The sequence below is a fragment of the Lethenteron reissneri genome, chromosome 20 (genome assembly GCF_015708825.2).
Source record: "Lethenteron reissneri isolate LAM-NWPU_2019-01 chromosome 20, ASM1570882v1, whole genome shotgun sequence".
Classification (NCBI taxonomy): domain Eukaryota; kingdom Metazoa; phylum Chordata; class Hyperoartia; order Petromyzontiformes; family Petromyzontidae; genus Lethenteron; species Lethenteron reissneri.
The window spans coordinates 13,656,575-13,778,470 of NC_083798.1; the positions used below are offsets into that span (position 1 = coordinate 13,656,575).

At 44.1% G+C, this 121,896-nt stretch overlaps 6 protein-coding genes and 1 long non-coding RNA gene across 14 annotated transcripts; 5 read left to right on the forward strand and 2 right to left on the reverse strand.

Annotated features, from left to right (window-relative positions):
• Nucleotides 1–2,407: 2,407 nt before the first annotated feature.
• On the reverse strand, nt 2,408–14,621 carry MSL1 (MSL complex subunit 1). The gene is made up of 8 exons (XM_061555007.1): nt 12,645–14,621; nt 7,376–7,584; nt 6,216–7,150; nt 6,015–6,079; nt 5,851–5,918; nt 5,415–5,539; nt 4,945–5,017; nt 2,408–4,577 (listed from the first exon to the last, which is right to left on the reverse strand). The coding sequence occupies exons 1-8, from the start codon at nt 13,434–13,436 to the stop codon at nt 4,487–4,489; spliced, it is 2,358 nt and encodes a 785-aa protein (XP_061410991.1). The 5' UTR covers nt 13,437–14,621; the 3' UTR covers nt 2,408–4,486.
• A 1,936-nt stretch (nt 14,622–16,557) lies between these two features.
• On the forward strand, nt 16,558–40,910 carry LOC133344807 (ATP-citrate synthase-like). Of its 2 annotated transcripts, none has more exons than XM_061555010.1 (28): nt 16,558–16,662; nt 20,297–20,487; nt 21,085–21,207; nt 21,722–21,784; nt 26,999–27,189; nt 28,210–28,289; nt 28,571–28,701; nt 29,653–29,771; nt 30,154–30,290; nt 30,631–30,692; nt 31,620–31,737; nt 32,100–32,254; nt 32,783–32,888; nt 33,147–33,291; nt 33,735–33,903; nt 34,061–34,165; nt 34,264–34,460; nt 34,962–35,043; nt 35,413–35,523; nt 35,704–35,831; nt 37,281–37,374; nt 37,571–37,725; nt 37,894–38,044; nt 38,419–38,562; nt 38,720–38,833; nt 39,087–39,169; nt 39,561–39,637; nt 39,816–40,910. In XM_061555010.1, the coding sequence occupies exons 2-28, from the start codon at nt 20,329–20,331 to the stop codon at nt 39,908–39,910; spliced, it is 3,294 nt and encodes a 1,097-aa protein (XP_061410994.1). In that variant the 5' UTR covers nt 16,558–16,662; nt 20,297–20,328; the 3' UTR covers nt 39,911–40,910. The 2 variants fall into 2 exon arrangements, with proteins under 2 accessions (XP_061410994.1, XP_061410993.1); XM_061555009.1 differs by having other exon boundaries at nt 16,611–16,743.
• A 6,346-nt stretch (nt 40,911–47,256) lies between these two features.
• On the forward strand, nt 47,257–53,077 carry LOC133344521 (collagen alpha-1(VI) chain-like). The gene is made up of 11 exons (XM_061554496.1): nt 47,257–47,270; nt 47,926–48,126; nt 49,005–49,164; nt 49,505–49,618; nt 49,772–49,792; nt 49,906–49,926; nt 50,178–50,222; nt 50,358–50,411; nt 51,034–51,078; nt 52,433–52,459; nt 53,003–53,077. Exons 1-11 carry the CDS (start codon nt 47,257–47,259, stop codon nt 53,075–53,077), a joined length of 777 nt encoding a protein of 258 aa, XP_061410480.1.
• An 877-nt stretch (nt 53,078–53,954) lies between these two features.
• LOC133344526 (uncharacterized) lies at nt 53,955–54,788 on the forward strand. The gene is made up of 3 exons (XR_009755353.1): nt 53,955–54,008; nt 54,156–54,218; nt 54,725–54,788. It is a non-coding gene; the product is annotated as an uncharacterized LOC133344526 (long non-coding RNA).
• Nucleotides 54,789–55,371: 583 nt separating this feature from the next.
• Nucleotides 55,372–61,172, forward strand: LOC133344522 (collagen alpha-1(VI) chain-like). Its single transcript, XM_061554497.1, has 11 exons — nt 55,372–55,489; nt 58,189–58,251; nt 58,623–58,685; nt 59,326–59,388; nt 59,506–59,556; nt 59,664–59,699; nt 59,860–59,922; nt 60,561–60,626; nt 60,745–60,780; nt 60,929–60,965; nt 61,123–61,172. The coding sequence occupies exons 1-11, from the start codon at nt 55,373–55,375 to the stop codon at nt 61,170–61,172; spliced, it is 645 nt and encodes a 214-aa protein (XP_061410481.1). The 5' UTR covers nt 55,372.
• Nucleotides 61,173–61,543: 371 nt separating this feature from the next.
• LOC133344495 (collagen alpha-1(VI) chain-like) lies at nt 61,544–74,106 on the forward strand. Of its 2 annotated transcripts, none has more exons than XM_061554467.1 (8): nt 61,544–61,780; nt 62,349–62,458; nt 63,908–64,094; nt 65,258–65,429; nt 65,546–65,575; nt 66,908–67,034; nt 71,345–71,534; nt 72,790–74,106. In XM_061554467.1, exons 1-8 carry the CDS (start codon nt 61,619–61,621, stop codon nt 73,123–73,125), a joined length of 1,314 nt encoding a protein of 437 aa, XP_061410451.1. In that variant the 5' UTR covers nt 61,544–61,618; the 3' UTR covers nt 73,126–74,106. The 2 variants fall into 2 exon arrangements, with proteins under 2 accessions (XP_061410451.1, XP_061410452.1); XM_061554468.1 differs by having other exon boundaries at nt 66,914–67,034.
• Nucleotides 74,107–78,585: 4,479 nt separating this feature from the next.
• On the reverse strand, nt 78,586–121,651 carry PPP1R9B (protein phosphatase 1 regulatory subunit 9B). 6 transcript variants are annotated; one of them, XM_061555013.1, is made up of 13 exons: nt 121,477–121,651; nt 120,612–120,657; nt 117,083–119,022; nt 96,299–96,431; nt 93,871–93,991; nt 93,269–93,373; nt 89,656–89,809; nt 87,484–87,564; nt 86,478–86,621; nt 85,054–85,107; nt 84,239–84,468; nt 83,668–83,764; nt 78,587–82,870 (listed from the first exon to the last, which is right to left on the reverse strand). In XM_061555013.1, exons 3-13 carry the CDS (start codon nt 119,012–119,014, stop codon nt 82,703–82,705), a joined length of 3,219 nt encoding a protein of 1,072 aa, XP_061410997.1. In that variant the 5' UTR covers nt 119,015–119,022; nt 120,612–120,657; nt 121,477–121,651; the 3' UTR covers nt 78,587–82,702. The 6 variants fall into 6 exon arrangements, with proteins under 6 accessions (XP_061410996.1, XP_061410999.1, XP_061410997.1 ...); XM_061555014.1 differs by lacking the exon at nt 121,477–121,651 and adding an exon at nt 121,160–121,358; XM_061555012.1 differs by lacking the exon at nt 120,612–120,657 and having other exon boundaries at nt 78,586–82,870; nt 121,473–121,651.
• Between the last annotated feature and the right edge of the window lie 245 nt (nt 121,652–121,896).

The window sequence follows — 121,896 nt, forward strand, 5'->3', positions numbered from 1 at the left end:
CTGGCCCCAGTCAGCTGTTGTAAATAGGGGCCGCAAAGTGGCCAGGAGATGATCGTGCTCAATGTTACCCCCTCCTGTGCATGGGTTTTCTTCAGATAAACTCCGGTTTCCTCCGAGATGCCACTCGTCAATCGTGTTAGCCAAATATCCGAATGCAGGACCTTCCTGGAAAAGTTTCGGGACTCAATGAGGTTATTTTGGGTAAATAAAAATTGGAATAATTATAAAATCTCCCTCTCTCTCCTCTCTCTTCAGTCATCACATGGCAGCTGGCAATGGCAATCACTCCCTGTAGGCCTGTTTTTGTCTTTTAAGTTATCTTTTGCACGGATGATCTCTACTTCATACATTCTTTGTATTTAAATGGGTACTAAAACATAGCATTGTTATATAGTCAATAGAGCACCAAATGTAATTGCGAGTTAATGTTTTAAAGATCGTTTTACATATATTGTGCTGTCACATTTTCCTATGCAATGCAAACAGTTTATTGGTCAGTGAATGAAGATCTTCCGCTGCCATGTCCTTTCAATTTAACCACTTGGCGACATGCTCTCGGAGTCTTGTGCATGGGGTTTGGGTATTTAAAATAGCCAAGTGAAACAACAATAGCTTTGATTTTTTTTTTCGTCGCTTTTGCCACAATTGTAATGCCAAGTGACACGACACGGAGAGCCACCGGTCAGTCTTCACCATAGGACGCATTTAATTAACACTTCATACACACTCTGGATCAATCTTTGTTGGGGGAATTACCGTACAGTTGAGCGCTTATCGAACGGACCTTGTTACCTGCTGCGTGGTGTTGGGAGCTCTGTTTAATTACATATCATACGTGTAAGCGTGTTTTCTCCTTTTTCACAAACGTATATTGCACAGTACGCTAGATGGTATGGACATTCGACTTGCAATCCAGAGGTCATATTATTATCCAGCCCTATTAATCCTATGATCCAAAATTATCCGCAGTAATTCTTTGCGGATAATAGGAAGCACGGTATTGGTCCTCCACATCACCACGAACATTCTGTATTAGTCATTTAGGAGGACATACACGAAGTTATAGACTTCAAATAATACTGATTGGAACCTCCTGGTTACACCAGCCCACAGGGGATTATTATGTCCGTCCGTCCGTCGTGCAGGGAGGGGCTGGGTGGGGAGGGAGGGAGGGGCTGGGTGAGTGGGTGGGGAGGGGAGGGTGGGGAGGGGCTAGGTGGGGAGGGTGGGGAGGGGCTGGGTGGGGAGGGTGGGGAGGGGCTGGGTGGGGAGGGCTGGGTGGGGCTGGGTGGGGGTGGTGCTGGGTGGGGAGGGGCTGGTCCCCCCGTGGTGCCCTTATAAAACTCAACGTTTAACCTACTCACGCCGGCTTGTGCCCGCCCTCACAGTCGGGCATATTTGCGGAATACACCACGCCGCCGTTGACCCTGGCCATTGACCGAGCAACCCAACGTTCCTACCTGCTCCCTCCGCAAGAATGTGTTGTGGCTAAGTGTCCATATGAAGACGTGAGACAACAGTGTTATGCACACCAATGGAGTATATATGGGTTTGCGTCGAGCTGGAACCCAAGCTTGGTGTAAGAGGGCCATTGCCTATAAACATTTGCCGCATTGAATTGCTGCTAAAATTATGCACTCCCACAAGGCCGTGTTGCTGATGAGTAAAATGTACTTTAATATATTATTTTACATGGAGGGATAGGGATATGTGAAGGCATATCGTCTGCTTAAGTTGCGGGATGCATTTTGTAAATGTTTCTATCCTCAACGTGTTAATTTCGCTCATCTTTTTGCACACTTCTGCGATGTATAATTTGTATCCGAACAAAGTGACTTTACGCTGCCCTTCAAGACGTGCGTGCCAGTCGTCTTCACGGTGACAAACTTAAGTGCCTATGCTGCCATCTTCTGGGCAAACTCGTTAAGGCGAACTTTTGAATGTTCATTGGGAAGTGCGCAACCGATCTTCCTCCGATACACGCTGTGATGTACGGTACATTAAAGTCATGTCATCGTACAAAAGCTGCAGTTTATTTCGAGTGAGGCCCATTAATGTAAGATTCTCTTTTTTTCAATGGCGACCCAGCCAAATTGTTGCAAAACCACACTTCGTCCCAAGTTGCTGATGAGAGGTACTGCGCTATACTTCAACAATCCTCGTGTCAATCCACTGCGAGGTGAAGACGACCTCCACGCCGTGCAGGGTGTGGGGTTTATTTGATCACACCGGTCAATGTGGGTTGTTGAAGGTGGGAGCAAAGACATGGCAGCATATAAGTACAGTACAATTATGTTTTATTGTACTTCACTCCGCTGCCCACGATGTGCTCCGGTCAAGTTCTCCGGGCATGCAGTGAGTGCTCGCAGCTCCTCTCCTCAAAGACAATATCAAAAACGCCATGAAATATCTTTTAACAAGAAACATTTTACGGTTTATTATCTACATTCATGACAAACTTGTCAGTACAAAACAAATTCCTTAGTTTACATTTTACAGCCCATCCCAGCAACATCTTTCAGCATTAAATGGCAGTTTTTACTGTACAGAATCCGTCACTGTTTTAAACAATATATACACTGTATTATCTAAGCCGTCTCCATACGAAGACAATATTCAGTTAAACCAGTGGTCACAATATACTGAATACAATATTGACATTTACCACGTGCCATGGTGCAGTACACACCACACACTTGAAACAGTAAGCACAGGCTAAAAAAGCAAGGTACTTGAATAGAATGGATTTATGTTAACATTAGAGCTTTTCTTTAATCTATGCATCAGAATCATGTGCTTTGAACACAAGAGGATCTTTTGAATCAATCGGTGTCAAGACAATCTTGCAGTCAAAAGTAATTCAGCATTGTTCAACCTCGAAGGGGGGGCGATGGACATAAACGATTGTATTGTACACCATATCACACGAGAGAAACTTATCCTCTTATAAATGGATGAGAAATTGCCAAGACTTTAATTTAGCAATGGTGTGGACCATGTTACTATTTGCGAATGATCAGACATTTTGGATGCACCAAATTGCTAGGACGCTCATACCAGACTCCATAGCAAAAAAATAGCCAAAATTAAACTGGTAAAGTACATACTCTTTGGTTTTTTCGGTAAAGTCACGTAGGTAAAAAATGTATTTAATTTATTTTTATTTTTTACCTACGTGACTTTACCGAAAAAACCAAAGAGTTTGAATCCTTGCAGTCATGGTAAAGTACAACCAAGTGTCATCGTGTATATGCCGAAAAATCAACCTTCATGGCTTTCAGATGACAAAAGTCTACAAATGATCCACACCAACAAGTGGTCAATAAATTGTCTAGAGAATAGGTAATTTTGTGCATATGTAGTATTAGTACTAAACAATATTTTGCAGCAATACAGTAAGTGTTGGTCTTTCGACTATTTAAGTGCATCAAGTCAATTATCTTGTGTAAGTTCTCCATCTGCACATTGTCAAATTCTTTACTCAGTGCATCAAAAAATCATACACATTACCTTCCTTTTTGTAAACACTTAAACGAGGCAAATCCTCAAGCACTTCTCGAAAATGGTATGCAAATAAGAGGTCAAAAAAGTATGTTTACCATCATTGATATTCCTATTTTACAGATCTACTTGGGATGCAAAGCACATGTTCCAGAACTGCTTTAAAACATAGAGAAGCTTACATAGTGCAGTTTAATGTCAGGTACACTGTGCACAAAGCACCAATGTCTACAGAAGATTATAAGATGGAGCGTTTTTATCTACATCACACTGCTTTCCAATGGCAATACAAAGCACCAAGCATGTCAGCACAATTAAAGCAGTTACAGTACCATGGATGCAGTCATTTGGACAAATGATTAGAATGCTTACAAAAAATGATGGCAATAACATTTGCACAGATTCTTTTGTGATTTGTTAGATAGACTTGCCTTTTTTTAAGTCAACGCAACATCTTTACCCCGTATTTTAAATTGTCAACTGTTAAAATAAATGAATGCTGTTTGTATGCATGCTCAAGTGCAAATGTGCTTATACGAATAAAAACAGTTTTAAGAGATCATATAAAGGAATGACAAAAGGCAAACCCACGTAGAAAGTGGAGCCAACAGAGCAAAAAACCAAAACAACAAAACTTGCCATTAGATAAAAAATCTTGGTTCACATCATTCAGTTTTGCACAACCATGAGGTGCAACCTTCATAAACAGAAAAGAAAACGTAAGAAAAAACAGCCTGAGCAAACAAATGTGGAGGTCTCCTCGTTGGACCTGAACGTGTAAACATCATCACAAAATCTCTTTACGAGTCTCATAAAATTTCAAGTCTGGTATGTCGGCAGCATTTCCAAAAGCCGTCCTCCCCAGTTCCCGGGCAATCTTGTGATCGGCGGCACTCGTCCACGCCAGTGAGCGAGCTGGAGTGTGCCGAGTCGCAGAGTTTGCCTTGGTAGCTGGACAGATTGAGGGCCCGCCGACAAGCAGACCTCACCTGCACCGCCCTCGGCCATGTGACGTTTTCTTGGGGGTTTCCAACCTCTGCCTCGTTCTGTCATCAAGCCACGGTAGCTCAAAGTCCCTTCAAATGCAGAAAAAATGTTGTTTTGATCATGCGATATATTCGAACCGTGTCAAATGTTCCGATAGTGTTCATATTTAAAGGAAAACACGTATTGTTTCAATGCTATGGATAGATCGCAAAGTCCAAATGATGATGGGCTGCTCATGTTTCTTGATCCCAGCACAGCAACAAATGAGCAAATTTTACAGCTATCTTTACTCCTTCAGCAGAATATACTGCATTTCAAATTGATAAATGTAATCAAATGAAGCTTGGTTTACTGTTATTAGAGCAAGCTACAACAGCCATTGCTAGACTTTCTAGACAAGTAAAACATATATGTTATTTGAGACAAAATACAAGATGATGTTCATGTGGTACATACTGTGGCAATAATCTTGGTAAAGCCCTTCCAAAAGCAATGACAGGCAGCAATGGTGTTACCTCCAACTCCTCCACTGTAAAAAAAATATAGCAGAAAACCCCAAATTAAGAGAACTATTAAAACATTTTGCCAAACTGCAAAATTATATCGATTACAAACACAATACTTCACCAGCGCAATATAGTCCTTTAATAGCTAGTGTTTAATTTTATTTTTACAAAGTAAACACATTTCAGGAAACACCTACACTAAAAAACTTTACTCAACCACTGTCTTTGTTGAAATACATACAGAAATTGACATGTTTGTATACAAATTGAAAGAACAAGATATAAAAAGTATGCAATCAATTGCCCATCTCATAATGACAATATAAAAATATGAAATTCTGGAAGCTATGAAAACTAGCCTTACAAAGCCATAAAAAATGAGTTTTGCTTGAACATGTGTGTACATGTGCAGTCTCCCACCATCCTCAGGCTCAGGGAAGAAGGATAACATCTCTGGCTCAGGTTCAGGTATTCCTTCTTTGCGAAATGCCCTTTCCCGCAGCCGTTGTAGCTGCCTCTGCTCCCGAATTCGCTGGATGTCCCACCTGTTCAAGTTTTTGTGTCAGATCACAAGCACTTCCCAACATATAGAAACAACGCACAACTTGCGTTCTGTGAATGTAGGCTATTTTTTCTTGCTGCTTGGATCATTATTTTACACACACTGCAGTGTTAAGCATATTTTCCAGGAAAATATATACAATGGCGGGTATGTGTTAAAACAACTTCTTAAAACACTTAACCAATTTAATTATAAAACACTGATGAAGCCACAAACTGTATAGCATATTAGTGGCTGAAAAGTTTGAAATACAATAGTTACCCAAATCTAAATAGTGATTATTAATAGGCTTACCGTTTCCTCCTTTTTTCATCCAACTCATGTTTGGTGTGTCTCTTATTGAAGGCTTCATCTTCAGTATTCTGTTCAAAATCAATTCAATAAAACAATCAATGGTGGCCACGGCATTTCATGAAAAAAGAAATGAATATATTAAAAATGTTGAGTGAGTAGCTTACCTCCAGCAAATATTCAGACTGGATTTTGTCTAAAGGCTCCAGTTTAATTTCTCTCCATGAGGGAACTGTAACAAAAACATTACAACACATTTGCTTTAGTATACAGGTTCATTTGCTCTCAAATTTGTATCTAATAACAGGTAACATTCCATATCAGGATACTTGAAAAAATAACTGCATTACAAAGCTAAAAACACTGACTTGCGACAGTGTCGTCCTTCTCTGTGAGGATGGGCTCATCCATGGAGACGGCAGGTGGCTGAAATTGGTAACACCAGTACATTTCACTCGTCCGTAAAACAGGGTCCTCTTCCTCGTCCCGTCCATCGTCTGCTGTGCACGCGCGCAGAGGCGAGCACGAGCCTCCGGGTGCCGGGCTGGCATGTGCCTGCCTCCACTTCCCCCGTGCCCTGCCACCCTTGGACCAGCCCGAACGTTTGGGGCAAACCGGCAATGAGGCCTTGCCACCCTTTGTCCGCGAGCTCTGAGGTGTGCTGGTCTCGGCAGGTGAGCTGGGGGAATGATTCGCCGAGTTCGAACCTTTTTTGCCCTTTGACCACTGTGAGGGCCTTGGCGTGTCAAGCTCCAATGCTGCCCTACTGCCACCCTTGGCTTTGCTGTTTTTTGAACTCAACTCAGCAGGGGAATGTGACAGGTGATTTGAGTTTACCTTCTTCTTGTTTTTATGCCAAGGTGTTCGTGGGCTGCCAATATCTGTTTCTGTTAATTCTGGTGTCGCAGGCAAAGCAGATTTTACGCATGAATTCTTTTTACGATTCACTCCCTTACTCCTTTCCCACGGTCGCACAATTTCAGGGGTTTCACATGGCTCTGACGATTCCCGCACAGGGCTTGAATCCTCTGTCTTGTCCGTTTTGTTTTTCAGGCGGCAAACTGTGGACAGTGAATCAGCATTTGTCGTCTCTGCCGCACTGTTCAAGGCAGTCAATGCTTTGCATCGGGCCCAGCCTTTGCGCCTGGAGAACTTTCTCCCATTCTTTCCGTGATAAGTCCTGCCCTTGGCAGGCTTGCTTGGAGTTCGCGTAAGTGCCTTTGGCTGGCTGCTCTCATTCTCACTCTCCATTGCCAGCTTCTTTGCAGTGGGCCCTGGGTCATGTTCGCCAGGGCTCTGAGGCCTAAGAGAAAGTGAAAAATGTTTACATCATTGTAAAGTTGCAACTATTATAAAAAAAAACAAAGTCGCTGAATATGCAAAAATATGTTGCAATTATGCTTGCCAACAGCATTGATAATCATTTTTACGCTGGGTTTTAAATGTCAATTAACATATAGCGCCAATGTTACAAAATATAACAGCACCACATTGACATTGATTTTGGCCAAACTTTAGCATGTATCACCTTTTGTGGCCATGCTGATCTGTAGCTTTTTGTGGTGACAGGGGCGACCGTGGAGGCTGTTCCTGCGGAGAACCCTCCAGACCCTCATTTTCCTCGTTCCTCTCCTTGAGCTGCTCCTTGCGGTCCCTCCGAATCTGCTGGTCATTCTTTTCACCATCTCTCCGTGCCAGCAGCATTCGCCTCTCCATGCGCTCCAACCGAGACAGCAGCTGCCCCACAACCAAAAACATATTGACTGGGGCACTTCAAGGGAAACGATTGCCTTAATTAGTTTATATGGTACGATGGACAGTGCAACAATGAGAAGCTATTGTGCAAACTATGGAATTAAGGTAACAGGTGATCTGAAAGCAATATTTGCACAGACCACTGAAAAGCCATGATTCCAATTGAGGAATGCCTTTTCTAATAGAAAATTTAAATGTATTTGTTACATTTTGCAAGTTCATCATACTCTTTTATGCTTTAAATTTTAACAGTCTATTGTAATTATGAGTGCACCTCCATATGCACACGTGGATAACTAAATGTTTTGTGCATTGGGGTTAACAGAACTTTAATCATATCAATGTTCCACGAAAAATAAAGTCAGACTGGATCACATGTTAACGACTGCAACCCTAAGCACTTTCATTATTTCTATAATTATCATAGTTGGGTATGTATGGTGCAAAAGAAGTTCAACTTACATACGTCACCTTTAAAATTTGGAGAGTGACCACGAACACAAAAGGGGCTCATTTACAAATTGTACACACGAACGATAATGATCAAGGCCAGTACAACCACAAAGCACTAAAACACGTGGGTTTCTGAAAGGTCAAGTCGAATTTTGACAGCTTAAACATCTCAAGAGTTCGCGACCTGTAGCTACATACACACACTTCTGTGCGTTTGGAGTATTTGGCTACTATCAATTTCCACATAAACCACTTCGTTTTAATTTGTGGCCAGGTCGCTTCTGAAAAAGAGCTATATAGCTCAGTGGGTCGTAACTGTTCAAATATATAGATTTTAAATAGTTTGTAAGTAACGGGGCTCGTTAATACATTTGACAGTGGCGCTTATTGCAAGCCAGAGTTTACAGGACAAGGAATAACTATGCCACTATTTTTTTTTGGGGCGGTGGGGCAAGGGTGGGAGGGAGTTTAAGAGCTGTGGGGGAACCACGTGTCGCACATTCCCGTCATCGCCGGCACCCGGAAGAGGGCGGGCACGTGTGCGAGCACGCGCACTCCCGCGAAAACACGCGGTCACGTGCGTGCGCGGGCACGTCAAAGCAATAGGGCGAGGTGTGGTGGTGGGGGAGGGAGAAAGACGGGGTTGGGTGGGAGGAGTCATGGGCGTGGTTAGGAGAGAAGGGCGTGGCTAGGAGGTAGGGGGCGTAACTAGAGGGGCGGGGTATAAATGCGCGCGCACAGAACCACGTGCATGAGTATGTACGACGATTCATGCGGGAGCCACGCACGTAAAAATTTGCACGAGGGCGCGAACATCACACGAGCGTTTACAGAATAAGGGACACGCGCTAATAGAACACACGTCAACGCAAAGGAGGGAGCGCGTATGGAGAACACACGAGCCAATCGGCGTGAAGAGCGACAAAAGCACGGGTGTTGGATAATACTACGTGCAAGATAGCGCAATGCAAGGGTAGGACGATAACGAAACGCGAGCAAAAGAGCGAGCCACGCACGGGCATGAGAGAGCAGCATACAAGCACGCACACTATTAAATGTGCCGAGAACGAAGCTCGTGGACTATTCAATTAACGAGAGCCATGAGCAGAGCGAGCCGGCGCGGTCACCGCGTGAAACGGCAGCAGAGACACACACCGCATTACAATACGCGTGGCGCACGCAATTAGCATGGCCCCTACTTAGAAGCATAATGCACGTACGCAGTATTAATACACAACGCTTTCATCGGCTAGGTTACGCACATTCGGTTTACACACGATTACATACGGTACTCGCTGCAATCCATATACACACGCCAACATCTACTGTATACCTACAGTACTCTGAACATTTACATCCTTGCGACAGTACGTGATTACGTGCTACCGTATGTGTCGACAGGCATGCAGTACTCGCTCTGAACACTACCTACCTATATAATGTACACACGACACACAAGCTTTGACGCAATACGCTTTGCACAAGCAGCGCTGGCAATTTTCTTGTCCTACGATGGACAGTGCACACTCGTCTAGAAATAAAAACACAACATTTCAGTAATTTAGTTACGGACGTGCTGTTTACAGATAATTGAATATGCCCGTTACATAAAATAGTCTTACTATAATACAACTCTACTGCATTTGTATGGTACACAACTAAAGTAAATCCCTGTACTGTTTACACGTGCTTACGGATAATGTATACAACGCCCTTAGAACAGTACACATGGATGCTATATTTAGTATTGAACGTGCATAAACTATGGAGTACTCTTTCAAAAGTATGCATACCATGTAGCCTATACGCATTATTACATCTACTGTAAACATTGACAATGCTTACCACAACACACTTGTATAGACTACGTGGTTCCATATACTGTACAATGTGCTTAATCACAGCACATACGTTTAAATATACTGTGTTCAGACAGTATGTTTACATGTACTCGTACTGCATGGCATGCGGACATAGTATAAATACAGTAATACTACAGTACACAGACTGCTCCACAACACGTTGCTTAATGTACAGTGAGAATACGTCATTGTAGTAGTTGTGTATATATATTGTACACTACTATACAAAGTGCTGAACGACACATTTTCTGTATTACACGTACATGTACTGTAACAATGCCTCTACTGAACGTATTACTCTGCATATATCGTACAGTACACAAGTTTACATACGTACAGTATACACACTGAAATAAAGTACAGGTACTTGTGCTTGACATAATAATCAGCACACTACCGAATATGACTACACGTGATTATACACAGCATGCGGTGTGTGTGTATATATATAACATACTGTGCCAACATCCACAACATAAATAGAGCGCACGCATTCTAATCGTGAGAGTAACTGTGCTCCTCCCACAATCTTACAAGGACACAGACGACCTCGGTACGTGTACGACATCATACGTGTGTACCTTGCACCGGGTATCCTCTTTAAGTAGCGCAAAACCCGCTGCCCCCCATAACCATACACACAGCAAGCACCAGCATCACACACACACAATCATTCTCCCGGGTTCATTTTGCTTCGGGCCCCATGACCCCCCCCCTCCTCCCGGGCCATGCGTGGACCCGCAGTGTGGAGGGTTCCCGTACGTGACTGAATTACAAGTGCCGATGATGGGGGACGATATTGGGAAATGTACGAAGCCGACGCCACGTTCGTTAGCGCAATGAAGTCCCTAACGTCGTCGTTGTTGTTGTTAACAGTATCGTTCGTGTCGTGTTATGCTGCTCCTACCACCACTAACCAACATGCCACCCCCCACCCACCACCATATCCGTATCCTACCAACTCAGTGCAACGGTGGTGCAGGTCTGGCCTTTAGTTTCACGTGTTTGTGTGAGCGGTAGCACCGGCAACGTTGGCTGCTGGATGGGTTGATAGCAACAACGCCTGCGGTTGTTGACAGCTTCTCCAAGGTTAAAAGAAAAGGTAAACGATGCAAACGCGCAAAAAAACCCCTGCAAGTTTCTAGACCACCGCCTTTATATTACGAAACGAACGGATCGTTATCGACAAACTGTACCAGTCTTCCTTAAAAGCTCATACACACTAAAAACTACATCAGCTGTGAGTCACTGGGGTCGACGGAGATTCGATGAAAACAAAACCCAACTTAAACATATCCTTAAAAAAAATAGTATTTTTTTAAACAAGGCCCTGTAAGTTTCAAAAATGGTACAGCAATACTGTACCAGCACTGACAAAAACATCGACGTTCAAGACCCTTGGTGGAAGAAATTTGAAGAAAAACCTCTGATGTGGTAACAGTGTCGAGGAACAGTGCAAGACGTCATCTCTACATCTCGGGGTAGAGGCAGAGAACTCCAGAGTCACCGTCAGCATCAGCCTAAAGCATGGGACTTGGTCATTTATAAAGAATCGACTACCACACAAGTGGTGCTAGGGGCTTGTGTTCCGTAAAGCTCTCGAGATATGTCGCTCAAGACTCAAGTTGCGATTTGTCTTTGCTTAGTTCACTCATCGTAACCCCCTTCCGGACGACTCCAAGTGACTCGCACGGCAGGTGTCCTTTCCGTGTGTGCGGGAGAGAACTTTCAAGGAGGATAGCTCTGTATGGTTTGCCAGTCGACAATGACCAGTCAGCTTCGTCCTCCACGTGCCGGATTGAGTTTCTTGAAGAAGCTCCCCTGGGCACGTGGAGGACAAAGCGTCGAACATCACCCACCCCAACCCTCCCAAACACGCGGTCACACATCATAAAGGGGCCAATCATGATGGCGTCATATGAAGATTGATGATGGAGACATAAGAACCCAGCGTACAGAGGAATGCGTCTCTTTTTTTCTACATCCCCGGGGTCCTTCCCCTACCAGCCCGCCCACATGCCCATCGGGGGCTTCTACCTCCTCCTACTCCCATAAGCGGATTCCCGCCGGGCGAGGCAGAAACTCGCCTCCCCCTCCCGTCCTCGGTCGATGGTTTTTGTTGTTGTTGCTCGGCAGGGGGCTTCCTTGTGGCCGCAATGGCCAAGGTCCCCCAGATATTAAAGCCTGGCAGGCAGCAGCATGGCGACGGTGACGACGGGGAGGGAAACCCCTGTGCTGCAACATTGGTCTCTTTTATATATCACAACACGAGCACATACATTCGTGCATTCACACAAACGTACGGACGATATTGTCGAGGCGTGTGAACGCAGGCGCACACGTGTGCTTGCAAAGGGTGGGAAGGCTCTAATATCCTATTTAGTCACGGAGGTGAATGGTTATAAAAGTACTTTCCGTCCAATTTGCACATTTCTAAAAGTACACAAGACGTCAACATGAAGCACACGTAAAACCAAGACGCTCGACTGCATGTCACAGATGGACAATCATGAATAAACACCAACCACTGAGTTATACACACGCACAGCTGGGCACATAACAGTACAGTTATAGTTACAAACATCAACCCACAACATAAGCACAGCCAGTAAGAAGAAGAAGGGGGGTTACACAACACGAGCTATGAGAGCCCATGGCTAGTTCCTGAACCTCAACATCCCCAGCACAACCTCACCCCAATCCCGCATTGCAATGGCCCCAACATACCGCTTCCTTCTCCGTCTTCAGCGCCTGTATTTCCTTCTCCTTGCTCTGCAGCTGATGCTGCTGCTCCTCCATCATGTCCAGGTGAAGCAACAGCAGCTGCTTCACGTGGTCGACCTGCGAACCACCACCACCACCGCCATCACCGTCGCCGCCATCGTCCCCACCACGGCCCCTGCCGCCACTGCCCTTGGCACGGCCGCCCGACTTCTTGCGTCGCGTCTTCCTGCCTCGCCTTCTGCCCTGGCCGCCCTCGGCAGCCACCGCCGGGGCAGCCGTGACGGTGGTGGCACCGCCAACCACGACGCCGATACCGCCACTGCTGATGATGTTGTTGTTGCTGCTGCTGCTGTTCGCTGCGCTCTCTGCGATGAAGGGCGGCGTGGAGGAGGAGGAGGAGTCCGACGGCGCCTTGGCCGGGCCGAGCGGGGCCGCAGCAGTCGCAGTCTGCGGCCTCTGCTGCTGCTGCAGCTGCTGCAGCTGATGAAACTGTTGCTGCTCGGGCCTCGGCGGGGCGGTCTTCACGGGGCACCGGGCCACTCCGCTCACGACGACGAGGCTACCCATGCCGCCGCCGCCGCCTCCGCCCAGGCCGACCCCGCATGTCCGTGCGGCTTTGCCGGCGGCAGCAGCGGCGGCGTCGCCCGGCGTCGCGAGGGCTCTGGGCGCGGCGGCGGCGGCGGCAGCAGCAGCGGGGGGAGGCGGCTGCTGCTGCGGCTGCTGCGGCTGCGGGGCGCGGGGCTCCCCCTCCACGTCTCGCCCGCCGCTCGCCGCCCGCGCCGCGGCGGCAGACATCTTGTGGTGGTGGTCGTCGTCGTGCTCGCCTTCGTGGTGTTGTCCTTGTGATTATGTACAGCGATGGTGGTGGTAGCGATGGTGACGGTGATGATGGTGGTGGCGGCGGCTGAAATGAATTGTTGGCCGCTGCCGCCACGCCGCCGTCTTCGTTCCCCGGGCGCCGTCGTCGTCGTTGTTGTTGTAACCGCTACCGGCGCACTGCGTTATTTACAGCTGTAATACTGTAATTGTTGTCCGTGTGGTTGGGCGAGCGACGGGGATGCAAGGGGGTTGGCGGAGAGGGGAGGGAGACGCACGGGAGGGGAAGAGATGCAGCAGGATGAAGATCTCTTTTTCTCAGTCCCGAGCGGCTGCGAGCAAGAGGAAGTGCACACGGAGTGAACAGCAGGGAGGGCAACACGACTCAATGCATCTCCCGGTTCAGTCCAGGTAGGAACCGGAGCAAGCAGCGGCTAGCAGAAGGGAAAGAAGAGAGGGAGAAGAAGAAGGATCAGTGGGGAAGGGAGGGAAGTGGGGTGGGTGGTGGGGGGAAATGAAAGCGACTCCGCGTGTTTCCCGCTTCAGTCTGGGCGGGAGAGGGAGCACGATGAGAGGCGGCAGCAGCAGCAGCGAGGGCAAGAGGTGTTCGTCCCCTTGCCTCTCCCATGCACGGAGGTCCCCGCTCGCATCCCTCGCTTTGCAAGGAGGAGGGGGGGCGGAAAGAAAAAAGAAGAGGGAAATATCCCGGCGCTCTCTAATCTACTCACGAGTAAAATAACACTCGAGCAGGGTGGGTGGGTGGGGGGGTCGTCCCCTACCACCGGGCGACTACTAACGTGGTTATTTAGTGAAGGTGTGCGATGGTGAGTTTATGTTGCCGCGTTGTCGTCGTTGTTGTTGTGTGATCCTCGTTGTTGACGCGGGTATTTTTATTATTTATTTTCGCTCCCAACAACTCTGATCGCGAGCTGCAGACGTCGAGTTTGGATCTCCGCACACGCAAGAGGGGCCGCGCCCGCGGTCTACTCCGTAAAATCGTTACCGTGTTACGAGCTCGAGGCGAGTGCACGGCACGTAGCACGTTGTTAAAGCTGTTGAATGAATAGCCGCTGGGATTGTTTGTTCCCCCGTGGAAATATTTCGCTCGATTCGTTAATGCGACGCGATCACTCGAATGCCACCACCCCCGCCGTGTCTTGAGGATGGTTCAGGCGGCATGGAGGCGGATTGGCTTCCGGCTAACTTTGACCCCTCCTGCAACTGCTTGGACTACGGTGGCCCGTGCGACTCCCTAGAAAAAAAAACACCGCAACGCGATTTAATTGCTGTACTAATGCAAATACGCAGCTGCGTTACGGAAAATATAGTTACGCAATAATGTCTACGAGATACGTTGCATTGAAAGTAGATTTCATCTTATATTGTTGGTTCAATTGGTAAAGTCATGTAGAAGGGAAATAATTAAAATATTAAACAGATTTCATCTGTTCACCTTGTATGCAAAATACCTGAAAAATAAAGAGTACGTACAGGCTTTGCACTATTATGCCAGCATCTGGCCAAATCTGGAATACGCCCGAGACCTGGGAAGCTCAGCGGAATTCAGCCTGGATACACAAACATGCGTAGTAGGCGTCGTGAGCAGTAGTAGTAGACAGTACAGCAAATTCTTTTATTAAGTTCTCCCTACATTCTCCCAACACTGACCAGCGTATGTACTGTATATGTTCAACTTCTTTCGCACAGTACGTAGCCAACCAGTGCTAATTGGAGGTGCGCAACTAATCGTGATGTTAAAATGACCCCCACGACGAGGTCTTCATTCAGCAGTGGACTGTCAATCGGATTGCACATGCACCAGTTGGGAATTGTGAAATGTCTTCATATGAGTGGTGATAGACACAGTACAATGGCCAGATAATGCCTCAAATTGAATACAAAGAGGGGGGCAGACAATGCAACAGCATGTGGCAAAATGCTATTTCACAATTGTATACACGACAAGAGGGACGTTTGTAAATGCATTTCGCAATTTCAGAATTATAAAAGGGAATCAAACGCCCGTTTGTAACCCCCTGCGCCACGCCAAAAATGCGTGGACCAATTCACGATCGGCCGACCTGTGGCCGAGGCCGCGCCTCCTTGGCTTGGGCTTCTGGAAGCCAAAAAAACCCCCACTTACAAATCCCCCACTACCGCCACCACCACAATACATAATGAGCGCGTCCCTCCACTTCCACCCACGGGACCCACGTGCGATTCTCCCGCGCAATCCGCGCGCCGCCAGCGCGAGAAGCCACGCCCCCTCGCATTCTAGCCCCGCCCACCTTACGAGCGCCAACCAATCCGGGCGCGAGTAGGCGGGGCCGCGCGATCCCGCTGACCAATGGCGCGGCGGCGCGCAAGGCTCGCGCGAGGGGCCGGCGTGAGCTCGCGCGTTTGGGCGGGGACACGTGGAGCGGGGGGGGGAGGTTGGTGGGGTTATGGATTGGGGGTTTGGTGGGCGTGAGAAGTGGGGTTGTTGGGGAGTCAGGGGGAGGGGTTGGGGAGGGGAGGGGTTGTTGGGGAGTCAGGGGGAGGGGTTGGTGAGGGGAGGGGTTGGTGAGGGGAGGGGTTGGTGAGGGGAGGGGTTGGTGAGGGGAGGGGTTGTTGAGGGGAGGGGTTGGTGAGGGGAGGGGTTGGTGAGGGGAGGGGTTGTGGGGAGTCAGGGGAGGGGTTGGTGGGGAGGGTTGTGAGGGGGAGGGGTTGGGGAGGGAGGGGAGGGGTTGTTGGGGAGTCAGGGGGAGGGGTTGGTGAGGGGAGGGGAGGGGCTGGTGAGTTTACCGAAAAAACCTAGGAATATGAATGATCAGGGGGAGGGGTTGGTGAGGGGAGGGGTTGGTGAGGGGAGGGGTTGGTGAGAGGAGGGTTGGTGAGGGGAGGGGTTTAGTGAGGGGAGGGGTTGGTGAGGGGAGGGGTTGGTGCCGTTATATGAATCGGGGAGGTTTGGTGTGGGCGTGAGAAGTGTGGTTGTTGGGGGAGTCAGGGGGGGGGGTGGTGGCGGTGGCTGGGTTGGAAGGGTGGATAGTGGGGGAGGGGCCAGTGGGGGAGGGGCTAGGGGGGGAGGGGGGAGGGGCCAGGGGGGGGGGGCAGGCAAATAAGGAGCGAGTGCGCGGAGCCGCCCCGCGACTTGCCCCACCGCTGCCGCCGCCGCGCCGACTCCCCGAGCTCCGCTCTCTGCTCTTGCAGCCGACAGTCGATCCCAGTGAGTCTCTCAACGCCAACTCAACCCGCAGAACTTAATCGGTGCTTCGTTCCAGCCGCTAATCAGTGCCTCGTTTCACCGGCAAGTTGTCATTGCAATAGCGCTACACATCCATCCGGCCGTATATTGTGCATCTTAAGTTGTATAATTGTGTTCAGGGAATTGTAGGGATTTAATGAAAATGAATTTCGTGCATTTGGTATTCGCGCACTATAGGGTGAGATTCGTGTTGCGTAGGATTGCAACTATTGTGAGGCTTATATTCTAAGTGGTAGTGCCTTACGCCGGTAATCGTTGCTTTCAAGCCAGCTTTCCGTGATTAATTAAGCCCTTGCTACCACCAAATGCTCACGTTCTAACACTGCTACGACTGTACTAGCACATGCATAGCTCATGTGTCCATCCACTGCTGGACGAAGGCAGCCTCCCCGGCTCCGTGTCGGTCGTTAGGAGTTGTTGTTGACATACTTCACCACGCTGGTCAATGGGAGAGATTAGGTGACGTTCAGCGAACTTGGGTGCACTGCGTTCAACGCTGCTTGCAAGTGCCGGGTCGTCACTGCTACTGATGATGATGCTGCCGTCATTGTGTGAAGTCTTAACCAGATGTAGCTTACTGCCGCTTTTTGCATGAATTACTTTTGCCAGCTTGGCTACATTCATTCATTCGCGCGTGTTATGAAGTATTTATACACCGTGTAGGGCGCGTGTGATACGTAATGTTGTCATTGTACTGCTGCGTGATGAGTTGTCGCCCACTTTAAAGGGGAGTGATTGATGTGATTGATGCCAGTGGGTGTTGTCTCGAGACGGATGGATCGATGGTCGTTGTTTGCTGCACTTTTATTGCTGTCTATGTTGTAAATTGATGATAATGTTGGTGGCAAAAGCCTGGATGCTGCGCAGGGTAGGGTATGTAACACTGTCATAATGTATTTCTTCTCAGTTTTATATTTGCAGTACGTGTCTGGGCTTAGACTTGTCAAAAGATAATCACTTGCTAGCGAAGACCGACTTGAAATTGTTGTTTCAAAGGTGTGCACTGATGACATTCTACAGGAGTTTTTTTTTCGGCTCATTAAGCAAGAGCTGCCAGGGTATATTTTCTGTATGTGGAAATTAACTTTATCTAGGGACAATGACTTCTTCTGGCCACATATTTGATCAGTCCACGGGCCACCTGAAGTGGTAAAGCGTTAATGTTGTGCTAATCTCATTTTAAAAGGTCATGCATAATGCACTTGTATTGGTCATGAAGAAATTGATACACCTAAAGTGACGAAAACTGGGTTTATGGACAGGATGTGTCGCTCAAAGGCCAGTTAATCGGAATCAATATTTATACTGGAGGAATCGGATGAGCTATAAAGCTCTTTTTCACACATCTCCAGTAGATTAAGACTAACGACGGAGTGAGAGCCAAAGGTTAGATCACGCCGAGATTGTGTCCACCAAGGTGATACAGCAAATAGATCAGCTCTTTGCCAGAGCCGGATGGATCGTTACATCACAGGACTGAGATGGTGACAGCTAAAGGAGGCCTTCATCCAGCACATTATAGATCAGAGCTCATGAGGATGATGGTGGTGGTGGTGGTGGTGAAAGTTTTGCAACATCAGAGATGTTATATTGTTGGTTCTTTCGGTAAAGTCACATAGAAGGGAAATAATAAAATAATAAAAATAAAACATAATAAAATGAAATTCTCATTTTTTTATGTTTTCATTTATTATGTTTTTTTTATTTCCCTTCTACGTTACTTTACCGACAGAACCAAGAATATGAATCCCTGCAGTCACGAAAGCTTAAAATGGAAATCAGAGATGTTGACAAAAGGGATGCCTGGCTGGGTCCCATAGACTATCTTGGTAGTGTTGATGACCACGAATGTTTAGGTTTATTATTGTATTTGTTAATCCCGTTTAGACAGTTGTCTGCCTATTTTAAAAGGGAGATCCGTGGTGGGTGAGCACAGCAACAACTAAATTCAAATGTAAAATACTGTATGGTATTGCAGGGCATGAGCACAGACAGGTTCCAGTGAATGGGCATTGCCTCTCACAGGGCCCTCTTCCCATTGGGTGGACATTCCATGCTCAACCACGACAACAAAGGCCAAACCGAGAACAAAGAAGTCTTGTTGAAGATTCGCATGTTGGAATCTGGAATCGAACCCAGGTCACCCTCATGGGAAATCATTGAATTGGCTGTTGGCCCACTCCATAGACGAGCTGTAATGGATTAATGTAATTTGAATTTGCATGTGTTGCAATGCAACTAAGTATAGGCAGACATATATCATCAGCCAAGGTATGAGGCAATAAACAGAAACAGGGAGGAATCAGTGATGTGGCAGTAGCCAGCCTTAGGCAAATGTTATAGACACACGAGGGACGCGGGTCATAGGTTCAACACTCGAAACTTACTATGCAAACACATTATACTCTGTACACTGCTTTGAATCCGACATGCAAAGACAAACCTACCTTGCCATAGCACCATGCACATATTCTTAATCTTGTACACAACTAATTTGCATGACTGATATAATGACTTATAGGGAAATGTGATTTAATCATATGATGCTTTTAGTTTGAGTACTTTTCTAGCCTATGGCACGGTGCCATCTAGATAATGGAGCGTAGAGAACAATAACTAATGCTTTTTTTTACCGCAAGCTATTATTCAAGTTACACATGAATGGGCATCACAAAAGCATGAAGCTTTTATCCTCTTGCATACTCGAGGGATGAGAGAACAATGCTTTTCAAGGACTGCGAGGGTATTTGCAAAAGTATTAACTCTGCCATTTCACCTTAAAATGGTTCAACCAAGGTATTTTTAAAATCATAAATGTTTTTCTTTCATGCCAAGCTTATCACATTTCTTATTCTGGGGAAGGAGAATGTGTCTGTATAAAACATTCCCGTTTGCTTTATTTTACTTATCAAAATAATCGCCGTTGTCATACATTTAAATAAAACAATCAATCAACTGTAATTCATACCACTTACATTGTAATTTACTATCTTTGTTGGTAATTTAATAATATAATGTTCAGATTCTGTGTATCTAATGCATTTCTGCATTTGTCTTTTGTTCGTGTCTTCATTGTATAGCAGTTTGTCTGTACTTTGCCAACATCAAACAGCAGTACCAGTAAAATACAGAGCGTCATTAAAATATAGACCTGAAAAGCCTTAGTATTAAAATGACTTGGCATTTTTTTCTGGCTGGAGGTATGAATTTATGTATCTGGAAGCTTCTTCTTGAACCAAGAAGATGAATCCCTGCAGTCACGAAAGCTTTAAATTGAAATTTATCTGGAAGCTATTTCATTCATGAAGACCCCTCTATTATTGACTTTGTGTTTTTGGTTTGTGTTAACCATTGCCACGGGACATGACATTTGCATGCATACTCCATTTTAAAAATGAGCTACAGCCCCTTCTATCGATCTTTTCTGTTAAAAACGCACGCCTTTTGGTAATTGGATTGATGTAAATGTCACACGGAGTTAATGTAATGTACTGCAAATTTCCAATTTGCATTGTGAGGAATGAGTAACAGTGTTTTGTATTAATGATTTCCACTGTTCTGTTATTTAAAATCTGTGTTTTTTTTTTTTAAACAGGATATTGTGCTGACTGCAAAGCCCACGCAAACATGTCTGCAAAAGCAGTGCTGGAGGTGACCGGCAAGGAGCTGCTGTACAAACACCTCGACAGTGTGGCCTCGGTGCAAAATAAATTTCACTATGCAACGGTTTGCCCAGATACTAACTGGGATAAGCTTATCCAGCAGCACTCTTGGCTCCTCACACAGGTACGTTTTTATGTATTTTGTTAAACTTGTACAATTTAAATCGTACGTCCTTGAAATAACATTTTCGAATGTACTATGTCTTGCGTATATAGGAGGGGAGGGGGTTTGGGCAACCTTCAAAATAAATGAAAAATCATACTCTTGAAGCCCACAAAATTGACCGGCATCCAAATCAATTCTAAATTGTTGTTCGCTTCCTCTCCACTCCGTGAAGTGCTATTACCTGCCAGGTAATTTATGTTAGCACTATTCAGTAACTGTTGTAGCATTGGATGGTACGATTTGTAATTGGCTTGTGATTTTTGGTAGTTTTATAATGGAGTTTTATTACTTTTCTTTTATATTGCTTATATTTATTTTCCTTTAAAAAATATTTTTACCAGGGTACTCACCCCTGAATTTGCCTAATATTTCAAGCACACTAATTTTAACTGTATGTGGGGTATGTGAGAGGGTTTCATTTGAACTTGAGATTTGTAATCTCTGGCTAGTGATACACAGAACATTGTTATTATGTAATTGTGCAAGAATCTGGAAGGTTAAGAGTATTTTCCAATTAAGTGTCTGATCATTTTTCTTTTTGTATTCTTACATCAGCGGCTGGTGGTGAAGCCAGATCAGCTGATCAAGCGGCGTGGGAAGCTTGGGCTCGTTGGGGTCAACCTGGACCTAAAGGGCGTGCGGGATTGGCTGAAACCACGCATGGGCAAGGAAGTGCAGGTTTGTTTCATGTATGAATAGGCTCATCGTCTTTGGACTTAATTAGGTAAAAACGGCTTTATTCACAAATTATAGCATGGAAATAAAATAGAGATTGGTACACAGATGATTTTGAGCTGAGTTTCATGAAAAAGATATTCAGAATAAATAAAGTCTCGTATTTGTTTCCTTTGCAAGTTATGGAAAATATAAAGATTGAAAAATGATAAATACTAGAAAAAATAAAATTGGCGATGTCAACATTTCCAGGTAAAAACTTGCCATGGGTGTGATGAGTGGTATGCGGACGTAAAAATAATACCAAACACACCCATGATGTGCTTTGTGGTCATTGACAGCATTGGAATTTTTATTTTTTTGCCTTCAATGCCAATGTGTTTGATAATATACGACTCCAGCGAATGTTTGCTTAGTTTGCAAATTACTCCTGTATCAGAGACATGTAACATGTCAACAAGCCTCTGTTCAAAATAAAGTTGCCCATTTTAACATATACCTATTATATTATTTCTAGGTTGGCGCAGCAAAAGGAATTTTGAAGAATTTTGTCATTGAACCATTTGTACCACATAAGCAGGTACGTGGGTTGTCATTACTTTATCCTGATCATGTTTTTAGCCAGATAAGGGATACAGAAGCGTATCGTCACATGGAATGCCCATTGAGCTATTGACCCACCTAACCTGGTTTTAGTTCCAAGCTAACCAGCTTAAATGAGTAGCAAGTGATATCTGAATCTGTCCAGGGCTCCTCTTCATCAACCTACACTGATCAGCGTGGTGAAGTGTAGTCAAACATCCCCCACAACCAATATGGAATGGGAGGGGGGGTTCAATTATCCAGCAGTGGCTGACAATGGGCTGTAAATACATTTTTCAATAATGCTTACTGTATGTGCCAGCTTAATTTGTTTAGGTAATGATGTGAGCTTATAGAAAAAGTAAATGTACATGTTAAAGTAACTTTTCAGTGATAGACATTGTGTAAGAAAATGTCCACTGTTACCAAACGGTTGATTCAATTTTAGGCTACCACGAGTGTAACCTTCATTTCCCCTAGTGCAATCCATTTACGAGATGAGCAATATTTCCTGACCAGACAGAAATGTAGCAATCAGGTTTTGGTGGCAGGACATCAAGCCATCTTTCAAATCGCCGTGTGCAGGGTAGGCTCTTAAATAGATTGAACGGCATTCATGTGCTGTGTGCAGAGCACGCAAATTAATTGCATGCGGGTATATTTACGCTATTTAAAATGCCATTCTTGCTCTTGCTATTTTTCTGATCTATTGATGTTAAAAACAAATGTTTGCCCAAATATGTTTTGTTTGTCTTTCAAATTACAAATTCATTAAGAAGGATATAGTTCCTTCAGCAATCCCCGTGTAATTTATACGTGTGATATGGATGTGAAGTAAACATTTTTTACCAGTTTTATAAGTAACTAGCAGAAGTACCCGGCTTTGCCCGGGTGAAAAATATATTTCTTAAAAACCTTACATATATATACACAGATACTAAGGTATTGTCAAAGCCCGGTGGGCTGTTTGTACATTTCTCCACCAACAAATATATAAGAGGCTTTCACAAGTCCAAAAAGTTGTAGAAAGTGTGGGGTAAATAGTTGATGTCAAAAGGTTTCCGAAAATTGCAGTCTCCCCCCCCCCCCCTCAAAAAATATATTTACCCCTCGTAGGTATATATACTAACAACACCTTACATACAACAGAGGAAGTGGTATCTATTGACTCTGTAGTAGTATCTACTGACTGTACAGTAGTATCAACTGAGCCAGTAGTAGCTACTGACTGTGTAGTAGTATTTAGTGACTGTAATAACTACTGACCATAGTAGTATTTACTGGGCCTACAGTAGTATCTACCGACTATATACTCGTAACGACTAACTGTATAGTATCTGCTGACTCTATAGTTGTATCCACTGACTATAGTAGTAACTACAAAATCTATAGCAGTATCTACTCACTCTATAATAGTATCTACTGACTCTAGTAGCTACTCACCGTGGTAGTATGTACTGACTGTATAGTAGTATATACTGACTGTAGCAGTATTGACTGACTGTAGCGGTATATACTGACTGTTTTAGTATTTACTATAGCGGTATCTACCAACTCGATAGCAGTATCTACTATCGCTACAGCAGTGTATACCGACTGAGGTCGTACCTGCTATCACTACAGCAGTGCATACTGCTGTGTTGGTACCTGTTATGATGACAGCAGTGCATACTGACTGTGGTGGTACCTGCTATGATTACAGCAGTGCATACTGCTGTGGTGGTATCTGCTATGATGAGAGGAGTACATATTGTGGTGGTGGTACCTGGTATGATAACAGCAGTGCATATTGACTGTACTCATCATTCACCCTCACCATTCACCACTCACAACTCACCCTTACCACTCATCCTCACCACTCACCACTCCCACTCACTATTCACCATTCACCCTCACAACTCACCACTCACCAACCTCCCTCACCAATCTCCCTCACCACTCACCCTCACCACTCACCCTCACCAATCACCACTCACCCTCACCACTCACTCTCACCACTAACACTCACCACTCTCACTCACCACTCTCCCTCACCACTCACCACTCACTCTCACCATTCACCCTCACCATTCAGCCTCACCACTCACCCTCACCACTCACCGTCACAACCACCACTCACCCTCACCACTCAACTTCACCCTCACTACTCACCATTCATCCTCACCAATCACCACTGACCAATCACCACTCTCCACTAACCCTCACCACTCAACCTCACCACTCACCCTCAAAACTAACCACTCTCTCACCACTCACCCTCACCACTCAGCACTCACCCTCACCACTCACCCTCACCACTCACCCTCACCACTCACCCCTCACCGCTCACCACTCACCCATCACCACTCACAACCGCCACTCACCCTCACCACTCATCCTCACCACTCACCCTCACAACAACCACTCACCCTCACCACTCACCCTGACCACTCATCCTCACCAATCACACCCTCACCAATCACCACTCACCCGCACTGCTCACCCTCACCACTCACGCTCACCCTCACCACTCACCCTCACCACTCACGCTCACCCTCACCACTCACCCCTCACTAATCACCACTCATAACCGCCACTCACCCTCACCACTCACCACTCACCCTCAACACTCACCCTCACCACTCACCGTGACCACTCACCCTCACTACTCACCACTCATCCTCACCAATCACACCCTCAACAATCACCACTCACCCTCACAACTCACCCTCACCACTCACTCTCACCCCTCATAACAACCACTCACCCTCACCGCTCAGCACTCACCCTCACCAATCACCACTCACACTGACCACTCACCACTCATCCTCACCAATCACCACTCACCCTCACTGCTCACCCTCACCGCTCACCCTCACCACTCACCCTCACCACTCACGCTCACCTCTCACCATTCACCCCTCACTAATCACCACTCACAACCGCCACTCACCCTCACCACTAACCCTCACCACTCACCCTCACCACTCACTAATCACCTCTCACAACCGTCACTCACCCTCACCACTCACTCTTACCACTCACCCTCACCACGCACCCTCACAACAACCACTCACCCTCACAACAACCACTCACCCTCACTACTCACCACTCATCCTCACCAATCACACCCCTCACCAATCACCACTCGCCCTCACTGCTCACCCTCAACCTCACCACTCACGCTCACCCTCACCATTCATCCCTCACTAATCACCACTAACAACCGCCACTCACCCTCTCCCACTCACCCTCACCAATCACCAATCAACTTCAATACTCACTACTCACCCTCACACTCACCCTCACCGCTCACCACGCACCCTCACCACTCCCCCTACCACTCACCACTCATCCTCACCAATCACACACGCCAACATCAACGCACTCACCCTCACCACTACACGCTCAACACTCACCCCCCACTCTGCTCCCAAATACCCTCCCACTCACCCCTCACAATACCCCACTAACAACCTCACCCCACTCACCCTCAACACTCACCAATCACCACTCACCCTCACGACTCAACCTCACCCTCACCCCTCACCCACACCACCACCACTCTCCCCCTCACCACTCTCCCCCTCACCACTCTCCCCCTCACCACTCTCACCCCTCACCACTCTCCCCCTCACCACTCTCCCCCTCACCACTCTCCCCCTCACCACTCTCTCCCCTCACCACTCTCCCCCTCACCACTCTCCCCCTCACCACTCTCCCCCTCACCACTCTCCCCCTCACCACTCTCCCCCTCACCACTCTCTCCCTCACCACATGTTAAGCGCGATCCTAAAGGAATCTACAACCTTCGATGATTCCTTTGTGCGATTCAAAGAATCGATTCCTGGCGCATAGGAGGTTTCCATTTTGAATGACAGAGTTTTATTTGCATTGATATGTTATGTTTTAATGTTTTCAGGAGTTTTTAATAACATTTTTGCCCCGGTCAACGCCGGATATTTCCCGTTCGTAGCAGTTTATATCGACTTTAACCAACTTATAGTAAACGGGAATCGTCCGAATCTAAAGGAATCTACAACCTTCGATTCCTTTGCACGATTCAGAGAATCGATTCTTGGCGCGTCGGGTTTATAATTTTAATTACACACTTGTATTTTCATTGGTATGTAATGTTTTAAAGTTTTCAGAAGATTTTAAATGTATTTTCCCCCCCGGGCAACGCCGGGTATATCGAGTTTATACCACAAAGTCGTCGCTTGACACGGGTGGGGTGTCGAGGCCTAGTACCGTGCAGAGCCTCCGGCCTTGCCTAGATTGCCCATCCAGCTGAGGCTGGGTACTGGGGCCAATACCCCCCCCCCCCGCGCTACAATAATACTGTCTAATCGCTATAATTTTATTATCTACCGACCCTATAATAGTAATTGCACACATTGGGGTGGGGGGGGGAGTGAAGAGGACATGAAACTTTGATGAATTTACCTCAGAATCGCGTGTTATGCGTGCGCATATTTTTAATGGTAATTCAAAATGGCGTCCACCCCGCAGCGAATGCGTCGCTACCCGTTGCCAGGGGCAACCGCCGTGGTCCGCGCCGGCCGGCAAGAGTAAATAAATAAAGAAAGCGTTAAATAAATAAATAAAGATACATCGCACTAAATCGATAATCGGTCCGATTTAAAGTTTAGAGACGAAAAATCGGAAATGCCTAAGTTTACCGCGGGGCCGGGGGCGTGCCCACCTGCAAAATTTAATCTCGCCGAACCCCACTGGTCCGAGAGCTAAATCCCCCGGTAGGGAGCGTACGCGAACGGACGGACGGACAAAAAATGAATTATATAGGTTAGATATTTTATATCTTGACTTAAAGCTTTCGTGACTGCAGGCATTCATACTCTGGGTCTTTTGGTAAAGTCACGTGACTTTACTGATGCATGGAATCTTTAAAGATTTCTTACATGTGCGTGTTGCTGAAATTATATTACTAGTGATAATGATGTTTCTTTTCAAGGCGTACAATAAAATTAATTCATACGTAATAATGTCATCTCAAAATATAACTCAGATTTCAATTTGGCTGTTTTTAATGGTGTAACTTCCCAATAACAGCACAACTTTATACAAATGTTTTAATTATATTGGTTCTCTTTACGAAAGTTATTCGGTCCCCCATTACAGATATACAGATGGACAGACCTAATGAATTTACCGAATGTTAAAAAAATAAGGAGTCATGTTGTAATATGTGTCAAATATGTGCCCGCTGCAGGAGGAAGAGTTCTATGTTTGTGTGTACGCAACTCGGGAGGGTGACGTGGTGCTGTTTCACCACGAGGGCGGGGTAGATGTTGGTGACGTGGATGCCAAGGCTCTGCGTTTGCTTGTGGGGGTGGAGGGTGGCCTCACTGCTGACAGTGTCAAGGCGCAACTCTTGAAGAATGTACCCGCAAAGCGCAAAGAGTGAGTATGTGTTGCTGTTGCTCGGTGCTTAAAAATGCATTCAGTTACACACTTCTGTCTTCAAATTTTGTCATTATACTTATATCCAAGCCTATGACCAAATCGCCTGGAATTCCCCCCCCCCCCCCCCCCACTTCATCTTGTAAAAGTGTTTAGAATCATGTTTGAGGGCTACATGTTCGGAAGCAGAAAGAACTGCAACACAATATATCCTTGTACTGTACTTCTATGCTCCTGCCTTCACCAACCTGCGCTGACCATGATGGTGAAGTGTGGTCATATAGCCCCTACTACCCACATGACATGGGGAAGCTATTCTCCAACAGTAGAATGACAAATGGGGTGTACATGTGCATCTATATTGTTCATCCTCTGTATAATGTTAAATTACATCTGGTGATGTCACCTAAAAACACTGATGAGAACATTTTTATTTAAAGCTTTCGTGACTGCAGGGATTCATATTCTTGGTTCTTTCGGTAAAGTCACGTAGAAGGGAAATAATAAAATAATAAAAAATCTAAAACAACAAAAAATTGTAACATTTATTTTATTTTATTACTTCCCTTCTACGTGGCTTTACCGAAAGAACCAAGAATACTGATGAGAAAGGCAAGGGAACCACCTTCACTATTCTGCCATAGTTATGGCTCAAGAACCCTCGTGTAAATATTGGTGTTTCCATGAAAATTAGGTGACATTGAATGAATGTGATAGAAGGAGTTTGAGCCATGGACCTGCCCTTGGGCAGATTACTTAGAGGAGAATCATTTACTGTATTCTCAGGATTATATGATGCACCCAAAACTTCCATCTAAGACCAATACAGTTATACAATTTTGGGCACATTAAAACACCTACCGGATTATAAAATGCACGAAAAATTTCTTTAAAAAATGGTGGCGGGGGGGGGGGGGGGTGAAAAAATCTGTAGAATGCAATATATCTAATTGATAAATCTCATCTTGATCCATGTAAATGATGTTTTCATGAATTTAATTGTGTTTGTTTTTTTGTTAGGCTTTTGGCTACATTTATAGCTGGACTTTTTAAGGTTTATGAAGATCTTTTCTTCACCTACCTGGAAATCAATCCTTTAGGTAATGTATTTTCATTGGCAAGTTGTGCTCTCTCTAATACATTCTTCAAAATATTTAAAGTACAACTGTTTCCAAATGTTAAGCAAGTTTTAAAGTTACATTAATTATTTTTAAGTTTACATTTGAATGTCATCGTTCATCTACATGTTCTCCATTGTGTGTTGAATAAAATATTTAATAAATGTAGCCTTTGTTGATTTTTACCATTAAAACTAGATTCACACTTATCTTGCAAAACAATTGCGTAGTGATACTTATTATTCCGTGATACCATCACGCAGTTGTGACGGACAATGGAGTGTATGTGCTGGACATGGCTGCAAAGATTGATGCCACCGCTGACTACCTCTGCAAGACCAAGTGGGGAGACATTGACTTCCCTCCTCCCTTTGGCCGAGAAGCCTACCCAGAGGTGTAGTATACGTTGCTTTTATCTACACAAAGACCTTGTACCTTGGTCCCGAGATTTGATTGATTGTATACATCGTTCTTAAAGCCACTATGACAAAACACATTACATAATAGGTAATGCTGCTGGCGAGGTCACTCCTTGTTCCGTGCGTGTCATGGGGTTATCTGACCGTACTTCACCATGCTCAGTGAGTTTGAGATGGGGAACCATAGAAATGAAAGCGCGAGAATTGTAATTTCACAGAACAATGGAATTTGCTGCACTGCCCTCCAAACGTGCATTGTGTCCCCCATCCAAGCATTGTACAGGCTCAAGCCTGCTTAGTTTTCAGGTTCTGGTGAGGGTTTCTATATATCTCTATTAATCGAACCGTCATGAAACAAATTTGGATATTAATGGCATTTTTTTATCTAATTCCTAAAATGCAAATAATATGCCTTTTTGTATTGGGATAATGATCCCATATAACAATTATAATAACGGAGTACAATGCATATGTATACATGTACATTTAGAAACATGGTCTGACAACTGCAGGTATTTTGTTGTAATTTGTAAACTCATTACAGACATAATAACATGCTGCAGCCTTCCATTCAGCAAACATGTAATGTAATCTTGCTTATATGTGAAAAATTGCTTTCCTGCGGTCATAGTCGGATTTGGAATTTTCACCTCAGGATGTGCAGGGAATTGGGCGACACAAGATGCTTTAGAACACGTGTTATTTAACTGAATATAATGCAGTTGTTAATTTAAAATAAAATATATTGGTTATAATCTTCTGTCGTTATTTTTTATGCAGAATTTTTCTGTGAAGACATTAGGCTTGCATTATGTTGGATAATCCTACAGAACAGCATGCATATCTTTCAGGATAAAATTATATTGCTTTGTATCCATTGCAATTTGTTTTAGTGTAAAAGGTATATCTTCATTACAATTCTGCAGGAAGCCTATATTGCCGAGCTGGATGCCAAGAGTGGAGCGAGCCTCAAGTTAACCATTCTGAACCCCAAGGGGCGTATTTGGACCATGGTTGCTGGCGGCGGGGCCTCGGTTGTTTACAGGTAGCCACGATACATCCACGCAGATCCGATAATTGTACATGTACGGCTCCTTTGTTAGTCCATCGTTGAATGAGGGCCTCCCCACACAGTGATGGTTATAGCAGGTAATTTGACCATATCTCAGGGTCGTCAGTTTAGGTGTTTCAATGTAGGTGTGCAATAAAAAATATAACGGTGAAAAATATAAATATAATTACAGCACCACATTTTATTTGGCACTAATGTGCATAACAGTCAGTTCATTGCACTTTATTTAAGTGCGCACGTTTTAAAATATGAACATTAATTTCGACAACATATGCTTAGATTATTCCTTAATATTGGTAAAAATAAACCCCCACTAAACTGATGATGCTGACTATAGTTTTTTCATTCGTGCCAGCGACACCATCTGTGACCTGGGAGGGGTGCAGGAGCTGGCAAACTATGGCGAGTACTCGGGAGCGCCCAGCGAGCAGCAAACCTACGACTACGCCAAGACCATCCTCTCCCTCATGACCCGCGAGAGGCATGACGATGGTAGCTTTGCCCCTGGGTTCACGCTTGTTGACATGCACCACTGTTTAATATCTGTACTGTAATTGTAAGCATCATGACGTCTTCGCTTTTGTAATTTTTGAGAAGTTGTGAACTGAAATTTTTGAATAAAAATGCCGTGAATTTATTTGACATGTTTAAAGCATAGCTTGTCGAGTATTTTGATTCTAATTTCCTTGCTCAGTCAAGAAACGTATGAACTATAATTTGTTTACACCCTCAGTCGTATTGTTTGTTGCTGGCTGCTTGGTGATTTTGGCCTTGGGGCCTGTGTTCAGCAGCTGTGATTTTATAAAAATGTATATTGTTTTTTTTCTTGCAGGAAAAGTTTTGATTATCGGAGGAGGAATTGCAAACTTCACAAACGTTGCTGCAACATTCAAGGTATTGTAATTTTCTTTAAAATGTATGTTAAAAACATTTCTTTGGAAAGAAATGTCAACCAGTTCTGTGATGCCCAGTTTCAGCTGAATAACAATTGGAAAGTTGAACCGTAAATCATATTCAGAGCTGTCACAATAAACATATGGGTATGGAGTGAAGGACAATCTCTACGGTTAATATTGCAGTATTTTTGACATGCCTTGAAGGAAACAGTGCCGGGCAGTAGGAGGTGCCGACGAGATTTAACCTCGGCACTTCACTTGTCAAGTGCTCATCCTGAAGAAGTTGATATAGCCTTTTACAGCTGTCAAATGGGCATGATGCTTATGAATCTACAAATATAACAACTGGAAAGTGATCAAACCTTTTAAATCGTCTAGTCACTTTCCAACGACTGGAGGCACATTTAATCATGTTTTATAGCAAATTTATTGGAAACATGCATATATTGGCTGCCTTAAAATTTGACATGAAATGACATCGGAAAGTGAAACCTTAAAGAATCGTTGGCACACATTACGGGTTAAATCTCTGTCCAGTTTGTTGCCCTGTATGCCAGGTTCATGAATTATGTATGGTTTAAAACACTTATTTATTCAACGGTAGCTGCTAAAGGTTAGCTGTACATGTCATTATTCTCATTTTTTACGTGTTGAAATAGTGTGCTGCTTGGGCTGCATTTTGTGTAATGTATTGTCATTTTCCAATTACATTACATAGAAATAAAAACAATGTCACAAATACTAAAGATTCATTGTACGTATCTTATATGTAATTGTGCATGACTTGTACAAAGAAGCATGTTAATGTAGTTGCCTAGGTCATTTAATCTGAAAATAAATGCTAATTAGCACGGACGTGCTTTTTTTAGACTGTGAAATGTTCTTAACATTTGTACCTGGCGTTTGAATTCGTGCATCTGCATAGGGCATTGTGCGAGCGATTACGGACTTCCAGACACGTTTGAAGGAGCACAGCGTCAGTGTGTTTGTACGCCGTGGAGGCCCCAACTTCCAAGAGGGCCTGCGTGTCATGCGAGAAGTTGGTTCGTGATCTCAAACAAATACTTTTTCCACAATACATTGTGATTTAAGAAATTAAAATTGGGTTAATTCCGGTATCTTGTATTGGTATGTATCTAATAGATTTAATACATTGTCAAGGGTATCATGTATTGTGCATGCCACTGTATGTAATATATAGCTCCATAAGCATTTTAAGCGTTTGGTAAGTTGGGATATAATGCACCAATGCTATAATTGTGAATGGTTTTGTAAGCTTGAGTGGTTTCTGGTGCTGTGCACTTCACCCCAACCGTGAATCAAAACTGTTACAGGATATGTATTTTAACCGATGTATTTGTTGGATGGAATCTTAAATAATAGGCACGTGTTGTTGATGTTACAGGGCGTACAACAGGGATCCCCATCCACGTGTTTGGCACAGAGACGCACATGACTGCCATTGTCGGCATGGCTCTGGGACTCAAACCCATCCCAGACATGCTGCCGGCTGATGCACACACTGCCAACTTCCTCCTCAACACAAGCACAAGTACCAGCGTAAGCAGTACCCCGGTGGTTCTGTTTGGCGCTATAAATGTACTGTAAAATAAATGGTTTTTAATTTATCGAGAAAAAATATGTAAGAACGTTGAGTACAATCAACTCTCAATTATTTGGGATAATGGGGGTAGAGGGGTGACCTGGATAACGCAAAAATATCTATGAAGCAAAATTTGTAAATTAGGCAATATAATAATATTTATTCTTTCCCTTATTTGGAGGGAAGTGAAAACATAGCTTGCATAATATTTTTGAAACAACTTGAAAAATAATCGGTTTTCTTGCCGACATGTTTGCACTGAGTGACTGACCTTTAGCAAGTGAGGAGCAGCTAACAAACCAGAGGGAATAGAGATTTTCTTTTTGCACTCACAGTTAATCCATAATGTGGATAACTGAGTTAACAAGTAGCATACCGCCTGGCCTGTATATTAAATTCATATATGTTAGATTTCAGAGCTGTGACAGCTTGTGTTGTGTAATGCATCACAGCCTTCTGGCTTGACAGTTCTTTGCCATTTGCAGTACACACCAGACACAAGTCGAAAGAGCTCCGCGTCAGAGGGCAACCAGAGCGTGGAGAGCGGTCACAAAGGCAAGGCCGGCGACCACCCTGGGTCAGCTGCACCACGTGAGGACGCAAAGACAGATGCACTTAAACAACACTCAAGACCCACATATGTCACTTAAATGCATGTTGGAATTGTTAGATTGCATATTTATCGAATGTATTTGCATTATCATCTCTTGATTATTCGTATTGTATGTTTTGAACAAAAAAACACAAGTGAAAGAACAATCGTGGTTGATAGCAGTGAGATTAACAGAAACGGATTGTGAATTATTTTCTTGTTTTTTTTTCTATTTTTGTGCCTTGTCTGATATGCAGCCGGCAAGCTGACCACACTCTTTGGAAATCAAACCAAGTCAATTGTGTGGGGAATGCAAACACGTGCTGTGCAAGGCATGCTGGACTTCGACTATGTGTGCTCACGCAAAGAACATTCTGTCGCTGCCATTGTGTACCCTTTTACGTACGTAAAATGCCCTCCTTGCACAGTTGGTTGATCACACAAATGTTGCAAAAAACCTTTCCAATGGGTGTTGAGATACCATACCCCTGCTTGGCAGGAGAGGTACAGCAAAAATATGGTCTCCACCTGTTCCACATGTATGGGATAGAGGGTTTCTCCCTTGAATTCGTGGGTTTTCTTCAAGTGCTCTGTTTTTCTCCCACATGGAAACACTCATGAATTGGCTGATAAGCTCTTAATATATAGAGGACCGCAGAGCCTGGGCAATTGTTGGCTCCGGCTCATCACGTGGCTGCCTACCTACTTGTCTGTGGTTCCTCGCGGCCCTTGAGTCGTTCTCTTTCTACGAGAGTGAGTGAATACTGTGTGGTATAGTTTAAGTAGAAATGTATTATTTTGAAGTTAATGTCTTTTTTAAATGAGTTTTTTGCTGGTTCCAACAGTGGTGACCACAAACAGAAGTTCTACTGGGGCCACAAGGAAATTCTGATCCCAGTCTACAAGAATATGGCAGAAGCCATGAGGCGACACTCGGATGTGGATGTGCTCATAAACTTTGCATCCCTTCGCTCGGCCTACGATAGTACCGTGGAGACCATGAGCTTCCCACAGGTACTTGAGTGTGCATGTGTGTTGAGTAGTTTTTTTCTAAAAGTATCACAATCTTTTAAAAGGTCTATATTTCCAGAATTATATATTTAGCACCATTTAGAAGCTGATGGCTACAAAACTGTTGTCAATTAATAAAATACCTTATTCTTTCCCACAGATCCACACAATTGCCATCATAGCTGAAGGCATACCAGAGGCTCTCACCCGGAGACTGATTAAGATGGCAGATGCCAAGGGGGTGACCATCATCGGGCCTGCCACTGTACGAGCAGCACCACACAATCGCAAAACCACATGCAGCTCTTTTGTTATATGCTTTAGGTTATCACTCTTCATGCGCCGTGGCTTTCGTTTTGACAGGTGGGAGGCATCAAGCCTGGCTGCTTCAAGATTGGCAACACCGGTGGAATGCTCGACAATATTCTCGCCTCCAAGCTGTACCGCCCGGGCAGCGTGGCATACGTGTCGCGGTCCGGCGGCATGTCCAACGAGCTCAACAACGTGGTGTCGCGCACCACAGACGGCGTCTACGAGGGCGTCGCCATCGGCGGAGACCGGTGAGCACTGGCAGCGCTGTCGCAACACGTGTTGTCGCGCGCGACGAATGCAATCAAGGCTAGTCGTGGCTGGACGCACTGGAATATGATTGAACACATTCGCTGTCAAAGGGAAAATGCTGCGGCAAACATTCATCTGCATATTTATTTCTGTCATTCGTCTCGACTGCCCTAACAGACTTTTTATGCCCATCCTAAAGTATTCGCTCATGTTAATGATTTCAAGTCTCATTAAAAGTTAAAGCTGTGAATGTCATTGCTATATATCAAATTTGAGGTTGAATATTGTATGCCTTTGATTTACTTACAAAGCGAATATACAACAACCTGACGGGCTTCTCTTCAGGTTTTGTTTGCCCAATACATTTTACCTTTACTCTTTTAGTACGCATTGTTTTTGTACATGCCGGGTCATTTGTGCTCACTTTTTCAAATATATGTTTTAAAAACTGAATGATGTTAAGGTGCCAAAATATGCTTTCATCATATTGTGACTAACAGGTACCCTGGGTCAACCTTTTTGGATCATGTGTTGCGCTATCAAGATACCCCAGAAGTCAAGATGATGGTTGTTCTTGGGGAGGTAAGGGTATTTTACATTATCATATTAAGCAAATTATTTTGCACTGTTTTTACGTTCAATATTAGGTTTTAAGTTTATTAATAATGAATGATAATTTACAGCCCCTTGTCAATCTACTGTTGAATGATGGCCTCCCCACACACTGTCAGTCATGGAGATTGATCATACTTCACCATACCAGTCAGTGATGTTGGCCACATTTAGGAATTGAACTCTGATAGCCAGTTAGAGCGCTGTCCACTAAACACTCTACCACCGCTCTAGAGGAAGTAATGTTAATTCAGAAAGTCCTAAAATGATAACCACCCACAGGGCATGCATTTTAGCTTTGAAGTCATGAATGTTTCCCTTGTCTTCTCTTTTCTCCAGGTGGGAGGCACGGAGGAGTACAAAATCTGTCAAGCTATCAAGGAGGGCCGGGTGACAAAACCCATCGTAGCCTGGTGCATTGGCACATGTGCCACAATGTTTTCCTCTGAGGCAAGGCCACAACTTTTCATACCTGTCTGGTTTCTTATTTCTCAAAGATAAACACGTCCAGAATATGCATGGCCATACATATATGTTTTCTGTCAGTAATGACTTGTATACTTTTGAGTGTAATTTTATTTTCTGCATTGCTCTAAAATCTCGTTGTTTGTTCATGGTGTACACGTGCAGGTCCAGTTTGGCCACGCGGGCGCCTGCGCGAATCAGGACTCGGAGACGGCCGTTGCCAAGAACAAGGCTCTCGCTGAAGCTGGAGCGTTCTTACCCCGCAACTTTGACGAGCTAGGGGAGAAAATTGGGTGAGAAATGGGGTTATTTTGTAACTTGGAAAACGGAAGTTTGATTCAGACATTGGCTGGAGCCATTCAGTTGTTTGCGGTCTGAGACAATGAGACTGGACTTTAGGGTTTCAAGTTAAAGCTTTCTGAAGATAACAATGATGGCGGTAGTTATAAACCGGGCTCCTGTATTACGATTAAAAGTCCTACTTAGATAAGAGACAGTTGAGATGGTAGAGTACTGTGTACTTAGGATATCCATAATATAGGGGGCTGTGAGAAGCAGGCTAAGGGGCACATTGCTTTAGCAGGCCTGGTATTTGATAGGTTATGACACGACTTTCGAAGAGAAGAGAGATAAGTCTGAATGTGAAATAAAGGGTAATTGAGATGGGCGTGCTGTGTAAATTACTGTGTATCACAGAGGTGGACCCTCTTTAAGCAGTTCAAAAATAAGTTGCTGGAAATTGAGCGCAGGTGTCCGAGACAGATGCTAGGAATTGTGGCAAGGCAAAATAAGCAATGCAGACGTCTGGAAGAGAACATAGCACGTAGGTTTTGTAGATGTTATTTGGGAAAAATGTACTGGGCTGGGTGTGGTGTATGTTCAGGATGGTGGGAAAGGGCTCTATGGAGATACAGGGCAGATTTTGGAGGTCGTGTGTCTACTGTGCAACAGCTGCAGGATTTCGCAGAGGGTAGAAAGCATTGGCAAGGCATGGTGCTATCAACAGCTTGGGCTATGAGGACATTGATACGAGGGTTAATTCAGCAGGGGGCTTTCACGAGCAAAATCTACTTTCAGAAATTACAAAACACGGTAATCATTGTGTATTCTAGCAGTTTCTCTCATGCCAACGGCATGTTGTTTTGTTTTGGGTTCATAAGCACACTTACCTGGACCTGCAGCTGCAGACAAGTGATTTGAGAGCACATCGTAGTGTTGGCTGAAGGCAAGGCTGGCTAACCTGTTTACAGTTGAACACACACAAGTAGCACTTTATCCAACATCACAGCTGCTATAGAATCAATCAACGTGTATATCTAAAAACACCACCATTTTATTAATACTGAATTTGTTTAATGCAAATTATCATTTCTATATACTATTAAAGAATCACCATCGTAATTCAGTGTTAAGAGTGGAATAAACCTTTTATATGTTTTTCTTCTTGGTTCTTTCGGTAAAGTCACGTAGAATGGAAATAATAAAATAATAAAAATAAAACATAATAAAATCGTTCTCACGACGTTTCGGCCACAACGCAAGCAGCCGTCATCAGGTGAAGAATGAAACACAACCAAGCTTGGAGCGTATATTTAAGCTGGGTTGGAGGGGAAAGAAGATGAATCCCTGCAGTCACGAAAGCTTTAAATCGAAATTAAACCTTTTATAGTTGTAAACACTTGAACCACACCATAGGCACCGAATTTTAGCAGATTTTAACGTGATGATCATTGCTCTTTCAGTGCTGTGTATAACGACTTGGTGTCCCGAGGCGTGATTGTGCCGGTGCCAGAGGTGCCCCCTCCCACCGTCCCCATGGACTTCTCCTGGGCCCGGGTCAGTTGCATGTGAAACCATTACAATACCTTACAGGAATGCAGTGACTCACAAAATAGTGTTGATCTTGTCATTCTTGTACAACTTAGTTTTGAGTTTGGACCGAAAACAAGCAAAATAATTTAATGCAACCACGCTCACGTTCCCACCAGCACACATGCTCACATGTCCGTGCTTACGTGTGTACTTTATGCAGGAGCTGGGTCTCATCCGTAAGCCAGCGTCTTTCATGACGAGTATCAGTGACGAGCGTGGACCGGAGCTTCTTTACGCTGGCATGGCCATCACCGAGGTGTTCAAAGAAGATATGGGTCTGGGCGGCGTCCTGGGTCTGCTGTGGTTCCAGCGAAGGTGACGCACCTTAATAACCTTTGTCAAAGATTCGTTTATGTAAAAGTTCACAGTTTTACGTGTACTAATTGTACAGGACAAAACCTTTGTTGCACAAAAGTTTAACATGACATTGTCCTTGACGGAAGCGGTGGTGTTTTTTCTGCGTTTTCTTTCATCATCGTACAGGCTGCCAAAGTACGCCAGCAAATTCATTGAGATGTGCCTGATGGTGACGGCTGACCACGGACCTGCTGTTTCTGGAGCCCACAACACCATAGTGTGTGCACGCGCTGGGAAGGACCTGGTGTCCAGCCTCACGTCAGGCCTACTCACCATCGTAAGCAAGGCGCAGATTCTTTTGAGATTCACTTTGTGGTTCCATGTATTCAACGCCAACAAGTCTTATTGTTTTCGACATATATTAGTGTTGTGTTTTTCTCATGTTTTCTTCGTATCTCCAACCAATTTATCCTGGATGCACCGATATCATCGGATCTTAGAAACTATGCAGGGTTCATCCTTGTTGGAATGTGAATGCAGGATCCTCCTGAAAAAGTCGTAAGGTTTGATGAGGCTTTCATAGATAGTGGACGTGATGAAATGTTCTTCAAAATGTATAACGCAGCATTATTAATTTTAAGTTAATAAAAAAAAAATCGTTAGAAAATAATGCTAATAAATGGTGCGGTGCACACATCCTGTGTCTGACAGGGTGACCGGTTTGGAGGGGCACTTGACGCAGCAGCTAAGCAGTTCAGCCACGCATTTGACAGTGGCCTCATCCCCATGGAGTTTGTCAATAAAATGAAGAAGGAAGGACAACTCATCATGGGCATTGGCCACCGTGTCAAATCTGTAAGCGCTTTGTCAACATCTAACTAAGTACTAACCATGCGGTATGACAAGCTACAGTTCATTTCTGGTTCTACAATATTACATCTGTATAGTATTTCAGTTATTTGTCTAATACATAAAAGCACTTTTTTCATACTTTGATGAATAATTTTTTCAGATCAATAACCCAGACACACGAGTTCAAATCCTGAAGGAGTTTGCCCAGCAGCACTTCCCGGCTACGCCGCTGTTGGACTATGCCCTGCAGGTGGAAAAGATAACGACATCCAAGGTGAGTCTCCACCACTTCTGCTACCAACGCTCCTTTTTCACTTCTCCACTGCTGTGCACCAATTGCGAGTAGCAGCAGCAGTGGTGGCACTTGTGTCAGGTGTTCATTTGAAAGTAACTCTGAAATGTAGAAACTCTAAGTTACAGTAACAATGCATTATTTTAATAAGTTTACATTAATGTGTTTTACTACATGCCGTAAGTTGTATATTTTTATTAACGACATGATCCATAATTGTGTCTTTACCCTGCAGAAACCAAACCTGATCCTGAATGTGGATGGTCTCATCGGTGTAGTCTTTGTCGACCTGTTGAGGAACTGTGACAGCTTCACAAGGTAAATCTGCAAACATAGGGCTCTGTACTAAACCATAAATGTAAAATATTGTGCATAGAAGTGCAATTCATAGAAATGTCATTCTTAGTCATGTGGTTGGATGATGTAGAAGGCTTCTGCTTAATGTATCCTCCCATCTCTTATCTTCCTCCACCACTCTCATTCTTCCTTAACATCTCATTCTACGTTTTTCTTAGACAGCCCCTTTAGTAATTTCCCTTGCATTCTGTTTTACACACCTGTTTTGGCAGCCAATTGTTTTTCCATTTGTTTTCATATCATTCATAGTGTGGTACTTTATATACCAGCGGTGGTTGAAAGTTTATTTTGTTTTAAATGTTTTTATCTTGATTTGGCATGTTGTGGTTCATGAGTATCTCTCTCGTTGTAGGGAGGAGGCTGATGAATACGTGGAAATCGGTGCTCTCAATGGAATCTTTGTGTTGGGCAGAAGCATGGGATTCATTGGTAATGTCTTCAAAGAGTTACTACAATTAAAAATATATATATATTTAGTTCGTTCAATAGTGTTGCATAGCTTTGTGTAAAATTTCTAATGAGATATACATTCTAGATAACTTGACAAAAATGGCAGCATATTTAAAAACTACTTTATTGAAAATATTTTGTTTTTGTTGTGACTTAGGTCACTTTCTGGATCAGAAGAGGATGAAGCAAGGACTGTACCGCCACCCCTGGGACGACATCTCCTACGTGCTGCCTGAACACATGACCATGTGAAAGTCCTGGTGCTTAACAAGCGCGGCAGCAGTCTAAAGTGTATTCTCAAGCATTTACTGTGACGTCTGACATAAATATGTTTGTGCCAAAGTTTCGTGCAACATTGTGCGCTTACCAATTATAACTCTTCCACTCGCAAATCTGAATATTAAACGCATCAAATAACCATTCGTGTGAGTACAGTTTTGCGCAATGAACTATTGTGAGGTTTTAGTAACAATTAAAATCTTCGCTAACATTCTGACATTGAACAAGCGCTACGATACAGTGTACCTTGTGAGTTTCAGTGTTTATAATATTCGAATTTCGACCCACTGCTGTGCATTCCAAAATGTCTTCCTGTTCCCTTAAGTTTACACATTTGTCTGCTATTTTTTAATTTATAGTTTTATCTTCAACCTGTTAGTGTGCTGTAGTATCACCATGGTGATCAAGGAATACATGTTAGTGCTTAAATTATGTAACATGTATAGATCGTGTAATGTGAAGATGTCCACATTGTGAAATGGAGAATATTATTTGGAGTATAATGCTGTGCACTGCAGGGAAAAAACAGTAGTTTGGTGAACTTAGTTTACATGATTCCCTTGTACTGCATGGCACCAACTACTACTATGTTCATTAACTGTCGTATTTACAGATCCCTTTGCCATTTGTGTAATCATGTTGTAGTTTGTATTGTGTATAGTATGCAGTACACTACATAAATGTGATCATATGCTTCTGTAAAACACTGATACTACACATATCCAAACAAGGCTGCTTTTAATATTGTGATTTTAGAAGTTTAACACTAATTTACATAGTTGTTTATGTGTAACAACTGACTGCCATATCGAAGTTAAACTGAAATATGTACCGGCATAGCAACCATGACATGAATTGTCCATGTCTTGTTTCTTGTCCGTGCGTGTGAACTAGAAAATGCCTGTGCTTAAAGCTTGATTGGGGAAAACTAATGTGCCAATACACATTAAATACTGTACTGTCACAGAAATAACATTTGGGTTTTCTTTGTGTTTGTGTCCAACTTGTGTCATCGTAAATCTAAATGTTTACATTTTTTGAAGAGGAGAGAGTTAACAGGACACGTTTCATACAAACAATTTGAGTGGGCCATTCTGTCCTCTGAAAACATTTTGTGATGAGACCTTTTAAAGGTTATAGATGGGGCAATTTTTGCCGCGTCTGTCCGGATCAGCGACCCCAAAATGGCATTCTGCACTTTGCACATCAAGTCCAATATACCTCGAGCTATGGTCGCGGCTGTGAGTCATGTGCCATTTTTGCCATACCAGCGACCCAGAAAATATTCAATGAGAAATGTAGCCTGGTTATCGGCGTATTTGCACTCGCCTAAAGGCTGCCAATTGCACCAATTTACCTTGTGTAGGTATGATTTTGTAATAGAAAATGATTCCACTAATCTGTGTTGAGAGAAGTCTCCCTTAAGTACAGGACGTCGTTTCGGCTTGATCTATAATCGTCATCAGTCTCAAACGTGGGGGTCGTAGGGGTCATGTGGGTGCCTGTGACGCTTTGGCAATCAACTCTCCACCTTGTGGGGTGGTTTTTTTTCTGCGATCTGCACAATGTCAGCCGCTGATCTCCCTATCCAAGGCGCTATGTTTGTCATCCATCTGCTCGTTGGCTGACCGGTCTCGCATCCCTTCAACTAGGTCCCGCAGGATGGTGTTAGAAAGTTTTTCTGATCTTTGAGTGACATTGCCAAACCATTGCGGCTGTATTATTTTTGCTACTGCAAGGTAGTCGGTCATGTACCCCGATAGTTTGAGTCCCCTACTCCCCTCCATGGATTGAATCGTTTGTATGATGGGCAGAGGACGGATTTCGAAGCCGTCTTATAAAGCGCCACATCCTAATCATTTGGAAACGCCTCTGTGCCACTTAATTTCAAGATTTACAGATAAAGAAAAAGCTGCAATCTTATTCGATTCGAAGCTTTCGTGACTGCAGGAATTACTCTTTGGTTCTTTCGGTAAAGTCACGTAGATAGAAATTAAATAATAGAATACGACGTTTCGATTGCAACACAAGCAACCATCATCAGGTACAAATGAATGAAAAAACAAACATCGTAACCTTGGAAATAGAATGCAATACAACACAGAATCAGCCAACAAAAGAGTCAACACCCCACCTGGTTGATTACATTCTTCCAAAGATTGCTAAATTTGAGAGAGAGACAAAACATAGACACGGAGACACGCAGACAGACACAAGCAGAGAGAGACTCGCACAGAGACAGAGACACACACACATAGTACTACTACTATGTGTTGTATTGCATTATATTTCCAGAGAGACACACACATAGTAGCTTCGAATCTAGTTTGAACCACCTCTACGGGGAGGGTTTGCCGTGCTTGTTCAGTTGTTTGTTTCACACTTAACTTCTAATTTAGCAATCTTTGGAAGAACGTAATCAACCAGGCTATGCGTTAACTGTGTGCTAACCGAGTGCAATCTTATTGTTTATAGTTTGATTCATTTTTTACATAATACCCTTATTTTGTTAACATTCCTGTTGTACTGGCCAATGTCATCAATCTCGTTCTCTGATCTGTTTTCTGTCATGTTTGCCTCGAGATATTTAACAGCTCATTTTTTGCAGTTTTTCTCTTTTTACACGTATGTCCTGCCCTGCCATGTCATCACTTTTCCCAGTAATCACCGCTTTGCTGTTCTTGCCGTCAATTTAAATTCCGTATGATGTAGCCGCCCTGTAAAGACTACACATTAGGTCTGTCAGTTCTGCTGACCTTAAAATCACATCTGTCATCTGACAATTTAAGAGTGCACACCTTTCTTTCTCCAAATGACACACAACTCTCAAGGGATGCAAGGGCATCTAACATGTTTTTTTTTCTAAATATAGGTTAAATAGGCATGATCATACACCAATTGTTGTGATGGAAAAAAACTCCCTGATAGTGATGTCCACCATAACTGCATTCTTTGCATTATAATTATTCTTAATGTACAGAACTTAAGCTATAATTATTCAATGTGATCAATACAGTACTCCTAAAGTGGAGGCAGGTGGCTCAAGGCTGTTTCTCATAACCGTAGTAAGATGTGAAGTCTAAAGTGCGGTCAGCTTTCAAACAATCTCAGCCTGAAAAAGTGTGTGCATTTACACATACTGTATATTGAGCACTTAATCATTACAAAATAGGGTATTTCTAAAATATTCCGAAAACTGGATTGGAGAACTAAGCATATGACCATACATGGGTCAAGATTAGCCATATGATTTGCTCATATGGATCTGTATTACAATCGATGGCAATTAATTACGTGGAATTATTGAATAACTTAACAAAAAAGTCTGCAAAGATAAATGTGAGTGAAACAAAATGCATATACAGGTTTTCTGAGCATGAAATTGGAGATACAAGTGGAAAAACACAACAAAATATGCATATCTAGGGCTGTTAATGGTGGACCAGGATGAATGTGATAACATAGGTAAGCCAGCAGGTTGGAGTGCTTTTGTAATATAGATTTTTCATAATAAAAGCAACATACCAATGTGCGTAAAAGGAATGTGTTCAATTAGAAACATGGACACTGACAAATCTAATGTAACCAAACTGAAGCTAATACAAATGAGCAGGTGAGAGATGCATGCTGGGAGTTATTGTACACGGAGGGGAAGAAAGGACCTAAGAAAAAAGGTCAAGTTATAGACATTTTGTTCGCTTGGAAAAAAAATTGAGGGGAGGCGTTGTCGAAGGGATGGTCGCCGATAGGGCAAGACTAGTGACGGAATGGAAGCCCAACGAGGGAGCAATGAGTTTAGCTCACGTGCAGGAACGTGATGGGTTATGGCATCGCAATACCGTTTAGGATGGCAATGAAGCGGGGAGACCTTCATCCGGCAGTAAATTGATCATGCATTTTGATGACGGTGTGTTCCATCGTACATTTTACTAGGCCATGTGCCCATGTTGGTAACATGCCCTCTGCACACACGTGCTTATGGTTATGAAATCCAGAATGTAGATTACTTTTGCACTCGCTCCACAAAACATGCAGCTGTGGCCGAAGGGGTCAACAGATTTACATAAAAAGAACGCAATATATTATGAAAGAACATTTTCTTGAGTTTCTTGAGTTTTTTCTCATTTAAATTTGTGATAAAACAATTATTTCTATGCACACTATTGTAGTAAAATTTATTTGGAATCATTGCATAATTTTGAGAAAAATACGTAGTTTTTAATTCACACGACTGACTTCATTCCCATACAATGCTGTGATGTCTCACATTCTTTCACTATACCTCTAAGCCAGCATAGACCCGCACAAGCAATTGCACATTTCACATATCATTTTCGTGTAATCTTTAAGTGCCTACAAACCATCAATATCCCGTTAGTGGATTCAGCCAGATGCAAGAGCTCAGAGCCCAAGCCGTGACACTATTTAAAACATATGTATGATATCTATTAGATGTTCAACATTTCCCCCCGCCCAGCATTTTAACAGAATCTCGTGTCAGCCTATGAGGAACCCTGGAAAGGTATTATATTTCACCATCATCGGCGCATGCTTGACCATGACCAACTGAGCTTATGGCATCCACATTCATCCGTGCACCTCTGCAGGGTTCCTATCTCAGACACTGTTACGTTGTAGGGACCGTGCTGTGTGCTTCTCTACCCCGAGGTAAAATGTAAGTTGTACAGATGTGAATGTAGTTCATGATTTCGTGTTTGCTTGTATTACTTGTGTACCATAACAGCTTGTCCTGTTTACGTTAGCTGCGGCATTATACATATCGGCTGTTTTCCCTTATTTTTTGTATGATATACAGTATTAAGCTAGGCTGCTTTTAATGCCAAAACATTTGTCAATGACACTGGCCTTAAAAGGAAAAAACTTCTAACAGTCTACGTTTCAGGCAATGACCATTATTCATCGCACATAAGAGGCTCAAGAGCTCAGCGTGGGTAGGAGTTGGAGACTGCACTCTCCCCCATGGACTTGATAAAAACAACCTTTAACCTCTCCATGTACTGTGAAGGACAATCGCCTACAACGTCGTCTTATATCTTTTCCTTTTAAGGTCCACAGTGTTATTGACGGATGTGTTGAGTTGTGTTACGTGTACGTGTGCGCTGCTAACGGTATCCTCAATCATTGTCTGTCAATGCATCTGTTTTGTTTGGTGCATGCTTTGTTATTGTTACGCAGCAGAGGGCGCATTCACTGCTCTCGGTATACGCAGGCTGAGCGGACGTTTACAAGTAGGGAATCTAGTGGGAGTTCATATTATTTTCCATAATACAGGTTTTTGGGTTAGATCGCGTAAATATAAAAATGTTTTGTTAAACCCGCCACCACCCGACAAAGCCAACTAGTAAGAGTTGTCACGTAAACAGAACGTGCCAATTCGTCACTAGTACAGCACACCGGTGTGTTGGAGAGCCAAGCCACAACATTTACAATCTGAGTACGACGTTTAGCCAGTAATTACAACTAGCTTCATCAGGCGACAGCCAAATTTGTGTGTTTTATTACACATTTATATATTTACGCGATCTAACCCAAAACACCTGCTTATGGATGATATTGGCCGCGAAAGCCTACGTGTTAAACAGATTCATTTCGTTACTAACACGCATTGTGCTGTTTGCCTTAACTGTAGAAACAAGTCCTCTAAAACAATAGTTATTGTCCAACGCCACTCTTAATTCCTGACGCAAGTCAATGGTTAATGTTGGCCAGTCAAATGCGTACAAGCAACGATGTCTCATTACGGAGCGGCAATGCCAGTGCTCTATATTTTGCAAGAATTGGGGTCTCTCATGGAAAGTGCCATCCAAATGCTCACATTGTCCCACCAACTGATCGGGTTCCTTGCTCTTGCCTTTCATCTCCCCTTGCAGAATCATCTTCATTACATTTTTAAACGACCCACTAAGTATATCTCCTGCATACACTACTTTACTTCCCATCAATAATCCCTACGGATTCTGTACTCGTTCTCTGCAATAGTGATGTGTTTGTCTTTGCTCTGTTGTTAGTGGTGTGTTTACGCACGAGAGATCTCCCTTGTAATAAAGCCGGGAAACTGGCTAAACGAAATCATCCGTGCGACGAATCAAATAAACTCAAACTCAGCCTTCTCAACAATCCCTGTGTACCCATTGTCTGTCAGCACACCTTCATTGTCTTTCTTGTTGTCATTCGTTACCGCAGGTCAGATAATCCAAGCATTTCGTTTATTTTTAAACAAAATGTGAATGTAATAGGTCTGGGCCAGTGTGAGTACAAGGGGGCTTTGTTGTACGAACACTGCGGCGTCGTGTACTCCGCTGATGCCGCTACAGGAAGGGCACTTGGGAGTGGATGTTCCGACTGCCGCTGCCGATGTCTGCTGTGTGGGTACGATTCCTTCTGCTGTCTCTGGGGCCATCGGGCATCCTGGCTCAGCCTCCTGGCCACTCTCTGCCGATGCGGTCCATCCCTGTCGGTGAGCACAGACTGCAAAATGTCACTTTTTACCCACGCTGCTGTCAACCCATCCAGAACCGGCCCTAGACCTTTGGGGGCCCTAAGCAAAATTTGGTTGGAGGCCCCTTTGATGTATGATTTTTTTCACCCACTAGCTAGCAGTGACTCTAGGGGGCCCTCTGCTGGCCACGGGGCCCTTTGCAATTGCAAGGGTCGCTTAGTGGCTGGGCCGGCTCTGAACCCATCACACAGCCAGCGTTTTGTATCCATTATTACAGGTCACGTCGGCGGTTAAAGGTCAGGGTGCAGCTGTGAAATTGCTTTGCTTCATGCCCTGCTGGGAGACTTGCCTCTGCTCGAGGAAGTTGTAGGCAGCCCCCTCAATGGCATTTTGGCCTATTCTTCCATGCTGACCAGACGTCTTGCAATTGGTCGGAGCACCCACACTACCCCACCACATGCAGCCTGTAGATTGACTAACATTGGCATCCCAATTTATACTGTTTGGAGGACAGAGGTGGAGAAGGGGGTGGGGGGGGGAGGTTAAGAAAGTTGCCCATTTTAAGTGTGGTAGATATTACACCAAGGTAGCGTACGTTTACCAGGATGGGTTATTCAATGTAATTTGAATTTAGTTCAACTGACATTTTTGGACCACAGAATGCCCTGCCCATGTGCTGCTGGCTCTGGACACATCGGAGAGCGTGGCGCTGCGTGTGATGCCCTATGGTCATCTCGTGGAAAAGAGCAAGAGTTTTGCGGCCAAGTTTATCGAGACCCTCAGAAACAGGTGTGCACTGTGTATTGCCTCTTCCAATATTGGGCATACATTTCAGGAAATGTAAAAGGTGTGGATGATCATGAAATGTAAAAGGTGTGGATGATCATGACTTTAACCTAAAATGGTGTTTTAGACGGGCATAGTTTGGCAACCAGTTGCGGTTGGTAATTCAGATACAAATGCTCATAAAATAATCGTGGTGTCAGATTCAGTGATGTGACCGTGGCCCACCGGTAGCGCATTTGACATTAATTGCAGAGGTTCCCTTCTCGAATCCAGTGACTGTCCTGATTATTACTATGGGTAGAATAACCCTAACACCACACGCTGTCTGTTTTATGGTGTGTCGACATCAGGGTCCATCCTCTCCAATTTCGAAAATTGTCTGCAAATTGCTCAAGAGGGGATTATACGTAGAAATCATCGTCCCTTACTGACAGACTAATGACCCAGGTCACTCTTGAAAATGAGACTCTTCTGATCATATTAGTCATCACCTGATTATACAAAATACATTTTAAAATTGTACATAAACCAACTTTTTCATTCATGCTGGGATAATGTTTGAGGCAAACCAATGACATTGGACATTGCATATATAAGCAACGTTTTTCAAACCTAGATAATTCGCTTCAAAATTACACCCTATGCGTATTATGCTGCTGATGACGATATTATGGGAATATTGACTGTGAAGCTGTCCAATTTGCAAACGAGCCTCCTTGAGCACCCATCCTCTCCCTTGCAGAACGTACCCGTGCGATCGCATCCTCACGTGGAGCGTGGGCACGCTGCAGTACAGCGACGAGGTGCACGTCATCAGCGAGCTCGCTGCGCTGCCGAAGCACCGCTCGCAGCTGCTGTCTCACCTCGCTACCACCACCTACATCGGACGGGGCACGAACACCGACTGTGCTCTGTCCACAGCGAGCCAGCAGCTCATGCTCAGGTCTGTGCCAGCAAAAGACCTTTTATGTTCCCGCTTGCTTGCTCGCTCGCTCGCTCTTGTACCGTTAATGCCACCAAAACACAAGTGTGCATCTGTACGAGTCTGAGAGATCCAGTGTCCCCTTTGTGCCCATTTTCGCGTTCCACATCGCATAGTAATGCTGTAATGAGTTAACAGAAATAAATCTCCACTCGATGTGGCTCAGGGATCAGAACACTGAGCCAGCACTGCTGAAATCCCTGGATTTAAATCTGTGCAGGCATCCATGATTTAACCACGTTCTCATGCGTAGAGAATTCAGGTCCTCAATATAATTGCACAAAATAATATTTTGCCAATATGTCAACTTTTTTCGTAACGTACGTAGCCAACCGTGCTAATCGGAGGTGCGGAAAGGATAAACTAAACAACAAAAAGCAATTCTAAAGAAATTAGTTTTCAATATAATTGTCATGCAAATAACACGAATCAATGCACAGCATGTGGGGAAATACACTGTTAAAATGTTGATACAAGAGGTTTCTTGACTCAACTCTCAGAAATAGTTCTATGATATCTGCTTCCACAGACTATTCTCCAGCATGTGGCATGATGCACCACTCTGCACGAGTTCCTAAGAGAAACATCCTATGACCTGACGCCAATAACAAACATTTTATGGAAATGGGAGAAAACAAAACACCCCGACATTATTGTCATTAAACAGCACTCACTGTATTCTTGGTTCTTTCGGTAAAGTCACGTAGAAGGGAAATAATAAAATAATAAATATTTTAAAAAATAAAGAACCAAGAATAGGAATCCCTGCAGTCACGAAAGCTTTAAATCAAAAGCACTCACTATCTTCGAAATAAACTTTCTTGGTTGGCCCGGCACAGCCGCGACGAGGGACAGAGTGGTCAGTTTCTGGTGGTGGTGACGGACGGGCACCCGCTGGACGGATACCAGGAGCCATGCGGGGGCCTTGACCACGCGGCCACGATGGCCAAGGACCAAGGCATCAAGCTCTTCGCTGTCGCCATCTCTCCTGACCACCAGGTTGGCCAGAGCCCACACGGGAAAACTCGTTCGAAAATATATCATACATTTTTAATCACAATGAATGTTGAAAATTAATTTGTAAATTACCAAATTGGGTAAAGTCACGTGGCAAATTTAACTCCCTGTTGTAAAATTACTGCAGGTATAAAAAAGCCTGTGAAACGTCGTGCCTTTGTGATAGCTACGTGCTATAATAAATGGTGCGAAAAACATTTATTATAGCACAGGGCTATCATGAAGGGGACATTAAAAAATCGTACAGCACCTCGATCCTGTACATTGCCCAAATATATAAACACAGGTCCATGTATGCCTTTGTTGGATGCCACCCGAATAGGAGCAGCGGCTGAGTGCCATCGTGTCGGGGCCCAGGTACAGGAGCAACTTCACAGCCACAAGCAGCAAAGAGTCCGAGAATGTGAAGACAATCGAAGAGATCGTGGACATCATCGTAAGGGAGGCCGACCTGATACACGAGATCCGTGCGCAGTCTGACAATCAGTTGAGCACCAAAACACGACGAAAGCTGGATTCATAAGCACCCCACACATTACATGGCTTCATTGCAAAATTGTCAATACATGTTTTCTCTCTTCCTTTTTAGTACGAAGATATGGAGGCTATGGTAAGGAGAAAAATACATAACCTACGTTTATATATTCGTGTTACTTAAAAAAATCACACTTAGCAAAGAGTGCTCTAAATTAAATATTAATATCGTTATTCTCTTCCCAACAGTGTTGCTCATTTGAATGTGAGGTGCGTATCTTCCTATTAAAAACCATAAACACACAGAGCATGCCCTCCTGACAAGTTAGTGTTGTTCGTCGGGAGGAAAATATAATTATCACATGTAATCTGTGTGGACAATTAATGTAATGTTTTAAAGCATGCTACGATAACATATGTACAGCAAGATGAATGTTATCGTTCATGGTCATTTATATTTTTGAACACGTTTCGAATCCCTTGTCAACCGTAAAAGTAATTTTCATTTTTGTCATCGACAGCCTCCACGTGGGGAGACTGGGATACGTGGAGGCATCGGGGAGCCTGTAAGATCAATTCACCCATCACTTGACCTTACACTGCTCAATGAAAATAGTGTGCGTGTAAATGGACGGCTTATTTTGCGGTCTTTATCATTGGTTATTCATCCGTAAATCTCACTTTACTGCAAACCGTTTCAGGGAATTGATGGGAAGAGAGGTCCTCTCGGAGTTTCTGGTGTCATGGGACAGAAGGTGAGTTATGTTCAAAGTGTAGACATCTTGTTCATTATAATAACAACAATAATAATGCCCTCTACTCAGGAAAGCCTCACCAAGTCTTACAATGTTTAGTAGGATCCTGCTCCATTGCGATGTTTGGCCAATTTCATGAGTGTTTAGTATGTGGGAGGAATCTAGAGTATCTAAATAAAACACAAACATGCAAAGGTAGAACACTTGCAAGACCTGCACAGTTACATTTTAAAATGTGTTGTCCTGCCATCTCCCAGTCATTTACCAGCCCAAGCCTACAACAACTGGTAACCCCATACAGTTTCCAATCCAAGTACTAATCGGGCTCAACCCTGTTTAGCTTCTCAAATCAATGAGATCCGATCCCTGTTTGGCGATTTCATCATAGGCAACAGGCTGGGTTGTATTGACAATGGGCTGAAAATTGAGTGATAAATACTACAATTTGCCCCTGTCCGTGTTGATTCTTATACACTGCATGCGTGTGTTACAAAGAGCCACAAATCAACCGATATTCTTTGATCAAGATTATTCTGTTCCACACCTCCACATAGTGCCACTGTCGTGAGACCAGTTTGGATTCACACACACCCATCTCATCACGAGGGCATGTCGTTTGCAGGGAATCCCAGGCGAAGATGGACCCCAGGGTTCCCAGGGTGAGAAGGTAGGGCTCGCGCTGGTAGGCGGCCTTCTCTCGCTTGCTACGGTCACAGTGTCGTCCGTGCGATGAGAGCTGCAGGCATAGGGCAGCTGCAGCGCTCTTGTCCAAAGGCTGAGCTGATCCGATCGAAGGTTTGATATTTTCCGCACAAAAAAACATCTGCCAACAGAAATGGTTGACCAACTAGAGTTTTGCATTTTTTTCTCTGACTTTTATACGTGAAAAAAATGCTTAGTATATCTAAATGGTAGTCACCTATAGCTCATTTTGTGTTGAATATGTATAAAGTGGGCTTGTTAAGAACACTTGAGAATAATGATGGACTGGCAGTCAAGGGAGGGAATGCATCCGAGAGGTCGTCCAGCCAAGAGACGGCGTGACTAAATTGACTTGTGCCCAGGTACAAGGCACATTTCAACACGTAGGCTTTCGCGACTAATATAATTCATAATAGAGGGTTTTCTGGGTTAGATTGCGTAAATATATTAATGTGTCGGTGATGGCGGGTTTTAACGACACATTTATATATTTACGTGATCTAACCCAAAAACACCTCTATCATGGACTAGGCACATTATTACAAAACATGCCCATAACATATGGTGACATATGGTGACATATGGTGACAGCTTAGAAAGGGCTTCACTCAGTTGTGGATTGATCATGGTTCATGATGAACTGTTAGTGACTAAAATTAACACAAGGGGGCTGAGTGACTCAGGCATGATATGATTGATCCGGCACTGCTAAGATGCTGGATTCACACATCGCAAGACACTGCCGTATATGTATGTATGTTGAACTTCTTTCACACCGTACTTAGCCAACTTTGCTAATCTGAGGTGTGGGTGTGGTGCACACACAAAAAACCATCACAATATATTGAGGTTTTCATTTAACTTGGCTAAATTATGCCGTGCATTCTAAAATATATTCTTACTGACACGTGACAAACATTTCTATGTCGCAAAGCATGTGCGACGGTGCAGTGCCCTCTAGTGATAAAATAACATTCTGGGCGACGCTACATTGGCATTTGTGCACAAACAGTTAGCAAAGAAACCCAACATATTCGCCCTTAGTGGTGTGATGAAGAAGGGCCATTTTTAGAAACGCCTATTGTATATATTTTATTTTAAGGCAGTGTAAATACTGAGCAATGTGCGCCTGTGTTTTTCAGTGATAATAAAGGTCACCTGAAGGGATTTCAGGAGAATTCCCATGGTCGAACCTTTTGCGGGCAGTTCTCCATTAAATAAAATATGGAAAATGTAAAGAAATTGACACACATTTAATTTGGTAGATTAAATAACCCTGTAAATGAAGCAATCATAATTTGTTTTGTTTTATTTCCCAGGGAGAACGTGGAATTCGAGGTCATAAGGTACTGCTGGCCAAGTATTGCATGAGCAGGATTACTAATTTAGCAATATTGCAAGCGTATAGAAAGTACTTTGTTCACCTTATTAAACAAAAAATTATTGCATGTATTGGGTTGATACAAGTACATTTTGTTCCAATGCTGTGAGGTTTTATATATATATGTGTTATATGACAGATAAGAATGTACAGTTGCACAAAGCTGTGCTGTATGTGGTATTTAGTACTATGTATTGCGATGCCTTCATCGTTTCACCATTAACTGATCAGATTCCACTCTTCTTAGGACATAGCTCTGTGAAAAATGTTAAGTATAGAAACTATATTTATGACCTGTGATGAAGGGGAACTTATCTTCTGAAGGGCAATGTTTTTACGGTCTGGCCAAAGTAGATTACTCTTTGCAGACAATGTTACTTTATGCAGTGTACATATAATATTGGTGGTTCAATTAAACGACGAAGCGGCCTTGTATTGGCATGACTGTTTGATGAGCACTTGGAGCAAGTACTGTGCGATGATGGTAATGTGAGTTGTGCTATTACAGGGGGGGAGAGGGCGCCCTGGTATTAAGGTCAGTGCGTCATTCTCGTCCAGTTTCAACAATGCACCCGTATCATGACACAACATGAATAACACATAACCAATTGGGCAGCTGCACAATGGAACAATGTGATTTCTACTGCTTAATAGAATTGGATTAAAAAAACAACATTAAAACATATCAGGTAACCTTTTTTTCCAAAATGATTTTTCACCCCAAATCATTGCCAATTCATCATGGCAACGCGTCATTAAATATAAATAATGATGAAACTGACACTATCGGAAATGTAAATGAGAATTGCAACGATGTGTCCACACAGCAGAATGAAAAACGGGATAGAATGTGGTCATTTTTATTCTTCATTTATTAATATCGATCTCTTTTGTTGCCTATTAGGGGAGAAAAGGAGACGCTGGGACCGAGGGGCTGGATGGAATGAAGGTGAATGTCAGGCGGTCATTTATCATTTGCCTGCTTTTGTTGGATGAGCACTATTGTTTTATGCTCCAATATAATCTATAGACACGTATGAGGCTTGTCGGGCTCCGTGTTGAGCAGCAGTGGGCAGTGCAGAAATAAAATCCATTAGTGTTCTGTACCTCTATGCTCCCACTATGCTCCCCACCTTCACCAACCTGCGCTGACCAATGTGCGAGGGGGGATGGGCAGGCTCCAGGGGACTTTCAGCCCCAGAATATATTCCATAAGAAATGTAAGCCCTCTCACTTGATACAGCTATCATGCTGTGACGGTTCCACCTGAAGACGGAAGCTTGTGTTGCCTCCGAAACGTCGTGATTTTTTATTTTATTTTTATTTTACTTTTATTCATTTAAATGTTTTTCCTACGTGACTTATATGAAAAATGTAAGCCCTGCCTGGCACCTATGGGCGTCTGTACTGTTGTAGCGAAGGGTTGCTCGTAATAGTGACAATTACTCTCGCTGTTACAGGGAGATGCTGGATTCCCTGGGTTGCCTGGATGCAACGGCGTCGACGGCGTCCCTGTGAGATGCAACTCACACAGCGGAATGTCTTAATACATTCAAATGTGTTTACGTTGTAAAATGTATGTTATGTTCATTTCTTTGTTTGTTAAAGTTTTGAATTGGTTGGGGGGGGGGGGGGTTGTTCCTTCACTCTTTTGTTTGTAGGGAGGTACAGGCAAGCGAGGGGTAAAGGGAGACCCTGGGCCTCCTGGAGAAAAAGGAAACAAGGTATCTATTCAAACTATATATATATGGGTGAAAGGCAAAGGTACAGCCCTGCAATTACTTGGTCACGTCACTACCAGCAGAAGAACCTCGACGAAAAGGAGCTCAATAGAGTCCTTCTCTGGAGAGCGGAGTTGGCCTACTCTTCCACGCTGGACATTTTAGAAGATGCGCGAGTAAGCACACTTTACCCCACCAGACGTGACCTGCCTATCGACTTACCGTGGTGGTACCCAATTATCCTGCTGGGTGGACAGAAGCATGGGGGGGGGGGGGGGTGGTTCGGATACTTAAGACACTTGCCCCATTGTTTCTACTGCTGCGCCGGGAAATTGAATCGAACAGGTGAATTCTACATTGCGAGTATAGTTATACCCACTTTAATTATTACTTAAATAAAACATACACGTTTCTCTGCAGCCATAATTACGTGGCAACATTTAACAACCGGTGGCATTTTGCTCTTGTGAAACGCTGAAGGTAAAAAACCCTCCATGTTTTCATCTTAGGGGGAACCAGGCGTTGAAGGAATGAGAGGTCCCATTGGAAGCCCTGGACCACCAGGAATGAAGGCAAGCAGCTTGTGACCATTAACAACATCGCCTAACCGGCTGTGTGGCAAGTGATGCTATGTGCAGCTGCACCGCTTGCTGATATTATAGCCCTATTTCCACCTGAGGTTTATTTTTTTTTTGGGAACACACCTCAGACATGTTTGGCAATTTTATTTCAATTTTGTAAGTTGTTTTTTCTTCCCCCACCTCCCCCCCCCCCTTTATTGTTCCTATTTCAGGGCAACGAAGGACTGCAAGGTCATAATGGTACCAAAGGAGATGAGGGAGAAGAAGTGTGTAAAATCATTTAAAATGTGTTATTAGAAACAGATACATTTGTATCTAAAAACCTGATACAGCATTCAATTGCAGTCATTGCTTTATCCTCAGAAATTGTCATGAAATATTATTAATTTGTCTTTTTCTCTTTTATCTTTCAGGGAGATATTGGACTTCCTGGCGATACAGGACCAAATGTAAAACAATATATTTAATTTGTGGAAGTACGTTAATGTCATTTTCAGACTGAATTTTGAACGTACCAAAGACTTTCCATTTTTTTAACGTTCAACATCAGAGCCGAAGGGAACTTATTCTACACAAATGCTCCGAGTGGTATATTGGTGTCATCGTGCGGTTGTTGATCTCTGCTTTCAGGGCACAAAGGGGGAGCAGTGGGGACGGGGAGTCCCAGGGATTCGAGGGGAGTCAGGCGACAAGGTAACTCATTTCAAACGACATGACCGATGCGATGGCCACGCGTTCATGGATGTTTGACGTCTCAAATCTGCGTCCGTTTCAAATCTGCGTCCGTCTCAAATCTGCGTCCGTCTCGTCATAGATTGTAACCATAGCACAAAGTTGTGGTCATGTCAAATGAGCTGTCACGCTATCATATTCCCATCGGTAATGATGGTATGTCACAACAGCCCACAGCACTACATACCACGAAGGCCAACACAACCCAGGGTACAAAAATGTTCGTGTCTATACCGCTACAAAACCAACACAACAGCCGCCATTTAATACTAAATGGCAGTAATACAAATACGGAGCTTGTGTCAGGCTAGATGCATTGAGGGAATGTGAAATTTCCCAGGCTCGCTGTTAGGTGGTCACCGGACAGACTCAGGTGTTAAGGGTTAACCGAGATGACTGGCAGATGCAGTACTAGTCCTCCCCATCGTACCCACATGCCAACGCACACAGAGCCAAATATTGAGCCTCCACCCGTTTAGGAAACCCTAGCCTTTTTCACAGCCCATTAACTTCCCAGAGCCTCTTGGTCGAGTCCTGTCTTATGCGGCTGCCGTTTCTCGGTGATTTATTGAATATTCATTGCAGCTCATCGACGAGTACTGTAAGTGCGCGTAACCCTCACGGTGGCCTCCGCTGGGCTCAGTGGCACTTCCACCACCTATGGACATTCAGTGTTGCCGGCCACTCGATCATTAATGCCACATCACCCACGCAGCAGCCTCAGCGAAGCAGTATGAACGATGCCTGGGCTCCTGTGCTGCAGCTGTTGTTCCACATCCACGCATGACAATGCAAAATCCTTTGTGCCAAAGTTATCTCAATAAACATCGACGACAAATACGTTTCGTGTGTTGGAGAGAGTACAAAATGTCCTCATCTTATTCTATTGCCACAGCGCGCTTGTCACAATAGTGCTCAAGGCAATGGCACAGAGAGAGGACTGTCTCCTGCAAACAATATCCGGCTCCTCTGCACACTTCATAGGCACTGCTAGCGAAGTAGGTTGAACACCTTCGGCTGCCTTATATGACACCTGGCTCTGACTTTACCAAATCTCACGAGGCCTCCTATTCCTTAAGCATGCCGAAACCTCCATTCGCGGGTCACAAGGCATGATATGTTAATTATTCGTACACATGTGTTACTAATTTTTCAATAATTAGCAAGGTGTGTTCAGGCTTGGAATCATGCTTATATCCAAACAGCTTCCTGGATGAGATTTGTGTAATGTTGGCTCCAAATGCGATGCAAAAGAGACGGCATAATAAATAAATAAAAACTAAATTCCCTGAGCAACTATATACAATCTTGATTTGAAGCTTTCGTGACTGCAGGAATCCATACTCTTTGGTTCTTTCGGTAAAGTCACATAGGTAGAAAATAAAATAGATCACGACGTTTCGGGCATAACACAAACGTCCGTCATCAGGTGGGAAAGCATGGTCTGCTGCTGATGCAGACTGTTTAAAAAGGTTTAAAATGGGTGTAGCCCCAAGGGTCATAAAAAAACTATATACAGTGGTGTACTTTATTTATCCAAAAGATCTTGCCATACATTGGTCAGGTCAAAATAAATTGCTCCATTATGCGGTTAATTTTCCACCTATTATTAACATTCTCTAGAAATACAGGCAGTGTAAAATAAATAAAGGCATGACATTCATAGAAGGTTGTGAACCGTGCTAATCACACCTCCGAGTACAGTGTGAAAGAAGTTCAACATACATACATATCCAAAGCTTGAGATCTTACCCAGTGGGCTATGTCAAAGATGTTAAAAATTCAAATTAAAGTTGTATGTCATGAAGAAGTGCCATTGCCCGAAATGTCACACATTTTCCTTTTGAGACGACGTTATTGACAAATGTGGTGTTTTTTGTTGTTATTTTTATTTGTGCATCACTGCCAACGCAGCATCACCAAATACCGTAATTATTTCTAGATTTGAAGCTTTCGTGACTGCAAGGATGCATACTCTTAGTTCTTTCGGTAAAGCAGCAAATCTGGTTGTGACGGTCCCACCTGATGACGGAGACTTGTGTTGCCTCCGAAAAGTCGTGATTTTTATTGTTTTATTTTTATTAATTTTAATTTCATTTTTTACCGTAATTATGGAAAAAATATGGGTGCCTTGTAGCTCTCCTTGTTCCACCACGTCGCACGCGCTATCTTTTTGGAAACGCAGCAGTTATATCAATAATCCAGTTGTTGAGATGTTTTAAATTAACAGACGCATGTTGGCAGTGCTGCTAACATTTTATGTTGAGCAGTAGTACCGGTGATGGTTTAGTCTGGATAGGGCTAGGGTGGGTGACCAGCATGCACGAACGGGTTGTCACAGAGCTGCGGGGCTATGTGCTGGGCAGCAGACAGCAGTGCAACAAATAACCCCAGCTACCTGCACTGCGTTGGGAGGCCCTTATCAAGCAGTGGATTGACAAAGGCCTGTACATGTAAATGCTTTTTTTTCAGTGTTGCTATCACTTTATGATGATTGGTACTCGAATCCTCATTCGTAAATTTTCATGTGAAGAAGCATTATGCATACATATAGTGTGTGTGTGTTCCCAATGCCATTTCTGAATCCCTAATTACAGTATATGGCTGATGTGCCCCTGCACAATTTGAAGCCAGGTCTCGATGCTGTGTGTCCTTTACAGGGGGAAGAGGGGCCTCTGGGCCCAAATGGGCATCGTGGTCTTCCAGGATCCATCGGCCAGCTGGTGCGTTGAGTGCCTGGGATAAGCATACAATGCCGTACCTTACTGGCAGTGTTTTGTTATCTGTCTGCATAAATAATTGAGTAATTTTCTCATTCAGTAAAATACTGAAACGTACATTGTGGGCAGCAGAGGGCATTGCGGCACATTATTTGGCCTATACAGTACTATGCACCGACATCTATGCTCCCAGCCTTCGCAAACCCACGCTGGCCAGCGTGGTGGAGTGTGGTCGAATAATCCCAATGACCCGTATGGGATGTACATTTATGTCATCTATCTGCACCATGAATGTATATTGCTGGATTAAAAAAAAATGGTCTGAAACTCATAATTAATTATACACTCTGTATTTTATATTTTCTTCTCCCAAGGGTCTACCAGGCATAGAGGGAGTGAAGGGCTTCAAAGGAGAGGATGGACCGCAAGGAGATGAGGTCATTGTTACATTTAAATTTCCAAAAATCTATATAAACAACTCAAAGGTCACAGTTACTGTATATATGGGCAATTACACTCGCAACTTAAAAAAGATATATCTTCATGGCTTTTGCAATAACAAAAGAAACATGGGTTGTGGGACTGCAAATATTGTGCCTTCATCATGATTTCTGTCCAGTGCCCTTTGCAAGAACATTACCACCAAACATTCACAATGATTATAAGCAATGGTGACATTTAAAGTAGCCATGATCTGATCACCTAATCTGCCATTATTATTGTTAATTCAATATGATGACATTGATGGATACATATAATTCAAGATGAGGGCTAAGGATGTTAAAGATTAGAAATGAACCAATATTTCAAGTAATAACGAAATATATATACATTTTCTTGCTGTGGTTTTCACACCTGATGATGATTGCTTGTGTTGCAATCGAAACATCGTGAGAATTTAATTGTTTTATTATTTTATTATTTCCCTTCTACGTGACTTTACCGAAAGAACCAAGAATATGAATCCCTGCAGTGACGAAAGCTTTAAATCGAAATATAACGAAATAGTTTAAGAACAACATGAACACCATATTAGCAAAGCCTTTTTCAGTGTTCAGATATCCTCCATTTCTGCAGGGACCCAAGGGATTGCAAGGCCCTGTGGGAGACCTTGGACAAAAAGGCCCACCAGGAGACATAGTAAGCTAACCCATGGTCTGATTGTTATGCTGCTGTTGAATCATATGATTGTGAAATAACTTTAACTCGGATGGTGGTGGACAGATTGGAATGATCACATTCATTTCGTGATGGCAGGGTGAAAATGGGACTGCTGCTGTGGGGTTGATGGGGCCTGCTGGCTTTCCTGTGAGTTTGGGTTTCTTCCATTTAATTAATTCGAACAGCAGATTTATCATTATCAGTTCACTTTTTTGTGAAATTGCTCTCACAAGAATACAATCTTTTTTTTTCAGGGATCAACGGGAGAATTGGGAGAAATTGGCGAAAAGGTGAGAAAGTGCAAATGACGTGATTTTATTTGCACATTTTCCACAACTGTGTAAACGGGAATAGCTATTACTCCCCTGACAAAGGTAACACGTGTGATTAAGTGGAAGTGAATGAAGCTGCAGGGTCTTCCCCCACTTTGTTGGGTCTTCCTCTTGACAGGGTCCCAAAGGCTTCATTGGGCATCAGGGGGACGTAGGTGACCCTGGAGATGAGGGGGACCCGGTGAGAACAACTGCACACCTCCCTCAGTGATTCACACAACCCTCCCTCGCCAGGGCTTAATTTATCACTCAGTATTTTCTGGGTCACTGGTCGCCTAGAGTAGGCACGTGACTCGTAGCCACAGCAATAGCGAGATGTATACAGGATGTGGTGTGCTGAGTGCATATATATTTTCCAGGTCACCGACCCGGACAGACACAGCTGAAACTCAGCTCTATCCGTCGTCTACTCTGATTAAACAATGAACACAAACACGACTTATACATTATTTTTCAAACAATCATTTTAAGCTGTGTGTGTACATTTATAAAACAAGAGCCACACTTGGTTATGTACAGTAAAAAATAAGTAGCAAAGTGGAAATCGTGCATGTGTTTTTTTGGTGTTGATTGTGACCATGTTATTGGAGTGGTCGTGCAGTGGTTCGCACACTCCACTTTGAACCTGGTAATCAGAGTTTGATTCCTGGTTACTTCAGCGGGGGTCATGGGCCTCCTACCTGCACCAACCTGCACTGACCGTCATGGTGAAGTATGGGCAAAACAAATCCATCTGGAAGTCTTCATCCATCAGTGAATGGACAACGGACTGCATATGTATTATTAATGTTGCTGTGGGTAATTATTATTTGTATTCAGGGTGAGGAATCAGGACAACAGGGAATGATGGGGCCCATGGGCTACCCGGGGCCTGAAGGCCCCTTGGTGAGTCACTTCTGGCCCATGTGGCACAGTAAACACACTTTCAGAAATCGTAGCAATGACTAAAAAAATAAGTCAAATTATTTAAAATTTTATATCCGTTCATATTTACATTTCTCAGGGTGATAGAGGACTACCAGCACCACCAAAGTTGGACGTGAGTTTTTCGTTCCTCTATCCGAATTTATTTATTTTATTACACACAATAATCTGTCTCTCTGCTGAATTCTTCATTCAAAAAGACCAGTAAAAAACACCAAAACCCATGATATATATTCATAATGAAGCCTTATTTTGATGTACAGGAATGTGACATGTTGAACATCATCAAAGAGATGTGTTGTAAGTTTTCCAAACACCATTTTAAAATACTTGACTGGCAAACTTTTCAAATACAATAATTTATGGTGTGTTTAATTAACTGCCATAATTTAGAGTTTAAATGTTCTGTATCTTGTTTATGACTAATTTGAAAATCTATTTTTTTTATCTTGTCCAGCTTGTTGTGGTAAGTACCTTACTATTGCATTTTTTATCATTCCATTATAACCCTAAGTGTAATTACATATTAACAATGAGGCGATGGTTTACACAAATCACGACCTCGTGCAGTGTGTTGTCATCGGCACGAGAGAGACAAAGGAAGACGTTTGTCTTGCTGGCTTCAGCTCCTCATAGGGTTGCCACCTGCCCTGATTTTCTCAAGATTGTCTTTTTGTTGAGGGTAGCTATCCTGGAAGCCCTGTAAAATCTTCCCAGCACATTTAAAGTGCCAGTTTTTGTCAGTTGCATAGTAACAATAATCCACCACTCAAGACAATACATTCAAGTGTAGCTCTCCCATTTTCTGATATTGTGAGATATTCTTCTTCCCTGATTTTGTTATACCTTATAGGTGGCAACTCTACCTCCGCCACTTGTGTCCTTTGCCCACCTTGATACATGCTCATTAACAACATATTTCTCAACAGTCTATCTAGCTAAACAGGGGGTGTATGTCTTGTGTGCGTATGCCCATTGAAGAATGCAAGTGTGGCCCAGTGGAGCTGGTGTTTGTTCTGGACAGCTCTGAAAGTATCGGCCTGGAGAGCTTCTCCCTCTCCAAGGAATTCATTATCCACACCCTGAACCGCGTCGTTGCGAACGGAAATGTTAAGGTGGCACATCTCACACTGACAACCGAGGGGAATTTCTGTCCTCCTGCCTTTTTTTTGTTCTCCAAGGTGAAATAACAGCTCGCAAAGAATGTCGTGTTGCTGCAGTTAGAAAACCAAAATGGGAAAAATGTATGACTTCAACTTTTTTTGGTTCCACCCCTTTGTTAATCTACTGCTAAAATCCTCCCCACACCGTGTCAGAGATGGTGGGAGTTTGTAAACCATACTTCACCACGCTGATCAGTGCGAGTTGGTGAAGGAGGGAGTCCAAGACCAGTTTGCATGTCACTCACCACTGGTGTTAGCCATAAACAGGAATCAAATTCAGGTCGACGGGTTCATAGCAGTGTGGTTACCACTCTGCCACTGCTCCACCTTAAATTCAATGTTGTGGATATTCATGAGTAACACTGTTCTTCTGAATGAGCTGTGTGACATCAAGCAATCTTGATTATAAAATGTACTTTGAAAATGCACATGGATACGAAATGAAACTTAGATACATTTTGGAGGGTAGTTGAATAAAGGAATGAATGACTGACTGAATAAATGACATTTGCCTGTTTAGCCAGAAAATGAGGGCTCGCACATCACTGTGGTGCAATACAGCCATGGAAAGATGCAGGAGCTGGTGAGCTCCAACAAGTCCTCCATCCAGTCCTTCAACGACCTCAAGCGGTAATCTGATCTGGATGCGCAGCACAGCTCAAGTTATTCAACTTACCAGATGTTGTCCTGTTAATGTAAACTTCCACGTAATCAATACGAGACAATAGAGAGATAAACAGTGCGTTCGTCTCCCCAGTTTCGAGTGAAACACGAAAGCAACATGGAGGTTAAAGACATTCTTTAATAGTGTCCTTGCGTTGTATGTACATTGAACTTATTTTATACCGTACGTAGCCAAACGTGCTAATCGAAGGTGCGAGGAGCTCGTCCGTACTGTGCTGAATCAGAATCATTTAAATCGCCAGAGAAAAATGTCTTGTCCAGGCCCCCTTGGTGGTCTGCACTCACGGAATTATGATGATTGTTTTAATTGAGACCTTCATTCAGGCATGCAATCAACAGTGGATTGACCAAGGCTGAATATCATATAATCGTGCACGGAATAAAAATGTAGGCAAATTAAGCGGATCCAGTTAAAATTACTCTTTTACAATTCTGCACATTATTCGAATGGAAATTGATTAAGGAGCTTGGACTTAATGAGCTTGTACTGGAGACAGAGCCAATCTACAAATTCTAAGGTCTTGCCATCATCCCTCATTAGGAAGTTTTTTTCATCCATAAATTGATATTAGCTGCTGATGACTCTCATGGTGACAAATGGTTTGGTATTCCACATCGGTGCTTATTTTATCTAATAATAGCCCTTTTTGTAAATCCACTGCTGGATGAGGGCCTCTCCACACCGTGCGAGTCATGGGAGTTTAGTTGACCATTTTTGACCGTGCTGGTTAGTGCAGAGTGATGAAGGTGATGAGCATAGAAGTACGATACAACAATGTAGTTTGGCTGCACTGTCCGCTGCTAGCCTATTGCATTGGGCATCAACCTATAATACCCGTCGTGCATAGTTGGTCATCCATTCGATCATTATCCGATGTCAGGCAAATCACCCGGAATGTGCCCGACCCTGTCAGACTTGGGAAGCTAAGCAGAGGTTAAGCCTGGATAGTTCTTGGATGGGCGACCACCATGTAAACATTGTGGGCAGCAGAGGGCATTGCAGGAAAATATATATATAGTTTCTGCGTGACTTTACCGAAAGAACCAAAGAGTAATTCCTGCAGTCACGAAAGCTCCAAATCAATATACTGTAGTTACTCTTTGCTTTCCTCCACCATCACCAAACCCCCGAACCTCCGATTAGCACGGTTGGCTACGTACGGTGCGAAAGAAGTTCAACATACATGCGTTAAGTATGGTGAAATAGCTCTCAACGACCGGCATGGCACGAGGAGACCCTCATCCAGCAATGGATTGACACACGGTCTGTGCCTACATAGTCACCCGATGCCTTTATACCAGCGACCCCGGAAAATTACCGAGCGAGAAACGAATCCCCTCTGGGCGTAACAACAACAACGTGACCAAAAAACAACCCCTTTCACGTCGCCGCAGGGAGATCAAGAGCCTGCGCTGGATGGCTGGCGGCACGTTCACGGGCGAGGCGCTGGAGGTCACCCGTCGGCGTCTGAGCGACTCGGCGCTTGCGAGCCGAGCTGCGGTCGTGCTCACGGACGGCAACTCGGACACGCTGCGTGACCCGACGCCACTCAACTCGCTGTGTCAGCTGCCCGGCATGCGCGTGCGACCCCACGCACCGTGCCAACGGCGCGCGCGTCAAATCGTGAACACGGCCAAAAGGGGCCCCCTTATTTTGTTCAAGCCACGCTGTGTGGGGTGTGCTTGTGCGGGGTGGGTAGGGGAGGTTCCGTTCGGCCGGGTAGAGGGGTGGATAGACGGGCACGGCACGGGCTAGAGAGGAGATGGAGTGATGTGGTACAGGAGGATGTGGAGCTGAGTGGATTTGCCTATTGCTGGTACCAGCGGTGTCAAGATCGGCTTCTGTGGAGGAGGCTCGTGAAGAACGCCTGCTGGGCAGTTGGAGGCAGTGGCCCTCCAACAACAACGGAGGACGGGGGAGCGACGCTCACAACAACGAGCGGAGCGCCGGGTGGCTAAAGCACAGCGAGTTGGCACAGTCGGGGGAACAGGTGGTACATTGGCCAGTCATCTCGGTCATCTCAGTCAGTCGACCCGTGGCACCTGCTGGGTCTGTCCCGTGACCTCCTGCCAGCCAGCGGGCGTTCGACACTTCACGTGGCCTCAATGTGCACATAGCCTGGCACAAGCACCGTGGTAACGTCACCGCCACTTAGTGGCGAATGGCGTTTGTTGTTGGGGCGTTTCAGACCGTACTTCAGCATGCTGGTCAGCGGAGGCTGGTGAAGACGGGCAGCATAGATGTGAGAGCAGAGTGCAGTACAACGATGGATCTCGCTGTACTGCCCAGTAATCGGCCTATGACAACCTGCTCGGCATGGTGGTCATTCATCCGAGCACTATCCAGACTGAAAGCTGCTTAGTTTTGGAGACATGACGAGATCAGGGATATTATGGGTGATTTGGTCATACACCGAAATATATTATGATAGTAATAAAAAGCATTGCAGCTAAAATGAAGATGATGAACTATCCCTGCCAGAATGTTAATGCACAGTCTCACAATAGCGTCCTGGTGCTCTACCAACAGAAATCTGACCTGGTCACTATAAACGTGATAGTAGCCGGTATGTGCAGTTTGTTGGGGGGGGGGGGGGGGGTGGGGGGGTGCGGATAACTCTCATCAAAAGACCTCCGTGGGGAACAACTAAAACCGCGTGGCAGATGACAGCGAGTGACCCGGGCGAACCTCGCGGCTCTTTACGCAACACCGACCCGTGGTCCCGTCGCGTTGTGCGCGTGCAGGTGTCGGCCGTGGGCATAGGCAGCTTCTTCAAGCACGCGTGGAACGAGGAGGGTCTGAAGGAGCTGTCGTGCGACGCGGACGGCGCTCCTGGTGTGGTGCTCACCACGAGCGACCACGCGGGCCTCGTGGACGACGATCTGCTCGCCCGTGTGGTCGACTTCGCCTGCCGCGGTGCGCACCTCGCCGATGACCTCGCGCGCGCGGTTTCATTTGCGTAGTTGACCAAGACCGACCGCGTGATTTTGAGTTTTGTTTTTACTTGCTCTGTTTTGTTTTTGCTTTTGCAGACAAGAAATGTCCGGACTTCAAGTGTTCTAGTAAGTGGCATTCATGATGCACGTTACATGGCATGGGTTGTACGTGGAGGGCTCCACGAGAACATTAGAGAGCCCCTCTTGAGGTTATTCTGGTCGACATCTTGGAAGAGATTGCAGTATCCCACACTTTACCCCAACACAAAATGCTCCGCTAATCAACTATGGTGTGCCCATTTATATTTCTGGCAGGGGAAAATGAAGAAACTTGCACAATTGTTTCAACTGCCATGCCAGAAGATCGAATGGGCAACCTTTAAATTACAAGTCCATTGTGCTGTCATGTCATGGCAGCATCCCGCATATGCATGGGCATTGTATTTTCTAAATAGTACATTTTTATTGACCATATACAGGGTGTTTCAAAAAGATGGACCCAATTTCAAAGCAGTATATTTCACGATGGCACCATGTTACAATTACACAAAAAGTTACAAACGGTTTAATGAGTTTTCAAGTTTGACAAACCATTTTATAAATGCTCTATGTGCCCTCCACCTGCTGTACGGACAACATCGAGATGATAGTTGAATTCGTCCCAAACGCCTCTCTTCTCACGTTTTCCTCTGAGTAGCGTGGTCGCCCTGTGCTCTTCCCCTTACATAAACAGCAGCCTGCTTCCTAAAATTGTCGGTACCAACGACGAATGCTCTTTGACATTGGCGGATCAATGCCAAAACGCCGTTGAAATGCACGCCGCACCGCAATTACGGATTCAGTCTTGCTGAACTGCAGAAGGCAAAACGCCTTGTGTTGCGGGGTCACCATCTTGCGAATGACTGAGGCTAGGGGCTGTTTGTGCGCTGGGAGAGGCATCGAGCGGTAATCATTTGAAACTCTATGCCCCTCCCTCTCTATGCCACGCCCTCTCTATGCCCCGCCCTTTCAAGTGGGAAGAGTTTCATTCATGGGCGGTTCGTGGTTGCAGAGATATAACGATTTCAAATCAGGTTCATTTTTTTAAACACCCTGTACTTCATGGACCACTGATCCCGATTAGTAAATCAGCATCACCAAATACTAAAGTAATGAGACTCGGTGAGACTTTTCTGGCTAAAGTGTATGAGTATAATAATCATAATTTTTTTTTTATAAAAGTGACTTCGCCATGTGGACTTTCTGATACATTACACAGACGTGGTCTGTTGCTGCATATATGACAATACGGATCTGTGCATGCTCAGAAAATGTTAACACAAGCCTAAGCAGCGGATTATCAAAGTTCCTAGAGCTAGCTGGAGGAGCAACAGCACGGGGGAGGGAGCCTTTAATCACTCTCCTCATTAATGTGTTAAGTAGTTTCTACCACACACAAACAATGTGGCTGTGTTCAAGTTGAAGGTTTCAAGGGGCCAACCGACCTGCTGATGCTGCTGGACGGATCATCACGCGTAGGACCCAAGAACTTCCAGAACACAAAGGTCGCTGCCAAGCACATCGCTGACCTCTTGCTGTCGTCACGGTCAGTGGCTCCCGTGGTTTCTCTGGGGTCAACCCTGTAAGCGTGGCCTTGTTTAAAATAGGGGGGATATAAAACATTGACACAGTCAATGTTGAACACGCTTTAAAGAAATGTTAAACAGAAGTGTAACGAGGCTGCTTTTGTCTTGTCATTATTCTGCTCTCTCATCCCCTATATGTATGTATGTTGAACGTATTTTGCACTGTACGTAGCCACCCGTGCTAATTTGGAGGTATAGATATGACGATGGAAGGCTGCAACACCTATCGCTTAATTGCACTCATTTTTTTTGTACCAAGGGTTTTGACTTTACGATAAGAATTTAGAATAGGGGCTGAGTTTTCAGCAGAAGGGGGTGGTGGACGGGGTGAGGGTGGTTATCCTCCTCAAGACCTAACGGTCCTACAAGACAGCACTGGGCACCAATAAAGCTCAGCCCTCTTCACAAAAGAGCACAGGAATGGAATCTAAAGTACACATTCCGGAATTGAAAAGGTACGGGCAAGAGTTCCACTTCAAGGTGAAAATCAAATGATAAATTTGACTTAAAATGTAGCACAGCCTTTAGGGAGCCTGTATGTAGGTCATCATTTGCACACAGACGATGTGTGGTGGACTGCCAATGCTTATAGGATAATGCGACTTTGCGCCAAATTAAAACATTCTTCACCAGATTCTCAGAGCGACCCTGTCAGTGCTATGTGCTGGGTGCTTTGAGTCAATGTGTCGTGTATTCTCCCGTCACAGTTTCAACGGCAGCTTGCCAAATATAGCGTGTGATGAAGCATCACTGGCGAGGCTGTGATGACTGCAATTTGCATTTAAACTTTCATTCACAACAATACACAAATAACGTGGCTATATATTTAGGTCATCTGAGTCATTGATAGAGGGGTGAGACGATGAAAAAAGCAAAGATCCTCTGTGGTGTGATGGTGAGCACACTGCATTTGCAATCCAGAGGTTGCCAGTTCAATTCGATCTTCCAGCACTGCAGTTGAAATGGACAAGTTTATTACCCCCCCCCCCCCCTCTGCTTCTGTCCACCCAAAGGCGGGGAGGGGGGGTTAACAACTAACCACTGGTAGGTGCCACGGTGGCGATATGCTAACTACCTCGCCTGGTATGCACGAGGGCATGGGTTCGATCCCAACCCTGATGCCTGTATATTTGGAGTTTGCATGTCTCTCTCTCTTTCTTCGTGGTCGTGTCGATTTTTCTCTGGGTCCTCCGGTTTTCCCTTCGACATTTAGAAAATGCATTTAATAATAATAATTCAAATTTATAATGCACATTCCATCCTAAGATCCCGATGCGCAATGCATGAAAAGCAGGAAACAAAAACAAAACCAGGACAACCGACCAAACTAAAGAGGGACGACCAGTTTAAAGAAAATTAGTTTCAAAGCAGACTTAAATATATATATATATCTACTGACTCCGATTGTCTGCTTTCAAGTGGCAAGGTGTTCCATAGCTTGGGTGCCATGCTAACAAAAGCTCGATCACCAAAAGAGCATAACCTAGACCTGGGAGTGCTGAGCAGTTGGAGATGAGAAGATCTTAAGGACCTTGATGGAATATATAAATGCATTAGCTCCTGCAGGTAATGTGAGGTGAGTCGTTTTAAAGCCTTATTGGTTAATAGCATTATCTTAAAATCCACTTGGAATTTGACTGATAGCCGATTAAGAGATAAGAGGACTGGTGTAATGTGCTCACGGAATGGTGTACGTGTAAGTACACCAGCAGCTGCATTCTGAACAAGCTGGGGTCTGCCCAGTACTTTGCTCGATATCCTAACCAGTAAGGCGTTGCAGTAGTCGAGTCGAGATAACACAAAAGCATGGACCAGTCTCTCCAAGCAGGTGACAGGAAGCGATGCATTCTGGCAATATTTGTCAGGTAGAAAAAGGACATTTAACTACCTTAATATATGTGCCTGAAAGGATAATGACCGGTCAAACTGAACACCAAGGTTTCTGACCTCCTGTGTGGGACGGACATCGTGACCATCAATAAACAAACGAGCGAACCAATTTTAGAAAGATGCAGAAGGGAGCCGATGAATATAGATTTTGTCTTGTCAGCATTTAATAGCAAAATTTTTTGGCACAACCATGAAATCACTGCTGTTTGCGATGCAGATAGCATAGAAGATGCTGTTGCCTAGTCTGGTCCTAACCGGATATAAATTTGAGAATAATCTGCATAGCAATGGTAGGATAAGCCAAGATGTCGGAGCAGAATACCCAGTGGTGCAATGTCGATGCTAAAAAGTGATGGGCCCTGTGGAACACCACAGAGAACCGGTCTAATTGGTGACTTCAAGCCATCCTTTGTGACGAAGTACCTATGTTTCTTTACGTAAGAGTGAAACCACAAAAAAGCTATGCCAGAGATCTCCATTGAAACTTCCAGTCGCTCAAGGAGAACTCCGTAATCAATGGAGTCAAATGCCGCGCTTAGATCTAGCAGAATGAGGAGGCTGACAAAGCTTTTATCTGCTGACGAAAGTAAATAGTTGACCACCCTTACTAGAGCAATCTCGGTGTTATGCGCAGGTTTAAACCCCGATTGAAAGTGGTCAAATTGATCATTTGAGGCTAGGTGCTGATGTAAACAAGTGACCACAGCTCGTTCCAGAATTTTAGACACATACGGAAGGTTGGATATTAGGCGAAATATTTCTGGAAGCTCGGGATCAAGACCTGGCTTTTTAAAAGTGGGTTGACTACAGCCATCTTTAAAATGTCAGGAACTGTGCCAGTTTTGAGGGACCTGTTGAGAATATTGAGGATAAACAGCCTCGGTATAACAGAATGATCCCTAACAGCCTTGAAGGGAAGGGATCCAGTGGCAGCAAATAAACTGATGAGTTCCGTTTAAAAGTATTTGGCAGCTATACATTCCACATGATGAGACCCTTTGTTGAGCTGTTATCATTTGTGGCCAGGTTGCTTCTGAAAAAGAGCTATATAGCTTAATTCTACATTTGAAGCTTTCGTGACTGCAAGGATTCATATTCTTAGGTTTTTTTCGGTAAAGTCACGTAGATAAAAAAAGCCTCATTCCTAACAACGTGCTTCAGCCGCACCGAACCTCATAATAATAATATCCAGGGCCTACCTTGGCTCCTCCCACCCTCAACCAGTATATATACAAGGACTGTTTTCTTGGAATTTCTCTTGCTTGATACAGCTATCGTGCTGTGACGGTTCCACATGAAGACGGAAGCTTGTGTTGCCTCCGAAACGTCGTGATTTTTATTTTATTTTTATTTTACTTTTATTAATTTACATTTTTAATCTATATAGCTTAGTTGGCCTTTTCTGGTACAGTAAAATGAAAAAAATTTGTTGTTGATTAGTTTAGAATAACTGGGTACACCACAGTTAGTTGATTGGCAGGATGTGCGTGGTGAGGTAAAGTAGAGTACAGTACTCCCACATTTTCGAATGAATACCCCCTAGAGGGGCTCTATATAGCTCTCTCTAGTAGAGGTCCTTTTTCGATCTGGTAAAAGTGAGAGCAAAGTATTAAACAAGGACTAAAGGTTATATTTAATATCCAGCGCCTGACCATACATCACAGTGAAAAATATTCTCGAACAGCCAGTCAGGTAGATCTTGAGAAAAAGCCAGCATTGACAAAATGTCACGCGTCAAGATGTTTTAAAAGCTTTCCTCTCTTACATTATTTTTTGGGAAGGATACCATTACTGTAACTTCATAATTAACTTCATTACCATAACAACGCTCTGACCTGACTGAATGAAAATACCACCGCCATTACGCAGATCTTAATCATTTTAAGTAACACATTAAAGTGCGTATGTCCTTTTTCTTCCACATTTTAATGATGGTCATCTAAGCCGAATACAATATAAATAATTTCATTTAAGGCATGTATCAGTTCATTGATGCCATGTCTATTTTTTTTATTAAGCAGATTAGTCATATTCAAAGAGCAAAAATATGCAAAGGAGTAAAACATTAAAGGTATAAAATTCCACGTATAACCTGTACCGAACATTGTGATAGGTGTGATGACACAATATCACCTGCATTGTTAGTAAAAGTTACATTTTGTACACGAAGAAAGCCATGTTATTACCCAATATGCATTATTGTGGAGCATCATGAATAAAAACATATGTAAACAGACCTCTGCTCAGTGTCTTCACATACATAATGGTGGCCTGCTTGTTTACATTATGAGTATTGTATACATTCAACGAGGCAGCGTTATAGCTTTTTGAAAGAGTAACCGTTGCTCCCTTCTAATTTTTTTGCCCCATCCACCCACAGGACTGGCAATGTGACGCGAGTTTCGGTGGCTCAGTACAGCGGCTCGGGGCCCGAGCAGGTGGACGTCGCATTCAGTGGGGAGCAGGAGGTGGTGGAGAATGGCCTCCGTGAGATCCAATACTCAGGGGACCCGGCCCCCGTTGACCTGGCTGCCACCATGAGCTTCGCTCAGAAATATCTCAAAGAGACGGTGATCATCGCCTAAAAAAAGCACACTTGTTTTTTTTTGCCCTTGCCACGTGATATATTACTGCAATAAAATGCAATTTGGTTTTCATGCAGCATCTGATTGCAAGCATATTTAGTCTATGAAAGACGTTGTAGGGCTCCGTGTGAAACTGTGGGGCTCCATGTAAGTCTATGGATCTTTCTCGTAGTCCATACGATACAGTACAATTTGGTTATATATAGCATCTGAATGAAATCGCATCTCAAGATGCTGTACTAATATAGTGGGTAAAGTAAATGTTTATGACCAAAACACACTGAATGCACCCAATCTTTTCCGATCTCAAAAGCTTAGCAGGGTTGATCATAGCAGGGTAAGATGAGAAGCTGCCTGGGAATAGTTGTAAGCTTGGGTTTCAAGGTGGGTGACGGATGAGAGAACTTCAATGGATTGTTGAATTTGTACAGAACTGAGTGTTACGCCTCACGTGTGTGGGATTTTTCCATGATTTTTTATTCGTGGAATTATACAAATGCGTTAACCTCCTGAGAAGTTGAGACTATGTGAGGCTTTCCTGAGTAAATAAACGACATTCATAAATTTAATGACATCAAAAGTGATTTGTATGAGTACGAACACTATGCAATTTGAGGTGTACGTGCTTCAAATATATTTATTTTTATCTGCTTTAAACATAAAAACCAAAAACTATTTGGTGATACAGCATATAACACTTCGTTTTCGGCAATGGCTCTTTCCATGTGCTAAGAATGGTCAAAATGTCACCGATTACTTATTTATTTATTTTGAATAAATAAGTGTGATGGCTATTTAAATAATGATGTATTATTTAAAAGGAATAAAAATGTTAGAGAATTCATCTTCTTGGTTCTTTCGGTAAAGTCACGTAGAAGGGAAGTAATAAAATAATAAAAATAAAACATAATAAAATAATTCTCACGACGTTTCGGCCACAACTCAAGCAGCCGTCCTCAGGTGTAACCCAGCTTAAATATACGCTGCCAAGCTTGGTGGTGTTCATTCAGACGCTGTCTTTCCGACAGACCTGTTCTTCACCTGAGGACGGCTGCTTGCGTTGTGGCCGAAACGCCGTGAGAATTGTATTTTATTATGTTTTATTATTTTATTATTTCCCTTCTACGTGACTTTATCGAAAGAACCAAGAAGATGTACAGTTCCTGTTTTAAATTGCACTGATGCAGTTGTTGACACTTGCTCCTTTACTGATGCCAAGCGTGGATTTCCCCTGTGCCAGGTGCGAGACGAGACTCGGCAGCAGGCCCTCGTGTTCACCGACGGCTGCACGGAGGGCGGGGAGGACGGCAATAAGCGATTGTCTGAACAGGCGGCTGAGATGTTGAAAACTGGGATGTTGATCTTCGCCGTGGCTGTTGGAGAAGGACTGAGTCAGGATGGATTGCTCCGGCTGGTGTCTGGTCAGAATGAGAGCACGATCCTGGGCAGCACTATCCGTACAGAGGACCGCATAATCACAGTGTCGGGTTATGCCACTCTTAAGCTCGATATCACATGTCGCAAGATAGCCCGCACCATCAGCACGCAGCAGCCCCGTGTCGGCGGTCAGGAATAGTAAGTACGACTGTGTAGGTGTTTATGGTTGCGCTTTATATAGTTCTCCAATGTATTTTTGGGGTTTTACCCACTTGTTGTTGAGCATGATGTGCGACGTTTAACTGCACGCGCTGGTACAACCTGGAAACAGAATGGAGAGGCAAAAGTAGCGGCCGCACAGTTGTGCTGGACAACTCTTGAGGCGTTTGGTATTCCTTGTTTATTCACACGGTGAAGGGTTATCTATTCGTTTTAGGAGTTATTGTTGCTTATTACAGGCGCCACTTGAGGTTGGCGTTAAATTTACAGTCAAGGTGATTCAAGGTAACACTTGGATGGGCAATTCACCATACGCAAGCCGGTCCTAGTCCACTCTATCAGTATGGAACCACAAATTATCAATGTAATTATGGTGAATCCATGTCATTGGTATCGAAATGTCAGCCTTCGGATTGCTACATCAATTCCTATCATTCTGGACATAGGTGGGAACGTTTTTAATTGGTTGAAGCAAAATAAGTGGGATTCTGTGGACAAATTAGAGGTATCCACAATTATGGGCCATACACAATATAAAGTTATGAGGGCACCAAGTGGCCAGGCACTTCTTTGGCCACTTTACAGTGTAAAAGTTATGAATTATACAAACATGTTAAGCTCATAATAGAGGTGAAATTATATTCAGGATATGGGACGTGAGCTGATAAAAATAAAAGTTTCCACCAGGGGGCTCATACCACACTACACCACGTTCTAAACTGCATCCAATCCAGGAAAAAATGTTACGAACAGCCAACAACATCATGTTGACAAGAATGCACTTGTATCAACTGCTTTAGCATTTAAGATAATGTAAATTTAAGATGCAATTACGCCCCCTGGTGGAAACAGCGAAGTGCTGATAATCATGCTCGCCAATTTTCACCTCCACATTTGTGCCATGTCCCCACCGACACTGCCATCTGATCAATTAACTTTTTGATTAAACAAATTATTTGGTGATGCTGCGTTAGCAATGGTGTACAAGCACAATAAAAAAACTCAACACAATAACACTGCGTTAAAAGAAATCATTTATTTGATTACTGAAGGGTTTGTCTATTCCTAAATGGCTTGATATGCCAATAAATAAAAACTGGTCATCAGAAAACATTTCTAAAATATAATTCTCATCAGGCCCAATGGTGTTAAGTTATCTACTCTCTGTGGCATATTTATGTGCTATGAAGGGCCTTCTTTTCCTTGTGCTCAATCCACGCTTTCGCCCTTTTTCTCTTCTCGCCGCCTTCACTGGAACAAGCTTCCCCTCCACATGAAGCAGTCACCTTCGCTCACTAGTTTCAGCTCCACACTCAAACTCAATTATTATCCCCAGTTCACCCCACGACCCCTTAATCCCCGCCTCATAACCGCCACCGTTACTTTCGCCCTCTTCATATTCTCATTACATGGCTATCACTCATTCTCCGTTAATTCAATCCATTCATCATCATTTACTGCCATCAATTTAACTTTCACCTGAATTCACGCATCATAGATTTTGCCCGTTGCTTCCTCTCATCTATTTCATTCACCTCATCTCCACCATTACATCCATATTTACAATTGTTAATTCTGTGCAAAGCGCCTTGATTAAGGCGCTATATGAATTCCTCTAAGATAAGATTAAACGTCGCCTATTAATAATTTAGTTCTAAGGCCACACACAATGCTATTAACGAATGGATTTAAGTTTTTTTTATTGAATTCATGTGCAAACCTGACAAATCGTATTGCACTTTGAGCCCAATTTCATCCAGGTTTAAAAAGCATGCCGTGTGATGACTCAAGTGTTGACGGTGAATTCAATAATAACAATGATTCGCGTTCAATGTATGTGCTTCTTGTGCTTTCCGTGGCTAATACAATACATTCAATTTCATCATTGCGATTGAGGCTAAAATGGGACGCAGTGGTTAAGATGCGCGATAGCCCTCCACTGACACAGGCCGCCTACACGTGCAGCAAACAACGGCATTCCACACGTCCACCCACATCGGTGTGACTGTGTTAATCTCCCACGTCTAATGAATGTTACGTCCACATACCTGTCAACCCCATATCAGTCCCTACCTCATTAAAGACAAATTCAGACCGTATTGGTCACCCCGTGCCCCTTATAAATATTAACGCTCATCCTACAAAGTCCCATCACAAGGGAGAAACACAAATAGAGAAAGAAAAAAAGTGTCCGTATTGAAAACTCAATTTCCCTGGACAAGAATACGAGTAAAACGTATGGGTTGACAGGTATACGTCCAACACAACACACGGACTGTTCTTCGTGTCATTATTCCCAACGCACATCATGAACAGGGGGCTCTGCGTGTTGGCCTCATCGGGGAGCATCAGCAGATCCACGTGGCAGGATACAGAACGAGGAGCCGTGGTTGCCATGCTTAATGCTACGGTGTAGAGATCTGGAAACTCCAATAAGCTACAGATATGGGATTTTTTTTCCCCCCAGGATCAAAGTATAAAAAATAAGAATAGGTTTTTACCCATTCTAGCAATAAAACAGCAGGTGTTAAGATGTTCAAACACCAAATAGAAACCTTTGGCAAGGAATCAAGTCTGCATTAACAACATGTACATGTGGTGAACATGCCATCAAACAGGTTCTCATAATATATGGCAGTGGTCTTTGAAACTGATTGGCCTACACCAGAGAGAGTCGCCTTCTTTCGGGCCTCGTCTCACCAGTGCCAGACCAGAGGACAACGCCAAAAGGCGAACAGTACAGAGACAATGCACTTACTAAAGCTTGCAAAAGGTTTCTATTTAGCGTTTGAACATCTTAACACCTCCTGTTTGATTGCCAGAAAGGGTAAAAACCTATTCTTATTTTTTCATAATTCTTATATTTTCATAATAGGCAACTAAACATAACTTTTTTAAAGTTTTAACGCGACACAATGAAATCTGTTAAAATACGCATTTCCCCATACATACTTTACAGGAATGACGCACAGTGAGTTTTTTTTTTTAAAGATTAAATATATCTGCGTAGCTCATTAATCTGCGGTTGGAGAAAGCCTGGAACGGAGTCTGCGGCTAAATCTCTTCTGCGGTAAAATAAGAAGACCAACATCATCCATAACAGAGGTTTGTTTGAGGGTTAGATCGCGTAAATATATAAATGTGTGGATAAAGCCGCCACCATCTGACACAGCCAATTAGTAAGGTTTGTCACGTAAACATAAGTTTAGTCAGGTTTGTCACTAAACAGTAAGGTTTGTCACGTATACAGAACATTCGTAACTGGTACAGCACGCCGGTGTGTTGGAGAGCAAATCCACAACATTTACAATCTGAGAACGACGTTTCGCCAGTGATTGCAACCAGCATCATCAGGCGGCAGCCAATGACACGTGTTTGCACCCGGAATCTGCAGACGCAGAACGAGGAAATAGATACCCTTTGGTTCTTTCGGTAAAGTCACGTAGATATTTTATTTTATACCTGAGTGACTTTACCGAAATAACCAAAGAGTATGGATTCCTGCAGTCACGAAAGCTTCAACTCAAGATTGAGGAAACAGAACCTCGCCGTGACTCTCACGGAGACGATGAAATTCATGAGCGGCGGATAACGCGCGTCCGTGGTCTGTTTATTTGATTATCTCGCTGAGATATGAAGCGTCAGCGTTGTAGCTACTCCACTTAAAAAAAACAAATAGAGCAACGCGGTAAGTTCGCGCCTGCATGTGAGCAAACTGAAATAGCGTTACTAAACCAGCATTTTCTTGGTTCTTTAGGAAAAGTCACGTAGAAGGGAAATAATATAATAAAATAAAACAAGACATGAGAATGTATTATTGTTTTATTTTTATTACTTTATTATTTCCCTTCTACGTGACTTTACCGAAAGAACCAAGAAGATGAATAGCTGCAGTCACGAAAGCTTTAAATCGAAAAATGAAACCAGCAGTGAATTTCGCCGTGGGCTGCGTACGAATCTGCAGCCACAGGATCCACGCAAATGGCTCCGTGCCGGCCGAGCGAGTCACGTGATCACAACACTTGCTCAAGATGGCGGCGCCCATGGCGGTGCGGCGTGCGCCGCGTGCAGCAGGCTGAACTCGCTCAGTTAGCTGCCGAACTGCTTTGATGTGCGTTTTGTATTCGTAGAACAACAAGAAAACACGTATTCTTGGTTCTTTCGGTAAAGTCACGTAGAAGGGAAATAATAAAATAATAAACAATAAAAATTCTCACGACGTTTCGACTGCAACACAAGCAATCATCATCAGGTGTGAAATCCACACCTGATGATTGCTTGTGTTGCAGTCGAAATCCACACCTGATGATGATTGCTTGTGTTGTCGAAACGTCGTGAGAATGTTTATTGTTTATATTTTTATTATTTCCCTTCTACGTGACTTTACCGAAAGAACCAATAATATGAATTCCTGCGGTCACGAAAGCTTTAAATAAAAAAGAAAACGTGTTTCGCACCCGGAGAGCATTGTTGTGTGTACGACTGATTAGTCTGTTCGCTTTGCTTTTTTAAAGAGGTGTCGCCCAATCTGGCGAATACGTTTTGTCATACTGTATAAGCATGTGGAATTACATGGAAATTGATTGCGATGGCAGTGGTGCACACTCACATTAGTATTGCTTCGTTAAGTGAAGACCTGTCCTGTTTTGTAAGACCTCGTTAAATGCGTTCCTGAAAAGTACCACTTTGGGCAAAAAACACGTTTTTCCAAACTATTTTAAACCGGTAATAAGGTCCTCATTCTCCACAGGTAGTATCGGTTAACTCGGGACGGTTTTGTAACTTTACTTTTAAAACAGATTATGAAGAGCCACTGCCTGAAACGTCAGCGTTTTATTTCCTGTAATAAAGCAACTCCTTAAAAGGCAAAACGATGGTGGCCAAATTCTCAAAAGGTGGAAATGGTGATGATTTTCCGAAGGACCTTGGAATAGAGGTCAAGAAACAAACAGCAACTTCTGTTTGATGATTCGAAGGAAGGGGTGTCAGCTGGTGAAGTGAAGGCGAAAGCTCAACATCAGACATCAGAGTGTACGTTTGAGTCAAAGGTCTGCCTTTTGGCGTATAAAGAAATCGATCAGAGTTAATATATTTTGTATCATTACAATGATTGCGTGTAAATAAACACGCCCTCTAAACGTTCCTAGGCAAACTACTCGCAGCTTCTCGGTTGGTGAGCCTTTGTCCATGACGTTGGACGCCTTAATCTAAATCAATGGGTATGTTTCCCTTGCACATTTAACGATGGAAACGAGACTTTGGTTAGTAGGGTACAGCTGAGGACACGCTTTGGTCACAGGTGATGCTTTTAAATACTACACTGTGTCATGATGGTTTAAAGCCCTTTGTCAGTTAACTTGCTTGAAGGCCATGTCGGTTATTGGGGTTTGTATTGCAATATATTACAAATTATAATGGCTTTACACAATAATATAGGTTAAACCTCTGCCAATGAAATTAGTAACTTCCTTGGTAAAGACAAACTCAAAGCGATACATAAGTTCCAGGAGAACCTCGAGCTGGGAGATTGTGATCAAGGTTCAATCCCAAAAAGATATATTTGTTTTATGTGGCAATTTATTACAATCCAAGCATAGCAACCACTTGCAATCGGAGCATGCATGAATATCGTACAATAGTTATAGTAAATTCTACACGTGAAAATGTATTGAGGTCATTTGCAGACACTGACCCGGCCAGGTACAGTAATGTAGAATTTCCACAACTGGCGCAATTTACAATTAAGATACGTAATTTTTTTGCAGGGAGATACTTTGAAATTAATGTTATTAACCCATTTCTTTATATTGTCTTACTGTGATACAGTATTTTTTAAGTTACCATCACCGACTTTGAACTTTAAAGACTAGCCATTAAGCAAACCATAACCCTTTACAACACATCTAGGAGTTGAAAACAAAAATGGGTTGTGTACTTAAAACAGGGCTAATTAGCTTCATACAGTTTTTTAGTTTTTATGTTTTAAACAAGACAGAAATCTGCATCAATGCGATGAAAAGTACTGTACCTATAATAGTTATTTAGTTTTAGATTTGTTGCTGATGTTGGGCATCAAATACACTCTACACATTTCCCAAAGCAATGTGTGTACTGCTACAATTGCAAAGATCGCTTACACGAAACGAATGATTAAGTTACAATCTGGTTATTTTAGTTTTTTTTATTGAGGTTTTGTTCATGTTGAATACAAATCCACATTAAAGTACAAGGAACACATGGGCACGGTGGAAGTGCGTTGTCTCATGCCGGCTAAAACCTAATGGGATGAAACACAGCAAAACCCATCACCAACCAGCGGTGGGAAAGTGAGGATTCACAAGACCAAAGCCAAGCCAAACACACGCCCCGCCAGCGTGGGAGGTGTTGCTCTAATGCTCACAAAAGAGGACATGGAGAAAGAGCGACACTGAATCAAAGCTTGTATTGAAAAACATGCATGAGCTATATCTAACCCTCGTCTTCAACCTAACAATCACTTAAATGATCGCAACTAACCACAAATCTCGCTCAAACTTTAATTCTAACTCTTACCATAGTGCTCATTATAACCACAACCCTCTTCCGGAACCTTAGTCACCCCAAATAGTCAGAAATCTTAAACCAACCCCTCTTCCTTACTCGATGATGCCAACATCCTTTGAAAAGCAATGTCTTTGTAAATAAAAATGGAAAGAAGTTGGGAATTGCTTTCACATTTATCTACTATTTCTGAGCATGTCATTTTAAACTTTACAATGCCACACTTAATATATTCGGTAGGGGCTTGCGCGGAAGGCACCATGCCCAGTCCAGTCCTCACCTCTCCTGATCTTGGCTTGAGTTTATGTTTGAGCATGGGAAGATTTATCCCAAAATTCAACCTCCACCACTGGTACATTATTTTCCTTTCACATCCATACGTGTGTTTCACACTCGGTGCAATCAATTGCCAAACACTTTTTCACCGCACAAGCTAAGATATTTACAGTTTACCATTACACTGAAAACGGGGATATTAAAAATGATAGAAATAATAATTTAATGGAGTTGATAAAAACCTCACATTGCTACTGTACCAGAAAGACCAATATTTAAAATGGTCTTGTAAATATCTTAAAGTTAACTTTTTAGGTATCTTCTACGTTGACAGATGAACAAACAGTAATGACAATAACTGGAATGAAACAAGAAACCAACAGTAAATATTGTAACACAACTAGTTTATAATCTTATTTTGTGTTACAAGTCAGTCATTATCTTTCAGCTAAAGCTTATAGTTTTAACCATGGCCAATAGAAATCTGATGACGCACCAACTCCACTGAACATAAATTTGGTTAATCTTTGGATTAACTGACAAAAAGCATACACTTAAAAAAATGTTTTTTTTTGCTTTTGTTTATATCACTTTAACGGAAATTGGTCGTGAATCAGATTTCTAATCTGGCCTGGTTGTAACCCTGCATTTCATCGACTTATTCAGGACCCACAAGTCGGCCATCACGCAAAGGTACTCCTCCAAATGAGAGCAGAATGATCACAGCACTGAGTGTGAAAATGACTCACTAGTCACAATAGAAACTCGCAGACACAACCAACGACGCAATTAAATGAGCCATTTATAAACACCACTTCCATGACATCTGCTCAGGTTAAACATTTTAGTGACTGCTGCAATGAACAAGAGCTGCAAATACCACTGCTTTGCTGAAATCACAATTCTGCTTCAGAGGTTTTACAAGGCAGCTTCACATGTACAAACCTTTTTCTTACGTACGAAAAATTCATAATATACAGAAATTCTGCTGTCACTGCCCGATTAACTGTAATCCTCAAAGCTTGTATTTCAAGAACTTATTTTAAAAGATAGATCTGAGATGTCAGTTGCACACATAAAATAATTTCAATAAGCAGAAACGTACAAGAGACATCACAATTTATATAAAAATGTTATGCAGTTTTTACAGCATTTTAATACTGTTGACATATCTAGCTGGTTAATTTAGTGATTAAGAGTCAATACTGAAGCTACCATAGTATAATGACAGCAGTGCAACTACGACCCACTAAAGCAATGCTGGCGCAAAACAAATAACCTTTTCAAAGAGCTTTGGGAAGTTAAGAATATCATTGTTAATGGCTTGAGGAATGTATACATAACAGTTTTTCTTCCCAAAGCAACCAATCTCTAAAAGCCTGTATTCTACAGCCACAAATTGTGTGCTTAACGCTACAGTATATCCCATGCAAAAATGGCAGCATTATGGCATATGTCAAGAGCTGGAAAATAAAGTAAAAAATTAACACGACAATAAGCATGGCTTAACTAGCACAGAGCACAATTGTTTCCACAAACCTATTTACACACACAACTATTCTTATTTGTTCTCATTGTAATCTGACTATAGTACAACAACGTGCATACGATTTGTGTGGTCTAAATTAAGCTGGCAGCGATGGGTTTCTCACTCCTGTCGTCTATGGTCAATGTTCGTGATGTTTAAGTGCCCCCAAATTAGTTATGCTCCTCTCTTCAGATGCATCAAGCATCTGATTTCCAATTTGAATCAAACATAAGTGGTTTGTGCGCAGCTTATATCTCGTATACGCAATGTACACCGAAGCTGCAACCAGGAGAAACAAAACAATATATTAGATATATTACAGAAAATGTCAAACACAATTTAAGACGACACCCAACGAGGCATACAGACGACACATGGCTTCAACTATAATGTACCTTGGAAAGCCTGTTATTGATCTTCAAGTGTGTTCAAACTGAAGTTGCAGAACTTTTTAAAGTTTTGATTATTTTCATCTGAATAATACACTTTAAATAAGAACATTAAAAAATCCGAATCTGTTAGGAGCATTATGTACCAGTTTTATAGTAACAGGATGCCTCCACATCATCGGCATGAAGAACACTACAAGCAGAAAATAAGTGCCTGAAACAAAAACAGCACCGTCAAAGTTTAATTTCATAGCGAGAACATTTAATCACCCAACAACACTATTGCTGAGGCAAAAAAAGCATTTTTTTTCCATTAAATACACAGCTAGAAAGCTTTCTTAATATGGTCCCTAAATTTGTATCCACCAAAACCAAGAAACACTGCCTTGGTTACGTTAATATGAAAATGTGCTTCATACTGCACTTGAAGACACCCAATACTGCTTTATTGTTGGTGAAAAAATCCTGAAATTGTCCACTTAAGTCAAGCAAACATTCCTTTTTAATGCAAAAAAGTGTTACATTTTTTTATCTTTTGTGTCGAGCATCTTTCGCACGTAAAAAAAAAATGCAGTCCAGTGCTCAATTTTTTCGACCTCATGCGAAGTTCCGCCAGTCGTGAGCGCACACGTGGCTTGCGCACGTGGCTCACGCAAGGAGACACGATGATGATAGCGGTGTTGGAAAGGCTGTCGCGCAACTAGCAGCACTCATGCCTGCGCAGCGCTGTCACGGGGACGCGGCGGGCACCGTCATTGATTTGGGGTGAGGTGTGCGGAGGTCACGGCAGGCAACGGCCCCCAGAGGGCGGTGGGGGAGGGGCGTCACTCTGTCCCCACCACCGCCGCTGGTTCCCCGTTGGTGCCACCGACCGTGGCGGACTCCGGCTCGCGCGACGGGGAGGGTGGGAGCGTCACGTCGGCCTTGTTGCCGGGCTCCTGCTGGGGATTTCCACCTGGGGGCCTCCCAAGCTCACGTTCCAAATCCACTATCTGTGTACGTGGCAGAGGGGGGGCACACATTTACAAATGTACGTTACTTACTCTAGAACTCCTTATACAGGAGGTTATTCTGCCAGCAGTGGCACAACTAAGTAATTGCAGAGCTGTACCTTTATATTTTAATAACACGTGCCTGTGCCTATCAGAGCAATCAACGCTGGTGCTAAAAATACTTTAACTGTAATTACCCCAAACAGCAATGCACAATTGTTAACATTATGATCGTCTATGATCAAATTATCTGGAAAATGCCAGATCTCAGAAGCGAAGTAGGATTGAGCCTCAACATTGCTGGATGGGTGACCACCATGCACACACAGAGGTTGCCAGAGCTCACTGGGCTACGTGGTGGGCAACAGAGGGTAGTGTCTCAAAATCCATTGTTGTGCTGTATTCGTATGCTTCGACATGTATGCTCCCAACCATCAACCCAAAGTGACCAGCCCCAACCCGCAGACATGGGAAGGCACTCATCCAGCAATGGATTGACAAAACATGTACACGTGCATATGTAAAGTATATGTTTAATATACTAGGTGTGATTGTAAACTAGGTGAGATTGTAAACTTTTTAGAAAGCACCCCATGAAATATTTAAACATACTTTTTAACATATACTGTCAGTATCTGTCGAACAAAAAAAAAACTATCCATTGTCACAGAAAATTCTCGACTTGAGATACGAAACAAAGATGGTATGCTACTCAAGATAGGAAGCTGTACATAAATGACAAACTGTAGAAAGTATTCAATGTTTTATGTTCAAACGTTGGTAGTGCTTGCCCTTACCCGGCTCTGCAGAGTTTGTATTTTTTTCCCAAACTCATCTTCCATTTCCGAAAGCTTTTTATTCTGCGTTTCCTCGCGCTTAGCAAAATCAGTTTCCCTGAGAAAAAGCAGATCACAGTAAATACACTTTCAATAAATACACTTGCATAACAACACATTTTCTAAAATGAATGCTAGTGTTTAATACATTAACTAATTATATATATTCCTGTATTAGAAATCCAATTGGTTATTGTCACACTCTTGCATTGCTATGTCATTTGAATTCATAGGCAGGAGAAATTCCATTTCGAAGCAAATCGTTTACATAAAATTGGCCACACAAAACAATGTAAGTTGTAACACAAATGGTGTGTGGCCCTAGAGTTGCATCGCACTAATTCCCTCTCAAATGGCATTTGTTTAAGGTCCCCAGCAGTCTCTAATGTACCTCGGGCTTTAGACAATCAGGCTACACCCACGCAGGCAGGACACCACCGCGCCCGAGACTAGTCGAGACAGGCACGTGCGCGTTTATTCATCGGCTGGCAAAGGTAATTTAGAAAAAGAGTTGTGGAATGCGCAGGCTCACTTTTGCTGGTACTCCTTGATGAGCTTCTTTGCCTTGTTGTACTTCTTCTCCAGCACCTGGTACTGGGCCTGGCTCTCTTTGAGGTGCTCGTTCACGCTCTGGCACAACGTCTGTGCCTCGAGCCAGTACCCCTCGAGCTTGCTCATGCGCTCGGCGTTTTCCTCCATGTTCTGCTGCAACTGCAGTCGCTCGCTCTCCCAACGTTCCTTCTCATCCTCGGTGTACGCCAGCTGGTTGGAGACGCACCAGGGATCGGAGGATTAGCACCATGCACGCGAATGGGAAGTAAAAAGTAAAAATACAGATTGACTAACGATGAAATCCTTCATTATATTACAGTGAACTCCCCATTATCCATGTGCAGATTATCCGCGATGTTGATCAACTCGGCTTATCCTTGCCCTTTACCAGCACTGGCTTAGTTATTAACCGGCTCCTCACTGATAGAGGCTTAACGACTCAATGGGCTCATGTAACCACATACATTTTAGAAAAGTAAAACGATTGCTGTTAAGAAACAATAAAACACATAGATGACACATTCCACGCCTTTATCCCCATTCTACATCAGTAAACGATAAATATAGTTTTTATAGCCTAATTTACGTATGTTTTGCATTACCAGTGTTTTATCCAGGCCATCCCTACCTGCCCCAGACAATTGAGAGTTACCAGTAGCTTCATTTTCTTCAGTAAAGCAAAGCCCTATTAAGGCACTTGCATGTTGGGATTTGTAATATTGAAGACAATCCTTAATATTATCACACAAATGTCAACGATATCATCAATGAAACGAGTAATAAATAATGTCCAACCTTCTTCTTTAACTTGGAAATTTCAGCCTCCGTGACAGCATGTTTGATCCTCAGCTGGAAATAGAATGTCGCAAATAAAAATAATATAAAACTCTGCTTTTACCTTATATAAACAGGGATATTCTGACAAAATTACAGAATGAGAAAATTAAGGTTGAAAGTTATTTTATTCAGAACAAAAGGGGCTTCTATTCAAACCTGAAAGTCAACACATTGGTTAATAACTCTGTGGACTTAAAACTAAATACATATTATAGGCAACATTTTGGGAAAGTCCTTCATTTAGGCAGTGTTATTGACTAATGTGTTGAGTTTTTTGTCATTTATGCTTTTGCACCACTGTCAATGCAGCATCAAAGTTTGATTCCAACTTGTATGCCTGTAAGCACAAACATTGTACATTTAAAATTCCCAATAATCTCCCATCGTACATGTAGCAATTGTAGGACAATAGTAACAGTCATGCTGCAGAACATTAAACCAACACAACCCTTTGTCAATCCACTGCTGGATGACGGCCTCCCTACATCTGTGCAGGTTGTAAGGATTAATTGATCATATTTCACTACGCTGATCAATGCGGGCAGAGAGCACAAGTGTAGGAGCTTACAAGTGTAGAGGAGTAGAGGAGAGTGACGTCGTGTGCGCTGTCCAGTGCGATGACGTCACGGGACGTGGGGTCACGCGCGCTGGACAGTGCACATGACGTCACGTCTCCTAGGGTACTTAAGGGGGAGACCCCGTGACGTAAGCGGGGTCACTGTGGGAACGGGTAGAGTAAGCAGGGTGAAGAGGGAACCAGGGGTAGAGAGAGGGATCGAATAGGGAGTCTGGGGAGAAGCCGGTGGTAGCCGTAGAGGTGCTTCTCTCTCCGGTCGGTGGAGTCGGCAAAGTCCACGATCCGACACGAGAGAGAGAGACCGGAGCTAGCCGGCAGGGACCCGGACTCAGAGTAGGACCCCTAGCCCCTGGGAGTTGTGCACCCTGTGTAATATTGTAACAGCTTTAATAAACCCTGGCAGAAGCCCTTAACTTACCTCTGTCTATGAGTACGTCCATCGGAACTACTCAACACAAGTACAGAAGAGCAATAGCAATTGCTGCACTATCCACTACTACCCAGAACAGAGTCCTGCAAGCCCTATGACAGCCTGCTTGTCCATAATGGTCATCCAAACAAGGGCTATATATTCAGGCTCCACCCATACTTAGTTTTTAAGACAGGGCGCATTCCAAGTAATATGGTTTTAGCATGTATGAATGTATGTTGAACTTATTTCACACCCTACATAACCAACCGTGCTAACCTTAAGTGTGGGGGGGAGAAGGACAACAAACTAAACACAAAAAGCTGTTCTAAGGAAATGAGTTTTCAATTTAGAAATTAGCGGCATGGGCTGGTGATTAAGCACGCGAGTCCTCACCTCCTGGAACTTGCGGGCGAGCGTGCTCGTGTCCATCTCGCTGGGCGACAGCATGTCGTCCCCCTCGGCGAGGTCAAACACCTCGATGGCCAACCTCCCGGCGTCCGCACCCTCTTCGTCCTCGTCCGTCGCGTACTCGCCCGTCTGCCCACGGCACGGCCGCGTTATTATTGTCGCCCGTCACCGCCGATCAATTTGGCGCGTACAGTCAACGAATTCAAACTCGTTAAACGCGGCATCGTGGCTGCGGGCGAGTGTGTGCACGTGCGCACGCCTGTGGGGTCACCGCAGCGTGCGTCGCGTTCTCAATGCCCCCACAGAGAAGCTTCCATGGGACCGCGGCGAGAAGCGCCGTTAATTATCGACGACAAACAGGAGGCAGCATTTTCTGGACTGAGGCAGCAGCGTTCTGCGCATTTCCCGAAAGGTTAAAACAATGGCGATGTCAAGCAAAAGAGTCAGCCCAGTAATTCCATCCAGCATGTCCAAGACCAGGGGTGGAGAAACGTTTTATTCCAGACTTTCAAATACCTTTGGTGGTCAAACAAACATTAAGCGTTGAATATAGTGCAGCCATGATGCTTGCAGTGATGAACAAATATCGTTTGTGGGCCTTTTCGGATTGGTAAGTTTTGTGTGGCTGTAGGCCGTGTCGAGTCCGCACACCATAGGTTCCACCCCTGCCTTAGACAAACAGATTCTAGCATAACTTCCATTTTAATACAATTTGTTAGTAACCACCAATGATAAGCACTCACGCAAACATGGGAAGGTTTTCCTCCATTTCATAGAATTTCCATGAGAATGTAACAATCAGCGAATACTCGCACAGCAGACCATTTGCGAGGGAAGACCATGAGCACAATAAGCACTGAAAAGGAATTTAGATTAGCAGGGTTAAATCGCCATAGAAAGCTCCCAGCATTTCCTAGATTCAGAAAGGGCAGAAGCAAAGACATCGCACAGACACAGATATCGGGCGAGCGCTATGTGGAAGGACACAAACCTGAATCCCCCTGCGATTATTGTTGTTGTTATTGTTGTTGCCGTTGTCTCGGTCGTAGCAGCCATAGGCTAGTTGCTGCCACTACAAGCGGGTGGGATGGAGAGGGACGAGGAGCACATGCAGTCATCGACTTACTGGGAAAGAAGGAACGGGAGGGTTTATATGGAATGCGATTATTACCGCATTCTTACATCAATAATAAAAAAAAGATTTACAGAATCAAATTAAATGCAAACAAGTTTTGGTAAACAATTTAATCAGAGAATGAATGATACATAATATGCAGCACTTTATTAATGCACTGCTGGATAGAAGTCTCCCGTTGCCTTTCAGTCATGTGGATTGTTTGACTCTACTTCATCAAGCTGGTCACCACTGCGTCATGGTGAAGGAGGTGACCAAGGACCAGTGTGGATATCACTCGCCACTGATGTTAGCCGTGGCCAAGAATTTAACTCGGATCGCTGGAGTCATAGATCAGTGAGCGAACCACTGCACCGCTGCTCCTTCCCCACTGAAACATGTGAACTTGAGGGATTATTAAACATGTATTAAAAAAACACAATATATAAGATAAAGGCATGAAGGATCAGCATACAATGATGCAGGGAATTAAAAAGAACAGCATCTTATGGTATTGTGGAAATGACATTGGATACAAAAGTGGAAGAAAAAAACACAAGATGGTGCAGATTCAAAATGCACTTCTCAAAGCATAAAAGCCTCTTTGTGACCATCATTGTTTACAATCCTTCCAACCATGGCTTAGCGTTAAAAAGCCCCACACTGTCCGAGATGACAGCCGGCAGTCTATGCACAACAGGACTAACAGGTCCTGAGTAATGTTGAGCCAGCACAAAGGCACTTGGCGTTATTTGTTATACAGCAGGACAAAGTGGTGGACTGGTATTTCATTTGGGCGATAGGGTGCCAATTTCCTTAATATATTTTCCAGTTCTGAGAGTTCAAAAAAATATTTGTTTGGTTACCAAGTGATGAACATCGCGAGCACCACAGGGTATGTGAGAAAGTATAAGCACCCCTGGTGTGGATAACAGGCAATTGCAGGGCTCTCGGGGGTAGTTTTGTGATATTACATTCCTGAAGTTGGACCTGTCATGTGGTGATGCACTGCTGTTGGCAAGAGTTCCAAATTAAATATTGTTCACCAACAAGCAATACTTTTTCTGAATGATTTCCTTACTACCGAGTAAGATGCCACTGAGATTAAAAGGATATTTTAAAAGGGAGCCCATGGGGAAAAAAGGAATGGTTTTATTCACTTCACTTACGGTAACATGGTCTGCATTGGCTGTAATAAAAGGGATGTGCATGAGCGCATGGCAAAAATATCCCAGTAGCCCAAAGCAGCATGTCCTCAACAGGCTTTGTGTTTATCACTCACTGCAGAGGTTCACAGTTCGAATCGAGTGGCTTAACCAGAAACATTCGCGGCCGTCTGCTTCATAGTGGATGTTAAAGATCCTTTGACATCAATCACAAGAATGGGGCCATTGTGTGCCGACATCATGCTCCAAATTTTCTACATTGGAAAATTACCCCCAATTTACTCAATAGGAATATACATGGCAATTGTCACCACTTACTTTAAAAACTTGCCAGGACCGTCCTGAAAATTAGTGCAATAATGGACAATGATGAACCCATGGAAGAGCCAATGATGACATCTGAATATTAAGAGCTGGATCAACCGTGAGCATAGAACGGGGCAGCTGCCTATGAACCCACAGTGACTGGAGGACCATTCCAACACAGAGCTGACAGTGAGGCACGACAATATTTCCCCTCGCTCACGGTTAGGGGGTTAATATGAGAGATGGCAGCAAAGATGGGCGTTTAGTGGAGTGTATGTGCGTGTCTCAAGAGAGGAGAAAAATGAGACTGAAACGTACATCCACGTTGAGAGAAAACGAAGCGGCCTGGACGGGGGAGGAAACAGTTATGGGAGGTTAATGGGTGAAGCAACCCCTGCACAGTAATGCGGAGCTAAGTGTTAGGTTTACAGAAGGAAGGGAAATTCACTTCCCCAGGAATCGATGGTCGATACGCAAAAGTGGCTTACCGCGTAAAAAAGGCGGCTTTAAACGAGACTGTTGCCAATCGATAAGTTGTGCGGTGTTCCTGCCCCATGCGAGCTCCATCCCAACTCACCTCCTCCTCTTCGTCATCATCATCCTCGTTGTCGTGGTAGCGGGCGTACTGCTGCTCCAGGAGCTCCCTCTGTCGCCGCTCCTGCTCCAGCGTCTGGCTGATGAGCCGCGCCACCTCGCTCTCCTGGCCCGGCCGCTCACGTCCGATGCGAAATCTGCACACCCCCCCCCCGCCACCGTCACGGTACGCACCAATATCAAGTCAAGGTTATTTTGTTTAACCAGGTGAGAGCTCGGACAGACCGGGATAGTCTCATGTGCAAGCAAAAAAACAAAGCCCCAAAGCGCAAGTTGACTCGGGCAGATTATTTTTAGACTGATCATATTTCTATACTCATTACAATTACATGACAAACAATCAACAGATATGTAATGATATGTATTAATGCACGCCAGGACTCAGTAGTCCGTGTCAACATGTGCTAACTAGCGTTTCCGCGATATAATCTTACATATGATGCCAAATTTCACGATGACGATTACCACAATATCAGTTCCCCATAACTCTGCAAACAAAAGTTTTTGTGCTTTTCTGAACTTTGAGTACGAAAAAGAGGTTACTGAATTGCAGTTCACCAAACAAGCCTGCCGCAAGTCTTTATAATTGTTACAAATTTATAATCTGTAGTTCACATATACATAATGACTAATTAATCATTTAATTAACAATGAAAATTATGACTTCACATTGCTTTGCATGACATCAATTACTCCAAAAAACATTTTGCAAAGTACTCATTTCAATTGATAATAGATATTTACATCTTTCATTACTGAAGTTTGCTATTTTTATATATATTTTGTCAGGAAATGAAATAAACAATGGAGCGGCAATAATTGCCACCTAACATAATTTAGCAAAACAGACGATACGATTATCGTGGATCTCATGCCGTACGATGTATCGCGGTATCGTCAGCAGCAACCCTCATGCCAACGTACACCATTGCAAGGCCTATGCTTTGTGAAAGGAAGATATCGGGCATGGAGGCTATCTATTCCATTACATGCTGACCAACAACATCTGCTGCTGCTGCTGCTTAAAATTACGGACCATGTCTCGCAGCAGAACTCCCCAACTAAAGAATCTAGCCCAGCTCATGAGCGACTCGTGGTTTATTTATTTTAAACTCTTGCTTGAGGCGGACAACCATGTTTTAAGTGGTACCACTGCCCTTGTTTACAACAAGACTCCATTAAAAACAACCTATTTAAATATTGACGCGAGGTAGCTACTCAAAGACAAGGGGTTGTTGTCATGAGCGTACTCTGTTTTATATGTTCATGTACTCTTACCGACTGTTGGTTCTTGTTATTAATTTACGGACAAAACACTGGCTGTGCCAAAGCAAGGCCAGGTACAGTGGAAGTGATGTTCCGAATAAGAGGTTGCTAAAGGCACATCAGCTTCACCTTGCCACCGTTGTGGCCAAAACGAGGGTTTGACCGAGCGGAGCTCAGTTTCAGGAAATGAGCAGCCGTCTCGTGTTTAAAGGGAAACCCCAAATGCTCAGTTTGATATTTGAAACTTTCCGCACAAATAACCATATATGCCTCAGAGTACGCATATTATCGTAAACGCGACGGGAGTGTAAAATATTGCAGTGCAAATGTGATACGTAATGTTGTTTTTAGAAAATTGTCAAAATACTCTAATCTGAATAAATATAATTCGTAAATCATATTAAAGTATTACAATGTCAGCAGGCTACGTTTAGCATTGCAAGATGAAGTTCCCAAATTAAAATGTTTGCAGAATTGTTTCGCTACGCTTTGTGTAATATTTATTAATATATAAAATACCACAAAAACACAATTTTTCCTGAAAGCCCAGGGGGCACAGTAATGTTCAAGCCAGCATTGAAGAGGGCAAGTTTCCATAACGCATTTTATACTCAAGCAGTGAAGGACCAGACCGTGCGGTGGTTCTGCATTTCACTCGGATCCAGTTGAAATGAAAATACAAAGGAGAACCAGGGCAGCCCAGGGAAGGCACAATATCCAAATCAAGAGCCAACCTGTGACAAGTGTGGAGGGAGTGGGGGCAGGTTTTTGCTCGAAATCGTATGTCTCGCCACAAAAAAAAAATCTCGACACTTTCTAGTACTTTTGTTGTACAAATCTCAGATTATGGGATGCCAATGCAGGTCAGACGGACAAGAGAGGATGATTGGAAGAGGCAACAACAGTGCTCACGCAGCTACGCTGATTGTGTGCGCAAGCTGGTGCCGTACACAGCGTAGACCGGCACAGTAGCAGGGTTTTTTTCTCCTTATTTGGCTAGGAAACTAAGCTACATAAAAAGCTCTCATTGGCAAACTACACACATTAATATAAGTAAATAAACAAATAAACGCATGCATTTGCATAATCCCCCAGAGCCCTGGCTAATGGGAGATTTGCGTGCGGGTGGGTCGGTTGGGCAAACCAAGAGACGTGAATGGACAGATGGGTCCTGGTATCAGCAAGGGGCACTGGACAGGGCATGTGAAAGCGGTGACTTGTTTATTTAGCTGGGGCATCAAAAGTCAGGACATCTATCGAGGGAAGTAACACAACTCTGCTACCCTACCCATCCTCTGACTCAACTGCATAGGCTTAATAACAGCGACCATCGCAAGGCTGTCAACCAGCGCTTGTTACCAGCCCAGAGATGTGAAAACAAGAGGCTGTACAGGTGCAGAGCGTACAAAGCAAACAACGACTGCATTTCTCAGCGAGTTAATGCCAAGTCCAAACACGTGTGCACTTAATCTAATGCAGCAACAACAATAATTTAACACGTAGGCTTTTGCGGCCAATACCATCCATAATACAGTTTTGTTGGGTTAGATCGCGTAAATATAAATGTGTCGTTAAACCCGCCAGCACCCGACACAGCCAATTAGTAAGGTTTGTTACGTAAACAGAACATGCCAAATTAGTTACTATCATCAACCTGATGCCAGTTATAATTAATGGCCAAACGTTGTAATCAGATTGTAAATGTTGTGGATTTGCTCTCCAACACACCGGTGTGTTGTACGAGTAACGAATTAGAATGTTCCGTTTACATGACAAACTTTACTAATTGGCAGTGTCGGGTGGTGTCAGGTTTAATGACACATTTATATTTACGTGATCGAACCCAAAAAAACCTGTATTATGAACAACAATAATTAATGACAACTTAGTGGTATAGATAGATTAAACAGGCCTACATTAAAAGCTCAGTGACAGCATCTGATAACAGGGGCAGCATGCCAAGAGAGGAGAGCAGCTCAGACATTTAACTTCATGTGGAAAGTTAATTTACCTCCATGGCTAAACTGGGGATCAGGAAAGCATTCCACGAATCAAACGCGACAGGATGCAGGGCGGCCACCGTATGCCAAACAGGCGCCGCTATACACCACGACCCAGGAGGCGCATCAGGAAATTAGGACAATGTCCCTGGGACATCCGTGGTGCTCAAACTACCACCCGCTTGACAGGAAACCGTAAAAAGGGAACTGACTCAGCACAAGGCCGTGCTTGACACCCTGCGAGGTTTGACTCGTCAGTCACACGCTATCCTGCGATGAGGGGGAGGAGACGTAAACACGCAAGGAATAATTCAGTTGGGGCAAGCGTACCGCACATTTCCACGTGTGTTTTTCAGGACGGTAGCGGCGAAGTTCTGAGTGACCCCGACAAGGCTGACACCATCCACCTCCACAATTTGGTCATTCACCATGATCCTGCGGAAACATGAGGGGGGGGGGGGTGGGGGGCGGCGAAAGGTTTTTGCAACGTACGAGAACAATGTCTCATGCCAGAGCAGGATGGGGTTGCTTTTTCAAAAACGGAGCTTTGGTCATGAAAAAGCAACATACCAGTGTGCCTGTAAAAAAAAAAGCTTAAGCAGTGTGGATTATCCACGATGACCTACAAATAAGAAACAAGGATGTGTAAATTTCATTTGGCTACAGCTAGGCACGTGCAAAATCACAGTGGTTTGAATGTGGATAATAGGTCACTTGAAGCGATCTCAGAAGTAGTTCTGTGATGTTACCTTCCACAGGCCATTCTCTAACACAGCATGATGCAATGCTCTGCAAGAGCTCTAAATGGACACTTCATCTCGTGAGGTGATCAAAAGCAGAACCGGAATAAAATTGGGTAAATGACAAAACCACAGTGATTCAATACTATCCATGAACACAGTGTGATGCACTGCCAGAGAGACGGTCATTACCTGCCGTCGCGCTGCGCTGCTCCGCCCTCCATGATTGTCTTAACGAAGATGCCCAGTTTCTCGAGGCCGGCGTCTGCTCCCACCCCCATGCCGATGATGCTCAGCCCCAAGCCATCGTCGCCTAAATAAACAAGAGTGTTTAGTTTGTCGTCCCTCCCGCACCTCCGATTACTATGGTCGGCGACGTATGGTGCTTAAGAAGTTCAACATGCATACAAAAAAAGTAACACTGGAAGCACATCTACTATAACTAATATTAACGCAGCGGTGTATCAAGCGTTGCTTTCGTGACAAACATATCGCTTGAGGGATTGTGTTCAAGTGTGCCGGATCACTCATGTCGCAGAGGTTATGCGAATCATTTGGCTGCGGTGCTTTTCCTCTCTCCGTGATGCTCTTTCCCTCACTGATGCACGATGCTCAGGGCGAAGGTCTCTGGAGGCACTCGATGAGAACCCGCGCGTCAATCTATCACTGGCAAGCGACGAGTTGCTTGCGCCGTGAGCAATGTCACAGCTGCGACAGCGGGTCATTTGTATAAAAAAACCTCAAGTGATTTTATCTAGAGCTGAGACAATTAATCAATTAAGTCAATTAATTGACAAAACATTGTAAATGGCTACTTTTTTCTGGTTGATTACTAGGGCGCCCTTTAAGGGTAGTGGCTGATGATGCCGATGATGTCACCAAACCCATCCAATCACCTCCATTCTAGAGGCACGTGGGAACAGCGATGAGACTTTTTTTTTACTAATTTCGTGCTATCCGACCATTCGAGTAATCCAAACAACAATCAATAGAGTAATGAAATACTTAACTAATTGGGTTACCTAGTTCTAATAGTATCCCTCGACATGGAATGCTTTCAATGACAAGAAACCAATCAAGGGTGTTACAATCAACAAGTCACAGGGCCTCATTCTTCCTGATCAATGACATTGGGGAGTGAAAGCGGTTTTAATTTTGAAGTTTGCCGTCAAAAAGTGTTCCACTGTTAATGACTTAGCAGCCATGCTAGGATTCACAGGTGGCCATTGTTAGGCGTGGCCTCTGGGCTCCGATTAATGATTCATCAGCTTGCATGCATCTTGCAAAACCTACACAACACGGACACCCAACAAAAGGAAGGCCGGTTCCACCAGTCGGGCAAGTGGAAGCATTTTTGCAACTCTGATACGGTGCATGCTCACTGCCTTGACTGCTCGGCCAAAGGCAGTTTTAGAGCCGTCTCAAGCAGCCACGATCCTACGATGTAATAATCCACTTAGCACTTACACACGAGGTGGTTTCATTGCTCCATCTCCTCCTCGAGTGGACCCTCTCCGATGTGTTCAATTTCTTGACTGCCAAGGAATGAAACGTCTCCTATTCTTGACCATCGGCCATCATTCCCTTCTTGAAGGTGTCCTGCCCAAGCCCATTTGGCTTTCTGCACTATTTACCTGCATACACTCTCGAATACACGTGCTTCTCTTTCTGTCTCTCAATGTAAGGCCAAGCATGCCGTGCGAGAGTACAAATGATAAAAGCAATGACAAGTCTGCAGCAGACAGTGGGAGATGCAGCCACAATGTGGTTCATTGCCTCTCAAATCTCACACCAAGCTGTGCCTCTTGATCGCTAACCACCTCTCCTCTCTCCCCTCCTTTCACTGGCCCCGTTGCTCATCCCCTAGTATTCAGGCTGACAATTCTGGGCAAGAATTGTGATGTGTTTTCAGAAATAGCTAGCCATAAAGTATGAGAAAGGGCACGCGGATACTGAAGCTGAATGCAGTGGTTATGGACGGGAGCTTGAGAATTCTGTGCAAAACAGAATTTTTATTTAATTGAGAAGACTTATCGTTCCTAATGTAATGACCCATAATTAGAATGGAATGAATGACACAATATATTTTAACAATACGAATGACTGGCAGCTCACATTACAATTCTCCACATGAATGCCCAAGTTGAAAGGTCGTGATTGATGGTGAACTTTTAATTGTACAGTATATACCAGAGTTAATTGTTAAATTAAGAATCACAGTAAACTGTTGCCATTCATTCATGAATACGGGCATTTAGAATCACTGAGAACATCACATACAATATAGCATTTTTTAGTGTTGAAATTAATAATGATTGATGATGCAACGATGATAGATGATAGTGATGATGTTGACATTGGTGAAGATGATTCTGACAATAGCAATAATGAAGGTAATTGATAAAACTTCTTTTTTATTTTATTTCTACCTACGTGACTTTACCGAAAGAACCAAAGAGTATGACGATGCTGATGTTCATGATGTTGATGTTTGGTAGAAATGACAACGACAATAGGTGACCCATGACGATGATAATGCCAATGACGGAAGGATGCTGATGATGAGGATGATGATAACGATGACGACGCTTTTCTTTCAAGACGAGGTGCGACAACGCACCTTTCTCCATTTCAACCTCGAAGAGGTCCATGCGCTCCACGCGCTTCTCCAGCTCGTACTCGGCCGACGCCGCCACGGGGTCGACGTCCTCATTGCGCCGGTCGTACTCCTCGTTGGAGAAGGTGCTGAACACCTGGGGGGGCACGGGGAGGCAGCGCCGAGTTTCAGCATCAGAGCTGGAAACTAAACGCCTCGGGGGTTTATATATATTTTAAAACATGACAGAAACCCACGGCGAGTGCAACAAAGCGTACTTATCTATCAAGGTATCGATGACGCTACTGAATTATTGATTTGTTATTCATGTTATAATATTTGATTTCTTAAGAACTGCTTTTTGTGTTGAGTTTGTTGTCCTTTCCCCGCAACTCCAATTAGCACGGTTGGCTACATACGATGCTAAATAAGTTCAACATGCATATAACAGACAACGATCCCCCGTCTTGCCAAAACACACCGTTGGGGCAAGTGCTGTTAACGAGCACCTATACATGTCCGTGCACGGCTTTAAATAAACTGCACACACTCCGGTGTGTTTTTGGGTTGTAGCACGTGTTTGTTTGGCATGATGCCTGACGTTTTTTCTTGATTTTCTGGGAGCTTCTAAGTTGCAACTCCATGCCCAACAATTCATGGTCCACAACCTGAAAACACATCGGAGAGCTATGCAGCATAATCGCGAAAACTTACGCGGTAGGATTACTCACAGCAATTGTTTCTCCTCTTTGTAAAATGGACACATTTTCAAACAATTGAACCTCATCTCCTTGATAGTGAACTCTAAGAACCAAGTCATGTAATTAACACTTAGATTTTTTTTTATATAAACGTAATATTTTATTTTATTTTATGTAAAGTGTAGGATATTGTGTGCTTAGGTCTGGGCCAAATGCACAGAATTACAAAGAAATACCGACAGTTTTTTTTTATGAATGCTTGCAGAGTCTGAAACCTCGTTGCACCCGACTATAGATAATCTCTCCCGAGACTCAACTGCTCCAAGGAAATACCTGGCATGCTGATAACAAATTTAGAATCATTACCACATTGAAATGTCATTCTGTCCATATGTGAAACAGCTTTAAAAAACGGCACACGTGCGTGTTTACGTTGACGTTTAACAAGCCCCTGTCTGGGCCCAGACTCGCACACGTGAAACAACGCCTTCTCCTCGGCTTTGTGCTCGTGGAACGTACGATGTGAAGGCGCCACACCTACTACGAGCCCTGCAAAGAGCTCACAACCAGACTTCCCATCTCAAGGCCACATTCACCCTGCTGATCTAGTACGGGGTTTTCACGCTCTCCTAACAGGTAGGTATGCTCAGGCAGGGCTTAATATCTCACAGGATATTTCCCGAGTTGCTGATACAAACTCGTAGCCAGAGCAAGAGTCATACTGGATGTTGCATGTATGTTGCACTTCTTTTGCACCGTATGTAGCCAACCATGCTAATCAGAGGTGCAAAAATATTTTCCCAAGTTGCCAACATGAACAAACCCAGCTGAAATTAAGCCCTGGGCATGTTTAGCAGTGTCATGTCCAGTCAACGTAAGAAGGATTATTCTTTTGTTTGTGTTTGTTGTCCTTCCGCCGCACCTCCAATCAGCACGGTTGGCTATGTACGGTGCATACAACGTACGAATGGGGCATACCTTGACTAGCAATATTTAAGGCCACCCCACAGAGACGATCTCCCTCTCTGTACCTGTGTTACTCTCTCTATGTATCTTGGTGATATCTGTCTGCTTATATGTCTGTCTATAGTTTTCTGGTTAAATTTTTTGTTGCTATTTCATTTATACCTGATGATGATTGCTTGTGTTGTAATCGAAACGTCGTATGCTATTATTTAATTTATTATTTTATCTTTATAAGTGACTTTACCGAAAGAACCAAAGAATAATTCCTGCAGTCACGAAAGCTCCAAAATTAAGATAGCAATATGGGGTCAAGGTTGTTTTCAGGAGCCCCAAAGTGAGAAGCATCGCAGGGGGCAATTATTTACAAACACACACAGGTGCGTATGTTTTTCACCATCACCGACCAATCACCTGTGATTTGCCATTGACCAATCGGCCGACTGGGATTTGCCATGCAACGGCATCCAGAAAGGGAACCAAAATGAAATGGGCACCCTGGAAAACAAGCGTCGACGGCGGAGGTCTATATTCACGCGGTTACTGGGCCATCGGCGGCGACGAAGGATTCTGCTTTCTTTCCCAGGAGGGTTTCAGCAGAACTCCCCAAAATTAGCAGCCGCATCCCACGCGGGGTACAGTCCCTCTCTACAAATGGGCACTGACAATCTGTCATAAAAGAGTTTCCCCCCTCCCCTGCCACCCCTCTTCCCCCCCAAACGGAGACGGTTGCCTGCTGGTAATAAAGGATGGCATTGTGATGCAGTGCTGTAAGAATGCCATTCACATCTGTAAGTGCATGAAGGCCTGGATTTTTGGAATATTACTGTGAAGAGCGGCTTTATTCCTTAGACAAAATAAGCCCCAGATGCATGGCACAAGTAGAAAGGAGGCCTTCCAAAATGCCAATGGCAAGGGCTGAAAAACATGCCCCACGTGTAATCGTGATGCAGGATCGTTTGCACCAATGAACGTCGACTCAAATCAACATGATTGCATTAAAGGGCCAGAAACGTTCTGGAACACACTTTGTATATAAAACAAAAATAGAATAGAGTGTGTTACCAGACAACATTGATTCTAATTCCTTGCGCTCAAATAAACCAGGGCAATCAATTCTGCCCATTATGCGTACCTTATAAAGTGTTGCACTGCCTATGTATATATAGAGTGTGAACACAGGATGTTTATTCGTGTGTGCGTTCGGAGCGGTAAGCATACAGGTACATCTAATGTACAGTGGCATATTGTTAATAACATTAATACTAACCATTCACAGACGTGGGGGATGTCCGACTGTACTGCATCACGCTGGTCATTATGGTGAAGAGAGGCGCCAGGGCCACACGAGATATCACTCGTCAGTGACATTAACCGTGGCCGGGAAATGTAACTACAGTCACAGGGTCTGCTAACCACTGTGCCACTGTGCTCACCCGGCATATTAGTTACTGAACATTAACACAACATTTGGATGTTGCACTTATTCCGTTTTTTTTTTTAAGTAATCATACAGCGTATATAGGATTTACTTTAATTGTCATTAGCTTTTTTTCAGGTAAAGGTAAGAACCCAATGGCTCACATTAATGTCTCTTTTGCAAGGTAAATCCGTAAAACTATAGTTCCACCGGGAATGATAATTTGCATAACATTCACATCTCATGTTGAGACGAACAAGGCCAAGATACAGAGGAGTCAACTCTTCCTCTGCTCCCCACAGACACCGATGCTAAATTTACACGACATCACAAATGCCAAGAGGCCAAGAGAAGAGGGGGGAGGGAAGAGGGGGGGCGGTGGCCACTGGCAGAAAGGAACACTGTCGGATTTGCTGCGCTTGGTGGGACGTGCAAGGACTAATGAATAGCCGTGGCGAGGGCGGCATCCCCATGCAGCAGCAGCAGCGCAGGTCACAGCGCGACGCAGGATCACCATCGATGCAGCGCGTGATTTCCGCTTTCAGCCGGGGCCACAGCTGCGCGTCCGCCGCACTAAGCGACTCGTATAATCTGCACCCCAGCCGGCAACTGCTTCCGAATAAGAAAGGCCACGAAGTGGAATCGACTGGAGAAAAAGGACGGATGAGGTTTTTTTTTTTATTCCAAATTTATAACAGCCGAATTGCAATATCACGCCACTTCCTTGTGCTGTGCGGTTACAGTTGGTCAAAACTTGTACCTTAACGATACATGTTTAGCACGTACAATAACAAACGGCCAGTAAGACACGACACGTTATAAGATAACGTTATAAAATGAATGAACATTGGTACATTATAATTAAAAAGTGGCATTTTACTTGGGAACGGTATGTCAACCGATTAGGACTGTAATTCAGTTACTAAAAAGCTCGGTCTAGCTTTTTTGACAAGGGAAAAATGTTCATAAACGACCATGGTGTCAAACCTACTCGGACAAACTGACTTTTCCATCCACGTTAGGACAGTGATGGTGCTTTCACAGTTTCATATACAGATCAGACTATTGACTTTTTTCCATAAGTAAGCAATATTTTGTGAACATCTGTAGAATTACCTTCAAAATAACACCCTCATATGTATTATTAAAATCATTTAGAAACTGTGGCTGCAAGTTTTGCATAATTTGTGAACTGATCTGCGCAGATACTGCCAAGTCATTTCAATTTCACTCTAAAAACGAAACTATTTAAAATGTGTTATTTAACCAGGTAAGACCCGACTGAGCTTGATGGGTATTTTTCAGAAGCCACTTGGCCACAAATTAAAGCCCAACTAATTGGCTTATCATGTGCAAATGTATAGCAGCCAAATATCATAAACGCATATTTCTATATTCTTAGGTTTTTTCTGTAAAGTCACGTAGGTAAAACATTAAAAAATTTATAAAAGTAAAATAAAATAAAAATCACGACGCATATTTCTAAACGTGGAGAGAAAAACCAAAGGACCCGGAAAAAAAATCTACACGATCACGGGGAGAGAGACATGCAAACTCCAAATATACAGGCGTCAGGTTTGGTATTGTACCCACGGGCTCCTGTATACCAGGCGAGGTAGTTAACATCTCGCCACCGCGGTACCCCACGAGAAGCTGCTGTGACTCCATCACTTGGGCACTCCACCGGCATTCTTCTATTTGCATTCTGTCAAGTCAAATTAAGCCGAACCAATCATCATAAGCCGTGATCTCAGCAGGAATCAATGAAAACTCAAATGGCTCGTTCGCTCTTACAATAATGGATTGGGGCCTGCACATGCTTGCACTGCGATGTCGCACACAGACTCAAATGTTAGGAAGTCTTGCACATTCTTGCAGATACTATTAAATCCTTATTAAATCCCAAACCCTTGTGTCTACGTAACAAAATGTGAAGCTTGTAGTACGGAAGAAAATTGTAAGAATTCACATACTCAAGCAATAAATAAAAGCAGCATTCTGACCAACCGGAGAAAACTGCATGGGTATCTAACAGGAAATTACTTCACTTTCTTCAGTCTAAAGCCTCGGTTAACCTTGCATTGTATCACTGGGAATAATTCAAAAAGAACACATCATCCTTCAAGACATGGTGTCCACTACCTTGCCAGTGTGAAATATCCTGTGACGCTACTCTCCAGATATGATCACTGTGTGTGTTGTTTAAATGTCAGCAAAATGGCCACGAATTGAGGCATTCCCCCAAGGGAGAGACGACTTGGCTTTTTGGAAAATTAAATGCAAGGACACTCCATAGTGGAGAAACATTTTAGGATAAAGAGGTTAGTGCGGCGGAGCATATTGACACCGCTTATGCAGGCAATGAGTGACGATGTCAGCCTTTGTTAAACATTTATAATAAAATTTGCAAGTAAAATATATATCTATTGCCCTATCATCTACTAAACACTGTATAGCCAGGACCATAAATATGCAATGCATTGTATGGCGTGCAACACTCACATAGAATGGCAAAATGTCCATTCATTTCTGAGATGTGGGGAACAGCAACACCATTGTGTGCTGTGTACATTCCGTCTATGAGCAATGGTGCAAAAAAAAATGCTATTATGGAGGTGGCTGGGTGGCTCAAAGGAACAGAGCTCTGAACTGACACCACGGAGAACCTGGGTTCACGTCCAGGGGACCGCCTGTAAGGAAATCGAGTTGTCAAGTGCAATACGTTCATGGTGTCAGCCCGCTCACATGACGGGTTCTAAACCACAATTGCGTAAATTTATGTTTTTCCACTTAATTTGGCTAAATTCCAGCTCTGAGAATTTAAAAACATAAAAATGTGACTGCAATGCGACAAACATTATTCTTTTGTGCAGAGCAGGCGGGGAAGTGTTGCCCTCTACTGTGTGGACCAGCGCTCACTGGATGAGATCTCAGCGTTAGCTCCCTGATATCTGCTTGCGTTCTTGAAGACAAGTTATCAGCCCCCGCAAGAGATCTGAGTGGATTGTCTCATGACATGATTCCCCCGTGAGCAATTGAGATCAAAATTGGCTGTATATATATATTTTACATTTTTATTTATACATTTAAATGCGTTGAGGGCTTCACCAGGGAAAGGGTATAGTCAAACATTCAGGGACACTTTTGCATTCACATGATTTTTGTTAATGCCATGTCATCATGTCGCCGAGCGTAATTAATCTTTAAACACCCCTGCTCACAGTCATTTGTATTAAATGTCACTCCCAACCTAGAGAAAGTTCAGACTTAATAATACAGTGCTCTCGTTGGTACGTGTGGCCTGGCCATAGGGTTAAAATAACTAATTATGTAACTGGAATGGCAAAAATAGGTATAACGTTCCATAGTACTGAGTACATAGTGTTAAATACACATTTGAAAGGAGAATTATCTACATAGTGGTGATATGACTTTATGGATTACTAGTTTCATGACGTGATGCCAACAACACATTTCGAATATCGTGGGGGCGGGGGGGGGGGGAGACCGAAAAATAAAAGAAACTAGCTGTGAAACATTACACAAACTCTACTCATATACAAACAACGACCCAAATATGAATTGGCAGAGGAAGCAAGCAAGCTTCTATCACCATCCACTCATTCAAGAAAAAAAACAGAAACCGCAGCCCAGCATTGTGACTGACAATGGCCATCATCACAATGGGGCACGTTTTATACACACCACACCTGTGCCCTGCTTTAATGAAGCTTCCTATGTGTGTTTGAACTTGTGAAACGTATGTGGGCGTGAGCGAGAGAGGGGGTGGGAGGGCAGGTATAGATTTGTGGCCGGTATTCTAGGGTGGGTTCACGTTTGGTGGGTAACTGTTAATGAAGTAACGTAATCCAGCTATTCTCCACCCCACCAATGGACGAAGGCTTCTCCATGCCGTGTCAGGCATGGGGACATCTTCTGACCGTATTTTACAATGCTGGTCAGTGGGGAGAGGGCAGGACCACCTCAGCCAGAAGAGGACAAATCTATACCCGCCCTCCCAGCTGATGGTAGCCATCTCTGGGAATTGAACTCCGGTCGCCGAGTTTACAGCGCAGCGTGTTAACCAATGGACCACCGCTCCAAAACATCAGTCATTGTCACAAACTCTAAAATAACATCACGTAACCAACGCAGCCAATTCACGTGCAACCATAAACACAGTGTACAAGTTTCAGGCTTACTTGTCTAAACACGTCTCATTACAAAACAACTTCATTGCTTTTCTCAGAATCACCTCATGGGTTTCACAATCCAACACGATTCTAAGTAAAAAAAAATTACTACTTTAGTAAAAAAAAACATCGCAACACAATAAAATGCCTCTTAATCTGCTTGATTGGACAGCGCAATGGGTGGATCCTCTGATCAATGTTTATCCGTGCACATTGCTATTTTATCCACGTGGTATAGCGAGTGATAAAAGGATGTCTTTTCCACAACATCTGGGTCTTTTCTGCGTAAGGTCTTGGATAATGAGATGAAGTTGTCTCTACTTCCAGGTCACTTCCTCCAGTCTATGAGATGTATAGAACAAGAAGAACTTGGTCCTTTTTTTTAGGAGACTCGTCTGTGCAAATGTTCCGGTAAGAAGGTGAACTGTAGCGTACGGACAATAGGCAGTTGCATACGTCAATTAAGGGTATGCAAATAACAGGAATCACGGATGCATGTGGCATCAAATAAGATTAATTTCACTGATGATGTAGTTGAGCCTGGACTGTGCTGGCCTGGATGGGTGACTGCCAAGTGCCAAAAAACAGGCGTAGTGCACATTAGAGGTTCTTTTGACCATACTTCAACACTCACCAGTGTTGAAGTATGGTCAAACAACCCTCACTGCCTGCATGGCACAGGGAAAGCCTCGATCCAGCGGTGGATTGACAAACGTCTGTACATCTACATGTAAGTGTGCCAAGTTAAACTATAAGTCACTAGCAAGCCACTGCCTGCTGTGCAAACACATGGAAATGCCCTCCTCCCCTCTTTGGAATCCACACCCGGGCAAAGTAAGTGGCTTGCTCCTTCTTCTTCTTCATGATAGGGTTTTGCGTTATGTGTCTGGCACCAATACCACACCCTGCGAGGAGGCAGCATTTGCCAAACTCTTTCATCGCTCGCTAAAGGCAGACCTTCCCACGCAGGCCATGTACAAACATGCCTCCTACGCAGAGCTGATGGACAGGCACAAGGAGCCGCCCCCCCTGTCAACCCATGACCACCAAAACCATGGAACTCGAGCTGAATTCTAGAAGATTAAACACTTTAATTCCTGAGTTTTGGTTAGCTAACCCCACCCAGCTTCCCAGCTTTTCATCGCCTGTGCACATGTGCGAGGCGTTTGTGTGTTTTTTTTCATTTAACTTCCCGCCGTGCTGATTTGATAGGCCGCGGAACAAGATGGTGCAACCTCAAACAAACCCCGAGTTCGCTCTGTTATAATTCAGTGCCAGTGCCTCCCTTTATTACCGAGCCACTTTGATGCACCAGACGTATATCGGTGCATGATGACGCTTTATAGACCGAACGCATTTGCTCGGTGTGATTGAGCAGAAAGTATGAGTGCGCGTACTCCCCTCCACCGTGTATTAATATTTTCTTTGAAAACACCCATTCACTCTATGAAACGTTATAAAGTACACACACAACGAATACTACACCACAAGTTATATAAACACACGTGTGCCTGCGTTTACATCTACTAATGTACACGTATATCTACAGCCTTTTGTCAAGCCACTGCCGGTTGAGGGTCTTCCCATACCATGCGGATCGTGGGAATTATTGGATCATACTTAAACATGCTGGTCAGCGTGGGTTAACGAAGATGGGGAGCATCGATGTTGCAGCGTACCACAGTACAACAGTGGATTTCCCTGCACTGCCTTACTTGGAGCTGCCTACAAAAACCTTCTTGAGCTTCCAAATATTTTTCACGACATCGGGAGCATCCCGAGTGATAGGGTCATCGGCACATTCACTGCTAGAGATTTTTTTTAAAATAATGCGACAGAGCATTCAATGTTAAGACAAGGGTACATCCGGAAAGAGCTGAGAATCAAGTCGCTAGGCATTGGGCAACCAATTCCCAAAGGTGGTGTCAAATTAAGAGAAACAACTGCACGTTCATCTCTGACAGTCAAAACGTTCGTTGCATGGTCAGTGGCAAGCGCCACCATCATTCTAGATTTGAAGCTTTCGTGACTGCAAGGATTCATACTCTTAGTTCTTTCGGTAAAGTCAGCCAGATCTGGCTGTGACGGTCCCACCTGATGACGGAGACTTGTGTTGCCTCCGAAACGTCGTGATTTTTATTGTTTTATTTTTATTAATTTTAATTTCATTTTTTTTACCTACATGACTTTACCGAAAGAACTAAGAGTATACACCACCATCATCTCACTGCCGTTACATTTGCACTATGTTCAAATGGAATCATATGAGATAGCTAACCATTTTGAGAACATTGGCCCATCATAATACTATAAGAGCATGTCTAAGTGCATCCCATTATTCATCTCAGTTACTGCTCTAAAAATCATTTTGTGCATAGGCAACTGTGTGTCAAGTTAACGAAATCCCCTTTAACAATGACAAACATTGGGCAGCATTGTGGTCATCGGGATATCTGTGGAAGTCTGCACCTTCTTTAGAATTGTAGAGCATATGCATTTGGTGTTTGGACTTTGTTAAGGCAACCACTGACTCTGATCAGCGAATGTTGTCGTTTACTTCTATTATAAGGAATTTTAACAAACGTAGTACATTACAAAGAAGTTTGTGGTTCGATATGGAATATTCATTTGATATATTTAGTTAATTTTTACATTTGTTGAGGTTTTTCCTATTGTTACAATTTACTTTATAAGCTTACATAATTAATCAATAAAAATCTTACTTTTCTGTGCAACCTGCAGTTAAGTTTGTTATTATGCTTAATGCTGTAAAATAATGGTTTATATCAAGTATGTCTTTCACTGGAATGCATTACAACCACTGTATTTGTTTTCACCAACACAACTCTCAAGCGCCCATATGCTAGTCTACCTTGTATAAGGAAGAAAAGCAATACACTCAATGTGCCCTGCAATTTACAGCTTGCTTCTAAGTAAAGCTATCGATTACACGATTTGAATTGTCCATTGGCAGTGGCTGTCAGGCACTGCTTGCTCATTGTATCTCTTTTATACAGATGGCATTGCCCCACGCCATCCGCAATGCCCAGATTATCCTAGGGCCGTCTTTTATTAATGCGGTAAAGCAGAATTCAAACAGCTGCAAACGCTGCAGGATTGGAAAAGGTCCGCTTTTAAATTACACGACCCTGCAATCGTACGAGAGTTGACGCAGGCGCGGTATATAAATAGGAAACAACTTTAATAATGTATATAGTGCACAAACAATGAGTGTGGTGTAGAGGACAAGAGAGATTGATGAAAAGATCATTCTGCTGCTTTCACAGGGCAGCGCTATTGATGGACTTGCAATCCGCTTTTCTCGGGGAAAAAAGAGCACATGTTGTCTTGCTCATCTTTCATATCACTTCCCACGAACACCAAATAAAGGACTGTATAACGTAGCTTGACTGTAGCAAGCACGGTTATTTTTTCTTCGTGCAAACTACACGCCAAAGGTCGTTTGAAATCTTGTAAGAAAAAAAAGGGTTATTTCTCTGACGTGAATGGCCTACTTTTAGGAATGATGTCACGGGGGGTCATTATTGTTCTCTACGAGAAATCCAGCGCACAGTGTACCCGTAAAAAGCCCAACAAATGACAGTCAGCCGTGAAAGTTGCATGAGAAAATAATAAACACGAAAAACGTTGTACAAGGTTAAAACGATTACATGAAAAAATAATGTGAATGCAAATTACCGTTCATAAAAGTTGCACTATCCCTTGTTTAAAAAATAAAAACGCGCTAATAATGCCATCTGAGCACGAATTATGTATCCCACAGACCCCATTGTGTCTCTGGCCGTCAATTCAACTCATGTCACATTACAGGCATCGGATGAAATGCATCAGGAGCATCGCGCCTCATTAAAAAACACACAGACCAATGCGAAAATTACATTAAGGGGAAAATACTTTTTATCATATTTAAAACATGTTGTCAATTTCAAGGGAAAAACATTTATCTAGAAAAAGAGTCCATTCCTAGATCCCTAAAAAAACACAAGAAAAGGAGGCTAATATACACAAAAGGTGATTTCTAGACAGCACAAAGCACAAAAGGATCAGCCTTCCAATCATGCTCTGTATGGCAGAGCTGATCCTGTGGTCACAATTGTATCTTTTTTTGTCCATAAATCAGCGTTTGCATGTACGGTATTTCACTGTTACGTCTCATTCTTGTACATCTTTGTCTGATGAGGCACTCATTATTTACAGTAATTGATGTGGTGTTGAACTCTCAAGTCTGTCAGCCATGCATATATTGCTTCATTTCCATCAGGTGCCTTTGTATTGTTTTTACACGACATACTTTTTAAAACTCATTACGCCATATCTCAAATTCGTTTTTATTGTGTCTCGGCTACAACAGAGGTGGAGAGCTAATACATCATTTATTTACCGAGTAAATTTGCAAGCCCTGCCGGGCAATATAGTTAATTGGGACTGCCGGGACACAAGGGTTAAAAGGGGGACAATCACAGCTGCTCAAACACACAACACCGTTTCTGGGGCCCAGCTGTGCCCACTGCCGGCCCCATCACCAAACCATTCTGCAGGATCGTCACAGATTCCAAATCCCAACCCCAAAGACAACAACCAGCTTCCCCCCCACTTCCCCTACAATTTTCACTGCCCTCAGTCAAATGAGCAGCCTACTTGATAATTGAAAAGGTCATTTTAGAAAATCTGAAGGAAAACATTTACACTCAAATGATGCAGGCAGACGTGAACAACGAATGGACAATTGGCATTGGCCACTATGATAAGAGGGAAGTGGAGGGTGAGGAAGGCCTACGAAAAAATGCACATGTGAGAGTGGCATTGGAAAGAAGAGGAATTCATATTCTTTGGGTCTTTCGGTAAAGTCACGTATATAGGTACGACGACGTTTCGATCACAACACAAGCGATCGTTATCAGGAAAGATCTTATAGTTAAGTGGAAACCCTCCCCGTAGAGGCAATTAAATCTTGACATAAAGCTTTCGTGACTGCAGAATGATGACGATCGCTTGTGTTGTGATCGAAACGTCGTAGTACCTATCTACGTGACTTTAACGAAAGAACCAAAGAATATTAATTCCTGCAATCACGATAGCTTTCAGTCAAGATTTAAGAAGAGGAATATTACGGGCAGCAAGGCAGCAGCATATATATGACAATAATTCATAATGCACAGCCAAAAAGCCATGGAGCCAGCAGCCTCCAGAGGCTGGAAATACAGTAGATGATGATGACGATGCATATGGCTGGAAAATGAATACGTTATCGATAAGGCCAAGCTGGGGTGGAGCGTTGATTACTGTCGTCAGCGAACACGGTGACCCAACCACTTTCAGCAACTCACACTGACCAGCGTGGTGAAGTATGGTCAATTATGATATGGCGTGGGAAGACCTTCACCTACTGGCGATTTATTTAATTTAATACTTTAAGACAAAGCTGCAAAGTTAGGTCAATAGCAGACAAGGAAATATCATTTCACATTGAATACTTAACACGTGGATTATACCGTACACCGTTTGCATTTTACGTAGAATTGATTCCTGGGCAGCGAAAGTAGGGTAAGACTTCCGAGAGGACATCCACTGCCGAGATGGAGTGACGAAAACGGCTCCGCGTATGCAGACGCTAGACGGATTCATCTTCTTGGTTCTTTCGGTAAAGTCACGTAGAAGGGAAATAATAAAATAATAAAAATAAAACATAATAAAATACTTCTCACGACGTTTCGGCCACAATGCGTGACTTTACCGAAAGAACCAAGATGATGAATCCCTGCAGTCACGAAAGCCTTAAAATCGAAAGTTAGACGGATTGTCACGTCGCAGGACCAGGCGAGATGGTGGTGGCCTGGGAAGGCCTTCATCCAGCAGTTGATTGACTGTGGCTGATGATTAGAATTAAGACGCGATATACATCTAAATTGTTGTTGTATATTTACGCAGGCTCCAGCAGAGGCCCATATCTTATGAAGATGGCTGTAAAGAATTGAGCAACTGAAACAACAGCTTTATATAAACACAATGAGAACCCTTTTTACATTATTTCCTTCATTGAGGGGGTATCCACTATGACTGTACCGAATTTTAATTTGGCAATTCATACAGGAAATGTTTACTGCACTTTATTGTATGCATACAATGTACACAGCATACACTGTATCAAATGTACATACACTGTACACACATGAGTACATATGAGCCATACGAACAGAGTGGCGGAGTGAGTTAGAACCCTGCACTATCAAACTGGCGCCCTGAGCTCAATTTCTGGCCACGGCTAACATCAATGGTGAAGTGATATCTGAACCACTGCTGGGCTCCCTCCCCACCTCCTTCAGCAACCCACACCTATCAACGTGAAGTATGGGGGTCAAATAACTCCCGTGACTGCCACAGCATGCGGAGGGTGGCTTTCAAACCAGAAGCTGATTGACAAAATTATCTCAATGATCATTACAGTATTTACTTTATTTTCTGTTATACAGTACTGGGTGTGGGTTGAGAAATAACAAAACCGCAATGTTCAGTGTCAGCAATCCCTGTTGACTTAACATCAAGTCCTTCCTCTTCCACTGAACAATACCAAAGCATGCCCTGCATTCCTTTGTTCACCTGCGCACAGCCAAATACGTAGGAGCCACTCACAGGAAACCGGCATCAAGGCGTAACAGCCGGTGGCATATATTGGCTGTCGAGTTTTGAGGAAGTCCAACTGCACCAGGGGCCACAGAGGCCAGTACGGCCCAGGTGCTGGACTATGAAGAGGGGAGGTGGACAGAGGCCCCAATTTTTTCCTTGCACGAGGGCCCCCGATCCCATTCAAGCTATGGCATTAATAATTACCGCCTTACAAAAGCCACGTTGCCTTTCGACATTTTGTTCTCTTGGTTCAGTAAAGGAGGCCAGTACTGTCTCACCCTGTACATACACCAGATCTAACCCAGGGCCATGGGGGTGGGGGGGGATTGGAGCACAACACACCTGCTTGGTGACTGGTGGAGGGAATAGCCCAAAGTGTGCCGATAAGAGTAATGGGAGGGGGGGGGGGTGAAAATACAGTACAAGTGTTACTATAACCAGCAAGGAGAAATTCCACCTTGTGACAAATGATAATAGTTCACTGTCAAAATGTCAACGTATCTGGAGCAGTGGCACAGTGGTTAGTGATCTTCGTTATGGACCCGTCAACATTCGTTCAATCGCCAGCCATAGCTGACATCAGTGGCAAATGATACCACAACGGTTCTGAATCATCCCCTCCGCCCCCCCCCTTACCAACCTACACTGACTAGCATGAAGTACTGTATGGCAGAGGTCGCAACTGGGTACCCGATACCCGTACCCTACCCGATACCCGGCTACCCGTACCCGGCCGGGTACGGGTACGGGTACCCGTTTGCGACCCTGGTGCGGCTGGGTACGGGTACGGGTAGGCCGTGAGTCACTGGTGAGTAACCGTTTGTCACTCATTTGCCAACGTCTTGTCTCTTCTCACAATTCAAGATCCTAGAATCAACCCACCCGCGCCTGCAACATGGCTTCATCCCAGAGGTCGCAATCGGGTACTCGTACCCGTACCCTACCCGATACCAGGCCGGGTACGGGTAGCCGGGTATCGGGTAGGGTACGGGTACCCGTTTGCGACCTTGGTGCGGCCGGGTACGGGTACGGGTAAGGAATCAAAACCCGTTTGCGACCTCTGCTGTATGGTCAAATTCTGATAAACAAAATGGCATGTGGAGACATTCATCCAGTACTGGTTTGACAAAGAGCCCTGAGTTTGTGTTAATGTGTCTGATGAGAAAAGCCACTCAGCAATGTGTGGTACCAGCCATGATGCATGGATCAGAAAACATGACCGATGGCAAACGAGCTCAGAACCGCACCAAGGTGAAAGGAAATGTGTGCTTAGAATTGCAGGCAAAGCCACCGTGAACACCAACCCTGTACTTATAAAACAGCACAGTGTTAAAAAAAAATCAGTAGGAGGATGTAGGTAGGAAACTATGATAGAGGGGACCGCACCTGATGGAAAAATCAAACACCTGCAAAACAAGAGGAGGGGAAAATAAATAAAATCCCACATGGGATGAAGATAGAATAAAGATGTATATCACCACAGGTGGTCGGAGTGCCAGCATGGGAAGATTGTTTTTATCCACCAACTGGATACTGGATAATAATGAAATTGACACAAATATAACATTCACTTGTCCGGCAGTCACGTGCTCGCCACAGAGCACGCAATGTTGACTCAAAACTTGTTTCATGAAATAAATTAAATACCCATGCTGCAATTAAAATTTACTGAAGTCATTTGTAAGCACGGCAATTGTGGACGTGTTTTCAATTTTAAATGCCGGAGTTCTGTTTGGGAAACAATTTTATGCATTTACACGTCGACGTTCTGGGCTAAGTGGAGTGTCATTGCTCGTGAATGACGGTCACTAAGGCCCGCTAAAAGTGCTTTAAGCACAAGCAAATTGTCTTTGAAATTGCTCCTATCTGGAATCTGCCCCGTCAGTGAAGCGTACACCAATGCGTAAATAAATGTAACTCGAGTGTAAAACAAATGCTTGTTTTTTTTTGCATCCCCAAGAGGGCCTCGACCTAAATGAGGCAACGATTGTAACACAAACCGCACACTGACCACCGACACGCACTTGCGTTGTGTACACCCACATGGCCACGTGTGTGCACGCACGGCCACATGTGCATGGCCATGCGTACAGTGCACATTGTGCACTGCCAGCTGCTACAAGGCAGTGGCTCTGCGTTCAGACCGTGTGCTCATGCCCTATACAGAGTCCACACAGCCCAGAGTGACAATAGTGCCACCCAAGTTATCAAAACTTTTTTAGCACAGATTTTATTTTATATACGGCCAATGCGAGATGAATTTTTAGTCCTACGTTTCGCCAGTAATTACAACTGGCGAAAGCCTGACAGAACATGTTGTGGCATTGCTCTCCAACACACCGGTGTGCTGTACTGGGAACACATTTGCATGTTCTGTTTATGTGGCAACCCTTACTAATTGGCTGAGTCGTTTGGTGGCGGGTTTAACGACACATTTATATATTTACGCGTTCTAACCCCAAAAAAACCCTGTGTTATGGATGATATTGGTCGCAAAAGGCTACGTGTTAATCTAACGAGTGCATTTTTTGATAACCCACCGACTTCAAATGTTTATGACACGAGTTATTGTTATTGGCCACATTCAGAAATTGTATGAATGTTGAACTTCTTTCGCACCGTACGTAGCCAACCGTGCTAATCGGAGGTTCGGGAAAATTAGAGCTGCTTAAAGTTATGCCCACTTCAGGTGGTACCGACAAGTGAAATATCTCGTCTGGGATCATAGACTGTTTCAATTTGCATCAACAACGCTTACTTTGCATTGGGAAATAGTCGTTCTGATGCACAGCGCACGACGCATTTAGAATGTCTGTAAACCGTTGCCAAGTGACGATATGCGACCACATTCTGACACTGACTTTAGACCTCATAGTCAGGAAATCCATTTGGTGTGAGATACCGTGCTACTTGGGCTATCAATACTAATTTAGACACGATTAGGCCAATGTGTCAAATGTTGTCGCATCGGGCGTGCAAGCAATGGGATGTTCATAAAATGTGTATCCTATTGAAACCAAGCTATTCATAATTGATGGGTGCCCTGGGAAAACCTGATAACTAACCAACGCAATCCTACAGTTCATAAAGTATATTGTTGTAAGCTGGCAGATTAAGTGCATGTGTAGCCAACTGTGCAGAGATGATTGTAAAGTTTTCGAATGAACCTAGCATGGGTCATTTTTTTTATATATACAGTGTACGTGGTTTATCGAGTTTATCCCAGAACACCCATCCATGACGGGATGGGGAATAGTTAGAAGGAGATGTCCAAAGGAGAGATGGAGTCACCTAAGCTACATGGGCGGAGGTGGCACCTTGAACCAAGGGTCCATTGTACTGTAAATTAACTGCATACGTCATCTGTGTGGTAATACCTAAATGAGCAGTGCAGACCACACAGCAAATATATGAAAACAACAGATGCACTAGAAAAAGAGATTACAGAATACGAATTACATTGGATATAATCTTTTTACATCCTCTCCCTGCAATAAACACTGCGTCACTTAAAACACACGAGTAAAATTAAAGACACTACCATGAGAATGTCCTGTAAAACTCGGTCGAGGCCAGTTTTAGGTTTTCATTATTTATAGTGGTTCTCTTTGTAAGCTCCCTGGCCACATGGCAACGCTCCCCTTTGGCTTTCAGATGTGGCACGGTCAAATATCCATGAAAACTAACCACCCAAGCTTAAATGTACACAAGCGGAATATCATAAGCGCCCTCTCTCCATAGGGAGCACAACTGTGTGAAAGAGATGGAGGGGAAAAAAACGCATCAGCACAGCAAAATTCCGCATATCCGACTCGCCGGGGACTGAGGCATACGCGGATATGCGAAAGAGTCAGATAAGTGAACACCTATAGAACTCAATAGTTACACAATGAACAAACACTGCAATGGCTGTAGGCAGTTATTTCGTCAGGTCAGATAAGGGATGTTGTGCCGTATTACGACAACTGAGAAAATCCCGTGGTGCCAAGCAGACCACCAAAGTGGCTGAAACACACCTCTCTGAAGGACGACAAAGCGTGAGAGGGGTTGGTGTGTCAACACGAAAGACCGCTCACTCGTTGAGAGGCCAACACGGACCACCACGTGCGATCCGCCAAAATATTTCACATTACGCGCCCGTAACTTTAGAGAACGTGAACGTATTTGTATAGCGCTCGGCATCTCGGGAACGCAGCCACGGCTAAGTATGACACATTGTAAAATGTATTAAGATGAAATAAGTTCAACTTGGATATACTCCGATGAAATGCCACTGCGTAAAGGATGCAGACAAAATGTTGGTTGGCTTAAAAAATAGATTTACAGCCATTTGTCAATCCTCTACTGGATTAAAGCTTCCCCAAAACCTTTCGACATTGAGGTGTTGTCACCATATTTCTCTAATCTGATCACTGTGGGTGGGAGTAGAGGTGTTGGGAGGGCGTGGCGTGGCCCAGGACAGGTTCATATATCACTCATCACCGCTGTTAGCCGTGACTGATAATCGAACTTGGGTTGCCGGGTTCCCTCAAGCTGTACACAAATACAGTGCATAGCCTAGACAAATGCACTTGCATAGCATACCACACACAAGAGTGGTAAATAGCAAAAGTGCATTCACACCTCGAATACAAATGTGAGGTCACATCAAGCGCATGTGCTGGAACATCTCGATTCGGCCAATGAAACACTGGTTGCCATGATAATACACAGGCAGCAGTCTCCACTTAACTTGGAAAGTCACCACCGGGACTGCCAACCCAGATGCATTAGTTCCGCACTCCCAAGGATTTATATGCAGGTACCCTGAATTACCTATGACTAAATCACTCGGAATGCACCCGAGCTGCTAGATCTCTTAAGCGAAGCAGGGTTGTGCCTGGACAGTGCCCTGATGCCATGGTGGTGAGATGTTAACTACCTCGCCTAGTATACAGGAGGTCGTGGGTTCGATCTCGACCCGGATGCCTATATATTTGGAGTTTGTTCTCTGTCCCCGTGGTCGTGTGGGTTTTTCTCAAGGTCCTCTGGTTTTTCCCTCCATATTTAGAATCCACATGTGTTTAGAGTATGTGGCTGTTATAAAATATAGCACGTGATGAGCCACTTCATTGGGCTATCATTTGTGGCCAGATCGCTTTTGAAAAAGAGCTATATAGCTCAGTGGGCCTTACAATTGTGCTTTGATAGGTGACCACTTTGCATGAAAAAAAGTGGTCTTCTGTGGGCTGCATTGTCAGCAGAGGGCATTACAGTGCCTTGTGATCTCCGGGTGAAAGGTGCTTTATTATTATTATCATTGTAGCAAAATGATTTGTTGTACCGTGCTGCTATGCTTCCATATTTAAGCACCCCACCTTTACCAACCCACACCCAGCAGTGTGGAGAATCAAATATGGTCATACAACCCACACAAACCGCATGGCCCTGGAGAGGCCCTCGTCCAGCAGTAGATTGACAAAAGGGTTGTGCATGTTACACATGCACAGCGAATCACACGACTGATGATTCAGTTGTCTTGCACCAATGCAAAGAGACGCTCACTACAAGGCGTGGAGATTCCCTCCCCAAGATGCCACGGTGGCAAGATGTTAACTGCCTCGCCTGGTATACAGGAGGTTGTGGGTTCGATTCAGACCCTGACGCCTGCTCCCCACATTTAGAAAGATGCGTTTAGAGTATTTGGCTGCTATAAATTTACACGCGATAAGCCACTTTGTTGAGCTCTCATTTGTGGCCAGGTACCTGCTGAAAAAGAGCTTAGTGGGCCTTACCTGGTAAAATAAAAAATAGTTTATAGTTCAAATAGTTTAAAACTGGTACATAGCAACCACGTGGCATGGGAAGCATGTGACCTCGGAAAGAGCGATGATTTCGAGACAGAACATGCTAATTAAAAGGCACAGATGCCAATGAATTAAATTTAGGGCGTATTAAGAACGCAGTGTCTTTCACAGGAGCGAGTCTAATAATGCCGTAATGGTTCACTGATGGGGTAAACACGGATGTGTTGTGTGACAGCAAAAAGTGTTCAGTATTTGGAGAACACAAAGGGAAAGGATGCAACATTTTTTTTTAAACCAGATGCAGGATTAACTCTTATCCTCACCAGGCACAACTAACGGACGCTGATACATCACCCATAGTGCTGCACTTGCACCGATTAAGGTTCAAATCTTGCACAGCTTAAAACCCGATCCATCGGATGAAGAACGCAATCAAGTACTGCATGTAGGGGGTTTTCGTTATTTGTTGCTATGGGTTTGTTCCCTAAGTAAGCATTACTAATAACAAAAGTGTAATAAAGCAACATGGGAAACTATTACTCACGCTCCCGCACAAAGCACCACAGTGTGGGAAGTGAAAGAATGATTCGTGAAAACCTGTTTTTGTTTTTGTTCTTGGCAAGTTGGAAATCATGTTAATGCTCTCATTGAGCCAATCTTGAAGGACAGCTACTCGCCTCTCTCCTGGTCCAGTGTTGGTTTAGACACATGTGGAAAAGCTCAACGTTAATTACTGGAAGTTTATTGTATCGGTAAAATAAATATATAGATATTTATTGATATATCCGACTTATCGTAACTAAATAATCATATTTAAAGGTTTAAGCAGTCACAGATAGTACTGAACATACCCCACGGATACACATGCATGCTCCATGCAGTAGTGTAGCTGCTATTATGTGTAATTGTCCAGCATTATCCAACCACTCTGCTTTAAATTAAAACAAAGGACATCTCGCAATTACATGTAATTCATATCATAAAATGGGCACACTGGCTTTAGTCATTTGGTGGGCCTGCCACCAGCTGGATAAAATTAGCAGTCGCCATGAACGAGGACGTCACCCCTTGACCCCTGCAGCTCAATGTGTATGAAATACCTTAATGGGGGAGGTGCTGAAGCGAATCTTCCTGCTTGGAAGTGGGGCCTCCTCCTCGTCAGACAGGCCAGGCATCTCCATGTAATAGTAGGCGTCCACCTCATAACCGGCGTCCTGCAAGTCGTCGTCGTCATCATCGTCGTCCGCGTCGATGGTGAAGTCGTCGTCATTGGCGTCGTCGCGATCGACTCCGGTGGGGAAAGTCTCCTCGCCATCCTCCACGAACGTCTCGTTCTCGATGACTTTGGGCTCCGACTCGCGATTGGCGGCGGCGGCAGTGACGGTGGCGGCCTCCGCCGGTAGCGAACCATCGGGCTCAGCGTTGCGGTGCTCCTTGCCATCTGGCGAGAATTTAGAATCTGGCGGAACGACATCGTCGTCGTCGTCGATGTTGCTCTCGCTCGTCAGGTCGCCCCCCAATAAGATCATTGTTTTCATGTCACCAGCGTCTCCCTTAGCGTCTTCGTCCACCGAGTTCACACACACGGCCTCAGTGCAGTTTGCGATGATGGGCTGTGCCAGAACGCCACACTGAACTGAATTATCCGCCTCTTCTGAATGAGAGCCGCTGTCATTGATGGACTCAAGTACCCGAGCATGTTTGGGAGAGTCCACCTTGATCTGCACGTTTTTTGACGGTGACCCGACTTTATTTACAAGCTCCGATGCGAGCTGCACCTGCGCCCCGTTCGGAGCCATCTCGTCACTGGCGAGCGCACCTCCAGCATCGCTGTTCTGCAACTTTTCCGGCAGGCCGTCCAAGACAGATGCAGCAGACTTGTCATCAACGAGTTTGGAAGGCTCCTCTTCCCGCTTGGCCAACGCCACGCTGCCTGGCTCAAAGACGGCAGCCAGCTGGCTGACGGTGGGCGACACCGCATCGGCACAGGGGCTGGTGAGAAGGCTGTCCAGCGATTCGGTGCTGCCTTTACAGCTGCCACCGCCACCCCGAAGGTCCGACAGGATGCTATCCTTGGAGCCCTTGCGCTCCTTGAGAGGGGATGGGAAGGCGGCGGTGGTGAGTGCCGACCTTGCCGTGGCCCCCGTGTCTTGCCGCTGCAGGGTCCGGTCGAAGATCTTGCGAGCCTCGGTAATGCGCTCCGAGATGCTGGCCGCGCCACCCTCGCGCGACACCGGCTTCCCACTCATGCGACTCACCCTTTCCCTGACACGGCCCTCCCTCCTTCCCGGAGAGTCCCCACGCTCCTCACCTCCTCCTCCACCTCCTCCATGCTCTCCGACGCCTCCTCCTCCACGCTCTCCTCGTTCTCCACCTCCTCCACCACGCTCTCCTCGTTCTGTGCCTCCTCCTCCTCCACGCTCTCCTCGTTCTGTGCCTCCTCCTCCTCCACGTTCTCCTCCTCCACGCTCCCCTCGTTCTGTGCCTCCTCCTCCTCCACGCTCCCCTCGTTCTGTGCCTCCTCCTCCACGCTCTCCTCGTTCTCCTCCACGCTCTCCACGTTCTCCGCCTCCTCGCTCTCCTCGTTCCGTGCCTCCTCCGCGCTCTCCACCTTCACCGCCACCCCTCGCGCTCGCCCTCGCATAGGCCCTCGTCGGGGAGGGTGGCGGTGCGATGAAGGCCCTGGCCTTGGCTTTCACCGAGACGGGGACGCTATCGCCACCGCGGGCCGTGGCGCTTGACCCCGGCGGCGGGGGTCCCTCCCCATCCAGACTGCCTCCGTCCACACTTTGCATGGCCAGGAACATGCTCTTGATGCGGCTGACGTGGGCCCCGTATTTTCGGCCCCGATGCTGCTGGCCCGGCCCATGGTGGCCAGCGGCCTCATCGCCTCCATTGCCATCACGGCTGGTCGTGCGGTCAAAGGTGCGCTTGATGGCCTGGAACTCGGTCTGGTAGGCGTTGCGGTGAGGGGACGCGCTCCTCAGTGGGGTCCTTTCCCGGCTGCCGCCAGCCTCCACAGTCTTCATCATGGTCCAGGCTGTGGGTGCAAATACGTGTTTATAATAAGCACTTGCGTCGGCCTCAGCCATTGTCCTATAAAGCTCTACCGATGTGCTTTCGGGTTGTACTGCGAGTTGTTTGGCATGACATACGAAGTTGTCCAATATCATGTGGAACAAAATGCCGTACAATACGAAAACGTAATGGAGAGCGTTAATAATCTCGCCCAGCAATGCCACACTCAGGGTTAGGACCAGAGGATGTTCATGGCCTGTTGCTATTCATTACGTTTGGCATAAAATCCCGATGGAATCTGTAAGAAAGAAGGATTTGGCACAGCTATTCTGCAATGTCTATGGACAAACAGGTCAACAATTTGCAGGGTCCAATCTTTAGCATTGCGGTGTAAAGTAGGTTCCCGCAAAGGTCACTCACTGTTCCTTCCATTATTAAATTCTGTAATGTATGTCGATCCATAAATGAAGGTCTTTCCATGGCATGGTGTTTATTTAGGGTAGTTTGACCATACTTCACCACACTGGTTCGTGCATCTTGGTGGAGGCCCAGGGCCGGTTTTGATATAATTATCCACTGACGTTAGTCATGGCCAGGAATTTAACTCGGGTCAGGCCGCTGGGTTTATAGCACAATGTACTAACCACTTGGCCATCATTCCCAAGTAGCACTGTTATTATTATCAAGGAAAAACATAAAGGTCCTTAATTATTACTTAAGCGGCCAACACAATAACTAAAGTGAAGGAAAATACAGTACTGCCTGTAAAACCACATGTATACAATTGCATGACTCATATATCGTGAACACAGACCACATGGTTGTCACGTTCATCATCCCACGTCCACCATTGCATCCTCCTCCCAAAGAAAAACAAACTCAATGTAGGTGAAAAATAAAATAATTATTATTTGCAAGCAGCCTCCTTCCTTCACCCTTGCACAATGTAACACATCTTACGTGTAACACACCCGTTTCCACGAAAGGAAATTGGCAACATTCGTGCGAAAATATTCGACACGGTAGAAACGCGCTTTTTTTGCATTGCCATCACCCTGCGTTTGCCTATTTATTTATACAGGGCTAATCTTTTGTGTCAAACGCCGGTAGATGACGCTCATTGTAATCATCTTCTTTCGGGCGCTGTGACTTTCAATGGGGAGGCTGCATTGCAATCTGGGCGCCATATTTCGCAATGAAAGAGGGTATCCCGCTCCTCCACACCGAGGCGAGATTGGGAAAGAAACGAGAGTCATCCCCTACATTTACGTTTGATTTATGTACATTTTACAGATGCTGTCAAACGGGACTGGCGTTTGTCAAAGCCGTGTGTCCCCCCCCCCCCTTCCACCGCCATGGTCTGCGGATATCAAATGCATTTAAAGGCTTGTTTTATTCGCAAAATGAAAACAGCAACAGCCGCAAACCGGGCATAAAGACTGCGGCATCCTCTGCTCTGAGCGTCCATTCCTAATTGATGCAAACAGCGAATTACATTGCATCTCGTAGAGACAGATGCAACATTCTCAATAACAATAGATGATAGCGCATTACAGATACTGTACCAGGAACGCATATCATCAATGTACGTGTACACAATAAAATCCAAACCTCAGGCTTGTTGTTGAAGGTCAGTCGCCCCAGTACCTTGCTTGGCCTGTGATCCGATGTGAATTGTACAATAATAACAGGGTTGGATTGTTGTGTGCGCGTGTGTGTGATACGGTCACTGATAAGAAAATTAGATATCGACGTTTCGGCCGACTGGCCTGCACGATGTAAACCTCTAGCACACAGCCCGTGCTTCCTTTACAACAACAAAAAACCACTAAAACCAGACGACACGACTACAGCCACACAATGCCACCCGAGCTTATGCAACAAACACACTGTGCTACATTGTTCAGCTTACGCATCATATAAAAATGTACAACAGCTCCTGGATAATTATTCGTGCTGTCGCTTTGTCTTTCACGCCTTCTGACCGCAGCAGCCTTCGTTTTCCTTCCTCATCCCACAGCAGTAGCAAGCTCTGGGTGGTGTTCATCCGTGAGAAGCCCTACATCATATGACCGCTCTCATCTCGACCCCACGGATTTCACCACCGTGTGTCCTCTCGCATACGCCGCGTTGTAGAAGCCCTCCCACCACCCACCAACCTCCTCGTCCGCGTTACCGACCCAGCCGCCAGCTACGCTCCTCGCATTCTCATCTCGCTCCACGTGGATCCACGCGCGTGCACACACGGACGCACGTGCGCACGTGCACACACGGACGCACGTGCGCACACACACGTGCACACGTGTTACATGAATAGGGGGCAGGCAGGCAGGCTGAGTGGACATGCACACGGGTGCCCGGCTCGGCGACAAAGGAGCTTGGCTACCCCCAAAACCCCACCTCGCTTTCTCTTTTGGACCGTACCATCCAGCTGAAACACACACACACACACGAGCACCGCCACTCACTCACCCACCCCAAGGAGAAGAATCCCTGCGTTCAGTTCCCCGTCGTCCGAGCGGCTCGTCACTAAGACCACACCGGCAGCCGTCAGCCCATCACCTCTGACTCCACCATCATCATCAGCAGCAGCAGCAGCAAGCACCACTACTACAATCGGTGGCCGAACCTCCCCTAACACCACGACTCTTCCCACCACCCCCCACGCGTCTCTTCCCTCTCCCCAGGTCCCTCCCACCGGCCGACTCGCAAAGCTTTTGCGTCACTCGCACGGAGTGCTGGGGGGGGGGTGGTGGCTCTCGGCTGCCGAGAGGATGGAGGGAGGGAGGAGGATGGAGGAGGAGGGAGGGAGGAAGGAGGGAGGGAGGAGGATGGAGGAGGAGGGAGGGATGAAGGAGGGAGGGAGGAGGATGGAGGAGGAGGCGGGGAGAAGGAG

Coding starts and splice junctions, on each gene's coding strand:
- MSL1 (XM_061555007.1), bottom strand. CDS start 13,436: ATGTCTGCCGCCGCGGCGCGGGCGGCGAGCGGCGGGCGAGACGTGGAG. Junction 6,080..6,215: donor GAAGGACGACACTGTCGCAA/GTCAGTGTTTTT, acceptor TTTTTGTTACAG/TTCCCTCATGGAGAGAAATT. Junction 5,018..5,414: donor CTTCCCTGAGCCTGAGGATG/GTGGGAGACTGC, acceptor TTTTTTTTACAG/TGGAGGAGTTGGAGGTAACA.
- LOC133344807 (XM_061555010.1), top strand. CDS start 20,329: ATGTCTGCAAAAGCAGTGCTGGAGGTGACCGGCAAGGAGCTGCTGTAC. Junction 32,255..32,782: donor ACACAAGCACAAGTACCAGC/GTAAGCAGTACC, acceptor TGCCATTTGCAG/TACACACCAGACACAAGTCG. Junction 35,524..35,703: donor CCACAATGTTTTCCTCTGAG/GCAAGGCCACAA, acceptor GTACACGTGCAG/GTCCAGTTTGGCCACGCGGG.
- LOC133344521 (XM_061554496.1), top strand. Junction 49,793..49,905: donor ACGAAGATATGGAGGCTATG/GTAAGGAGAAAA, acceptor TCTTCCCAACAG/TGTTGCTCATTTGAATGTGA. Junction 50,412..51,033: donor CTGGTGTCATGGGACAGAAG/GTGAGTTATGTT, acceptor TGTCGTTTGCAG/GGAATCCCAGGCGAAGATGG.
- LOC133344522 (XM_061554497.1), top strand. CDS start 55,373: ATGCTCCGAGTGGTATATTGGTGTCATCGTGCGGTTGTTGATCTCTGC. Junction 58,686..59,325: donor ATGGACCGCAAGGAGATGAG/GTCATTGTTACA, acceptor CCATTTCTGCAG/GGACCCAAGGGATTGCAAGG. Junction 60,966..61,122: donor CATCATCAAAGAGATGTGTT/GTAAGTTTTCCA, acceptor TATCTTGTCCAG/CTTGTTGTGGTAAGTACCTT.
- LOC133344495 (XM_061554467.1), top strand. CDS start 61,619: ATGTCTTGTGTGCGTATGCCCATTGAAGAATGCAAGTGTGGCCCAGTG. Junction 64,095..65,257: donor GTCAGCTGCCCGGCATGCGC/GTGCGACCCCAC, acceptor GTGCGCGTGCAG/GTGTCGGCCGTGGGCATAGG. Junction 65,430..65,545: donor GGTCGACTTCGCCTGCCGCG/GTGCGCACCTCG, acceptor TTGCTTTTGCAG/ACAAGAAATGTCCGGACTTC.
- PPP1R9B (XM_061555012.1), bottom strand. CDS start 119,014: ATGATGAAGACTGTGGAGGCTGGCGGCAGCCGGGAAAGGACCCCACTG. Junction 86,622..87,483: donor ATAATCGCAGGGGGATTCAG/GTTTGTGTCCTT, acceptor TGCCGTGGGCAG/ACGGGCGAGTACGCGACGGA. Junction 85,108..86,477: donor TCGCCCGCAAGTTCCAGGAG/GTGAGGACTCGC, acceptor TTCTATTTCCAG/CTGAGGATCAAACATGCTGT.